General features: G+C 35.0%; 1 protein-coding gene across 28 annotated transcripts; it reads right to left on the minus strand.

Moving 5' to 3' along the window:
• Positions 1–22,706: 22,706 nt before the first annotated feature.
• Positions 22,707–108,063, minus strand: RBM26 (RNA binding motif protein 26). Of its 28 annotated transcripts, XM_072760836.1 has the most exons (24): positions 107,809–107,946; positions 78,372–78,490; positions 77,602–77,738; positions 74,441–74,529; positions 73,563–73,780; positions 71,580–71,840; positions 70,302–70,541; positions 69,721–69,891; positions 69,005–69,160; positions 63,636–63,747; positions 62,395–62,554; positions 59,541–59,705; positions 58,764–58,895; positions 57,494–57,565; positions 50,466–50,591; positions 50,051–50,125; positions 48,282–48,449; positions 46,713–46,817; positions 43,227–43,427; positions 40,529–40,615; positions 33,155–33,268; positions 30,310–31,489; positions 29,619–29,677; positions 22,707–25,946 (listed from the first exon to the last, which is right to left on the minus strand). In XM_072760836.1, the coding sequence occupies exons 1-22, from the start codon at positions 107,877–107,879 to the stop codon at positions 31,400–31,402; spliced, it is 3,069 nt and encodes a 1,022-aa protein (XP_072616937.1). In that variant the 5' UTR covers positions 107,880–107,946; the 3' UTR covers positions 22,707–25,946; positions 29,619–29,677; positions 30,310–31,399. The 28 variants fall into 28 exon arrangements, with proteins under 28 accessions (XP_072616937.1, XP_072616939.1, XP_072616941.1 ...); XM_072760838.1 differs by having other exon boundaries at positions 29,619–31,489; positions 58,764–58,886; positions 69,005–69,145; positions 107,809–108,063; XM_072760840.1 differs by having other exon boundaries at positions 29,619–31,489; positions 58,764–58,886; positions 69,005–69,145; positions 69,721–69,861.
• Between the last annotated feature and the right edge of the window lie 36,116 nt (positions 108,064–144,179).

Raw genomic sequence — 144,179 nt, forward strand, 5'->3', positions numbered from 1 at the left:
ATTTCCTAAGAGCAGAGAGGTGTCTTTATACATTTAAATTTTTAAATAGGGCAAGATGGGAGAGCACTTTGTAAACATGATTAGCCACAGAGTTACTGGTTGCTATGTCTCTTTTACACCAACTTCTACCAGCATCAACACCAGGAGGACATCTTTGAGCCATTTAGGAACCATTACTGGGGAAGAAAAATGGTTTATTACTGGGGAAGAAAAATCTTTCCATAAACATCTTTCCTCTCTCCTCTTTCCCCCTCCCCCCACCCAACTGATAACTTTTATTTTCATATCAATTCACAGATTTCCTCAGCATTTCATCCCAATTGAAGTTTAATATTCAAACAAAAACTTCTATATGCAAAAGCATTCATCCAGGAGCTCGTCAAATCCCAAATAAGGGTAGTTGTTGGAGCAAATAGATCCAAGAAATGAGTGAAAATGATTTCAAAAGAAAAAAATACGGAAATTTGGCAGAGAGAGAAAAAGAATCTCAGTGTTTACAATGGCTTGGAAATAAAAGAGGAAAAATGTTTACAGAAAATATTTTGAAAAAAAGAGCAAAAGTAGGCATAGAGTAGTGATCGAAAGAGCAAATTAATATTTATTCAGTATCTAATGCCAGCCAAGATCTTACACGCCTTATGTCACAGTGACCACTGGAGGTTGGTGTAGTTGTTCTTATCCTCAGTGAGGACTTGAAGTTCACAGAATTTACCTGAGGATATACAACTCCGGTAAATAATAGCAACATGATTCAAACTGGATCTGACTCGGATGCCTGCATTCTTGGAACTAGGCTGAACAGCCTCCTAATAAAATAAGACAGAAATCATAGGCTTAGTAGATGACAATTGGTCGAACAGTTTATTTTAATTAATAAAAACTTTTAACTGTATTCAAAAAGTAGAAGCCACAGAGGAAAAATTCTAACAGTGTTGTAAGAAAAACAATGATTAAGAATAATTATTCTAATGTGAAATGAATAAGAACTGGGTGTCAGGCATCGAACTGCAAGAGAAGACCACAGCAGCAGTTTGGGAAGTCTTCTACCTCAGACAGGACTTGGAGATGATAAGCACACAAAGGCAGGAAATACTAGCAAGACCAATACAAGTGAGGGCCGACTGAAGTTAACACTGTAAAATGGTTTAGACTTTTTGGATGAGGATTTTGCAATATAATTCATATCCATTAAAATTTTCATGCCTTATGAAACAGAAATCTCAACTTCTGGAAACGTAACTCAAAGGAATAATACGAAATGTGGGGTGCTGGGAGGAGAGGAGCCTGAATGAAAGTGATACACTTTAAAAATTCATATATTTTTTAAAAACTGGTAATAATATGAATATCCAATAGTTGAGGAAATACTGAGCAAACCATGGTATAGTATATAAGCCATTAAAATGTTAAATGTGTTTGCTTAGAAACCTTAGAAAAAGTATTTAAAATAGGTCAAAGGCAAAAAGCATTAATCTTGTATGCACTAAAATAATAGTTACTATTTTTGAGCACTATGTGCCAAATTCTGATCTAAAAGCAATACATATATTAACTCATTTAAACCTAATAACTTCTCTATGAGGAAGGTGTTATCATCTCCATCACGCGGAAGAGAAATCTGGAGGTAACCAGGGCAGTTACGCCCCAGGTCACACAGCTATTGAGAGAATGAGACAGGTTTCCAACCCACATAGTCTGGCTCTAAGACCCAAACAATTAACAACCACAGTGTTAATGCTGCCTCCATAATTATAAGACCTATAATTAAACAAATGAAAGAATGAAATATATGTGGATAAAGATTAAGAAATATTATCAAAGAGGAATTAGTACAACTTGGAAGTAGAATGAAAGTAAGCAATGAAGTAGATTTATTAATTTATTTTGTTCCTAATCCACATAAGGGCCTATACTAACTGTTATAATAAGAGATCTCCCTGGTAATGGTTTCATTCAATCCTTTCTAGAGGGTTAAATTAACTCTGTGGTCCTTTTCAGATTTTCGGCTGACATTAAAATCTCATAATTAATATTGTTCATATGATGTAACTAGTCACATCTAGTTGAAATTTATACCTACAGTTTCAGAGAAATTTTTACCAACAAGAAATTACAATGACATAAAAATAGGGAAGTACAAAATGGAGGAATAAAATTATTCCTCCAGCTCTGTCAAAAAAAAAAAAAAAAAGCTAAACTCTTAAATTTATCATGTATGTTTTAAAGTAGTGAGCATACCATACCACAATCAAATTTCTTTGAACTAAAATGTGATTAAACATTGTAAAGAGATTAGTGTATATGCAAATTAGTGTACATTCAAAATTTCAAGTTAGATTTAATCCCTTAGCATCTTAAGGGGGTTATGGCAAAGAGAATGATACCGTTTTCTTTAGGATAAGACTGTGTAAAATTATATATATTCAAATATTTCTTCAATTAATCCTTGCCTTATGACCTACTGAAAAGAAATCTCAAAGGAATACTGCAATACATGATGTTACATCCAACTTCTGCAAACCATAACTGTCACTGTAATGTCACATTTCATTTCAACCCAATTTCAAGACTATAACCTTCCAATTCTCAAAGGTAATTTAAGCTGTATTCAACTTTAAAAGGATTCAACTTTAGTTAATGCCATCTTCATTGTCGCTTGAAGATTATATACCTAAAATATCAGGGACAAGTTAACACAATAAAGCAATCAGAGGTATTGTTCTAAACAAGAGACATTTTCTTGTGTGACTCCTGGAAAACAAGTTTTTTCACTTTGTAGACACACCATATGTATTGTTTTCATGGGCACCAGGATATCATCAACTTAACTCCTGTAAAAAGAGAATAGTTAACGCCTCTGCATAATGAACACTGAGCCAGACTATACATAATACACATATATATTTTCAAAACACCATATCACATACCATTTAAACAGAGCTCCTGTGATTGAGTGTTGTAAGCAAAGAAATTTTATCCATTGTTTCTAATACTATTTCAAATGGAATCATTTGAAACCTTGATTAAAAATGTATACTGGGATGTCAGGTAAAGTATTAGGTAATAGAAATGTGCTTTATAAGACCCATTATACAATTTCTATTATTTGAGAAACAAAATAACACATAGATATCAAAATAACAAAGCTTGCTACAGCACCCATCCTCAATTTTCTCCTACCAGAGGTTATATAAAGAAATAAAATTATCAAATGGAAGAGCATAGAGAGGCATACACCAGCATTGTAAAAATCAATTTAAGAAGTGCAACTGCAGTTGTCTTTCCTGGGTTTTTAATTATGTGTTTGTTTGCCATGGTGGCCTAATTTAGTCAAGAAGATGAGCCAACATTAAAAGCTGGTAGGAGAGGTAAGTAATCCCCAGGGTGGGCTGCTTGTGCTCAAGAGTTTAAAAGCTACATATACAGAGGCAGAAGCCAAGGCACATTTGAGAAGGGGGTCCACATGACAAACAGTGAAAGGCGAGCAAATCAAATTTTTCACAATTAGTTGAACAACAACTGTGACAGGTTTAGCGCTTAGCATTTTCATTTGTGTGCTCAAATTTGGTTATCTGTCCTCTTTTATGCAAATGCGATGTGACAGGAGAAGCTGGGAGCACTGGAGCAGGCCAATCACTCACAACAGGGGCTAGGGCTGCTCAGCTGAGAGGCCTGGATTAAGTGGACTGAATGCTGATGGATAAATGACAGGAGCAGAGCTGAAAGCCTCATGAACTGATTTAAAACTTCTAAGGGAGGATGCCAAGAATATAATTATGCTTTATGCCCCAGCCTAAACTGTCAAAAATAAAAAGATAAAAGAAGAATATAAATTGTACCAAATGAATATTATCAGCATTCATAATTTAACTAAACCCAACATGTTTATCCTACACTGGAAAATAGATAAGATTGGAAAGCTGTGTTCTTATACCACAGCCCTTAGGACTCAAGCAAAGTTTAAAAATTTAAAAGTGGAGAATAGAAGAAAACCCAAGACACTGCAGCTCTCTCCAGCAAGGCAAGGGCCCTCTCAGCAAAGGTGGCACAGGCAGTTCACCTTCTACTGTCTCTCTGCAGAGAGGTGCAGGTTCAGGGTGGCATTTCCATCACCAGCACCTAGGAGAATGAGTGACATTTCCATGAAGCTGTAGGCTGTCTGCATTCTGCCCAACCAAATACTAACAGTCAATGATTCTATCAAGCCAAAGGGTTGAGAAACATCAGAGCTTGTTATCTCATTTGTTCCACATAGGTCTTGTAACTGTATCATCTCTGTAAATTCTTAATAGAATGTTTTACAACACTAAATTTCTCAGAAAGTAGAGTCTACTATCTGAAAACTGAAAATTGTCCTCGGTTCCTTTCAACCTCTGATTATAATTTCTCTATTATCACTACACACACACCCAGCTTTCTGGAAAGATATCAATGATATAAGACAAAAAGACAGGAAAAGCCTATATATATGTACTTTATGGATAAATACATACATAAAGGGAAGATATAATCTGAAATTCTCTTCATAAAAAAGGAGGATACCAAGCAATGCCATACAATAGGAAGAAACACAGAAAGTAAAGACGGTAACAAAGGCAAACCATGTATAAATGGCTACATGATACTCATACTCAAGAAAATACGTAAATTGAAAACATAATTTGTCCCAATCAACAGCATTAGCTAAGAGAAATTTCTGCACTCTGTAAGAAACTTTGACATAATTTGTTAACTTAGTCCACCTTTTAAAATTCAGTAACTTCTTGCAAGATACATCCACAAAGGCAAAAGAAACAAAAGCAAAAATGAACTATTGGGACTTCATCAAGATAAGAAGCTTTTGCACAGCAAAGGATACAGTCAACAAAACTCAAAGACAACCTACAGAATGGGAGAAGATATTTGCAAATGACATATCAGATAAAGGGCTAGTTTCCAAAATCTATAAAGAACTTATTAAACTCAACACCAAAGAAACAAACAATCCAATCATGAAATGGGCAAAAGACATGAAGAGAAATCTCACAGAGGAAGACATGGACATGGCCAACATGCACATGAGAAAATGCTCTGCATCACTTGCCATCAGGGAAATACAAATCAAAACCACAATGAGATACCACCTCACACCAGTCAGAATGGGGAAAATTAACAAGGCAGGAAACAACAAATGTTGGAGAGGATGCGGAGAAAAGGGAACCCTCTTACACTGTTGGTGGGAATGTGAACTGGTGCAGCCACTCTGGAAAACTGTGTGGAGGTTCCTCAAAGAGTTAAAAATAGACCTGCCCTACGACCCAGCAATTGCACTGTTGGGGATTTACCCCAAAGATTCAGATGCAATGAAACGTCGGGACACCTGCACCCCGATGTTTCTATCAGCAATGGCCACAATAGCCGAACTGTGGAAGGAGCCTCGGTGTCCATCGAAAGATGAATGGATAAAGAAGATGTGGTTTATGTATACAATGGAATATTACTCAGCAATTAGAAACGACAAATACCCACCATTTGCTTCAACGTGGATGGAACTGGAGGGTATTATGCTGAGTGAAATAAGTCAATCGGAGAGGAACAAACAGTGTATGTTCTCATTCATTTGGGGAATATGAATAATGGTGAAAGGGAATATAAAGGAAGGGAGAAGAAATGTTGGGAAATATCAGGAAGGGAGACAGAACATAAAGACTCCTAACTCGGGGAAACGAACTAGGGGTGGTGGAAGGGGAGGAGGGCGGGTGTTGGAGGGGAATGGGTGACCAGCACTGAGGTGGACACTTGACGGGATGAGCACTGGGTGTTTTTCTGTATGTTGGTAAATTGAACACCAATAAAAATTAATTAAAAAAAATATCCAAAAAAATAAAGGAAAGATTTATGCAAAATAATAAAATAGCTTACAAAAATAAAATAAATAAATAAATAAATAAATAAATAAAATTCATCATTTGCCACAAGGTTAACAACTGTAGAGAATGTCATAAAATTCAGAAGATATTAATTGCTACACATATTTAGCAAAAACAACAGAATAAAAATACCAATTCTTGTGCAGAAGACTTGACATTAATATGCTAATTAAGAAAATAATTAAACCTATCTTTATAAGACTAAAATAATATAAATAAAATATTATTAAACAAACCTCTTAAATTTTTTTATGGATATAAAAATGTGGGCAGCCCAGGTGGCTCAGAGGTTTAGTGCCACCTTTGGCCCAGGGCGTGATCCTGGAGACCCAGAATCAAGTCCCACATCGGGCTCCCTGCATGGAGCCCACTTCTCCCTCTGCCTGTGTCTCTGCCTCTCTCTCTCTGTGTGTCTCTCATGCATAAATAAATAAAATTTTTTAAAAAATGTAAATGTTCTAAAAAATAAAAATGTATATGCAGAAAAGTACACAAATCCTAAGTGTATATATCGACATTTCTCAAAGTAAACACACCTGTGTAACCACCATCAAGATCAAGAAATGGAGTAGTTACCAGAACTGCAGAAAGCCCTTGATATGCCCTTCTCAGTCATTAACCCTTCAAATGCAAACACTCTTTTGAATTCTGTCAGGACAAATTTCTTTTGCCTGTTTTTGAAATTCATACAGATCAAATCATACAAAATCTACTCTTCTTGTCTGACTTTCTGGAGAAGATTGGAAGGTCTGATTTCTTTACACAATATTATGTTTAGGGCATTTATCCATATTGTCGTGTAAGTGTAGTTTATACTTTTTTTTTTTAAGATTTTATTTATTTATTCATGAGAGACTCAGAGAGAGGGGCAGAGACTCAGGCAGAGGGAGAAGCAGGCTCCCTGCAGAGAGCCTGATGTGGGACTCGATCCCAGGACCCCAGGATCACAACCTGAGCCGAAGACAGACGCTCAATCTCTGAGATACCCAGGTGTCCTAGTTTATTCTTTTTCATTGTGTAATATTCCATTGTATGTACAGAATATTCTACTATTAATAAAAACTTGGTTTGTTGCTATGAACATTCCTGTACATTTAGTTTGGTGCATATATATTTTCATTTTCATGGAATAGATACTTAAGGAGTGGGATTGCTGGGTCATTGCCTCTACATGTATATTTTAATATGAATATATAGCTTTGGTAGATCCTGTGTAATAGCTTTCTAAAGAAGAACAAGCACTTTTTTACATAGAAAGGAAATCTTACTATACTCTGGAATTTTCTTTTAGGTTACAAAATTAGGAAGAAAAAATTAACCAGAATTAAATATGCATGCCACAGATACAATTCTCAGTCAGAAAATAACATGCCTAAATTTAAACCTGAATTGATTTCCCCTATCCCTGTTGATAGTATTTATTATGCCTCACTGTGAGAAGAAAGAAGTGGTAGTCATGGCTGCCAACTGTGATGCAAGCTGCGTAATGAATGAGTTCATTGAATGTACTAGAAAATGATTAGTTCATTGAGTGGGTTCCCCAAAAGTGTGCCAGTGACTAGAGCTATATATATATTTCCACAAATCCCAGTTGTACCTAGCATACACAGGAGCCACTCTATGTCATTCACAACATGAGCCACATTTTTATTCATCTAACATATCTGGTTTCACTCCTTTTAGAACAACAAAAGGCCTGCTGTTTGATCTATAAAGGTTCTTTTTTAGTGGGTAAATGGACAGAGCCCTTCCTGCTCGGCCTCATAGTCAGTCTCATACAGGTGAGGGCATGGACATCACTGTAAGTCAATCATGATACTAGTGAGGCTCATCTGCTGCTGCAATGGGAACACAGCTTAAGAAGCAAATCCAACTTCTAACTCTATCTCCCAGGCATACCAACACAATCACAATTCAAAACAAGAGCAACTTCCAAACAACATTCAAGTTTATGTCAGGGAAGCTTATAGTCTGGTCCACACTCACTTCTTTCCAAGTTTTCAATAGCTCATACGGAGAAGGAATTGAGATCTGGATCTCTTCCCTTCAAGAAGGTCCCTCAGAAACAATCATGGTCTACGGAGTATTTTTTTCTATTTTGGGGTGGGGATTAGTTTACACATATTAAAAATGAAATTGTCACCCATTTGTACACAATCAGCTTATCTTTCCCTGGGCTCCATATAACCTTTCTTCTGGCAACTGACTCCTCTTGTTCACCCTTGATGGTCATTCTCATAACTTCATACTTTACCTAGCTGCCATTCTCCATCATGAGGTACCACTTTCATCTCTATTTTCCTAGAGAAGCTAGATCCTTTCTTGGGAGGTGTTTGATTTCAGGCCTTTTTCCAAATCCTTACACAAATTTCCTCATGAACCCCTCCAATCCCCAACCCCCTTTTCCACCCAGTATGTTCTCTTCCATTCTCTTTGAATCTCCAGTTTTGATTGGCAGAGTTCTTTCCTCTCTGCTTTCAAGCTGTTTCCTGGTGTTATCATCCAGAGATATTTAAACTTCCATCTGAATGTCTCATCCCTCCTCTCTCAGGCAGTTCAAATCACATTTCCAGGTCTGCATCACTGGACTACAGTTTCTTAAACATCAGAATTTTCATTAACAATTATATTTAAATTTCCTAGACTCCACCTTAACCAAACCAACTTGAAAAATATAAATAATTTGCGGGGAGAAACTCTCTTTCAAAAGTGCCAATATACTTAAACTATCCATCTCCACCAAATTTTTATTCATCTGTTAACACTCAGCTGTCATCTCTATAGAACCTGTAGCAACTCCTTGAGACAAAGTTAGTCATTTTATTTTGAGCTTCATAAGACCATTATAGCATTTAACATGTTGTGTTGGAATTACCTGCTAGGATGTTTGCCTTCTCCACTGGGCCCTGAACTCCACAAGAGCAAAGGCTGTGTTCTATTCATCTTTCTATCCCCCAATTCAATTCAATTCAGCAAATATTCAACACACAGCACTGTGTCAATTTCAAAGTTGGTACTTAATAAATATTTCATGAGAGAATGGAAGAGTGAAGGGAGATAAATTTACATTATTTTAGAACTCTTTAAAAAATAGTTCTGGCAGAAACTTCTGTTTTCATTCTTATTTCCAAAAGGAAAAAATGTTTTTCCAAAATCCATATTTATATCAGGGATACTTGAGGTTTATTTCTCCAGTTTATGTTTATAAACCTAAATTTACGTGATGAATAACTTGAATTATATGGCATAGTACATGTGGCCTTAGAGGTAATCTAGTCCAGGGAGACAGCTAATATATAGCATTCTCAGTGCCGCTCTCCACCTCCTACACCCATAGCAGACAGCACTAATCGATCATGGCACTCCTTCTCATTAAGTCAAGACTCAGCCTTGGAATCCTCAAGTCAGCACTTACCAGGCTGTTCTCTAGAGTTAGTGGTCAAGATGAATCCTGCTTTTCACTCATAGTCTATTCTCTCTTATTATAAACATGAGTCCCAGAGAGGTTAAATGACTTTGCCTAGGTCACAGAGATCATTAGCAGTAGATGCTAAACCAAACCCTATCACCTAAGACTTTTTTCCATTAGAATACACTTTTTATTTCTATTGGTGATCAATAGGAATGAATACTTCATAGAAAGTATTAGTTTTGTTTTATATGTACATGTGTATTATATATCAGATTATATATTTTATATAATGGTTTATTTAGAACCTTCACTTAGTATTTCTCAACCAGTAGTGTCAGCAGTATCATAAAGACCTCATTGTATATCATACCAGTCCAATCTTCCCTTGAAGCCAAAGAGGCACAGTTTTTCAAAACTAAGAACAAGCTCAGTCCAACTCTCTGGAATATAAAAACACTGAATTTTTTTTTAACCCAAAGTGAAATGCCTCTAAAAGTTTGCCATAAAAAGTAGTAAACACAAAAGAATGCAATAAAAAGAAGCATCGGTCAGGACACCTGGGTGGCTCAGTGGTTGAGCATCTACCTTTGGCTCAGGTCGTGATCCCGGGGTCTTGGGATCGAGTCCCACATCAGGCTCCCCACAGGGAGCCTGCTTCTCCATCTGCCTGTGTCTCTGACTCTCTCTCTGTGTCTCTCATGAATAAATAAATAAAATCTTTTTAAAAAAGCAGCACTGGTCAGTTTAACTGGTATCTTTCTTATAGTTTCTTAGCAGATTAAAGACCTATTTGAAAAAATAGCTATGAAAATCAGAATACAAGCAAGACTTATCTATATTAGTTTTTTCAATGGGTTGTCCAATTAGTAATTTTTAAACTTTCTCTGTATATTCACATTATGCTTTTCTATCCAGGTGTCACTGCCACCAGTACAAGTGGGCATTAGGTAGGACCCCAGAACTTCATAATAGTACTTTTTTTAAACAGCTCAAATGCTATAATTGCCTATCTTTATCATACATAAATGCTTACTATGTATAAAAGAGTATACTGAAAAGAAAACAAGAAGTATATTATGAAGTAAGTACAAGTCATTGTTTTCTTTTCCAGAGCATAAGCTTCAAATTCCCCAAAGGGCTAGACTTGTTTCTTCCCGGTGGGCCAGCAGGGGTATAAGAAAGAAACCAAAAAAGTTGAAATCAATTAAAATCTCAGATTCCTTTCCTTTTTGTGTGTGTGTGTGTGTGTAGCAAACTGAAAAATACTCTCAAAGAATCAACACCCAGGATACCTCATTACCAGAAGTAGAGAGGCAAATAAGAAAGAGCAACTCCACAGCCTGAGAATAGATAAAAGATGACAAGCTAAGTTCTTAGACATGAAATCACACAAAGGTTAGCCATTTGAGGAGAAATGAAATAAACTATTAGCAAATAACAATGAAAGCTTTTGGGGGGGAAATACCTGATGTTTATGGACCAAGAAAAAGTGGTTGTAACTCTTCTCTCTCTCTGGTTGATATTTGGGCAACATGTGTCCACTTATTTCAATGCATGACTTACAAGTGTAACAGACTTATGACAATAGCCCTGTAGACATGCCTCTTCAGAGATCTGAGGTATTAAAGCAAAGCATTAACAAACTTATTTTTACAATTCCTAGGAGAAACGGTGATGGCAGCTACTGAGTTATTTACCTAGTGCTTCTCAGACCCAGCCCAACCTTTCTACATCTGGCTTCGACTGTGTATCTGCAAACTACATTTCCCAGACTAACTTGCCAATGGGAGAAAGTGTTGGGAGACTATCAGAGGAAGTAAGGGAAAAGAGATGCCCCCACTTCAGGTCTTGTATGCGTCCTTCCAGAATCTTTTTATCACTTTCAAAACCAGCAATATGATCTCCTTGGAAGTCCAAGCCCCAGCTGTCAGTCCCATGGAAGCATGGCAGCTACCTATTCCCTTCTATTCTTTACTCTTGAAAGAACCACCACCACCTCCATCACATTTTTTTTCTCACCTCCATCACTTTTAAGTGGCTGTAACTATTACTCCATTACCCAATTTTATAAACTGTTACATGAATTTTTCACTGGAGACAAGAAGGCAACACAATGACATACTTATCTATATGTGTGTGAACAGAATAAAAAATGCACAGTGACCAATTACAGACTTTGAAAGAAACCATGTGATTTTTCACTGATCATGATGCACATCTCTTATTTACACAGTGATGTGTGGACTTAAGAGCTAGCGCTGAAGTTTCTATTTTAAGCACTCACAGTTAATATACTGTGGTGACTGATTTTGAATCATAGTGTTGTGAGACTGGTGTTACTTAAGTAAACTGTGGTAAGTGAAATTCATGTACATTACGGTAGTCTAGAGCAAAGACTGCCTGTAGTTATTTGCATTAAACTCAACTATTTGAGGGTTCATTTTCATTTCTTTTGAATCATAACTCATCCATTTCAACAAATGTACCTCCAAACAGACTTGACTAACATTTATTTTTGAAATAAATCCATGGTGAATGAGGGCTATCCATTCCCTTTTATGCTCTATTCTCTCATGTTGTTGACACCTTTCCTAGCATTCACGCACTAGATACAAGTCATGGTGGGTCATGCTCATTGATCTATTTTCACTGTGATCTATTGTCATGCTGTACTCAGCCTACTTTTGTTAAGTATAGCCAAAGATGAGATGCGAGTGGGTACCTGATACACAATAGATTACGGTTGTCTGGGACAAAATTTGAGTCATTATTTGCAATTCTTCATAACTTCCTGTTTTAGAATTCTACACCCATGCTCTTTCCCATGTGGCATTGCCTTATTCTAATAAGAGTAAGAAGAGTATATTTACTACCATATTGGTGACTTTGGCTATGTGCCTTGCTTGAGCTGATGAAATATGGGTAGATGTGACAATATGCCAGACTGTAGTCTCAAGAGGCATGACTTGTTCAATTATCATCCACGAGAAGAGAATGCCCAGAGGGCTGCTGCTCCTTCAGCCTGGGCCCCAGAATGAACATACCATGAAACAGAGCTAATGTCAACCCATCGCCTCAAGCAAAGCTTCCTAGTTGACCCCAGTTCTAGATCAGCTGAATCACCATCAACCTGTGGACATGCAGAAGAATAAAGGCTTACTGGAAGCCACTTTTTTTTTTTAATGTTTCCTTACACATCTGTCGGTTTGTTTGTTGTTGTTGTTTTTGCAATAGCTGATTCATATAGGACAGAAGAGCGCATTTATTTAGCTCAAGTAGAAAATCTCCCCCAAAGCTTATACTGGGAAGTACAGAAAAGTTTCTAGCTAGCAGAGAGAGTAGAATGGAGGAGACACAGAGAAGGCTGAGATACTATGAGAAAATAGGCAAGGAGTGATTGTTTTAAACCTTGAATAATTTTGGAATTCTAGGCCATATATACACCTCTGAAGCCAGTTTTCCCCAAGACATCGAGCTCATAGGCGGTACTTAGAGCAACTTGAGTTCTCCACAACACAAAGAGCTCAACTCTCACTATTCTACAGCTGCCATACCTCTTTATATTAGAAGCAGGTGGAGTGCAGAAGGGGAAATGACATTTTCCATAGGATTCCTTATATCTAAAGCAGACCAGGTCTGAGAGTAAATCCAATTCATATTTCTGAATGAAGTACTAGGAGTGGATGGAGGATTAGATCACATCCAGTTTCCTTATAACTACCTGGGCCTTTCTTTTCCAAGATATAGAGCCCATAGGAATTATTTTCCATTCTCTGAGGCTTTCAAATAATTATGAATCCACTGAGCCATTACCATATCCCAAGAAAATTCTTAATCCATATAATTTCATCAGATTTTCTCAGTAGTGAGAAAAATACTTATAGTGAGAAGGTACTATTTTTACCTCCATTTTACATATGAGGAGACTGATTGACCCTGTAAATTATCTGCTTGAGGTCACAGTTTCTAAACCCATGCGCTCCATCTCCCTACTCCAGCCATCTTATGCGGACTGTCTTTAGGAAGTAGTGGCAGGAACCAAAGTACCAACTCTTGCCTGGAAATATTTTCATTACCCTAGGAATCAGGATATAGTCATTGAAAGAAACAAATAGTTCAAAGGAAAAATAGAACATTCCCCTTTAACTTGAAGCAAGTATAAGCAAACATATTTTTCCTTATACTGGGTGTTTTTATTCTGGTACTAGGCTTTGTTAGTATGCCTTTCTTCCCTGGGATTCTCTCTCTCCTCAATACCTTTTCCTACACGTTTTTCATTTTATGATTCTCCTTCTCCCTTTCCCCAGAAAAATTCAGGGCAACCAAATTCACTTATTTTACAAATATCTGTGTGCTTATTATAACCAAGTTACTTACATTTTGTAGTAGAGAATTACTATATTCTCTATTATATAGAGAATATATATTACTATATCCCCTATCTTAACACAACTATTCTCAGTTGTGTTAAGATTTCTAGGGATTGAGTGAAAACAGCAATCCTCATACCCCAGCACATCACAGCTGCCCTGAGTTCTGAGCAAAAGAAATTTCTATTAAAACTGATTTAAAATTCCATTAGTTCCATGCATTTCTGTTGCTCATATCACACTTGGGCAGTCCTCAAATGATCAGGCCGTGGTGCCCATGTTCTAGCATACTCTATTACCGTTCTTACAACTCCTCCTGTCATTCCTTTCCACAGTGCACCCTGAAATGTGTACCAGTTATAAACAACTTCTCTTACATTCTTAATCTCCTCCTTCCCATTGACTCTATTCCTTCAGTCTATAACATTTAGACCTTCCCTTTCCTTTCCCCAGCAAAAGCTTCAAGTCCTCCACTTTGAGTTTCCTACATTGTCTCCACCAAACATCGATCTGATTTCTCCTTCCATGAAACTCCCTATGGCCTTTCAAATTGGCCAGTCCTTTCCGTCTTGATCTTACTGATCTCTTTATCAAGCCTCTATTTGTGATGTTCTCTCCTTCCTTGGCTTTTGTGATGTCCTTTCAGTTAGGTCTTTTTTTCTAGCAACTCTTTTTTCATCTACTTCAGGGGAACCCCTCCTCTAGCCCTTGAAAATATTGGGGTTTACCACCCCTTAGTTTTACCACTTTGCATGCTAAATGTCCTCCCTGAGGAATCTCACTCATGCAGTGAATACAGTTCCTTAGACCTGTATCTGCATCCCAGACTCCTCTCCTATACTTCAGATAGCAGACATCTGCTTAAAGGATATTTCCATTTTGATATCCCACAAGGCCCTGAAGCTCAACATGACAGGAATTCAACTCCCTTTCTTGTCCTACAAACTTGCTCTGAATCCCACTGCTCCAACTCAGGGCATGCACAACCATCAATGTTGTTGCTCAGCCTAGAAACCTGGAGTCTCTAACCTTGTTATGCCCAACGTCCTCCCTGGCTCCAGTGCATTCTCCTCACCACTGCAAAAATGATCACTTCACATTTCCCTGCACACATCTTTTGTCTTCCTTCTACTCTATTCCCTTCTTTTTTTTTAAACTTTCAAACCACTCAATGGCCCCCGCTTCAACACAAGGTTCAAACAAGCTCTGAACCTTGTTTCTCTCCAGACTCTATCCTAGCTTCTGTTTCTTTTAAATTCCTTTACATTTCAATTGCTTCATGCTCCTGGCCACTCTGCTCAGTACTTACCTTCATAAATTGATGTTTATGGGAACTTCCCCCCCGCTACATATCAGGCAAGAGGGTAGATAGAACAGGATTATAAAAGGGATGGCAAGGTATTTGTTTGCTCAATGGCTGGAGAGATTTAGGGCAAGAAATAAAGGGAGCTGAGTTAAAATAAGGCAGACTGAACAGACGCTATGCATTGGGTCCCCAGGAACAAAGATTGATAGAGTTCCTCAGACTACAGTGCAGCTTTGCCACCCTGAAAGTGTGGTATGGGTAGGGGAGAGGGGCACTGTGAGGTTTGGTGTACCCAGTAGTGTTTTGACAGAGGCCACTATGATTTGCAGTAGAGGCTGTGGTAAAGGGTCCAGTTGAATCTGGTGTGGAAGAATGAGAGGGGACTAGTTAAGGCTAGGTATTTAGGAAATGCTCAGGTATAAATGGGAAAGATAATAAAGGTGTGTGTGTGGGGGGGTGCTATTCACCAGTTATAGGGTGGAGGCCATGAGGCAAATGATACTCCTAAGTAGCTGCAAAGAAAATGAAGTCATCTAATGGGAACTGAAGTCATCTACTACCAAACTTTTAAAAACATGAAATTTTCTTCCTCTTTGTCTCTATTACTATCTAAGGGAGGTCCTTATAAGCGTGCTTTGGATTTTTTTTTTTTTAATTCCATGTTTCTGGGCACCTTAGACTATCATTACTGTTCATTCTACCTTCTTAGTAGAATCCTTTCTTTAAAGATTTAAACAGGATTCTCAAAATAAATAAATAAATAAATAAATAAATAAACAAACAAACAGGATTCTCTGGCCTCCTTTTGTCCCTTTTGCCTTGCAAACTACTTATCTACCTCTCTTCTACCTTAAAAATCTCAAAAAACATGCCTAAACTCTGTTTCTATATCCTTACTTTCCTTTTACTCTTTAGCCTATCCATCCTGGCTCCCATATCCATCATGAAAAAAACAGATTTTTCTGAGTTCCAGAAAAATATTCCAGAGTTATCAGACTTCCTTATCCTAAAATCCAATGGACATTTTCCACATTTCACCTTACTTTGCTTTGTAATATTTGACACATTTCATCATCCTCTCCTTCCTAAGAAATTTTTTTTTGGGGGGGGGTCCTCTATTTGTAACTATCATTCCTGGTTTTGTTTCTACCACTTTGGCTGTCCTTTTTAATTCTCCTTTGCAGAATCTGCCTACATTATCCAGATTAAAATGTGGACTTCCTCATTCTATATGTTATCTTAGGAATCTCATTCTCACCTATAGATAAAGATTTCTGTACTACATAATTCTCAAAATTGTTTATCACTGCAATGGAGTCACACTGGACTTCTTTCTGTTCCTCAAATATACCATACTTGGTCCTTGTATAGTATTTTTGCACAAAACTATTCATTTCTCAAGAATATGCTCTCCCTCTAGTTAAGCTGCTTCTCAACTTTCGGATCTCAACTAAAAGATCACTTTTTTGGGAAGACTTTCCTGACCTATAGGTCAGATTCATTTGCTTTATACCTCCATAAAACTGTTTCTTTCCTTCAGAGCATTTAATCATTTTGCTTTTGTTTTGTTTCCCTTCTCTTTTGGATGATTTCAACTCCCCTGAACTATGATAAAGGGCAGGGAAAGGAACATAAGCATCAGTTGTTTTAATCTCCACCCACCTTTTCATGGGTGAGCTCTGCCATTTCTCAATATGAAGTCTCTTTCAGGCAGGAAAGCTGATGGGAAAAATAAAAGAGTCAACATGTATGTAGAACCACTTCACTTACTGGCACTGGTTGTGTAACCAGTTGAATTAAGTCTGCAGCACTTCCAGAAATTCCCAAGTTTGCAAACTCAATTGATTCCTTCACATACCTCAAATACTTGCTCTCAGGACTTCATTCTTTATCAGAAGTACACATCTTTCCATGACATTTCCCCAGATTGTTCTCTGAGATGGAACTAGATGTTACTCTGCCTTTAGTTTTTTCTCAAATTTTTTGAGGATTTAAATTCACATTCAGTTGTAAGAAATAAAGATCTCGTGTATCCTTTACCAAGATTCCTCCAATGGTAATAATATCTTGCAAAAACTATAGTACAACAACCAGCTTACTGATAGTCAAGACACAGAATATTTCCATTAAAGGTCCCCTCAATGTTGTCCTTTTACAGTCACACCCACCACCTCCATAACACCTTGCTACTAATCCATTCCCCATTTTTATAACTTTGTCATTTCAAAAATGTTATATAAATGGAATCACACAGTAAGTAGCCTTTTGGGATTGGCTATTTCTTTTTTCCACTCAGCATAGTCTCTGGAAATTCATCCAAGTTGTTGGCATGTATCAATGTGTTGTTTTTAATGCTGTGTAGTATTTCATTGACTAAACATATCAGATGAATCATTCACCCAGTGGAAGACCTGTAGATTATTTACAGTTGCTTATTATTATGCATACTTATATTCAAGTATTTGTGTGAAAATAAGTTAAATGCCCAGGAGTATAATTGCTGGTTATGATAGTTGCATGTCTAGCTATTTAAGAAATTGTCACAGTTTTCTAGACTGGCTATACAATTTAACATTTCCACCAATCTGGGAGTGATCTTATTTCTTCCTCTCTCCCTTCTTTCTTTTAGAGAGGGAGGAGGGCAAAGGATGAGGGAAGAATCTTAAGCAGGCTCCATGTCCAGCACTCAGGACCTTGAGATCATGACCTGACCTGAAATCAAGAGTGGGACATTTAACCAACTGAGCCACCCTGGTGCCCCAATGAATGATCCAATTTTTTTTTTTTATGATCCAATTTCTATGCATCCTTGCCAGCATTTGGTTTTGCCACTACCTTTTTCTTTGGCTATTCACATAGTACATAAGGACATCCTATTGAGGTTTTAATTTCTACTTTCCTTATAGTAGAGGATTTTGAGTATCTTTTCATGTGCTTATCTGCCACCTGAATATCTTTGTTGTAATGTCTTTTTTGCCCATGTACTAGTTGGTTTGCTTTTTATTGTTTAGCTTTTAAGAATTATATATTCTGGATACCAGTGCTGACACATACTAGGTGTGGTTTCCAAATTTCTCCCACTCTGTAGCTTGTTATTATCGTTAACATATTTCACAGAGCAAGTTTTAAATTTTGATGAAGTCCAACTTATCATACTGTATGGATCATACTTTTGGTGTCAAGTCTAAGAACTTTTGCCTAGCCTTAGATCTCAAAGATTTTTCATTTTCCTACAAGCTTTTACTTAAATCCTTGATCCATTTTAATTATTGAATAAGATGTGAGTTTTTTCAGGGAGAGGGGTGTTTTGATTTTGCCAATGGATGTCAAGTGTTCCAGATCGTTTGAAAAAGATTTTACTTCCTCCAACCAATTGTTTTTGTACCTTGTCAAAAATCAATTGGACACATTTCTGTGCATCTTTATGAGATCTCTATTCTGTTCCATTGATCGATAGGTTTATCCTTCCCATGAAGATTCTTTCTTCATAAAGTCTCAATTACTATAACTAAGTCTTGAAACTGGTTAAACTGATCCTTCCACTTCATCTTTCTCAAAATTGATTTATTCTAGTTCTCTTGCCTTTCCATATAATTCCAAGATAATTTTGTTATCTATATTTGATAAGTATTATATTAACCTATGTATGAATTTGGAGAATGAACACATTTATTAATGTTGGGTTTTCTAATCCATATATTCTGTCTCTCCATTTATTTAGTTCTTTGGTCATTGGCATTTTGTAGTTTTTAGCATACAAGCTCTGTACATGGTTTGTTAGATTTACATTTAGGTATATAATTTTTCTCATGCATGGTTGTAACTAGCATTGCATTTTTAATTTGTCTCCCAGGTGTTCAATGTTGATATAGAGAAAAAGAATTTGTTTATGATTCATAGTAAGCCATAACTAGACCTGCACACAGGAAGGCCCTAAGTGTTCACATTTTGGAAAATGCCCAGGTCCAACTGGGCAAAAGCAGTCACAGGTAGGTTACAGAAATATATAGCAGTGAAAATCCTACAATTGAACTTGGCTGGACATTAGGTCTGAATGGTGTGGCTTATGTTTATGTGGTAATATGAATTGTACTCAGGTGTTCTTGTGGCAGATATAAAAGGGTGGATCGTTTTTGGGGGTAGGATACCTTGGAACTTATTCAGGTTACTGTCACCCCTATATTGAGTGATTCCCCATACAGGAACCCTGTATAAATGCATTCTTGGATGGATATTTTAAACTTTTTTTTTTTAGAGTAGGATCCATGCCCAGTGTAGAGCCAATGCAGGGCTTGAACTCAGAACCCTGAAATCAAGACCTAAGATCAAGAGTCCGACACTTACCGGACAGCCACTCAGATGCCCTGGATGTGAGTTTTATATATATATATATATATATATTAGATAAATATTAGATAAAACCTTACCATTACATAAATAGCTCAGGAAAATGTTCATGGTTTGCAAGGGATTTTATTCTTCCCAAGAAAATGTATGTATGTATATATATATATGTATATATATATATATATATATGGCTCAATAAAGCTTACCAGCTGGGGGAAAAAAACCAAAAATACAAATGCATTACTTGCTTTGTAGGCTGCTTTCAATTAGAACTTTATTTATTTATTTATTTATTTATTATTATTATTTTTTTTCAATTAGAACTTTAAATCGCAGGGCTAAATCCAGTCTTCCCATCTTCGGCACCTTGTTATAAGGCTCTATTCTATATGAGTACTCCCAATTTGAGGATTCTCTCCTTTTTTTCACTGGGTATCTTGATAAACCAAAATTTAAAAACCTACTCTAGTTTAACCAAAGAATGGTTGGTTAGGCTTCTACTTCATTTTCAATACATGTAATTTTCATCCATTTAGTATTACAAACATGACATATGTGAGCACTATCATGACTAACAATCAGATCAGTACTGAAAGAATATTTCAAGAATTACCTGTTTGATGTTTAAATCCTTACCTCATTCAGACATGACAATTGCTAAGTGCCAAAGATCTTCTTTTCTACCATTCTTTAATTTCTCTTAATTCTGAACATTAACTTGACAAAAAAAAATAAAATGTGAAATTGACATATTGCCTACTATACTTAAAACACAAAAACTAAATACTGCATTAAACTTAATACAAATCTAACTGCTATCCATTTCTAACTCTAAAATTGCAGACATTTCTAAGTATTTCTTCCTAAAATCAACTAATAAAAAGTGATGACCATGAAGTCTTAAGTCATAGGTTATTACTTTAAAAAAAAAAAAAAAAAGATGGTACTGTCCCTGAAATTTATTTAAATGAGATCTTTGGAATAAATAACATTTTAACATTAAACATGTTTCAAAACCGTGGAAGATTTTAAAAGCTTACTTTGTGTGTAACTTGTACTCTATCCTCCTTGAAGCCAGAAGTCTTTTCATTAACTCCATTTCCTAATTTCAAAATCCTCAAAACTAATACACTACATACTGTATTTTAATCAGAATCATGATTCTCATAGCACTGAATACAAAGTGCATTTTTGCATGTCAATACATTCTAGGTTTAAAAAAGGCGAATCAAAAACCGTCAAGAAAACTCTGCTACAACACTGCAACACTCAAATATGGGAATTAATGTCATACAACAGTGTATTAGATAAATATTAGATAAAACCTTACCATTACATAAATAGCTCAGGAAAATGTTTATGGTTTGCAAGGGATTTTATTCTTCCCAAGAAAATGGATTATCTTTTCAAATTTTTTTTTTTTTTTTTTTTTTTTTGCTTAGGACATAGAAGGTAAATATATGGAACCCACCACCTTCCCATTTCTATATAATTTCCTTCAGTCCATTTCATGCTTTATGTTTCAAAAACAAATGTTCAAGAATCTCCTGGGGAAAACAAATTATGTATTCCTGGAGAAAAGCAGTTTTGGGGTTGAAACAAAAAATATGGGAAGTTTGTTGTTGCTATAAATTATGTGGTCTTTGTGTATTCTTCTAGTGCAGGCTGTATAGAGAAATGTAAATTCCAGTCCAGTTTCTGCCATTTATTTTAACTAATAAAGGTTAAAAATTGTATGTCCTACCTTTCAATACAGACTAGTTATGAGACTACAAAATTTTTGCATGGCATACAAAATGCTGGCAACAACATATTGTGGAAAATACTAATAGTGTCAGTATTGCATCAGAGCTGAACTACGCTATCAAGCATAATTTGGTTCCTGTTAAAATATGAATGTAGTAAATTCAATGTTTTAACACATGTGCAAAAACCTGAATTTATGTTCTCCAAAGCTAAATTATGAAAGTACCTACATGTTTATAAATCTTTGCTTTGTAAAAGATCAAACCGAAAATGTATCACAAGTTTTAAAAACAAGTATACTCTGACCCAGTTTTGAGAATATATCTTGAAGGAATAATCTAAGATGTTCGAGGGTACAGCATAAGTTATATTAAAATTAAAAAATGGGAATAGCCCTACATGCCCCAAATGAGGATTAATACATTATGATTCATCTACAACTGGAGAGGCTTTAAAAATGGCATGAACCTATTATCATAAATGAAAAACAAACACAAAACAGTATACATTATCTAAATCCTTTTTGAAATGCTGTGATATTTATAGATAACAGGCTTTCTATCATCCTTTTTAACTTCTAGCTTTTCTAACAACAGATATTACATGAGATTTTTAAAACTTTTTCAAAAGACCCAATCATTCATACTTCATGCAGAAATATTTTTTTCAGGTTAAGTGAAGGTTCACATTATGTTCAATCTGCAAATATTCCACAGGGGCTGGATATGTAAAGTATATATTATATAAAGTACTTAAATAATTTTACCAAATACATCGTTATTCATTAACCAAAGTCCTCTACTATTTCATAATCAGATTTCTTTAACTAGAGTTTTATCAAGACTTTTGCACTTTGAGATGATAATGTATTTTCTTGCAGAAGCAGTGTCACAAGTGGAAGACAGGTTATTACCAAGCTTATCTAACCCACGTTATAGATGATAGAAGGTATATCTGCAATAAAAACAAAAGAACAAATATTGCAATATTTATCATTCAGTGAAATTAAATATGAAATGAGCATGTTCAATGCTGGAAAAGCAGGTCAAATCAGATCAGGAGAACATTGAGATGAAAGCTGAAAATTATAGAGGGAAGTTCTGGAAACTTTCATTGGCTTTGGAGGTTGACAGTATAAGCACATTACACCAAATTTCACTTCAGGATATATGGCAGTCTGTAACATCACAATAGTATTTTATCCTTATTACTTATGATAAGGAGAAACTTGCTGGCCCCCAAATAGAATAAAGAGATAAATCCTAGCAGTAGAGGCAGGAATTAGGAAGAGAAAGGGTATGGAAAATTTGTATATATGTAAGAAAAGGAGTCATTAGGTTAATAACACATTGGTACTAAAGGTGACTTAGAACAATTTAAAGTGAAAATGGAGGGTGGGGGGGAAGAGGCAATCTGGAACCATCTGTGTGTGTGTGTGTATATATGTGTGTATATATATATGTATATATATATGTGTGTGTGTGTATATATGTATATATATAAACATTTTCAGAATTCTCAACTGTGCAACACCTGAGGGCTATACGTTTTTCTCTCTATTGAAGATTAATATAATTGATGCAAGATACAGGACAATTTTAAAAAGTTAACAACTGTTTTTAGTAAGACTATTTTATTTAAAAATTTTTCAAAATATAAAAATAATAAACATTATGGATATTTAACAAACAAAACAACATAATTCAACTATAAATAATAAAAATGTTGACAACCCCACATAAACATGTAATACTATAAACATTCTAAGCATACAAGAGTAGTTTTCTAGTTCAAGTTTTACCTTTGTTTTTTCAGTTCAAGTTTTATTATCACTTTGAAAAATAAACAAACAAACAAACAAAAAAAAAGCTGCTACAGCTTAACCAATTACTTTCGCTCCACTCAAAGAGCAGGGAATTTTTTTCCCCATGCCGACACACATTCGTGAAATGGGATACTTATGGGCACAGGTATTAAAAACTGGAACAAATCCAGTCTCCAGACAAGAAATGACTCCTTTGGTGTTTTTTAGGTTCAACAATCCATAGAAATTGAGTAAAACTAAACCACTTATTAAAGGAAATCTTGTGCCAGATAACATGTTCTGAAATAATATCACACCCAAACAGGTTCGGGATTCTGAGAATCAAAAGTAAACATCTATGAATGCTTTGCTGATACTTAAAAACTGTATCTTAAGAACATTCACTAAGGTGCTGGAATGAAGTCTTCTAGATGTAGAAAACAATCTACACATCAACACAAACCTTGTACAACTTAATACATCCCTTTACAACTCATCAAATGTTCTATAAATATAGAAGAATTACCCTGCCTCCTGTTCAGTAAAAGACAGATGGGAATTTGAAGCAGAGCAGGATTACACCGTATTTTGGGACTAGAAAAGTTTTCCACTTGAAATTTGGGTAAACTGAGCCATGCTGAATGTATTTTTTTTTTTTAATTCTAGCCAGATTAAAGTTCGTTTTTATCAAAAGAGCTAATGACAAACTGAAGAACCCCCCCTTTTTTTTTGGAAGCTGGGCACAAATAAGTATACTGTAATTCTGTATCATATCTTTACATAATGGGGTGTTTCTAAGAGGCTGGGCTCTTTACCTGACTCACCACAGACCACTTTTATAATTATGCTGCTAGATTACAGTAAGTCACAAGTGATCATACACTAAAGCCTAGCGAAGTCTAGATAACAGGTTCAAAAATGATATTGAAAGGTTTTTTTTTTAGCACCAATAACTTTTTCCTAAGACACTTGAGGGGCTGCATCACTTTAAAGTATTATTTATCTTGTAAACAAGACCAAAAATATTCAGTTGATCTGTATTTTGAGCATAAATATTTATAAACTCTATTAAAAAAAAAACAAATATAGCATGACTAGAGCCGCTAATAGTGTAAAATCTAAGTATATTGAAAAATATAAAGATATATAAAAGGCTTCCATAATGCAATCATGCAGAGGTAAACCACTTCATTCAATTACACAAAAGTGATTCTGTACAGTTATCTACACACAGCTCCATGAAAATCCTATTCAGGAAAATGAAATAATGAAAATCCTCATCTTTAATTAATCAACATATAGGAATTTAAATATGTAACTGACCTACTGGCTCTCACAGAAATTTTCAAAAAGCACAATGATCTTAATGAGAATCAAATCATCTTGACTTCTGATTCTCAATGGCATGTTCAATTTTGTTTTGCTTTATCTTTTTAATTTAAAAGCAAGGTAAAGAAAAAGAAAGATGACAAAGTAAAGCTGAGGGTGCTGGTATGTGGTCCATATCCAAGAACCAATTAAATTATTAACAAGTATGGTCTCTTTAGACTATGTTCTTTGAATTTCTAACCTAGCAAGTAAATTACTAATGGGGGTGGGGGAAGAGAATCTTCTTGAAAAGAAAAATTACTGAACTAATCTGGGAAAGTATCTCTGAACTCCTTGCGGCTATATGCTAGTCTGCAAATGTGAACTAAAACAAAAGTCTAATTTTAAAAATGCCCTGTAGGCTACTAGGTCATAATTATATTAGAAGACCTTCTAAAATATATATTTTCCCTTAAACCAAGCCTAATATTAACCAAGCTATTGTCAACTAATGTGGATCAAAATAATTTACCTTAGGATTGATGTATTCATTTTTTTTATTTTCCATAAAGACAAATGCACTGCATACTCAAGAAAAAGAAGTGCTTGCAGAATAGTCAACTTTGCACAAAAATATATGAAAATATGAATATATTAGCATGGCTGAATGAAACTAAAAAAACAAGGGTGAGTAGAATCATGTATAATTTGGACTTTTCTAATCAAGTATAACTTCCAAACTTCTCAAATGCTGCATGAGAATCTTTGAAGGAATACTCAGAAATTAATTTTCTGAAAGCTTCTTTATATGGTGCCATTACAGAAAGGGTATTGGGGGGTGTGTGAATATTTAGGATAAGATTTAATCATACTCTTTATAAATAATTCTAAGACATACTGCTTATAAATAAATAATATGAACATACACTTTTTAAGACAGGAAAACTATAGTCTTTAACAATGTTAGACACACAACACAATTTCCCCTTGCTTTTAAGATTGTCATTGATGTCTTGATTGCAAGTGAGGAAAATATGGAAAAACTGTGTAAATTAGACATTTAATAGATATTTCTCAATATTTATAATCCACAGATCATCCTGTATTACTCGAAAAGAAAGAAAATTATTCTCCTTGTTGGTTTTGAAGAGCTAAGAAATTAAAAAAAAAATCATTTGGGTATGTGGCCTTGGCAACAACTTCAGTTAAGTATATTTAGAAGAAACAGCAAGTTATTATAGTGTATAAAAAAAGTATTTTAGCATCAGTTCAAAATTATTTAAGTGACTAACCTAACCCCAGAATGTATCCTAAAACCAAACCCACGCTTTTTAATCATTTTCTTCATTCTAAATTGTTCGTGGTAATGAACACAGTATCATGGCTTTTATAGATTTCCTAGACACAATTTTCAACTTGGCTGAAAGTGAACTTATATTAGGAAGCCAAGAGGTCTTTTTCTTTCTTAGTGTTTAAAAAATAAATGGCTATAAAGTAAGGGGAGAAGACATTTAAGAGCAAGGTCAGACAAAGCACACACTCAGACATACTTCTGGACTCAGATGTACCAATTAGAGAACTGCGAAAAGACAAAATGCGAATTATAGTACATGTAAACATCTATTCAAATTGATAAAGAGCAAACATAAAATGAGGATGATATTATAACAGTCGTCTCCAGACAGGAACAGGTCTTGCTGTTGTAGTCACAAAGCTAAATTCAGGCAATGATGATCTCTCTCTGCTGGAAAAAGAGAAGACTATTAAAAAAAAACTTTGAAAATAGTAAATAAATCTAAAAACTGAATCACACCATAAAATGATCTCCAACTTTTCTAAACATTAAAGAAAATCTATTTGAGAAAGGAATCAAAATCAAAGTTGCAGACACGTTTCACAAAGAATCAGCTTTGGGTTAAATGATTTTAACAAAACCTCTCTGCTTCACGCTTCCTTAAAACATTAAGCCACAAAGATCACAGCACTACAACACGGCTGTGATCTACAATTTCTGCCCAGGAAATGTAGTAACTGATGAGATAGTCGATTGTTTTATAGATGTGTGAGTAGGCAAAATAACTTTAAGAAATCATGAACATATTCCAAGATACTGTATATAAAAATAAAAGAACAATTTTCTTAAATTTCCCAATGATTTTAAAGTAATTGTGAGGTGTATCTGATTTCCTTAAAAACTCCATATGATAACCATTTCATTTTTTAATTGTACTATAGGACATAAATTCTGTACTAAGCACAATGATTAAACAACCAAAAATAAAAAGAAACACATCAGAATGAGACAGTGCTTGGTATACAAAGGAAGACTAACTTTGGATGATGGGAAGATAAATGGATGGATGAAATAAAGTAATAAGGAAGGCAGGAAAAAGGAACAATAATATTGATATCAAAAAAAGTAAAATAAAAATGCTTTCAACTATACTACAAAATGAATATATATTACTGATAAGCTGCAAGAAAGTTATTTACCAAATTCAGAATTTTTCTAACCAAGTATGATGTTTTCATTAGAAAATAGTGAGATGGCAGTTATTTCACCAAGGTTTCTTTCTTTCTTAGAACTTTTAGGTAGCTAATTTGAAAGGTAATCTCTTGTTATCTTATAGGTATATAATGATGGGGTGGGGAGCTACTCTTCTCTAAAAGCCTGTATACATACCTTAGAACAACTAGCCAGTTCAAAAAGTCAAGAACAAGGTAGTACCTGAGATCTAGGAAAAGGAAATTTTCTCTCTGCCTTATAAACATTATTAACATTATTCGCTGATTTAAATTTTCATTTTATAGGGCTTTAGAAGAATAAAAGCCCTGAAAAGATCAGTGAACTAATTTAATTAACTAAAATTTCACGCAGGGTATTTTTGATTTAAAAGATTAAAAGAGTTTTGTGTAAGGGAAGGAAAAAAGCTTACAAATATTTCTACAAATTCTAGAAGGACTAAAACTAATTTTCTACAACTAGTTCACATTATGTAAGGGGAAGAAAAAAAAGAAAATATAGATTGATAAAGTTTGTATAACACTCTAAAACAACCATTGATATTTCAACATACCAAACAAGCAACTGTTATGCTTTCTTATGCAACCCTTAGAGCCAATGATTAGTGTTCCAAATAAGACTGGAAATACAGTCCCCATAAAACAGTTCTAGTCACAGGAAATTTCCTACAATTAAGCTCAGCCATACTTTCTACAGGTAATCACCTAAAACACTGAAGTTTTGTCTTTATGGTAAACTACTGGTTGATATACTTGATCGTATTACAATAAAACAAGAGCTATGGAATACTCTCCCATTTCTGCAACATGATTTCATTAAATGGCTGGGCATCAATTAAATCCTAAAATTAATTTTTAAAATCTTACAATTATCCAATAACATTTAAACAACACTGCTTAAGTAGACATAAAATATTGAGTGAAAAATGTAAAATGACAACTCAACCATCCCTTGAGGTAATCCTAATCAATCTTTTAGCCAATAATATATAATTTCTCTCAATTTTTTCCTGTAAGTAGCAGCTACCTACATTGTTCTGGATCCTTTCTTCACTTTAAACTCAGCCAGACCTGTACTAAAGCAAAACACTTGTTGGGACAACTGTAGAATTAAAACTGTGTTTCAAGTTTTAGGCAGCGTATTGTAACAAGAAAGAGTTTTAGACTTTGAGTTTAGAAGCAAAAGGACAAGTTATAAGTAGAAAGGGAGTCTATTGAATAGGGAAGTTTAGCTATACTTTAGAGGTTAAATGAATTTTGTGCCAGCAAATGCAAGCATTTGGAAACACTATATACAAAACTGTACCAAGACATATTAATACAGATTATCATAACCAAATCTTAGTTGTTTCCATTGATGACAGAAACAACAATGGCATCAACAGGTATGGAGAACTGGTACAGTTATATTGTTTTAGATCAAATACTAATATACCACCAAGGAAACTACAGGTGTGAATGGGAACTTGAAATCATCTAGTCCAACCCCTTTCATTTTACAGACAAGGAAACACCCCTAGATAAGTTAAGAGACTTGTCTAAGGCCAGAAAGTTAGTTGCAGAGCTGGGACCAAAAGCTAAATCTCTTAACTCTTATCTGGTAAGCTCTAAGCTAGGTCATCTTTGGATATAAAAAAAATTAGTGGGATGGACTAGATTGGTGGCTCTTGGCATTTCTATTCTTGCACACTGACAAGAAACCAAAGGCTAGTTTACTCCTGAAACTGACTACATTTAATACTCCAAATTATTAATGTCTTAATTGCTGTGGAAATTCCACTAAGGCTACATGCATATGCCTCCATCAGTATTTGTAACCCCACTGTTGCAATACTTAACTGTTCAACTGTTTAGCAAAATGGTCTCAATAACTGAGAAGACCTTCAGGAGAGATTTTGAAAAATTGATAAGAATTAACAAGGGAGGTAATTGTCACTCCATTATTGGAGATTTAAATATGCATTCACCCATTAATTCATCCAACAAACATCTGAGTGCCCACTATGAGCCAGGCTTTGTGATAATCACTAGAGATAAAAAGATGAATAAGACATGGTCCCCTTCCTAGAGGAGCTTGTAATTTAGTGGGGAAGACAGACATATAAACCAGATAAATTATATTACAACATAAGTACTGTAACAGAGATATGAACAAAGTGCTGTATTAGAAGGGAGGGTAAAGATATGAACTGGCTAATGACCAAGAAGTCTACTAATTTTGTGCAAGAACTACCACATTTACTGCAAACACAATCTCATGCTCAATCAATAATTAGGAAGGAGTAGCAATGTAGAGTCAAAAAAAAAATTGGCACTGAAATCAGAATGCCTGCATTCAAATCTAGTCCTTTTACTCACTAACTGTGACTTTGGGCAAGTCACTCCATCTCTATTAGCCTAAGTTTCCTTATCTGTAAAATGGTAATTAGCAACTACTTCAAAGGGATACCTTAAGTTTTAACTCAGAACACATGAAAGTACATGCAGAGTCCTAGTATTTATAAGCATATTCATTAATTTCAAAAATCCAATAGCAATTAAATACTAAGTAATATTTATAGTTAAAATAATCTTAATGACAACAAAAATGTAATTGTGAACCTAATGAATGTCTGTAATATTTAATCCTCATTCTTTGGGACAAAATTGAAACACACTTGTTTTCTGATTCATTTAAAGTAACCTGGCTTAAAACATTTTAATTTTAGGATATTAGAGAATTTGAGATGAGGGAAACTGATAAGTTACTTATGGAGGTAATTTCACTTACATTATAAGGGAATTTTACAATAATTTTTTAAAAATCAGGCTAAAATTTACTAATCAAATTAAAAGCCAAAAATCAGCATGGAGAGTTAACTGGCCTTTGAAAGATTTTCTTTCTTTATAATACCTGTTTGGTGTAAAGAGAAGAAACGTGAGCCTCTGCCAATTTGGCACCTTTCACGACTACTAAAAAGAAAAGAAAACAAACTTACCTAATGAATCAGAATAGCACACAGTCAACATACAAAAGACTACATAAAAATATATCATAGATCTAAGTAAATAAGTTTTTGAATAACTATTTTGACAAAAGAAACCAATTTTGAAATTTTAAATATTAACACATGTACCAATTGCAAGCCAAAACATTCCTATGAAATAGTATTACCATCAAGAACATATATACAATTTTAACCCTAAATGTGGGAGGGGGGAAAAAAAAAAGAGGAACAGCAACCATTAATTACACCACTGACAGAGGATTATGGTGTTGGAATTACAGTTTGTGACTGTGAGGACCCCAGTATGGGAAGAAAGTTATTTTTTCAATGTGACATTTAATAAAATCACTATGATCTTAGGAGGGGCAGAAACACTTGCAACTGAAATGATGAATTTTAAAAGATAAATATGTAATCTCCCACCCCCTCATTCTAAAAAGAATGCATTTATTTCCTGAAACTGCTGTATCAACTTTCAATGATCATGTTCATTTGCCAGAGAAATTCACTTAAAAATCACAATACTGTTGCAAATGTCAAAGATTTTTATACAAGTATAGGAAATGCACACTTAAAATATCAGACTGGAACACTTACCAAACAGTGTTTTCCTAAAGTAGTATCTATAGTACATTTCTTTATTCATACATCTTCAAATGGTCATGTTTTCTTTCATACATCCAAAATGTAATGTGATGTTTTCTTATTCACCAAATGTTAGCTCTACTTGAAGTCTGGTTCCAAACTAATAGCCTGCTTTTAAATTTTGAGACATCTGTTGAAAATTTATAGGATCAAACCAAACTGAAGTGGTATAAATTTTTCACATTGGATTGTACATTATTGTAAAGGTACCAGTAACCATTATTAATAAGTTAGTGATTATAGCTCCTTTTGTGATAATTGGGGGGAAGGGTAGATCACCATCTGGAATGGTCTATTTATTTTAATTTTTTTCTTTTTTTTTTTTTTTTCTTTTTTTCTTTTTTAAAATCAAGGAACATTGTCTTGGCCTTTGTGGGTTTTTTTTTTTTTTTTTTTTGTCATTGCTTTTTTTTCTTTTCTTTTCAAGAGACCATTCCACTTTATTTTTAACATCTGAATGCATAAGGACTCATATGCAAAGCAGTCATACACCATTATCATTAAAACCCATATGGTAAAATACATACACAAGTCCAACAAAAGGCTAATACATAGTAAAGCCTAAGCATACTACTATGTAATATTATGAATACATAACTTGGAGACTTTAGTTAGAGTACTATGTTATCTATTCATTTTTGAAAACATTCATTAAGATTTTAAATGCAAATTCATTCCTTATTTGGAGTAAAACAAAATCCTCTAAGTTATAACAAGTATTGGTCATAAGTTTTTAGACCTATTCATTAAATTACAAAGAACCCAAAGAATTCCGTAATGTTCAGTAGAAGTATGTAATAAAAACATTGCATATGTTTCTAGTGTGATGTCTTTAGCAATTGTTTACTGAAATAAAATGCAAACATCAATCTTTCAAAATACAGGATCAGAAGGTAGTTTTCTTCTCTTTTGTCTATTTGTGAAATCCATCTTCATCACATTTTACCAAAAAATTGTTTTTACAAATATGTAAAAGTACATTAGATAATACTAATGAAACACAGGTAGAGTTCTAGCATATGCAGATCAATGATCAGTCAAATCATCTTCTCCAAGAACGAGATTCATTGTCCTCTTCTTCTTCATCATCATCTTGAAGTAATGAGTCATCCACCAAAGACTCTTCCTGAAACTTTAGGTTAAAATGCATTTAGGAATTTACCCAAAAAAAAAAGAAAAGAAAAAAGGTGACACTTTTAAATACTGATTTCTCTCAACAGAGTTGAAAACAAAAGGTATTTTCTACAGCTACAATATTCAAGAACAAAGAAAAGCAACCTTTATCCACTCAATGGTTTCTCTACAGTATCTATTCTATTGCTTATATCAAACAGGCACTAAAAAAAATATCAAAGAAAGCCTTTGTACATGCCATTTCTCCTGCCTCACTTGATCAAATTATGCCATCTTCTACACCTGCAAAACATTGCTCAATACCTTTAGTTTTTTTTTAAAAAGGAAAACATCAATAAGTCTTCTCTGACTTACCCTAACCCTGGACACTAAATCAATCAATACTTGTAGAAACGTCTACCAAGATTTATATATTTTTTCTGCTATATGTAACAAACATTTCTTTCATAGCATTCCTTGCTTTTCCCCATTTCCCTTCATAAAAGCTTCTCAGACTACTTTTCAAACTTTTCAAAATACCTAATACCAGGAGCTCTCCTGCTTTTCTCCCCATTCAATTCAAACTCATGGAAGGACAAAGGTATAATCTAAAATATAAAATGACAAATCATGTATATGAGTTTCAAAATACACATTTTATTCTTGCATTTGACTATGGATATGTATAACAGCCTCGAATGCTCTTCAAACAAATGAAGTGCCATTACGAAAATCTAACAAAGGTAAAAACATGGAATCATTGTTTCCCCACCTTACCTTTATTTATTAACTTCCTCAATTTTTTCCTATAGCTTATTTCATGATCAAACAAAATAGAGTTGCTTATTTTTAGGTTTATGATTTCAAAGGGCTCTCCCACTTCACTGTTTTTTATGTTCACACCTATTGGCCATCATACTAACTGCTGTACCCAAGTAAAATGGACTGTTCCATATCTAATTCCTCTTCCACATCTAAAATGCCTCTCTCAACTCTATTCCGAGTCCAGCTCTTGGTTATGGAAAGCTTTTTGATCACTTAGGCTTCAGCTATGCTTGTCACCACCTTCTTCAAGATTCTTCTGAACAGAAATAACCACTCCTTCCCCTGGGTTCCCACAGCATATTGTTCAAATCTTTATTGAGCCTTTCATTATAAATTAGTTTCTTATGTGTCTGTCACCACCCCCCTTTCCAGATTATAAGCTCCTTGATGATAGGGACCGTGTCTTATTCATTTTTGTGCCTATCACAGTATCTACCATATAGCAGGCATTCACTCTAATGAACTAAAACAATATGAATTAAAATAAAGGAAACCTGAAATGTTAATAAAGCAATTGAGTAGGATATATACTCTAAAACTTAAAATATTACAAGATTTCCTGTGGATAAAAATCTAAACAATAATTATTGATTTCTAAGAGTAAATGAAAACTGAGTGTGTATATATATTTGTGTGTATATATATATATAAGATTTTCTTTCTTTCCTTTTTGGATTAGCAATCCATAGTTCTCATTAATCCAGAAAATTTAAAGTTGTCTGCATTTATCTGACATTCCCTTCCTGGAATATGGCTCAGGAATAAAAGTTTTATGTTAAAATCACAGCCATAAAATCACATCTCATATAAGAACATGAGCACTTAGGGCCAAAACAAATTAAAAAAAAAAAAAACATACTTCCTCTTCATCAGGTTCAACTTCTTCTGTTTCAACAGCTGAAATATTAGTTATTGGTTTATTCCATGCCAGTTTTAGATCCTGCCCTTTGAAACGAGCTCCATGAACTGCAGCCTAAAACAATTAAGAACATTAGAATGTTGAACATTAATAATAATTTCTGAAGAGAACAGTGAAATGTTACAGCACCTAATATTTAAATTAAAACAAAAGCAAAGATACCTATCCATTTACTTTGTAGTTATTTATTTCTTCACTTACTATTTATTATAATTTATTATTTACTTTTTATGGTTATTTACTTCTAAACCCAGCTTTGTGGTTGGAAATACCTTTAAAAAGAAAACAAGTATACTTTCTCATGCTTGAGCAGAGATCTTTTACTACTGGCCAGTATCTGACTAGAACTATCTTTACATGTTTAAAACACAATAATAATGGCTATTCAAGGCAACGATCTCAACGTATTTCAAGATCCTGGCTGCAGATTCTGAATTGAAGTCTAAATTAGGATCAACAGGCTAACTGTATTTCATTGCATTTAAATTGTTAATTTACAAGTGACATGCATAGTAACTACAAACTGGAAACCTTTAACAAATAAAAAAATAATTTTGCATGTGTAGAGTATAACATTATTTTTAAATATATGATGTTTGTCATATCACTCTTACAAAATATGTTACTTCCATGAATAAAAAAACTGAACGTTTCTACTGAAACTAAAGTACTTCTTACAAAGCTTTCAGAACTGCATTAAGATTGAAGTCAAACTTAGTATTTGCTACATTAAGTGACTGGTTAAGAAATCATGCATTCAAATTAAAGTACCATGAACTGAAATAAATCAATGTTAGCAATATACCTAAATAACTCATAGTCACAAAAGATTTATAGCACAACCTCAAAGTATAGCATAATGTGAAATCTAGAAACAATTACATGTTCTGTGACACCTGACCATGAGTTGTGTGATACTAAAATCTCCAGATATAAATTTTAAATCTGCACATATAAATCTATGATAAATTTAAAGATTTCATGCCCATTAAAATGCAGCTCAGGAGTTTTTAGTCCATGGCCTCATCACAGGGTTATATAATTAAAAATTTTTTAAGTATTTATATATGGTATTTAAGTTTAGAAACAACTTGTAATTTTTTCAAGCTAATACTATTACATAAAAATATATTACTGTAGGAATTCTAAGAGTGTCATGCAAAATGTCTACTCATAAAGCTCATCTTTTCATCCAGTTAAAAAAGGTCAAAACTTTTACTGATATTTTCTAGAAGTTCTTGACAAACATTTCTGATGACCTAATACTGTAAATCTCTATATTTAGCACACACACTTTCAAATGTATAAGGTGATTCTACAACCCTCTAAAGTTTTAACTTTTTTAAAGTTTTAATTTTAACATCTTACAGGATGATTTTCAAAGCTAGGTATACTTAACATTTTATCAACCTTCTCCATTAGAAACTTCTGACTATATAAACTATATAAACTTCTGGCTATATACATTTTTGAGATAACTTAGTTCTTGCTTTTTAAGTTCTTGCAAATTTATTTCAGGTAATGTACAACATAAAAATCTTTAAAGTTTAAAAAAATTCTACAACCCAATCATTTTATTTTTTAAAAAAATTCATAAAGTTCAGGTTATATAATATAAAAAAAATCATAATCCATGATGTCCCATTCTGAAGAGAGAACCATTATCTTTGGAAGAGTTTGGGGAAAAAATCCTACAACACACTAAATAAAGTTCTATGCACATACTAAAAGGGTTCGTGTATATAAATATGTAGGATATGTACATGGGAACATACTTTACTGATCTTACACTTTTTTTTTCTATTATTAATCCAATTATTTCACAGATCCTTTCCATAGACATACCAACAGACTTTTCACTTTTCTTGAATGGCTCTCTCTATGTATATATACACAAACACACACACACATTTAAATTAATTTCTTAAATGGAACTTTGTCCTGTTTGGCAAAATATTCCTTTTTCAACTGGATCATGGTTTTGTTTATAATGCATGTTTTTACTGAAGGGAAAGGTGTTTCTGTTCTTTTTGTCATAACTAAATTTTTGTCATAAATAAGTTTAAATTTTCATGTACTATAATTTATCAGTGTTTATCTTTATGGTTTCCAGGTTGTGCCAAACCTTTAAAAAGCCTTCTTTACACTAAGGTTATTTTCAGGAATTCCATATATATCTTTGATACCAAAAATAAACACATGATGTATTATTTTTTCCTGAAAGTCAGTGTCCTAATATTATTTACAGATTACTCAGTAAATTTAAATTCCCTGATTTAAATAAAACATCTTCCTATAATCCTCTATAATTCTTTTAGATACTTAAGTCTTTTTCTGGACTCTAGTTCTATTAGCTGTTTATCCATACCATTACTGTATTAATTCTTTATTTCATAATGAATTTGATATCACTCTTCATCCTTTTCAGAATATTCTTAGTTATTATTTTGTCCTTATAACCTCCAGAATTTTTGGCCAAGTCTAGTACCACACTGTCTTACTATTGCTTAATAAGATAGTATCAACTAGATCAGTGCTTTTCAATACTGTAGCAGTTGCTTCAAGAATTCTGCAATCATTTTATTAAAATGTACATTTAAAAAAGAACTTTGTAACTAATAAAATATTAGTAAAAAACATCATATTTAAATGTATTCTACAAGATGCCTATTTCAGTGAGGTGGTAGTGGTCATAAAGGTAGAAGTGAGGTAAATGTGAAAGTATACTAAATAAGAAAGGAAAGTGGAGGAAATAACTTCAGAGGAAGGTAAAATTAAATTTGCTCACCTCAGTAAAAATAGTTGATAATCTAAATGAAAAACCACCAAATACCAAAGCCATAAAAGAAAAAAAATAAAATAAACAAATCCTTTCTATTGAAAATAAAAATATTTTTAAAAGATTAAAAGATTTAAAACCATTTCTTCAAAATTTACTTCCCAGAACACCCACCTGCCAAAGCTCCCTTTACCTGTGTCTCTGCCTCTCTGTCCCTCTCATGAATAAATAAATAAAATCTTAGGAGCACAAACATCCAGTTAAAAAAATAAGTAAGTCACAGGGATGATAAGTAAACATAGGAAATATAATCAATAATATTGTAGTAATGTTGTATGGTGACTACACTTATCACGGTGAGCACTGAGTAACATAGAGAAGTGTCAAATCATTATGCTGTACACCTGAAACTAATATAACATAAATAAAAAATAAAAAGAACAGAAAAAAAAGGAATAGACTTTAGATTTCAGGTACTTATCAAAGAGAAATACAATATAGTGGGAATCTGTACCAGAAGCAAAAGGTTTAAATTCAATTTTAGGAAACACTATAAATAGATTAAAGGGAACAAAACCTCTCATATTTCTATAAATACACAAAAGTTATGATAAAATCCATTTCAGATCAAAAAAACAAAAATCTCTACAGCTTTCAAAAAACAGGAATCATTTGTATTCTACCTTAATCTAAGAAGCCAGCATCATAGATACTAAAAATATAAGAAATGTTTTCATTCATTTATCATTTTCATTCATTTCATGAACAAGACAACGAATGACATTTCATAAGTAAAAACACAATTACTACTAATTATTTAACATTTTTCTAAAGGTACTAACAACAGAAAGTAAGAAGTTATAAACATTAAAGATGGAGGTAAAACTACCAATTTTTTAGTGATATGATTACCTGAAGAACCCAGGACTATCATCTTGGTAAGATGGCAGCTACATATTTAATAAAAACTGACATAGTTTTTCTACAAACAATATAAACAATCAAGAGAAAATATAATGGAAAGAAAGACCTCATTTAAAATAACTAGAAGTTAAATGGTTGGGGGGGAAAATAATATATGTATCTATATAAAGAAATTATACATGTTATATATATTTTACATTATATTACATAATGCAACATATGTATACTTTATATATATATACACATATATATACACACACACACACACACACTCTCATAATCTATATAAAGAAAACCTTTAAATGGTCTCAGAGGATAAAAAAGGATTGGAATACAATGATGTTCTAGAGGAATATTTGTATCATAAAGATGTTGATTTATCCATAAGAATTCTATCTCTTTAGAACCTGGTAAGTTTATTCTAAAGCTTATATAAAAAGTAAACATAAAATATATCAGGAAAATGCAGAAAATTAATAATAATAGCTGGGCATAAGAAATCCAAACAACAGCCCTAACAAATAATATATTAAATATATATTATTATGAAGTTTACCTTAATTAAAGCAGTGAGGAAAAGGACATGAAAAGAAAACTGATCAATGGAAGAGAAGGAGTCCTGAAGATGCCCCAATAAACATGGAGAATTTTTACATACTAAAGGTATTTCACCTAAGTTTGGAAAACTAACTTTTACTAAATGCAAGTAAGCTCTCTATTCACTCCTTATACCAAATAAAATTCATATGAATTTTCATAAAAATGTTTAAAACTAATGAGCCAATTTTCTAGTATTATAAAAATCCCCCACAATTCATTCAGAAAGAAAAAAAATCAATAGATTAGAATTCAGCAAGATAATAGGCAAAAGACATAAACAGCTTACAGAAACAAAGAGCATTTAAACAAATATGAAAATATTCAATTTCAACTGTAAGAGAAAAGTGTATTATAACTGAAATGAGTTGCTATTTTTACCAAAATAAAACTGATACCTTATTGTGGCTTATGTGCTCATGTACTTTATATAAATAACCATTGTGCAGAGTACACAAGTGTGTGGGGAAAAGGCACTCTCATACATCTTTGGTGGGCAAGGAGATGTGGAGATGTGGTACAATCTATATGAGGAATGAAGGGGGCAATTTTAAGACTATACATCAAAAATTTAAATGCACATATCTGTTCATCCAGCAATAATGTATCAAGAATAGATCTTTTAGTTATATTCACATATATACAGAGAAATATGTACCAATAATATTTACTGCTGCACTGTAAAAGAATAAAAACAATTTAAAGTTCATCAACATGGCTGATTAAATTTGGTACATCCATACAGGGAAAATTTCTCACTTTTCAGTTATATATGAATGTCTCAAGTACCTTATCCGGTACTTTCACTTTGAAAAACTGTGCATCTATTGATTACAGAAAATAAACAGATATTCATTCATTCATTTAGGACAACAGTTCAGAAAATAAGAACAAAGAAATATTTGGAAATAAACATTAGAAAAGGTTGATAATTATCTGTTCTTGGGAAGGCCTATCATTTACCCTGAGTTTATAACCTATTACATCTTTGGTGTTAAAATTTTCTTTATTTATGGTGATGGTACAAAACATCTGTTTTGTATTTTTTAAACATTCTTCTTTGACAAAATAAAAAATTGGCACCTCTATGTCAAACACATTAATTGTTAAATTCCTAAATTTTAATATTCTCTGAAATCCAGAAGTTTGAAAACCACTGCTTCAGCTTATATCCTACTTGGAGAAGATAGGCTTCAACTTACTTTCCTATTCCTTTCTATAGTAGAAGGTTACAAAATTTAAAGAACTTTTTTTGGCTTGAGGAAATGTTTATGGGTTAACAACTTATGTAATTTAATTCCAAATGTTTATCATAGTAATGAGTAATTTTTCCTTTTAGCCTATTAACTCCAACTAAAATAGTATTTACTCTGAAAAGGTAATTCTTACTAGATCTGACTTAGTCACTTCTTCAACCTCCACATAATTCAGTGTTAAAGTGTTTGTCATACATTAATTCCTAATCTTTTGAAGTGACTGCTATTCAACTGGAAAACATATGCACTATATAAATATATACATCTGAGGTGGAAAAGCAACACCCAAAAAAGAGGGTATGTATCAATAAATCTTCCAAGAGCAAAACTTCCAAAAATTACTTAAGAGGTAAAAGGTTTTTTTTCCCCTCAGCCACATAAACAAGAAGTTTTAACAAACTTTTAACCATTGGTACAATGACAACTATCTTTGTTTTAGTACTATTGAGTAGAAAACAGAACATTAAGAGACATACTCAAGCAACTGAAAATTGTCACTGAAGTCATCAATTAAAGGAAGCTTATTCTTAATTTATAGTCAACAATACCTTTGAGAGAAAACTTGATCAAAGATCTATTTTTTAACATATCATATAGCAGATATACATACAAGTTTATAAGAAAGTTTTAAACTCTCATCAATAATTCCTTTTACTCTCAAAAAATATCTTTAAATGAAAGATTATCCAAAACTAGATTTAAGAAAACAAAACTCTAGGATCAGGAACTCCTATTCCATAAAACTATCCACCTCCTACCTCACGAATCTTGACACTAGTTATTACAAGGCACTAGCTGAACACTTTACTGAGACTTTTCAGACCCACAGTCTTATACTGGTTACAATGCCCCAAGAGCAACTCCTACCAGATTAGTTAGGTCCCCAGTAAGGTATCATTGTGTTGTCAGGAAGTATTCACTACAAAGAGGATCAATCAACTTAGAAAGTTTTTTAAATTTTTAGACCACAATCAGCTTAAAACTTCTAAAAAGCATACCACTCTTCCATTCACACTACATTAACTATTTGGAACTCTTAACTGCATTTTTCCAAGGACATGATGGTACAGCTATTTTTCTACAAGCCTGAAGAACACACAGGGTTAAAAACATTCCTATGAACCTCCCACAAGTCATACTCATTTTCCTTTTTTTAATCTTTTAAATCCAGATGAAAGAACAATTCAAAATACAGAGTTTAAGACAACTATACCAAAAAAACCCTAAAAGCTACAGCAATATATCATGCCTTGGGCAGAAAGTTGTAGAGGCTTAGCTGGGGATTTGCTGAGCTAGGAATATGCTAGAGTTCAGCAGACTGGGACTAGGAAGGAGCAGATGAGGAATGGTTTAGAAGACCTGCCATTAGGATTATATCTCAGCTTCCACCTTATCTCTCATCACTTATTCTGCCAAAAGAGAATTTGTTCTGGGACAGCTGAGAAAAAGGGTAATGGAAAGTGGGGTGGCCCTATCCCCTGTGAAAGAGAAAAGGAGAATTGCTGGTGTCTCAAGGCAATATAACTTAATATTCAACTTGGTGACTATCTATTCTAATTATATCATGTTATAAATAGAATTGCCTAACTGCTTTAGGACATCTTTGTGGTCATGAATTACTTCATACGATCTGTCTACTGTCAAAGTGTAGTGAGTTGTTTAGTAATTAAAAAAAAAATTTCCTTAAGACTTAAAAGCAATATTGATAAAACATTTAAATCTGAATTTTCAATAAATTAGATTATTTCTAATACTTACTGCTTCAGCTTCTGCTCTTGTCTTGAATGTAATTACTGCATGAAGTGAAGAGTCATCAATCTGACAATCTTCAATTTCACCATATTGCTTTAAATTAAAAAGAAGTATTTCCTCCAAATAAATATTTTGAAACATCCAAAATCCTAATGGCTTTTAAAATACCAATAAATGTAACCCAGAATATATAACAATTCATGGTGGTTAACAGAAAAAAAAAAAAAAGAGTAATTCACTTTAGCACTTGATATTATAAGATAAAGAGTGGTCCTATTTACAATTCTACACTTTTTAGAATTAGGGAAACTTATATTTGAATGAACTGTTCTTTAAATAAATGAAACAATGGTCAAGACCAGGCTTCCTTATTGCCCTTCCTTCATTATTCCAATCCCAGAGTATGCTAAATTCTTTTTAATAACCCTCAGAATATTCTATGAGTTTCTGTGTCATTCCCAATTTAAAAATGGTGCAAAAAAAGATTTCAGAGGATTTAAATAATTTTCCCAAAGTAATTAAGTTAAATAGCAGGAGAATCTAGGTCTTTTAAGTTTAATATCTGAACTGACTCTGGCTTTCACTTACTACATACTCCTCTATACCACACACCCTTTACAAAACCTAAATACATTAAATTATGCTTGCTTTTGGTTTCTTGGATTTTATTTTTTCTGTATGTAGAAGCATTTTTCTATAAACCACAACCTTTATCATATAAAATTCTAATCCTTTACATGTCATTGATAATACTTCTATCTTACCCCAAACCAAAATAACTATAATCTCATTAAATACACACACACACACACACACACACACACACCAAAAATTTCTGTAAAGACAACGTACTCTAGCATCAATCAGATCCCTTCAGCTCTGTCACTTACTAGGTGCGTGAACTTAAACAAGTTACTTAATCTCTTCCTGCTGCTGCTTCTTCACCTCTAAAGTGGGCATAATAAAGGTACCCACCTCAGAGTTGTTGCAATAATTCATAATATAATGAATTACATAGGCACTCAGAATAATACCTGCCACAAAATAAATGCTCTATAACTTTTAGCTATAATTGTATTATCAACACTACTACTGGTCCCAGGGGATAAATTAAAGAAAGCATTTCTGTTCATCACAATTTGTAACAGTCAATGGTCCTGTAATAATATAGTTTTTTTCCTCTTGTCACATGTTCAAATCTCAGTTTGAGACAGAGAACTAAAGTTTAAGCCTGCATTCTTCTTAAATGTTCATTACCACTACTAATTTTGAAAGGAGTTCAAATCTCTCTAGATGCATGAAAGAATCTCCATTTAGAGGCTCTGGCTATTTATAAAACCAAAACCATCCTAGTCTCACTAAAATACATTCATAACAAACTCACCTTGTTTATTTGGATTATTTTGGCATATTCTTTGCTAGTTTCCTTAGCTGTACAACTACACGCAAAACGATTATCTGAATCTCCTTTCCTTTGTGAAAGGGGTAGGGGGAGCTGGGGTGGAGAACAGTCAAGAACTGGGCTAGATTATCACTAAGATCCCTTCTAGTTCTGATTCCTTTCTTTCTCCATTTGAAACCATCAAGCATAGGACTTTCCAGATTCCTCATCCTTAAATATTAACCATTTTAGTTATTTCTTAAATCTCTATATATAAACCATATCTTTCAATAATTCCCTATGTCCTGACAAAACATAGTTTTACCTTTGTGACTTGTTAACAGCCTAGAATGATTGTCATTTAAATATGAATTTCCAAAAGAATCAATCATTTGTGTATTATCTATAAGCTTACTGATCCTTCAAGATCTAAGCTACAGTTTTTCTACTTCATGAAATTCTCCTCCACTATTCTTTTTCCATCATATGCTTGTGTGAAAGATACTTTTCTACTACTGAAGTACTTACAGTTCTTAATAAATTTAGCTTGATTGTGTTATAACTTATGTTTGTAGTTTAACTACTTTGTGTTAAAACAATATATATAAAATCCTTGAAGGTAAAGAAGTAGTTATTTCCTTCATATCTCCAGAGCAATTACTATATAGCCTTGGCAAGACTGATGTTTAGTAACTAACCTTTGGGATACCACTAAGAATCACAACGTTTAAGCTGAAAAGGTCTTTGGACAAGTATAATTTCCACTCTGCGTATGTTCCCAATGGATCCCAGGAGTCCAAGTTAAATAACGGGTTAGCCAGGACTAGAACCTCATTCTCCTTTCTTATAGGTCAGTCTATATTAGTCTGACTCCCTTTAATTGTAGCTTGCCATTGAGTAAAGGCAACTTCAAGATCATATTTCAAAATTTTGTCTTGTTTCATTCCTAAGGTCTGCTAGATCAAGAATACATTAACAAATAAAATTCCATCTTAATTTAAACAATGTGGATGACCTAAGCAATGTGCTAAATTTTCTCTTAAAAGTATGTATCAAATGAAACTATAGGACATACCCCTCTGAAATAGCAAAATTTAAATCATTCATTTACAATATTGAAGGCCTACTAAGTGTTAAGAATAGTAACATTTATTAAACAAAAAATTTTTTTAAATAATTAGCCAAAGATAATTATAGATTAATCAAACCCTTTTATCAGATTAATGGGTTTAAATTACTCATATTTTCATGACTTCTCCTTTAATTTCCATTATCCCCAACAATGATTATCAGAACTTGTTTTGTTGGACACTAAGGAAGTACCGCAAAATGAGGAAGAAGATCTTCTCTATCACTCTCTGTAAATGCAGAAATCTCCAATGCCCTGGGACGATGATCCACCACAGCATGGCCAGGCACACCTCGACCTCGACCTCGACCCCTGCCTCGGCCATGAGCTGCACCTCGACCTCTTGAGTGAATTCCTCTACCCCGACCAGATGAAAGAATCCCTCGTTTTGCAGCCTTGAAGAGATCAGACACACAAGTTAAATGTTACAATTTCTAATACAAGCCACGTGTTATAATACGTTGTCAGATTAGTCAAACTTTTATACAACTTGACATCATATTCAAATACTGGCCTAACAAAGGATCTTATAATTTAAGTTAGGGTTTTAGTTTTTAAAGTAAAAGCAAAAAAAATAAAAAAATAAAAAAATAAAAAAATAAAGTAAAAGCAAATTTAGGTAGCTAATGAAATGAGAAAACAAAATAACAGTAATTTTTTAAAAGATTTATTTATTTATTCATGAGAGAGAGAGAGAGAGAGAGAGAGAGAGAATGGCAGAGACACAGGAGGAGGGAGAAGCAGGCTCCATGCTGGGAGCCCAATGCAGGACTCGATCTCGGGACTCCAGGATCGCGCCCTGGGCCAAAGGCAGGCACCAAACCGCTGAGCCACCCAGGGATCCCCAATAACAGTAATTTAAACAATGTTATGAAATTATTAAATGTGCCTTTTTCTAAGTTCCTACTTTCCAAGATATCAGACTGACTGTATCATAAAAAGACCATCAATTCTTGATTTACAAATAATAGTGTTAAAATGTCACTTCGGCAGTTTAATACTTATAAATATACAATAAATTAATTTTTCCACTTACGACTTGCAAATAGTCTCTCTTTGTTTGCCTGTTGACTTCAGTAGATATAATCTCAAATTAATTATTTTAGTCATGTATACAATCATTTTACAACCAATGTAGCATAATAACATATTCCACAGCACTGTTTTATATGAATAGTACATCATTCCTTCATTGCACAGTTATTTACTAGCAAGCACTTCCTATTTGCAACTCCTTACCTTCCTGACACTCAAATCCTAGATGGGTAAGAGACATTTAGCAACCAAGTTATTTAATTGTATCAATGAGAAGTAACTCAAAAAGTAAGGAAATGCTTTAAAGACCTGAACAGAACATTAAGGATTGGAAATGAATAAGATACTAGAAAGTTCCATGAGGATATTTTTCACTTAATTCTCTACTTAATTCCCAGCACTTACAATGGCAGCTGACAAACTAAATATTTAAGTATTTAGTATGTATTCAATGAATCAAAGAAACAAAGAACAAGCAAAGTAAGAGTGAGGGGTAGGGGCTGCAGCATGAATAAGGAATCAAGGCTAATAGAAACACAGTACTTCCAAGAGTAGAGGAAATCTAGGGCAGCTGGACCAGATGGGATAAAGAAATGAATGAAGCTAGAGAGATAGAAAGAACCAGATCATGAAAAATTTTAAGGAACCCAATTAAGGATTTTAATTTTTATCCCAAGAGCCATGAAAATCAGTTAAAACATTTCAAACACAGAAGTAGAGTAATGCAATCAAATCAGTATTTAAAATGTTATTCTGGTTAGTTTTAAGAACAGAGTAGAAGATGAGAATCAGATGGGAAACCAGTTAGGATACTAAAATAGCTCCAACTAAAGATGGAAGCTTTGTCTACAGTGGTGGTAACATAGAGAAGTAAAGATATTTAAGATCTATGTGGAAGTAATATGTATAAAACTAACTGGATATGAATGTTGAAGGAAAGGGAGGAATCAATGAAGATTCACAGATTTCTGCTTTGAGTAACTGTGTAGATGGAATTTAGGGTCAAAGCAAATTTCAATTTCAAACAGGTTGAGTCTGAGAATGTGAGATATTCAAGTAGAAATGTCAAGCAGGCACCACTGACAAAAGCTCTTCAAATATAAATATTTGTTTTATCTCAAGACAGTTCATCTTAACATTAGTTAAAATAATAACCTAAAACCCAAATAATAAACTTCATAGGTTAAGGATTAGCATATACAGAGCAGCATATACAGCAGTATGCTCTGAGTTAACACTGTCCTAAAATGTTCCCTGCAAAAGGGCGTCAGTCCATGGACAAATAAATTGAGCAATACCGAATATGTCTATTTAGGGATTCACAAAACACAAACCCCTAAAGAAACCCTATGGCAAAAAGTATGTTTAATACAACCTTTCCCATATTTATTTGGCCTCACAAGCTTTTTGCACTAATATCTGTTAACAAAAAACGTAACTGGTGTGGCCAATGACACACACTGGGAAATACTGCATTACTACATATACCAACAGTACTACAAAATCATGATAGAGAAACAAAACATGGGCTAATAAAGAATATTGGTAGAACTATTTATTTACTAAAGTCTGAGCCAAAATTTTTAAAATGATAACTTGTTTTTTAAAGTGTCAACACAAAAAAAAAAAAAGTGTCAACACAGGCAAGTAATCTCTAGAGTAAATAAAACACAAATTCTATATTAATATAAAAGAAATTGGTCTTTTTCAGAACCTATTATCTTGGCCAGGACACACAGGCATCCCTATCAAGTTTCCAGAGAATGCAAAATATATGCTGGTTTAGACACCATTCTATGATTTTCTATGACAGACAAGATAGAGCCTTACGACAAGCACAGTGGCTGCTAAATGTTAATTAAGTCTTTAATACTTAGATGCCAGGACCAAATTCAGATTTGTCATACATTAGAAAAAAAAATTATTAGGGTGCTAACAAATCTGGGGAAAAAAGTGTAATTCTTAGATGAAGGCAAAAGTAATAATCTAAAATGTAAAAACTTTTAATCGTGGCATCACTGATAAATGTAGACAAGTACCAACTACATTAATGACATTAAAGTCTCTGTATTTCAAAATGCAATCATGATTTTTAAATATCTTTTTGCTAAATGTTACAAATGCTTATTGAAATAATTTCACCAGATTTTTCTTATATGATCATATAGCTAAATTACAAGTGCTTTATTTTCTTTTATAAACGTCCACAGCACCATCTATAGGCAAAACTTAAGGAAGCATGTTTTTAATACAGTTCTCCACTATAGTCTGATCCTTATAGCAACTCTAATATATGTAATATGCCTATTTATGCACAGAATATCTCTGTAAGAATACCTGAAAAGGCCTTAATAGATTTTGGTCCCAGAGAGAAGGAGAGACTAAAATTAGAAAAGGAACTAAACTCATGAGAAGTAAAAGGACTTGGGCGTATAGACAGAACTGCTGCCACCTTTCATTAAATAAAAGATTTACTCTACCGGTTCTAAAAAATTTGCTAACTTCTATATTTCCACTATGTCAGACACTATCAACAATTATGGACTAGAATGAGGGGGATTTGCAGAGATGTAGTCTCTGCTTGTCTACAGAGTAGACTACATCTGCTTGTCTTTAGAATACTGCATTGTTGTAGTGAAACATACTTCCAGCTGTAATTCTGTATACTTTCTCCTAAGTTCAGTGACTTCTTCTCCAGCCTGCATCTTCTTATATAAATCCAGTTCCGTGTCAAGCAATTCTTTCTGCATCTAGAAAATGGTAATTAATAATTTAAGTGACAATAATATCACGCATTTATAAACTTTTTTTTTTTTTAAACAAAGAACTTTTACATATTCCCTTTTAATCCATACGTTCCTTCTCTATCTCCAGTCCTACCACCCTACTTCAAGCCATCAATCACTTCTGGTCTACACTACTCCCATAGCTTCCTAACTTGTTCCTACTTCCACTCATTTCCCTATAATTCGTTGTCCACACAGAAGCCAGAGTGGGATTTCTATGGACTGATATCAAGCAATTTTCAGGAAATAACTGTGAAAAGAAAAAAAGAGAAAAAAAAAAAAAACCCCAAGGGGTTAATGAGCAATATAAAAGAACAGTTTTTTGTAGGAAAGAATATATACACACACACCAAGAGGGAAGGACAATTGGGGATGGTGTGACAGGGATCAAAGAGAAAAGGTCTTCTATATACACACCTTTTTATGTAATTTACTTTTGAATCATGTTAATGTTTTATTTATTCAAAAAATAAAATTAAGTCAGCAAGAATGAAAGGGAGGGGAATCTGAAACTGAAATTAACAAATCCATCTAACAATTGGTGACATAACCACAAAAAGGGAAAAAAAAGTAGTTCCCAGGCCATAGTTCTGACTCTATACCCTTAGTTGAATATGTTGTAACCTTAGAAAGAATAGAAATAAATTCTGAATCTTTTACTTAGTTGTCAGAAGTGGTATTATTGAAGCAATTCTAGAACTATGTGGAATGTATTAAATAACTGTGCAAATGAGTATTGCATTGATGTTAGTGGGAAACAAGTTGTCATTATCGGAACAGGAGATAAGATATGGAGTAAGAGAAGGAAAAGAAGTATCCTGTGGTACTGGAAAGAATCAGAAATATCAATATAAACTCATGATTTTATACATATACACACATATAATACCAAGTATAAATATTGTATAACTGTAGATTTTTAAAAATCACTTACTACTACATGAAATTATTTTCCTCACTTATTCATATCCAATGGATTGATCTATCTGAATTTTTCCCCTTTCAATCAATTCTATAGAATGCTGTCAGAATGTTACTTCTGTTTATTAACCTTTTATAATATGAACTCTTTTTTTTATAATATTAACTCTTTATAAAATAAAGCTCAATCTCTTCATTCAAGTATTCATCAAGCATTCAAGTACCTGTATCACTTTGTCTTCAAGCTAGCTTTTCAAGATTATCCATAACTATTCTCCTAATTACTAACTTTCCAATTATAATCTAAAGGATTTAAGAAATTAGTAGTTTGTTGTGTGTATATATACATATATACTATTAATTAATAAAAGAGGGAAAAAATGTTAGCATATATTAGTCCAATATTAAGCAAAGAATGTTACCTAAAAGGAAAACAATCATAAACAGTATAGCATTTTAATGTTTTTTAGTAAACAGTATAATGAGTAACAACACAAAGTGAAATACCTGAGTCTTGGTTTTTATACTTTTTGGAAGACAACGTCCAGGAGAAGCAGCTTTGACCTCATCTTTTAATTTGGTAATATTTTTTGTCAAAACCTCTAAAGTTTTCATTATTTCTGCTTTATCTTCAGACTTCATTGCTTTGTTTTTCTCCAGTTTTGAAATTAACATCTGCCAAATTTTTAAAAAGAGAAAACTTAAGATACTTTTTCCTTATATTATTCACAAGGCAAACACAGCAAAATAAGTATAAAGATAAATAACAGTTTTAGTTTACATATTCACAGCAAGGCTTACAACTACTTAAGATAACAAAGTAACAGATTTGGTGGTGCTATCTCAAGTCTTAATCTTAGCATATTGAGAAGAATTACACAATGCCACTGGTCTCTCAGAACATAAGTTCAAAGCACACAACCATAAGAAATTCAATCTGACCACCAAAAAAGTTGTCAATTTGAAGTAATATCAATAATTTTACTTTTCAATCCATTTTTGGGTATTCCTGCCTCTAAGTACTGCCACTCCAAACACAGTCTACAAACCAGAAAGAGAGGAAGTTTTATGGTTCCCTTCACATAATGACATCTTAAAAAATTAATTACTTTCTTTGTAATACAGAATATTACAGGGAATACCAACTGGCTTGCCTAAGAATGATATCCCCAAAATGGACAGGAAACAAAAGATAAACAAGGTAATATGGTGTGAAAGATAGCACGTATTACAGGTATGCTGATTCAAGGTGGTTTCAGTTTTTGTGTAAAATACTGTAATTTCTCCTATAAAGGATATCCAATTTTAAATTAAAATCTTTAAGCGAAAATGTAGAAGTTTCTGTATTTTTCATTATTTTGAAATGTCATAATCTTTATTACTAGACATAATCAAAAACTGACACTATGTCACAGAGTAACAGTGTACAAAAGAAATACTGCAAACTACATAAATAATTTTACATTTTCTAGCAGTCACGTTAAAAAGATTTAAAAAAAAACCCCAAACCAGTAAACTAATACTGTATTTTTTTTCAAGATTTTATTTATTTATTCATGAGAGACACAGAGAGAGAGGCAGAGACATAGGCAGAGGGAGAAGCAGGATCCTCCACAAGGAGCCTGATGTAGGACTTGATTTCAGATCCCAGGATCAGGACGGGACTCAAGCCGAAGGCAGACGCCCAACTGCTGAGCCACCCAGGCGTCCCACTAATACTGTATTGAACTCAGTATATCCAAAATTCTGTACTTTAACAAAAATTGAGATGTTTTAACTTTTTCCCTTCATATTATGTCTGAAATCTGGTATGCATTTTATGGTATCCATAGAGCACATGACAATTTGGACTAAACATATTTCAAGTATTCAAAAGTTGGATGAAGCCATTAGCTACCATACTGGATAACACAAAACTAGAGGATCCCAAGCCAAATAAAGAAAGATACATATTTCAACATTAAGAAAAAGGTTCCAACTATCAGCTGACAAACTACTGTGCAACAACATATCTGGATAAACCTTCTTATTTTCACTTCAAGTTGACCACTCTAGTTCTTTAAACCACTCCAATCTTCAGTTCACCATTTAATGTATGTTCTTCATCCTCAATACATTAATCAACTGATAGATACCTTATGACTGATAAATATTTCAGTTTACCCTTCTCAATTACATAAAATATATTTCTTAGGACTAGCTAGTGTGAAATTAAATTTACTCAAAATTATAACACCCATAAATATATTTTGCCAAATCCAACTTTAACATTGTACCTTCTGTGTTTCAATGTGCTTTTCTAAAATTTCTTGTTTCCTTTTCCTTACATCTTGCTGAAGTTTCAGTGCTTCCTACAGAAAGATATCAAAAATATCATTAGAATATTTACTGTTTATTTTTCTATTAAACACACATTCCAGAGGAAAGAAATGGTAGTAGATGCAGAAGCCTGGCAACAATTAAATGTAAAGTTTTGCTTTGTAAAAAATATGTATTAAGTTTCAAAGATCAATAAAGAGACACTTTCATCCCCCTCAAAATTAATATTTACTGCTATGCTATGAAAAATAAAAGTTTAGTGGCAGTCAACATACACTTTTTAGTTCTATTTTGTGACAAGTCTTGAAAAACCACATACATACAGAAAAGCTTTCCTACATGCACATTTTATAAACTACTAGCTGTATTTACCTGTTTTTTTTTCTGTGCTTCATTATTGTCAACTGCAGAGGTGGAAACAAGTAAGGTTTTCTGTGCAGCCTTCAAAGCAGCTGGATTATACACTGTTTTAGTTAGGCCAGTAGATGTAGACAACACCTACCAATACAAATTCAATTTCTTAAAAAATGTATTAAGCATTCATGATTGCCTTTCTTTTCTATAATATTCAATTTAAAATACCTTTGTCAAAATTCAGTACATTTAAATAAATGTGTTATATATATATATATACACATACATATATATACACATATATATAAAACTAAATCATACTTAGTGATTTGAAAGGAAGAGTATGACTGAAGCATAAACTATAAAATAAAAAAATTTAAATTAACAGCACATACTTATAGAAAAAAACATAAAAACTTGAAATCAGGAAAAAATATTGACATTACTGTATCACTGAGAAAATATTAATTGCTAAAAACATTTCCTTTATATTCCTAGGGACTAAAGCAAAAATTGTACACAAGAGCATGCCAAAGGAAGAAATGGGATACTGTCCCTCAAACAATTTAACATGATCATTTACAATTTATAGTTCTGAAAGTAACCTTAAGAACTTAAGAAACTGTTTTCTATCTCCATTTCTTTGCTTGCATTGATCCCTGTTTTAAGTGACCTTCTTCCCTTAAACCCAGCTCACATTCAGCACCAGTCAAGACCTTCACAAAGCCCTCATCATCTATTTCTTCTACTCAGATTCTATGAAATTTTATTCCTACAGCTATTCAAACATTTAATAAAAATGACCTAATGATATATTATTTATGCATCTCTCTCCCTATCTACACAGTAAAGCCAACAAAACCACGTCTTTCTTCTCTTTGTGCTTCTTCTAATAACTAAACCTTGTTACAAACTAATTATGAGACCCTGTGTAACTTCAACTACCTTTTTGGGCCTCAGTTTGTTGATCTATAAAATGAGAATGTTTAAGTTAATGGCATCTACTGTCCTTACAAACTCAAAAATTCATTCCATGAAGGTAAGGACTCTTTGCTTGGTTCACCGCTCTATCTTCAGTGTGTAGAACAGTGCCAGGGTATGTAGTAAATACTCAATGAACACTTTTCCACTAAATTAAACTGAAGTGATGATAGACTGTGGAGTGTCCAATCTATACAAGGTCAATTTAAGAAAATAAAGATGTATAGGCTACCTTTTTTATTCTTCAAAAGTAAAAAGTTGTAGGTTCCATGGTGTGGTTAGTTACTGGTTCTTAAGAAAGAAGTCTAGAGATCCCTTAAGGGAAATCTATGAATGTTTTAATAACTAAACATGGAACCATATGTTGTGAACATGTGACTTTCTGGAGGAAAAAACAGTTTCCAAAGGTTAAGGGAGTTCATGACCTAAAAGAGGTTAAAAGAACTACATAAGCAGAAGATTATCAATGAGAAAAAGAGCCCTACTTTTTAGCTACTAAAATATAAACATCTGGTCTATCAGAGAAATAATAATCAGACCATATTTTCTAATCCTCTATCGTGAAGTTAGATTAGGGAACATCACAAAGATTAGACAACTTATCACTATTCTAAGTATTCAAAAATGTTTTAGCCTCCATGTAAAATAAAAACCTAGAATACTATTAATTATACTGGCTCCATACAATGCAATTGAGGTTTAAAAATAAAGGTTCTTGGGATCCCTGGGTGGCGCAGCGGTTTAGCGCCTGCCTTTGGCCCAGGGTGTGATCCTGGAGACCCGGGATCGAATCCCATGTCGGGCTCCCAGTGCATGGAGCCTGCATCTCCCTCTGCCTGTGTCTCTGCCTCTCTCTCTCTCTCTCTCTCTCTGTGACTATCATAAATAAATAAAAATTTAAAAAATAAATAAATAAAGGTTCTTTATAATACTTGATATGTATCAAATCTGACTGATAATTTTCTGCAATAACAAAAAGTAATACTCAGATATCACTTACAAATAATTAAATGGTTGCAGCATTCAGTAAAATATGGAGTAAAAGTAAATATAGATTTACCCTGCAGTCTAACTTCTGTCACCATTCTCTGTAATACTAGAATAAAATTTCTTCCATGCTACCTTACCATACCACACAATGCTACACTGCATGATCACACAAGGAAGAAGAGTAACTTTATAAAGAAACACAAGATAATGTGCTAAAGACAGTTTGAGTGTGTCATTAACTGTTGTTTTCATGATGGTTCTATAAAAAGTTGTGACCAAAAAGATTACTATTATCAAAAAAGTTGGAAATAATATAAACCTATTTTCTAGTTTCAAATGCTTATTACCATAAAAGCTGTGAGAAGGGCTGAAATAAAGAAACTCATGTAATTTGCTTAATCCGGTGTTTTTCCAATTTCAAAGTATACTTATTAACATCTGATATCAGACTAAGAAGTGCTGATTCAAAGTGAATAAAACTATATGACTCCTAAAAGCATCCCACTTCTTTGTTTTATCCAGGAATCGACTCCTATGCAAACAGAACATCAACTAACATATTTCACTGAGCTCAAGACATCACTAGGAAACACATTATCATAATGTTCCAGTATTAAAGACAAAAAGGTTGTCAATTATAAGGATGAACACCAATAAGATATAGCCTAATTTCAGAGGTGTCGAAAGGTGAAAATAAAATGTCTTAGAAACAATAAACTGTATGAACCCAAATACTGCCCACTATTTGAATATATTTGATTCCAGAGTTTAGATACTGAAAGTATGAATAGAAAGGGATATCTGTATTTTCAAAAGACAAGGATAGAATTGTGATAATAGAGAAGAAAATCTATTAAAAATGAAACCAGAGGGAGGAAATGACAAGTCAACACAGAAGATGCTACGACTCTTAAGAACAAAATCAAAGCATGGGTGGTGGTCTTTCAAACAAGCACATTTTCTCTATTTTCCAAATGGATTTCTGCATGTGCTGTATTTCTACATATTGACCTTACTGCATTCACCTATTAATCACAAAGGTTGGTGAATTCTTTCAGATTTTTCACATATAGTATCATGTCATCTGTGAGTAAATAAAAGTTTTGTTTCCTTTTTTGTCATCTTTTTACCATTTATTTCACTTTCTTGCCTTACTATCCTGGTTAGGCCCTATGCTTAAAATAGTAATGAGAGTGGACATTCTTTCTCGTTCCTGATCTCAAGAGGGAAAGCATTCAATATTTCACCATCCAGTATGTTAGCTATGGAGATTTTATGCAGAGTAACTCTATCAAATTAAGGAATTTTCTATTCCTATTTTGTACATTACTTACAGTGACTAAGTGATATTTTATCATATGTTTTTTATACTGAAATAATCATAAGAGGTTCTTCCCACCCTTCTCCCCCTTATTCTGTTAATGCGGTGAATTAAGCTGATTTTCAAATGTTAACTCAATCTTGAATTTCTAGAATAAATTGTACCTGGCCAACATGTATTATCTTTTTTTCATATCACTGAAATTTGCTAATACTTAGCTTAGGATTTTTATGTGTACATTCATGAGCTATTGGCTTGTAATTTTCCTTTTCTGTAATATACATGTCAGGTGTGGTGTCAAAGGTCTGCTAAATTCAAAAGGTGAGCTATAAGGTATCAAATATGCTATTATTAAAATGTGCATCACTACCACCTCTCATTTTCCAAGACAAAAGCCAGTTTCCTAACAAGACAGAAGTTATAATCCATTAACATCTCTTTATCTTATTTCCTATGTAAAATATTACCAGCCATAACTACTATTAGTTCTTGTAAAGAAAGAGAAAAACAGATTTTTCTCATGGATAAGAATGGAAGGCAAAAAATAAGTATTTTGTAAAAATTATTTTAAAAAAAACTTAGTTCCCATAAAATTTAGCATAGCAAGTAATTTTTAGAAATCATATTTCTCCATAAGAAAAACAATCATGGTAATAATTCTGACTAAATAATCCAGGTAATAATCCTGAGGGAGACCAATGCATTAAAAAAAAAAAATCAAGAGTAATCAATAACAGTTATGAAAGGAAACTCATAAATTTCCTTAACTGTCATATTTAAAGTAGAAAAGGTATACAACAAATGAAATTTCAAAGTCAAAGGGTTACTTAATTGATTGCATTTTATTGTTAAGGAAAGAGAGTAAGATTTGTTTAGGATTATACATGTCAGCTGCTAAAACAACAGCTGATGTCTCCAAATGACATGCAACATTACCTCAGTACACTACACAATTTCTCTTCTGAAAGTTCCACAGTACATATGCTAACATATCATATTGCAAAGTGACCAAGATATATATTTTTAGATTTAAAAAAAAGAGAGAGAGAAAGAAACTATTAAGGCACAATAACATCCTGTATAACAAAAGTCTAATACACCTGAAACTGATATGACAATCAAACATTAAATATTCAAGTGGTCAATCACTTCGCCTTCTTATCCTTTAAGAAGGATCTTACGAAAGTAAGTCTTTCTGCCGATTAACCCGGATGGTACCAACAGTTGCCACAATTATTCTTGATAAATCACTCTATCTTGAGAGGTACTCAGGTATCATTTTGCTGATCACTCTTTCCAATGAATTATCAGCAATACCTTAAGTATCAATTTAGCAGTACCAATTAGGTTTTAGGTTTCCTCTCAACCCTCTCACAAAAATGGACTTTTAGGATAAAGAAGAATCACTAAAGGATTTACTCAGTGTTGTTCATAGGAAGGGGAAAATTTTTACATTTGTAAACTTACTTGCTTTAATGACAATAGAAAATACTGTATATACACTACTTTTGAGTATTTCCCAGCCTTCAATTTGATGATGGGAAATATTCTGCTATCCTTCCTAAGACTTCTCTGAATCACTAACCTCTAAGGATTCTTCAGCAAAAACCCCTATAGACTTGGGGAACGGGAACAATCAAGAATAAGCAAAAATAAAATGCTATTCTATAAACAGGTTCACTGAAGATGACTGAAAGTTACACACTTAAAAATAACTACTTTCCTTAAAAGATTCTTTTCATTATTTACAGAATTTTTTTTTCATAAACAGCCCACTACCAGTGATTTTTCAGTTAGTGGTAACTGTATTAGTCAATGTATACTATCAATTCCAAATCTGTATCCCTTTTATCCTAAAACTATATAAAACATACTAAAATCAATAAAAACAGAAGCAAACAGACCAGAAAGATTCTGTAAAAGCTGTAATTAATACATGTCAATTTCAGATTCTAAATCTTGACATTAACAGAGGTTAAGCATAAAGTTTTTAGACCTCTGCAGAATTGGTCAGTACTACTACACAAAGTGTAACAGACTTTTTATTTACTTTATTCCTTTGTTACTCATTATCAAGAACAAACTAATAAATATTTAGACACTGCTAAAATCAGTAGCATATACTAAGGCATAGACAAATTCAGAGAAAAAAAGGGAGGCATCATATGGAAAACATCTGAAGATTTTATAGAATAGGGTAAAGAGATTTTTTAACCTTTAAAAGAATGACTAGAATTCACTTGGAAGAAAATGTACTCCAGGGAAATCACCACCAAAATAAGGCGGGGGGGGGGGGGGGGGGCGGGGCAGGAAAGAGGAAGGAACAATGAGCAAAAAAGGGCTTGCAAAGGAAGAAAGGACTAAAGTGGAGGTATATGCCCCATATAACTGAAGTATGATGAGCTATTGAGCTATGAATCAAATGGTTATTCAACTGGTGAAATGAAAGTTTCTGCAAGAAGTTAACATTAATATAACTCTGAGGGTAGGATGGTGGTAGTATAAACTACAAGAGGGGCATACAGCTAGGACACTGTATCCAGAGGCCAGGAAACTGAAGGTTGTGGAGACAAAGAAGTAAATGACAAACACAAGTAAATGACTCTCAGGCATTCAGACTGAACAACTTGGAATATGTGGTAGTATAACTTCCAGAAGTGGTGAAGAGGAGAATTTATACAGGAAATCATTTTTTAAGCACATTTGCCCTGAAGTAATGCTGAGGTGCCTAAGATAAAAATTCGAAATGCAGAATGAGATTCAGACTCAAATTTCTAGAATTGCCTTAGTTTAACATGGTAAATAAGGAAAAGAAAATACTGAAGAACCAGTGGAAAGAAGTTAGCCATCTCATGGGATGCTCTATGTAATATTTGGAGCCGACTTCTTACATAATCTTAATTATGGAAAGAGCCATGGATGTGAAACAGGAGACACATTCAGTCCTGACTCAGTAATTCCTAGTTCATCTACTTGGGCCTTACCTTCCTTTTAAGGTGAGGACATAGAAATGAGAAAAATTACCCAATTCTATTTTGTGATTCTACATACCTCAAGTAAGACTAAAGCCCAAAGCATTCACTCATACCTAAATAGAAAAAAATAAATAACACATCTATACAGAACTATAAGATCCATGAATGGTCTTAATTTTCCCAGTGGTTTAAAAGAAGAAATGACAAATGACAATTGTCAGATTATGTACAATAGCTGTTAGTAATAAAAAACTTACATTATCCTTTCTAATTAAAAAATACTTTTAAATGAATCGTTTTATTTAATCCTCACAAAATCCTGGGAGCAACACAAATTTACAATCATTTTACCAAGGAGGAAAAAGAATCAGAAAGGTTAAGTTAAGAGCACTGGCCAGTATCATGCAGTTAGTAAGTAAGAAGCCAGAATTCAAACTCAGGGAATATTCCTAATTTGTGGCCTTTTCCATTAGGCTGTCGCAGAATTTTCAAATTAAAATGCACAGTATCTCCAAAGAAAATATAGTAAATGAAAGAGAAAACAAAAGAAGGAAGCACATGGACATATAGTGAGAGGCAATATTAAAATGCTGATGCAAAAAGTAAAAAAAGGTAGGCAAATATTTTTTTCAGCAAATGGAAAGCAAAAAGGTAGGAATAAGAGATACAGATACTATTAAGAAGCAAGAGTTTGGAACTATGAAAAAAATTAAAAAATTAAGATGCCACCTGAAAACATTTATGAAGCCAAGACAAACACATCATGCTATTCTTCTTACCTTTTCAGTTGCTGAAACAGATGGCTTTGATACAAAACCCAACCTGTCCTTCACAGATAACTTAGTTACATTCTAAAAAAATTAAAATGGACATATTCAGTGTTTCCCCAAACATACAGGTCTGTTGGGATTTTGAACATTCTGATTCTACTAATACATACTGACTCATTAAGTACACTGATGTTAATCACACAAACTTAAGGCCTTTTTCAAAGAGACAGAAAGAAAATGTGTGTGGAAAACAAACAATATGCAGTATTAATCATAAAAAATTATGATGTAAAGTAAGGTCTGAACTAGGTATTACTAAAATCCCCTCCACTGATATAGAATCATTAATTCTCAGAATCCTATGTTGACAAGTACTAAACATTATAAATATTAGGTTTGAGTAATTAAAATATGCCTGATTCTTGAGCTTAAAAATAAAAGCCATTCTTTCCTAAAGTATGTTTGTTTTTATAGCCAAATACAACTATCTGGTCATAATCTAAGATCATAGGACTAGGAATTATTATTATGGGGTTTTTTTTTTTTTAGTAACTAAGAATTTATCAATTTCCATTCTGCATGTTTTCATAGACTCTGATTATCTTACTCTTCAGGAATTATCTAAGAAGACTATTTTAATAAAGTAGCCTTCTAACTACATCCTAACGCTACTTTAGGCAGCAAAGGCTGAAACATCTAGACACAAAAGAAAGCTGTTTCAGAGACTGAGGGTGGAGAAACAAGAAACTGCCACTCAAGCGTGGAAGGCAGTGGGAACGATATGTGGAAAAGAGAATCTGAAAGTCAGGAATAAGTGATGCAAAGTTCTAAGAGCTGCATAAGTAACTTGAAACAGTATATCAAGCACACTAAAACCTGATGGCTTAAGCCTTTCCTTCCCAAAAGCTTTCAGTGCAGTCTACTCTATCATTTTTTCTGGAATAGAATTTCTAGTTAAGTAAAAGATGATGGGGAAAAAATAAGACTTAGTGTACTGAACTTCATTTTTCATGCAGTTTTACTTGAAAATACCTCCTCCACAAAAAGAAAGGGAACTCAAGTATTAACTAAAAAGAAGAATTTAAAATTCGAATCCTATAGGAAAAGCAGAATGTGAAAATGTTATGGTAACGGTAAAAAGAAAATTTACAGGTGGAGTTCATCTATGTGTAGACTATGATACTTCTGTATGAAATATATACAATTAACTATAATTCAAATCACATGGGAAACTAATTTACTGAGAACCTGTTACACAATGATAAGACTTTTCATTTACCTGAGGAAGGTCTGAACTGGCACTCTGGGCTTCCGCCGGTTCAATAGTATTTGAAGGTACTGGACCCAACCGCTCTTTGACTGACTGCTTCACCACAGGCAAAATGGGCTGCTGGACTAAGGGCTGCATTACCTCAGAACAAGAAAAAAATGTTAAACGAGAGGATTAGTTCATGGACATGTAAAGTAACCTTTGTTATATGTTATTAAATTGCCCATGCAGAGGTTTAAAAGCTCAGCTTATAATAAAAATCTGTCTTCCAAATTCCTTCACACACATATGTATAGATGTTTTTCTTTGCATAAATTAACTTATTTATAAAGTAAATAATGAACAGGAGAAAATTCAATCAAGAAACAAACTGCCATGAAACTCTCCTATAGGCAACTGATCTAACATTACATAGTGATGGACTCAGTGATCGAAGGGGAGAGAGAAGGAGGGAGGGAGAGAGGAAGGGAAGGATTTCCAAGATGAACACGCGGTCTGAGTTTCTAGAATGTGTTGAGCTACCACATACTGAGTGTCTTCTATCTACCAGGGACTTTTCTATGTGCTTTACATCTTATCAGCCTATAACTGCCTAGGGATTAACTTCACAATAAAATGAGAGAACAGGTTAGAGACATTAAATAACTTCCCTTCAGTCTTTACAGTTAACAGAAGTAGAACCAGAATCTCAACTCAAGTCTACCTGACTGTAGTACTTTTTCTCTTAAACACTATGCTAACAGCTTCTGAGAAAAGCATTGAATTTCACCCAAACCTCCCTCTTACCTTTGGAGAAGTAGTTTGTAACTGCTGGGTACTTCCTTCTCTATGCCAATAAACCTTAATAAAGCGATTGTTTAGTACTGCTTCTGTACTTGATATTGCTTTCTTTGCTTCTTCGTATGTTGCAAATTGGATAAGGGCACCTTCAGGATCACCATTATAAGCAACCTAACATTTAAAATATGATGAACAATAAATTCCAAAAGAATCAATTGTTTCATCCAGTAAAATTCCTCAAGAGATAAAATTCTGTTCCTTCCAGTAATATTCTCTTTACCTTTTTGTATATCTAGATTATTTACCGTAGTTTCCTTTCACTCCAGAAGAAATGTTAACTAAGGACTGTTCAGAGTAGAACAAAGGGCCTCCTCTATATAATACTTTGTAAAGAATGCTCGTTGCACAAATGTTATATGCAAGCATCCAAAATGTTTCACCTTTTACCCCAATATTAATACTGAGAAATAATCCCTGTATTAGTGAGAGATGTGGCCAATACCCAGCTTCAAGAGAAAGCAGTGAACTACTTTAAAAGGGGACTTTCAAACTAAAAATTACAGAACAATCCATTTGTAAAAATTCCCAAATTTGTAATTCTCAAAAAAAATATTTCCAAGAGTATGAGAAAGTTAAACTTTCTCTTAAAAGGGGAAGAAAGGATCTACATAAAGCAATCACATTTTACACATAAGAAAAATGAGATTCAGAGCATTTGAGTTTGCAGACCCATTCAAAATAATACATAGCAGATCCACTTCAAATTTACTCTCTCAATAATAGCAGTGTTTTCTAAAGTGTGGTATGAGCCATTGGTAGTGAAGCAATACAAAATAGGATTAAGAGCAGAGACTCTAAATCAAACTGCATGGCTCAAACCTTAACTGCTACTCTCATGGGAGACCAGGAGCAAGTTACTTAACCTTTCTGTGATTTTTGCCTCTTCAAAAATGGGACAATACCCACTCTGTAGTGTTGGCGAAATAATAATTCATACAGAGTATAAAGTATTCAATATTCACTTAAAAGGATGATGATTTTAGGTAGCATTTCAATAATCATATATTTACGGGAATTCAAACATCAATTTCACCCATATATTTAATTAGGATAAAGTTAAAGAATTATTTTAAAAGATTTTATTTATTTATTCATGAGTGACAGAGAGGCAGAGACATAGGCAGAGGGAGAAACAGGCTTCCTGTAAGGAAGCCTGATATGGAACTCAATCCCAGGACCCCAAGTTCACACCCTGAGCCAAAGGCAGACACTCAACCACTGAATCACCCAGGCACCCCAAGGTAACGATTTTTTTAACTGATTTTTTAAAACACATATTTTATAAATAATAATACAGGTAGCATGCAAATATAGCAAATGGCCCAGTAAAATGAGGAGAAGGTATTAACCTCGCTAGTAATTGAGAAATGCAAACTGAAACAATAGTAAAATACCATGTTTTGCTCCTCAGTTTTGAAATTTTTTCTAAATTTAATTTTACCAGGGCAATTAAACTGTATGAAGAAAAGAATATTCTGAAAGCTTTTCTCTGTCTACATCTAAATGGTAGATAAAATTGAATTGCTATAAAAAGATACTCAGAGATATTCGAGATTTTGTAACTATGGGGTAATATGTATACCATAGACCCATATATATATATTTTTTTAAACATATTTATTTATTTATTTATTATTTTTTTTTTTTTATTTATGATAGGCACACAGTGAGAGAGAGAGAGAGAGAGGCAGAGACACAGGCAGAGGGAGAAGCAGGCTCCATGCACCGGGAGCCTGATGTGGGATTCGATCCCGGGTCTCCAGGATCGCGCCCTGGGCCAAAGGCAGGCGCTAAACCGCTGCGCCACCCAGGGATCCCCTATATTTTTTAATATATATATACACACACACACACACTTTGTGTGTACTAATGGATTGATAAGTAGACACAGAAATACAAGAAATCTGTAATAATACATGATATATTGTTAACAATAATAAAACCATGGGGATATATGGAGAGAGGAACAAAGAGGACACAAGAAGTTGGAAGAGGAAATATTTCCTTTAAATTCTGTTTAAATTTCTATTGCTCCACATCAAGCAAGCATGCATTTTCTCATGTTCCTTTTATAATATTATTTTTTAAATGTCAAGGAAGCAAAAATATCCAAATAACAATTATTCTTATTTAATCATCAGGTTATCAGAAATAATTATTTTAGATGAAAAGAACATACGAACTGGTTAAAAAAATTTCAAAATTATTTCAACATTTTCGAAATATCATATAATATAAACTCAATACTACATAACCTCAGAAGTTACATATGTCCAAGACAAAATGTAATTTTAGGTGAAGTTATATACAATTATACTGATATTTAATCTTTAAGGATGTTCAAAAGTGATACAGGAAAAAGTACATGTTTAAATTAATTAAGGATTACATAGTTTTTGGGCCCCAAAAGTATCTGTTAAGTGCTTCCCAATATATGGGCAGCAAAAACAACCTGACTGAAGCATTGTACAGTAATGCTTCAGAGAAACTGAGGAAATGAACACTACTATAAGATTAGATTTTTTTTTTAGTCTGATTATGTAAAGTTTGCTATAATTTTATAACTTCTACTACGTAGAAAGTATGTAATAATCTGATCAATCAAAACTCCTGCCTTTTGAAAGCAAAAAAACTTACTAAGAAATCACACATCGTTTCAAAAAGTTTCATTTCCAATTTTCCTAATTTAGAATGTCACCAAATTTTCCATATTCTTCTATAAAAGTTTTTTTTCTCACTACATTAAATTCCCTCCCTAAATAATTAAGCAAAGATGAGATAATTATTTCATAGCTCTTACCTGTAAGTTAACCAAGGTTCCAAATCGACTAAAGTGTTCATTAAGTTTGCTGATATTATTTAATTCTGGAGGAACTTTTCTAAGTTCAAGTTTGGTATTTTCATTTCCAAACTGAACCTTTTTCTGGAAGCCTGGGCTGTTTGTTCTATTAAAATTTGGCCTGTAACAAAGATCAAGCTGATTAATACACTCATTTATAAATCCTGACCCCTATAAAGTACAAATTAATAAAGCTTTACAATTTAAGTTCATTTTTTTTTCAGAACTAAAACTACTGGTTGATAAAGAAAATTTAAATTTTCTTCCAAAATCTGAAATTTCCAAATTAGTACTATACATATCTTTCATAGAAAGTAACTGAGAAGGGTTCTACGTCATTTATTACACTGCACTTCAAATCCAGGCCTACTTTAGCAGGAAAGGTTCAGTGCCCTCTTTCAGGAAATTTGCGTATATAATTTTTAACGTACCTCTATACAATTTTTGTTGCACTTCTACAAAAGCTAGCTTACTGAAATGTATCCTCTTCTAAAACACGGATTAAAAACAAAGTAGAACCGTCTCAAACACTATCCAACTTAAAAAAAAAAAAGTCAGAACTATAAACCATACTTTTGGCACTTGAAAAAAGGACAAAACAGACAGGTTACACTGCTTGCCTTAGATCACAGAATTACAGGTAGAGCCAGAACTAGAATCAATTATTAAATGTTAAAGCTCTGACCCTCTCCTTTAACTTGCAAATTTATAAGAGAATCATCACATATACCCCAACATTCCGATTCCTTACCCCTTTCTCTGAAGCCCTTCCCTGACAACTTTAGTGTGTCTATCCAGCCTCCCCTGCTCCCCAAAAGATCACTTTCTAGTTCCTAATAGGACTTGCCACATGCTAAAGCCTCCTCCTAAGCCTGACCCAACTTCCTTCCCTAATAAAGGGCTCATGACCATCCTTTATACAGGTAATTTTCAGTGACATCTCTAAGTGTTTTCTTAGAGGAGGTGTAAGGTAGAAAGAGGAAAAATTGTGTCCTTCACTACCACACCATTTCTATATGAAAATGCCTTCCAAGTACCAACTAAATTAAAAATATTTTAGAAATCAATGTACACAATGAGACTGCCTACAGAACAGAATTATATAAGGCTCATTTTGAAAGAGAATATTCTGCCATAACAATATCCCAATATCCTAAAAATCACTGCACAATAAAATTCCTCAATTTTCCCTGCCAGCTTACTTATCAAACCAGGTCTTCTTTGTAGGAGCTCCAGGCTCCCCGGAACCAATGGTTCTTTTCCTTGATTCTGAATCCACTACTATCCTCATACTGCTTTTATTAGGTGGCTTTTCTATTTGAAAAGAAAAGAGAGCACAAATTAATATTTTCTGTTTATCACAGCTACTTCCTTAAATGCATACTGAAAACAAAGTTCTAGCTTTTTTGTCCAAATGTGCATCTTTAGAAAAAATAGAAATAGATGTAGATTCAAATATAATAATCTAAGGGATTTTAACTATTCTGAATTCATTTCATATCTAAAATGTCTAAAGACTTAATAATTCTTACATGTCAAATTAAAATATGATTCTGCAGATTGCTTCTTTTGGGGGCGGGGTGAGGGGTGGTGGCGGCAGCGATAAAATCCATATCACTGTTTCCATTTGCCATCACCCTCACCATAAATAAATAAACGTACAAACAACAAACAAACCATCTTGAGGCTCTGAATTCATAGTTTTGAAATCAAATGAGCAATCTAAATTTAACATTTATTCAAGTTTTAATTTATTCAAAATTTAACATTAATCCAGTGACCTTTAAGAATTGAAAACTTAAAAAAAAAGAACTGATAGAGTTGTGATTGAAATTGCCTATTTAAACACCAACACAATTACACAAAGCATACCTGATTTAAAAAGGTATTTAAGACTGAAAAGCAGTGCAAAAGAGCTATATATATTTGCTACTTTCAACATTTTACATTTGCTTAATTGGAATGTGACAAACATAGGTATATTTCACCTGTTTTTCCAAAACGACACTAAAGCTTAAAACACGAAAACCTTAATTCACAACTTTAAAATCCTTTTTTTAAAGATAGATAAATAGATTACATATCAAAATAACTTAGGGTGTTTCAGCACAAGCTCTCTCATGGATGGCTACGACTCTGATCTCCACGCAGGAAATCACATCAATCTCTACCGCAAATGAACTCTGTTCTATGAATCAGTCCTCAATTTCTAACTTTTTGGTTTTCTCTGGCCTTCTGGGTCTGGAAATCCTACAAGTTTCTGAAAACTAAGTACAGTACATACAAGGTACAAATTATCTTCATATCAAAAGTACTTTTTAAAATCTTTCTTAAGCATTTCTGTTAACAAAACTACTGTGTGATTTCTGACATTGCCCACATCCTTTCAATTCAGCTTGCATTTATTTCCTCTTATTCTCGCTGAGACAACCTTGGTACAAACTTGCATTACTGTTCACCTAGTCTACTGTACTAACTGGATTTCTGCTTCTGGTCTCCTTCCAGCAACTTTCCCTATATAAAGAACTAGCAAAATCCGTGCCCCAGAGCTCTGCTGCTTTCCTTCATCTTCAACCTCTTCCTCTAAACTAGCACTTCCTATCTACATTGAAGCAAGCTCAAATTACCCCACTTCTAATAGAAACCTCATAAAACTACTTCCCCTCCAGCTACAGCTCTCTCTCCGCCTCACAGCTATTTCCTAAGAGATGTCTACACTTGCTAACTTGCTTCCCCAACACTCATTCAACTTCTCTTCCAAAAATTGGCAGCTGCTGTCATTACTGCACTTAACTTGCTCTTCCTAAATTTGCTGATGCCCTAACTTGCTGCTTAACCTTATAAATACATCTCAGTCCTTCTCTTACTTGACCTCTTGAGGATTAAATGCTTTCTCTCCTATCTCCTCTTGATTTTCAGGACTCCCCACTCCCTGCTTTTGTTTCTGCCTTTTTTATTTCGTTTTCTCAGTGCCCTATGTAAGCTCCCCCTTCTCTGCCCACTGCTTCAAATACTGTCATTCTCCAAGTTACTTACTTGGACTTTCCAGTCTTGCTCTACACAATTACCCTAAGACATCTATCACTGTGGCTTCATTCAACATTTTTGGTGATTCTCAAAGGGAAGGAGAGTGGATCAGAAACACATTAAAAGGGCTTTCAAAACCTGTCAGGCTTGCAGATTTGGACATGCCTCTTTCCATCCCCCTGTACCTCCCACAAATACAAATGACACAGAAGATTAAGAACCACTGTTCTACATGCTTATGATTAGAAATCTGTATTTTCTAAACCAACTGTCTCTTAAAGACCTGGCTTCCAGATCCTATTTCTGAATGGACATTTCACTTCAAATGCCCCAGGACACAACAAATTAAACACTTCTCAAACTAAATTCATTTTCTTACCAAACCTGTTCTTCCTCTCAAATAATGATATTATCAGCTGCCCAGTCATCCAGAACAGAAACCTGGTATCTTTAATTTCATTCTCTCCATTTCACCCATTCTAAGTCCCACAATCCAATAATGTCGTCAATTCTTTCTATTCATTTTAAATCTTTCAATTCCCATTGTTAGTACACATGATCATCTCTTTTTCTAGAATTCTTCAAATGCCTTTAAATGGTCTCTCACTTCCCTCCACTTATCTTCTCCCTCTGTTTCAGTCATAAAAGTTCTTTCAGTTACTCAAAAGTATTATGGAATGTAAGTGCTTCATCTACCTCCTTTTTCTGGCTAACTCTGACTTATCCTATATCTCCATAGCAAATCAAGTAGAAACATCCAGTCTCTTTAACACTGGTGATGTTCAGAGTGCAACTTGGCAGTTTCTTTGCCCAATTGGTATCCTCACAGGATCAATTCTGCAATAGAATTTGTGGCCTTACTCCTGCCTCCCATGGCTGGTTCACTGGTTTTCTTGAAGCTTTTGAGCTATCAAATATCCTTTTTAATTTTACAAGTTCTTTATCTGAAGGTTCACTAAAAAAGGCAGTGATATGTTTTTCCTCCAGTCATTGTAATGTGTTTTTTCCAACTCATCTATATTCTCTCACTCAGATTCTTTCATTGTTATTTATTTAAAGAGTGTTAAAAACAGAAGCAAATTCCCCTTGGTATACAATTAGCGAATGTGTCTATTAACAATATATACTGAGTCCTCCCTCCCCTCAGTGTCCTTTTAATGAATTGTTTTTAATGCTTAAAATTTTCAGCACTGGTTTTGTTGACAATAAATGGAAAACCACTTAGTCCTTATTCCTACCTATATCCAGTCAAGGAACATCTATCAAATTCCCTACCTCTTTAGAAATCTGGAAAGAACAACTCTCATTTGGTTGCTCTTATTAATTCTAAGGTATCAATGGGCCTAAATTTTTTCATGTGTTTAATAATGATAATTCCCCATCAAGTTTAAATTACAAAACATAACAATATAATTATCACATAAGTCTATGACAAATTTAAATTAAGGCCATCATCTACAGACTATAAGAAATGTATACTAATTATAAAATAAATAATATTAAAAGCTTTTAATTATGTATCTATCACCATTCAGGACAGTAAGTTTCAAAACAAATGGGCAAAAGATGGAAACATTTTGGGGGGAGGAAGAATGAAAAAAGAGAAGAAAATAGAAGTATAGGTATTACTCAATTTAAATAGGTTGCTAAATCAGTTCTGTGGTAATAAAAACAATGTTAGTAGTGGAGAATATATTCCTGGGCAGGCCACAAAAATACTATATAATGTATATGAAGTACTAAAATAATCATTATATACAACGATTCTATTGGAAAAGGCATTCAAACTTCTAACCATACATACTAGACATTTCTCTCTCAATAGGCCCACTTCCTCTAACTTGTAACTACACATATATGGAGGTGAAATTACCATAACCACAACTTCTACATGGTAAGATTTATATGCAAGGAGTATAATCCCTCTTCCTTTTCATGATCATCAACAAAAAAGTTTGGCAGGCATTGGAATGAGCTAATAAATACTAATCTGGAGCAGCATTTATTTTTCCACTCCTAAGCAGCAAGGTAAGAAAGAGATGACTTCATATGGGAGGTTCCAGTAAAAGCAAATAGTATTGGTATGATGAAAAGAAAGGTGCTAAGTAGTGACCCAAAGAAGGGGTTTTCTCTGAACTAGTCAGGAGAACTAGTCAGGAAAGCCACAATCTTAAGGGGCTTACAATTTTCATTTATAAGCAATCTTATATCCCGTACATAAAACCGTTAAAAAAATATTTTTTCTTCTGCTGTCATTAATGATAGCTATTAGAATTCCTCAATGAGAATTTAAGATGAGGGAAAGGTGGCATCCACATAAAATGCTTTCCTTTGATCTCAGACTATATAAATTAAGTTGGATATAAATTACAATGTTCCTCACATCCCTATTACAAAAAGTTCTCTGAACACTCAAGTTAGATGCAGAATTTAATAATTTCAATGAACAAATTAAAAAAAATGAAAAGTGTAAGTAATCACAAATTCACTAAACCATATTAGGTACTGACTTATTTAACAAGTTAGGACGCTTATTCATGACTGATGAGGCATAACTTTTTTTTTGACTAGGGAAAAAGACAACAAGGCAAGACTATAAAGAAAATGGGATTTATTTATTTATTATTATTATTTTTGAAAATGGGATTTAAAAGTTAGCTGAAGTAGTTAGGGAAAAAAATATATTTTATTGGCCTACATAATATTTTCCATTATGGCTGATAATCCCTCACTTCCTGATACATGTAGCAAATGTTCACTCTTTCAAATTAATGTGAACTCTCTCCCTCCTCTGAACCTTCATATCAGTTTGCACCTCCAGTACAGCAGTTTTGTTGCCCCAGCTTTTAAGTTTATCATCTAAACTCTTATTTAGAAATTTTATTAAAAAGCTTGTCTCCTCTAAGAAAATTTTAAAAACTAAGAAGTCACTTCCTAAAAACAGAATTCCTTTTCCTTAAAATATAAGCAAACCAGTATCAAATTCTTACATGTAAAATACATATCAAGCACAAGTTTGTAATACTAATTTCATTATCCAATGTAAAAAAAAAAAAATCTATCTTTGGGAATTAAAGCCAGTTTCAATTAAGACTGCAAATGATAGGGGTACCTGGGTGGCACTCTTGAGTTTGGCTCAGGTTATGATCTCAGGGTCCTGAGATCAAGCCCTGTGTCATGCTCCTCACTGGGTGTGGAGCCTGCTTAAGATTCTCTCTCCCCCTCTGCCATTCTCCCTCCAAATAAATAAATAAATCTTAAAAAAGAAAAAGAAAAAAAAAAAGACTGCAAACAACAGAAAATTCCCCCCAAAAAAGCTAAATTAGAAAATATATACTTTCAGGAAATTTCTTTCCCCCTGGATAATAGGATAAAGTGTCACCAGTGACACAAACAGAGAACCACATATTACCTTTTCTCTTAAGAATCAAAGGATCAGAGGATTACACTTAATCACCATCCCTTACTCAACCCCGATAAGTGCAAGACCATATTATGTTTTGCCACTCTTGATATGAAAATAAGAAAAGATTAATCATAGTACCTCTAGGTGGCAAATCCATATCCCCTGACGTTAGTCCTATCAAGTTAGGCCTCTGTGCGTGCACTCTGTGTCTATACATAGGTCTGGAAGTGTTTGTTATGCTTGGGGCTTCAGGATTGTAGCCATCTGTGTCATATGTATCTGGTAATACAAAAACTGTAATTAAAAAACAATTATAAAACGCCACTTGGTAATTTTTTTATATTGATGATTAAAAAAATAAATTATATAATACTACTAATAGATAGCTAACATACTATATATATTACAAAGAAAATTTAGTTTTATAAAAACAAAAAGGTTAAATAGAAATATAACTTAGTCTCTTAAAAATCATAACTGAGGACTTACATTTAATATACATTCATCATGTCTATATTTTATTCTGTATGATTTAAGTAAGAAAAATAAATGTAACAGAGCTAGTCACTCTCCAGATGTTTTTAAATTCCTATCTAAAACTCTGCTCTAGGCATGTCTGGGTGGCTTGGTGGTTGAGTGTCTGCCTTCGGCTCAGGGAGTAATCCTGGGGTCCTGGGATCAAGTCCTGCATTGGGCTTCCTGCAGGGAGCCTGCTTCTCCCTCTGCCTATGTCTCTGTCTCTCTCTCTCTCTCTCTCTCTCTCTCATTAATACATAAAATCTTTAAAGAAAGTAAGTATAACTCTGCTCTAAAACTTCACTACATTATGAATATAAAGAGGGGCAAAACTGCACCTGCAGTAAAAAGAGAGGGTGGAGCAGGAGGAGGCTGGTGATGAATGCCAGTTGTTACTACAGTAGGAACAGAACTGGTTGCAGAGTTTGGGGGAGCATCCATGCCAGATGGCTGCAAAGGAGGAAGTGGAGGTGGTGGTCCTGTCAAAACCAAAGAATAAGAAATATCATCTGAAAGCAAACAAATAAAATAAGTTACTGTATATCCAAACATGATATTCTCATTTATCAGCAAAATTATAGTATCTATCAACTCTGAGCCCTTACAAATTATTAGTTTTCTAGGGTTAAATATCCTTTTAATGGATTCCAAAACAGGTTTAAGCTATTAAGGAATACTGAGAGCTGGGATTCATAAGGGATATGCTAAGTCAGGGCCACTCCAAACCACAGTAAACCAGAGGTTTGGCAAAGCCTGCAAGCAAGGGTATATTTTAAATAAGAGTATCTTGCCTTTAGTTTCTAGCAGGCATATTTAGGATTAGGTATTTTTAACAAAAGCAAATATCAAACTATTAACTTTTTTAAAAGACTATGAATGGACAGATAACAGGTACTGGTGAGCAAATATATTTACTTACCTGTGACAGGTGGTAGGCTGGGTGGCAATGGGCCTGGTGGTGGCACTGGGGGTCTCAGATTCACAGGTGGGGGTGTAAGAATTGGGGGAGGTGGGGGAAGTCCAGGAGGAGGTGGTCCTTCAACAACTGGAGGCTGTGCTGGGAAAGGCAGCATGCCAGGAAGATTCACATCTTCTACAACTACAGGGTCACTTCCGTGGTCAAAAGGGCACATGTCTCCTCTCATACAGAAACCTTTTTCTGTAAGGGAGAATAATTAGAAGTATGGGAAGTGTTGGATATATACATTTTCTGTAAGTTAACAAAGGCAAGAAATTTAAAAATAAGAATATTTTTAAATGTTGGGCAAGTGTAACTAACCATAACACAAGAGTTAATTTCCAGCAATATAAAATCCTTGTGAAATAAATAATACACCCAACATACACATTAAAAAATATATCAACAAGGGCACCTGGGTGGCTCAGTCGGTTAAACGTCTGCCTTTGGCTCAGATCATGACCCCAGGGTACTGGGACTGAGTTCCACATCTGGCTCCCTACTCAGCGGGGCAGTCTGCTTCTTCTTCTCCCTCTGCCCTTTCCCCCTACTTGTGCTCACTCTCCCTCTCTCTCAAATAAATAAATAAATAAATAAATAAATAAATAAAGTCTTTAAAAAATAAAAATTTAAAAATGAAAAGTATATCAAATTAAAATTAGTATACCTAGCTAGCAAGATGATATAAAACTTCTACATACTTTGTCATTAGAAGCATTTCCTTTAGCATTCCCTTTATTCAAATCTTACTTAAAATTTTCAGAATATTGCAACTACAGCTTTAATACAATTTACAAAACCTTTACAGTAAAACTTTGAGAGGCTTCATTTATAAAATTCTAATAGGTAATATTCACATTTCTAGGTTCTAATTCCATGCCAATAACCATTTTTTTTAACCATTTATTTCTAAAGAAGTGAGTTTTGTCAAGAATGTTTTAGTAGCTGATTACCAGATAACTCAGTAGATATATTCTTGTTTGGTCAACTCCAAAAATATATTAAGACTTGTGTGTAAATAAGCACTATATTTCAATTGATGTACAATATTCAGTAGTGACTAATGAAGGTTTAAATAATACTGAAGAATTCAAGAGTGCTTAAGACTAATTTATCACCATTTCCAATAGGTTAATTATCTTTGAGTAACTCTGCAACCCAACCTTTACAACTAGATTCTGTAAATTTAGTCAACTGGAAATACTAATTCAGTACTTTATGAAACAATAAAAGACTTACCATCATAGTCTCTACACCGTTTCTTTGGCATTGGTGGTCTTACATAGGAGTTATGGTCCACTTGGTCTTCATGAAATTCAGACCAACTTTCGGTAGTGTTATTACCATGATGAGTAGGAGCAATTACTGTAATAGTGCTGCTCAAAGTAGGTACAGGGTAGTGACCAGATGAAATATTAGGTACTGAAGAGACCGGAGTATAATTGTTTTCCAGTGGATCTGTTCTATCCAGGTCGTATTTAGGTTTTACAAGATCCCTTTCTGCAACAAAATATAAATAATTTAGAAAACTATACAAAAAACAAAAATCCCAGACCTACATTTTTTCTCTGTGTTTTGGTTAACACAAAGAAAATGCTCAAATTGTACTCAATCCCTTTCTTTTAAAAACTACTAAATGAATACACAATATTCCAAGATAAACTATTTCTTTGCAATATGACCTAAACTATAAAATCACACAAAATTTGCTATATTTAATGAGCTTTTTTTCCTTGGAGTTGTTTACACAAAAAAGACATTTTTTATTTTCTTCAGTGCAATCTTAGTATGTTAAACTTCAGCTCACAAAACAAAATATACAATAAAAGTATGTTTTTTTTTCCTGTGATGAACATTTAGTTGTAATCCACCTAAAGATCCCAGCATGACTTTATAAATCAACAGTATACGCTATTAATAGCATTAATAGTGAAAGCTATTTATTAAAGATGGAAATCAGTGAGCCAAGAGGAAAAAGAGTTCATATTAAACACGAACTAAACCATTAACTGGTCTGTGGGCCGAAGGAGAAAGAAAAGGTATTAAGATTAGTTAAGTGAAGCAATGTTGCACAAAGGCCTAAAATACCAAGATCACAGAGAGGGGAAACTCAGAGTAACAGAGAAATATAAAGCTTATACAACAAAGGTCATAAATATTATTTCCCAAAGACTAAAGATGGCTGTAGAATAAAGGCTAAAAGAGTAGCAAAAATCTAAGCTTGGGTAAAGATGTTCCACTTCCAAGTGTTTTAGTTGTTTTATTGCCTACAGCATCTTTCTTTCAATAACGTACACTAGAAGAAAAATTATACATGTTGGAAATGATACGTTCTTGCAAATATACGCATCTGTAATGAGAATTTTAACTGTTTTCTTAATTTTAAAATGTAATGCTTATATAATACATTGAACATATTTATAGTTTAATGAATTTTATCTATGTGCACAGGTAAAATCAATCATAACCAAAAGAATATATATACATAGATACATGATTATCACCCCCCAAAAATATCCTTGCACCCCTTGATAATTTTCTGCCCGTAATTCCATTCCAAATGACCACTGATTTGTTTTCTGTCACCACAAATTAGTTTGCATTTTCTAAAATTGTATACACGTGTATACTCTTATTGTCTGGCTTATTTCACTCAGTATTAGTATTTAGAAATTCACCCTTTTGTGACATAGATATAAAATTCTATCCTTTTCTTCCACTGTATGGATGCATCAGTTTAGCCACTCACATGACATTTGGGTTGTTTCTAGTTTTTGGCTATTTCAAAGGGAGGTATGATCATTTGCATACAGTCTTTGTGTGGAAATACACTTTTGTTTCTCTTCATAAATACTCTGGAGTTGATATGGCTGGGTCATTTGGTATGTCTAAATTTAAATTTAAGTTACTGTGAGTGTTTTCCAAAGAGTTCTAGTTTATCTCTATCCTTACCAATACTAGACAAAGTCAGCCTTTTCACTTTCAGTCATTGTAATGAGTGTGCAGTGGTGATTCACCGTCGTTTTAATTTGCATGAAATAAAATTTTTAAAAGAAATTTTTAAAAAAGCATTCACTTGGACCACAAAATACATCAAATGAGAAAAAATGAAAACACCAACAAAAACTAAAACCATTTTTAAAACCCTCAAATACAGTTTATTCACAATAGAAGAATACTAATCAGAACATAATATACATATATACAATGTAGATTATTTACCTCGGCTTCGTGTTCTGCTTCTACTTCGCGTCCTGCTTCTATCCCTATCCCTGTCACGAAGCCTCTCTTTACTCCAACTTCGACTCCGACTCCTGCTGTAACTGCGACTTCGGCCTCGTCTTCTATTGTACCGATCTCTATATGAATCTCTTCGAGGAGGGTTTCGGTCATAATCTCTTTTGCGAGAACGATCATCTTTTTTCCTCTCATCACGACTTCTAAAGAAATAAATGATCACTTTTAGGAAAATAATTACATAGATACAGGAAAAAAAAAACCATTAAATGTAAAAGTCACTCACATTTGATTCCTGTAACATGATTCTTTATCCCTCCACAAATATAGGAAACTCAAACTGAAAAACTGAACATCATCTGCTCAAGAATTCTAAAACCCTTTTTAAAGGGAAAAAACTCTGAAAGTCTCAATCCCTAGTCTTATATACCAAGACACCTATACACTTAGCATCCATACATCATGTTTTATAGTACATGTTGCCCCGTACATATAGCTTCACACTTAAGGCATATATCAATCTACTGTACTCTAAATGCTTTTCAAGCCTTAGTGGGAAAAATAATTTATTCACACTGAAAGGAAACTTCATGCAAAAAGGTTCTCACACTGAGATTTCACTGGAATTTGAAGTTAGAAATAAATATAATAATAATTGTTTGCCAAGCACTATACTAAACCTCCTTTCCAGGACCTAGAAATCGGACACAGATATTCTCGGTAAGAAAATTATTGAGTTATATGTTCCTAGACCAAGAGAAGAGTAGACATATTTTGCCCCTAGGTGAATGATAATCAAGTCTAAGCATTCATATAAAAGATACATCCAATATCTGAACACTGAACATGGTTCAATCAATCACCTATTTTCTCTGTATCGGGAACTTGACTGGGGTGGACTATGATTTAGCCTTCTGGAAAACTTCTTCTCTCGCTCTTCCTCCTTTGTTATCTGATATACAAAAAAAATTTTGCATAAGTTTAGCGAATTATTCTTTGCCATGTTACTATTTCAGTGATTTAAATAATATTAAAACAGATGTGAAATTGCTCTCTTCTAAAGCATTAAAAAAATAAATTTCTCTTCTAATACAATCATTTAATTTAACCACAGAATAAAGGCTTGCTGAAAGTTAAAAGTGAATGCTAAATAGAAATTCAGAAATGTTTATCTTAGATAACAGTGTTGAGAAAACACTTAGGCAAATGTCCTCATTTTAACACTATTAGTAGAAAGTCAATTTTATTTCTTCTTTCAAAATTCCAACATGGATTTGGTCTAGCACCAAACACATTAGGGAATATAGAAGAATGCATTAGAACTAACCAAGTCAGAAAAAGAAACATAAGAGAGAATGATACATAAGGTCAAACAGTTCTCCAGTTTCTCATAGCAGTATGGCAGCTATATATTTCTCTTTTCTAAAAAGGACCTTCATTTGTATTGTATTAATAGAAAGCAGGCCTGGAAAACATTCCCTTTATCAATGCTACTTTACTGAGGCCAGAAGTTTTCATGCTATACTGTCTAGAACACTGATTACATAGGATAGTAACAGGTGTTACTAGAAAAAAGATTTAGAGGATAAACCAATACAGGAAGTACTGAACATGTAGCTTCTGTAAATACGGCAAGTCTCCAGATTTTGCATTTTTAATAAGAACTCTAAGACATTCTGATTCAGTGTAAAGGATAACATAACAGTGTCCCAGTTTATGCCAGTTGTTCCAATACTCCTCTGGGATAAGACCCTCTCCTGTCAGAAGTGTCCAATGTTGGATGAGAAATTAAATGGAAATCCTATCAATAGGCCAAACTCTGAGGAACACTGCTTTAAAAACCCTTTTTACAATCTTTTTTTCCTTATAAATACTTTCATTCTCCTCTTGCCACCCATTTCGACCCTCCCCCATTCATAAAAACAGGGTTCAATGCACCTTTTTTCCCTTCTACTTGCTTCAACACACACTCGCAAGTAATTTATGTTGATACATCATCATCTTCCACAGTACATGCTCAACTGGGAACTTTTACTATACCCATGGTATTTTAAATCCAGGTTGTCATCTGACATTTTGACAGTTCTGAAAGATCAGGGATAAATATCCTTCACAATTGGTCAAGAAAACTGTGGAGAAATATTATTATGTCAATAGACGTAAGACTAAGGTTTTACCACTAACTCGTTTTGGGGAAGACTCCTTACTGCTTCTCAAATCAAGAGACTACTTAAGATTTTTAAGAATCAAAATATAATTTGCAATAGCAGATATCTAGAACCAACCCACCAAACTTCCATTGGCAGGCAAAACTTAAATTATTGGGCATCTCTATGTGGTATTAGCAGTTGCAGCACAATAGCCACTATGTTTTTCTTCCTTATTAACAGAACCCCTCTACTGTTAGATATGAAATATACACAAAATTATTTCTGGTCTTCCCTTGCACCAAGTAGTGACAGGGGTGTTTTATGTGTGTGTCTGTGTAACTATCTACATGCATGTATGTGTAAATATGTTCAAATACAGAAATAAAAATATATTTGAGAATTACTACATAATATTATACATATATTTATATTAATACATAATAAACAAGTATTACTTCCATAATCTGGAAAGAAAGAGTATGAGGGGAAAAAAACTCAACCACATCTTCCACCATGCAACAATCTCTCAGTAGTAATAGGAACTGCCATTTATTGAAAACATATTATGTGCTATACACTATGCCAAGTGCTTTATAGGTATTATTTTATTATTACTCACAACAACCATATAGTATTTCCATTTCACAGCTGAGTAAACTAAGACTTGGAAAAGTAATGTTTCTTAAGGTCATAAAGTAGTGACTGATGAAGCCAAAATTTTAACCAAGATTTATTCGACCTACAGCTAGGCTAACTGCAGAAATGTAACAGCTTAATGTCAATTATTTTTGTTTGAATTACAATCTTTAAACATCAAATTGAGGATATCTGGATTTTTATGATTATTAAGAATGGTAAATAAAAAGTAATAAAGTTATAAAAGGTAAATTCTTCAAATCTCCTAAAATGGGGTACCTGGGTGACTAAGTTGATTAAGCATATGCCTTCAGCTCAGGTCATGATCCCAGGGTCCTAAGATCAAGCCCCATATGGGGCTCTCTGCTCCTCGGGGAGCCTACTATTCCCTCTCCCTCTGCCTGCTGCTCCTCCTGCTTGTGTTCTCTCTCTCTCTTCCTACCCCACCCCTACCCCAACAAATAAATAAATAAAATCCTAAAATTAAAAAAAAAATCTCGTAAAGGATGAAGTCATGCCCGCTGCTCTGTAAAGGTCCTTTTACATGACCACCTTACAAACAGTCGCCTACAAAATGCATACAGAACAGAAGCAGATAGATCTAATGTCAATCTAATTATTTTCAGAAAACATAGATAATCCAAGTCCATATTTGTAAGATACTATGCAGAAAAGAGTTGAAAAGCAAGCTTGACACTATTATCCTTAGAAAGGCCTTATAAGGTAGTCCCTTGACTGGTGTCTGCGAACTTTGATTTCTGGAGGGTTCCCATCATTTCCAGATAATAATAGCTCACTTTATGCCTGACTGTGTCAACGATATGGTTTTATGTCAACCACATGCTTTCCTCTGGGAGTCTGGAATTTTGGTACAGAGTAGACAGAAGATGCATCTGTGACCAGCCCAAAATGAAAACCTCACACACTGAGTTTCTAATGAGCTTCCCTAGTTCAAATGCATTAAACCTACTTGTTAAGTGCATCCTGTGTGACTCCACTGGGAGAAGCCTCTGGAAGCTCACATCTGTTTTCCCCCAGACTTCAAAATACCTACTTTTTCTCTTTGCTGATTTTGCTGTAAGAAGTCATAGCCATGAGTATGACTCTGTGCTAACTCCTATGATTGCTCCCAGGGATGGTCCTGAGGATTCTTGACACAAATCAGAAAGTTGAACTAGGTTTAATTATTCCTTATATGTTTTTAAAGAACAGCTAAGGTTTAACACACAAACCCTTACCTCCTCTTTTTTTATATCTTTTTCTTGGTGCTGAAAAAATTCTACCTTTAAGCTTCCCGATGATGGCTGCTCTGGAGGAGGTAGATAACTCTTTGTATTCACAGCATCAAAAAGTTTTTCCACAAATATCTGGGTCTCTAAAAATAAAACCAAAAAACCACATATTAAAGATATTTGCTAAGATATGAATTCTCCCCCTCTACACATCAGAATTCAATATGATGAAATAATACACTGACTTTCATAACTCTAGGAATTATACTAAGATCAACAGCTTCCTAACTAGTGTGCCATGACACAGATCTATGGTAATACTAATCCACTCAATTTTAGCATAGTGGAACTAGGGTGGTCAGAGTTTCTCAGCCAGTCGCCTCCAGCCAGGACTAGTCTCCACGTACCCTGTGCCCTGAGTGCCAAACATAATTATCATTATCCAGATGGTGGCAAAGTGAAAAAATTTTGAAGCACTATCTAGGCATCATTACAAATAGTTTCTTAAGCAGTACTACCTTTAAAGAAACAAGTATTCATTTACTTAATCTTTTAAGGAAAAAATATCAGCATGCTTTAAGAAAGAGAATAAAGATACTAATTTAAAAAAGGTGTCCATTATAAATAAGCTATAGCTGTAATGAGTAATAATACTGTTTGTTCAACTTTGTTACAATTAGAGTCTGTTCTCTTATTGAGTTCCTTTAACATTATGGAAAATCTTGCTTTAAAGGACTTATTAAAATCAACTATTATTTTTAAACCAAAGATTTTACCTTTTTGAAGAAATACATCCAGCTGATCAATACATAATGCCTTTAACTCTTTCTCACTTTTGTCTTTCTTTACCAAAGCAAGAACATATTTTGCTAGGGCTGATGGATCTGCATCACAACTGAAGAAAAAAAAGCAATGTTAAAGGAAATTTAGTCATAAACAATTACACATTTTAAAAATTCTAGTTACAAACTGAATTAGTTTGTATGATAAATCGTTGAGTTAATATACGTAAAAAGCACCAACCCCAATGGAAGGGAATGAAGAAATATAAGTTCTCCCTTATAGTAATATATTTTACATGATATACATAGCCATTATTCTGATCCCTCCACATACGTACTAATACATGTATTAAAAACTCAGTAAGATTTATTATTAAAAAGAGAAGTTATAATGAAGTAAAAACAGTACCAATGCATCAAAAACTACTATTAGTATGGAACCAATAAAAATACAAAAAGTGCCCTCCCCTTCCCAGTATCCCAAGAACTAAATAAATAGCTAGAAAATCAGACAGAGAAGGCAATAAAGGAAAACCTGAAAACATACTAAAGACATATTACTTTAACAACAGAAAAGAAAGTTTAGAAATAAACCCAAATAAATATACGAATTTTTATTTTGTAAAGGTGGCATCCAAGTCAATGAGCGAGATGAACTACACAATAGTATTGAGACAAGCTGGTAGTTACCTATTTAAAAACTAAGTTGGTTCCATACTGATTCCATACACAACAAATCAAAAACCGAAAAACATGAAAACACTAAATATTAGGAAAAAACAAGAAAGTTATTTTATAACTCTAGAGTATTGAAAACTTTCTCAGTTATGACAGAAATCTATATTACAAGAGTAATTTGTTTATACAAAAAAAAAGCCAAAACTTTAGAATGTAGAGTCAAAAGACAAATGAAAAAAAGCTGAAAGAGTTTAACTCATTCAAGAAGGTGAATTCTCCTAATATGTAGCTTCTATCAATCAGTAAGATCAAACCATAAGAGAAAAAAGACTAAGAATATGAATAGATGCTAAAAAAAAAAAAAGGTAAGTCTAACTATGAGTAAAAATATACCCTCATCAATAAGAATAATTCAAATAAGCTGGACTGAAATACCACTTTTTGGCTATAACGCTGGCAAAATCTAAAGATATGAAAATATGTTTTGAAGAGAAGACTATAGGGATACAAGCAGTTTTTAAACACTGTGGATGCTGTGAGAAGACTGGTAGCCCCTCCGGTATGGTAGCATACAATCACAACTGCAACTGACCTAGCAATTCTACTCTGAAGTTACTTTACAGACATATTGACATATTCAAAGTGACACGTACACAAGTCACTCATTGTTACACTGATTGCAAAATAAAAAATGCGCACATGCCCATTTACAGAGGACTGGAAAAAAATTATCCTAACCTACAAACAAGGGAATGAGATACAGCAAAAAGATGCAAAAAAGAACAAGGAAGTTTTCCTATCACAGAGAAATTTTCCTTATCAATTTGTTATATTTAAAAAGCAAGGTAGAGAAAACTGGGTATTCATGTTACCATTTGTGTGGGGGAAAGAGAAGAAAAAATACATATATTTGGATTGGCTTATATGTGAATAATAAATATGTGGAAGATAAATTAACTATGGGAACTGAGGTTTTTGGATAGGAGGAGGTAGTGGGGACTAAGTAAAGGAGGAACAGAGCAAGGGAAGAAAGTTTTTGATGCTCGAGCCATACCTATCCTAACAAAAAGCCAAGTAACTATTTTCAACTAAGCTAAAATTATTACCCTTTTAATTAATGATCACTTTACAAGTTAGGTTAAATAAGAGCAAAATAGCAATAGCCAAGCACTAACATCTACTAAACATCCAGTTTGTGCCATGAACTGTACATACTATATTTAGCTCTATTCTGTAACAATTCTAGAAAAGTACAGCAGTAACCTATGTCACTGAATCAAAAAATACATCTTGAAAAAGACAATGAACAGCTTTGATTGCACAGTAGAAACATTTACAGAAAAACCTGACTCAAGTGAATCAACAAGCCTAATTCAACCATTTATGTTTTGCTTTGTTGTTTTGTAAAGGCTAATACAGTGTCAGAATTGACAACTACTCTATTAAGAAACTAGTATAGCATTTATTTTATGCTCTGAGACTTCCTAGTCTATATCACTGTGGTAATTAAGCATGGCTTCCAACTCTTCACTCCTCCCTTTAGAAAGTAGAGCCGGATTGCTCACCTTTGAGAGTAGGTTCAATTTAGGGACTTGCTTCTAAACACACAGAATGGCAGAAGTGATGGTATCTACCTTCTGAGACTAGGACATACAAAGTATTGTGGCATCATTCTTACTCTCTTTCTGGGATCACTTCTTCTAGAGAAAACAGCTACTATATTTATTCCAAGAACGCTCAAGCAGCCTATGGAGAGCAACATGTGGCAATGAAATGAGGGCTCCAGTCAACAATCAAAGGACTGAAGTATCTTGCCAAAAGCCACATGTGAGTGAGTTTAGAAGCAGATTCTACAGTCCCCATAGAACACTGAGAAGACTGCAGAACTGATCTACAGCTTAACTGCAATCTCATGATTCTGAGCCAGAAATACTCAGTTAACCTGCTTCCAGAATCCTGACACAGGAATGATAAATTGTAATGAGGTGATAAATGTCTGCTGTGTTACTAAGTTGCAGGCTAATTTGTTAGTAATCATGAATCAACTTTTCTCACAGATTTCCATTTATTCACAAAGACTTGAAATAGGCTACTACTTAAAAAGAAGCAAGAAAGAATTCATTTCAATGGTACATGAAAGATTCTTTAAGACTTTTTCTTCAATATTCAATATAGAAATGTACTTCAATATACTTAAACCACACTTAAGGGTAGCCCTGGTGGCTCAGCGGTTTAGTGTCTGCCTCTGGCCCAGGGCGTAATCCTGGAGTCCTGGGATCAAATCCCATGTCGGGCTCCTGGCATGGAGCCTGCCTGTCTCTCTCTCTGTGTCTCTCATGAATAAATAAATAAAATCTTTAAACACACACACACACACACACACACACACACTGTAAAAAAAAAAAAAAAAAAAGACAGGGATGCCTGAGTGGCTCAGTGGTTGAGCGTCTGCGTTCTGCTCAGGGCATGCTTCCAGGGGATCAGGGATCAAGTCCCGCATAAGGCTCCCTGGGAGGAGCCTGTTTCTCCCTCTGCTTATGTCTCTGCTTCTATCTCTGTCTTTCATGAATAAATAAATAAAATCTTTAAAAAAAGCAATTTAAAAATACAGACAAGACAGTTTATAATTTTTTCATGTTTTATCATAATGAGCATAGAAATACTTAGAACTGTGATGAAATAAGCCCAAAGAAATGGGACAAATATAATCTCATGATGTATCTATGGATACACAGTTAGCCAGCAATTCAGTAATACTGCACAAGAGACCATGAAACAATGTCTATTCATGTTAGATAACCTGAATAAGCACTAAACTAGACATCAAGCTAAACATAATTTATTGAAAATCACTGTGATACATAATACTACCACTGTGTTGTACTGTTTTATTGCAACTGCTGTTAATAAATCCAGTCCCCACACGGAATCCAAATGCTGTAATTCAACATTGGTCTTATTGTTGTGGTGAATTTTCAAATTAATATTGGCCTTTCTAATGACTTAACTGTGACTTTACATTTCTCTTAACACCAAATCTATCCCACTACTCAGCCACTCCATTACTTTTCTAAATAGGACACTTTAAATCAATTAAAATTTTCTCAGTGAAAAATGTAGAAAAAGACCTTTGTGATTGCTATAATTATTATAGTTTATAGACTACAGGTTTATTTTATTTTATTTATTTACAAGAGTGAACAAGAGAGAGAGAAAGAGAGAGAGTATGAGCAGGGGGAGAGGGAGAAGGAGGTTCCCCATTGAGCAGGGAGCCCAACGAGGGACTCCACCCCAGGACAATGGGATCATGACCTGAACCAAAGGCAGATGCTTAACCAACTGAGCCACCCAGAAGCCCTAGACTACAGTTTTATAAAATAGCATTCATTCCTGAACAATCACTGCTCAACATCTTCCATAGGAAGCTACTGAATAAAAAACCAATAAAATCACAACTACAGCAAATCAACTACCACACACAAAAATTCTAAATGCTGAAATAGTCTGAAAACAAATTACTTTTTGGTATATGTTAAATTGCAGATTATCTAGTAGAAGCAAGGTTTATAATTTCACATTTAATGGCAAAAATGGGTAAATTTACATTTGAGAAGCAATTTTTCATAGATCCTATAAGAAGTCATTTCATATTTAATATTTTTGAAAAAATGTACTTGTAAATTACAACTGAGTAAAAGAATATCTGAACTACAGAGGTGCAATAATATGCTTCAATGTTATAAATCAAGGAGAAAGGGCAAAATATTTGTTCTCTTTTCTATGTTTTAACCAAAAGTGCCAATGCTACTTCATCTGAACACCCAGCAACAACCTGCTATGCAAGATTAATGCAGTAAAAATGTTTAAGTTACCTTATCAAAAGAAAACCATATTAAGATAGTAAGGATTATTTTTTTTAAAGTCTCCATGACAAGCAAAACTGTTCCTGCAGTAGTTTACAGCACCAGTTGCCACTGCTGATGATAGGTTTGCAAGTCTGAATGAATAAATCTTGTCAGAGCTAGACTCTACCCTATGCAACGTTACTAGCATTCTAGAAACAGTGAAAGAAAAGTGGGACTGAAATCTTTCAGATCAGACAGAGAGAGGAAAAAAAGAACAGATTTTGAAAATGTTTAAGTATAAAGAACACTGAGTGACAGACTTCATCTCTATTTTAGCAAACAGGCTGAACTCCCACTGATTCTATATTCCTTAAGTACTTCTCAATCCAGCAAGTACATAAATCTGCCAAAAAGCATCAAACTAACCAGAGTGCTCCAACTCCAATTACCTTTGTGTGTGTGTGTGTGTGTGTGTGTGTGTGTGTGTTGGGGGGCTTGAGAGGGTTAGGTAGGCAAAACACAATGAAAACAAACTACAAAATAGGGCAGGCATGAAACACAACTTGCCAATATCATTTGTGAAAGGTGGGGTGGAGAAGGAGCAACTAAGTATTTTAGTTTATAAGTCAAATGAGATAAAGTGTGAAGTGGTTGGGGGAAAACTTAAATCATAAAGATGCAATAAAATAAAAAAAATTAAGTACTAGAGAGAAAATAGTGCAGCACTCCTATGCAGTAAGGAGAGCCACTGCTTTCACTTTTAGGTGTCACTATTTACAAATACATTAGGCAAACTCAAATAGTTTCCTGGAAAATGACCAGAGTAGTAAATGCGTATCATTATCAGACAGCTTACTAGGAATTATCAGCCTGGAAAGCTGAAATGTCAGAGAGAAAACTGGTAGGCTTTCAAATAATTGAAAAGCTATCACAAGAAATATTACATTTATTCAATACATCCTCCATGGGATATAATTAGTACCAGTAAGTAGAAGCAACAGATTTTGGCTTAAAATAAGACATGAACTGTTTTAATAAACAAAGGCTTCCCAAAGGCAGAATAAACTGCCTGAAAGAAAGTTTTCCATCATTAGAATGGTTTCAAGCATAGGCGGAACAGCCCCTGGCAGATTTAACACTGGATTGTATAGTAAATCCTTCACAAACCTGAATGAATATAATACTTCGGTTTAATTCTGTTCATGGCACACTGTGCAGATACATGAAACACAAGATAATACAGTATTCTTTTCAATTAACTTATAAATATTAGTAATAAATTTAAGTTAGCTAGCACTACAGATAAAATATATACTATATAAGAGAGTTTTATCAAAAACATACCAAAATCCAAAAAGAGAACTTTTTTTTTTTTTTTCAAAAAGAGAACTTCTTAAACACATGTGTAACCTCTGGGCCTAACACAGTACCTAAGAGAGAACACTAAGATAGAGACAAGATACGCAAATCTCACCGGGTCAACAGCTAACTTTTACAGGAACCCTTTATTTTTCATCTTCATGAAGTACTGAGAATATTAGTTCTATTTTAATAGTTGATTATTTTCCAAGTATCACAATCATCTTTCAAAAATATTTAATGAGCACCTATTATATAAGGCCCTCTTCTAAATCCTGAGTATGCGACTTTGAAAAAAGTAAGTTCTCACGGAATTTGCACGGGGGCTAGAGGAAGGAGACACAATACATACATAGATACACACAACATATTGTCATATAGACAAGTGCTCTGAAGAAAAATAATGTAAAGTATGGAGATACAATATAGAGTAAAAGGAATGAAGGGAAGGAAGGAGGAAAAAATAGGAAAGAAGGAATAAATGAATATATATAAGATCATCAAAGAAGAACTCTGATAAAGTGACATTTAAACAGGGACCAGAGGGATCCCTGGGTGGCGCAGCGGTTTGGCGCCTGCCTTTGGCCCAGGGCGCGATCCTGGAGACCCGGGATCCAATCCCACATCAGGCTCCCGGTGCATGGAGCCTGCTTCTCCCTCCGCCTGTGTCTCTGCCTCTCTCTCTCTCTCTCTGTGACTATCATAAATAAATAAAAATTTTAAAAAAAATAAAAATAAAAAAAAATAAACAGGGACCAGAATTGAAACAGGGATCAAAATGGAATACAAACAAGCTTTGGGCTATCTGGAAAAAGAACAGCCCAGGCTGATGGAACCAGAGAAAAGGCCAAAAGTGGAGGTCTACTTGACACATAAGGCACAGGTGTCCAGTGGGATGGAGAAAAGAGAGCATTCATAAACAGTTGGATTTCTAATCTGTCACTTCATTAAATATTTAAAATTAAATGCTTCAATGAACTTTAACAAATTAAATGTCCAGATCACCATGAAGTCATTCAAATTTTGATTTTAAAGGTGTAAAAGTAAAATTTTAACAATCTCTGAATTTGTCTTAAGGATACAGTAATAATGAAAAGCACTAAAAGGGATAAACATCTAAGAAGGTCATTCTTTTCCAAAAGTACCTGAAGAGGGAAGTATATATGCTAAGTAAGTTGGAGAAGCTAAAGCAATGCAGAAAATCAAATGTTATAATAAAAATAAAACCTCCCAAAAGAACCTCCCAAAAAGACTTTTTTCCTAAATAAAATTTTCAATAACATGAATCAAATCACCCCTGGATATAAAGACTGTAATTAATCCTCCTAAGACACTCTTTATATTCGTTTTTACTTTTTAATTTACGACTTGAAAACAGTAATGACACAGGAAAATAAAAAAAGCTAGCTTTCCAGTACATTTTTTTCAAAAAGAAGTTTGTTTTGTTTTGCTCAAGTTTCTTGGAGACTTAGAAATTCAGTGGAAGATAACTGAAGGAATTTAACCCAAGCTTCCATTTTTGGTAATCTTGAGAAGGTGTAGCTGGAGGTGGCAGTGGAAATTAAAAATTAAATTTAAATATGTTAACTCAGTAACTTTAGAACACGGATATACACCCACATCTGTTCCTACCAAATTTTTGCTTTATATTCAAGAAAAATATCTAGTTTGCATCCAAGTCATAGTTCTATTATTCTGTACTTAGGATTACTCTTTTAAAAACCCAAATCCCATTGCAACAAATATAATATATACACTGAAAAATTCAATTGCCGTAGTTTACTATAGAACTTCATTCAATTCAAATTAGCAGGCAAAAATAGATTATTTGTATGTAGTAATTAGCTACAGCAAAAATTATTCATAAGGCGTTATCACACCCACTTCATTCTACTAAATAAAATCACAATCACAAAATAAGCATATCTAAACGTGATCTTTCCATGAGCATTATACAATCACTTATCACTGCAACCACAATCCATGTGATTACAACACTGAAAACTATTCTGTCAGTTCTTTCATTATCTGTATTACCCCCAAGAAATAGCAGCAATGCCTTCATTCCTTGAGAACAACAGTCTTCAAACATTTTGGTCTCAGGATTGATTTACAAGTTAAGGACTATAGACAACTCCAAAGAGCTTTTATTTAAAAGGGCTATATCTAGCAATATTTACTACGGAGTTAAAACTGAAAAAATATTAAATTTAGTTTAAAATAACAAATCAAATAAATAACAATTCCACAGTTTAACAAAAGAAGGAATTTAATGGAAAGTCTGGGACTCCTGGGTGGCTCAGCGACTGTGTGTCTGCCTTCCCTTAGGCCATGATCCCGGAGTTCCTGGGACTGTGTGTCTGCCTTCCCTTAGGCCATGATCCCAGAGTTCCTGGATCGAGTCCCACATCCGGCTCTCTGCATGGAGCCTGCTTCTCCTTATGCCTATGTCTCCGCCTTCTCTCTGTGTCTCTCATGAATGAATGAATGAATGAATGAATGAATGAATAAATAAATAAATAAATAAAATATTTTAGAAAAATAAATGAAAGTCTAATGTAAGGATAACCAGGCATAGCTGGATCCAGGAGTTAAATGATACTACCAGGACCCTCTTTCTATTCCGTTTTCCCTTGAATTCATTTCATTGTAAGGTAGGCCCTCCTCCTGTGGCAACAAAAAGCGGCCCTAAATAGTTCCAGGCTTACATCATTCTGATAGGTAGTGAATCCAGGGAAAGGGAACTGCCTTCCTCTCCTCTGGCATGATACTGGTCCTTGAAAATGACTCATATTCCTCACTTTGGTTATATCCTTACTCAGGGCAGGGATGGGCAGAGTTCCATTACTAACAGCCTCCTCTAAAACTACATACTCTTTTTTTTTTTTAACATGAAAAAATAATTATATTTCCACAATAAAAATTTGGTGAGAAAACTAACAATGTTTCACAATTTTTGCAAATACCATTAAATGTCTGGCTTAAAAGAAGACAGAACAATTCTAACATCTACTTTTGTATTCAATCTGTTATATTCAATGCTATTATGGTTGAAATACATAAAGAAATCTGACCTCACAAAGATATTTAGTTGGAAAAGTAAGGATTTCACAAATACTATGAAAGGTTTCAGGAAAGTCCAGGAGTCCCCCCAACAAACTTGAGGATCACTTTTAAAATTCACTTTAAAAGTATGTTAAATATATGATTCAAAGACAAGATCAATCTTCATCTTCTCAAAGACCCATTAATTTATATTGTAAAACTCTATACTGTTCAGTGCAAAGAGCAGTCGCCCAAACTGCAAGCTGAGCACAGACCGGTGTGGTCATAGAATCATGGTCACAGAACTTATAAGAAAAGTGGGACTGAAGAAGAAATAATGATATGGCAGCCCACAACAAAACTCCATATTTAGTATACATTTTACACTCCAATTCATAGAAGACTTGAGTTCCCTGGGAAAGGAGAAGACCTCCAAAGGCCACCCCTTGAGTTATTCATATTCACATTCTACCTACTTACAAACCTTTCAGTCACTAGGAAAGAGAGGAAGCCAGGAAATACTTCCCTTCATGACCAAGAAGAGACAGAAGTATCCAAAAGAAATAGCACTAACACTAGAAGTCTGGAAAAAAACTAACTAACCGAACTTTAAAATAATTCAATATGTAATCTGAAAATGAAAAAAAAAAAATCGCCCTGTTTTTCAAGAGCCACAGAATCCCCCTCTCTGAACACTCATGAGCAAACTCTAACCTTTTGGGAGAGATAAATAAGAATGAAATTCAATAAAAACATTTTAAAATTTTTCCTAAACTGCCAGACCTAAGATCTATAGGTATTTCTGTCCGGCTAAATTGTTACTATTGGTATGCTATGCTAGTTTGTTTCCCCTACAGGAATTCTAGGTAACTATGTTTACCTTTTCCCCACACCCAATTACAAGGTGTTAAGATGTATCAACCAAGAATCACATTATGTAAACACACTAATCAAGAGCATTATCAACAAAAACTCACAAAACACAGCTCTCAGTTTAGGTCAAAACTGATTCTGACATACATAAAGGTGTACTAACAAGTTCAAAGACCTGTCACAGATAAAAAAAAAAAAAGTCAATAAACGTCTCTAGCATATTGACAAGTCCTTCCTTGTTGCCTTTTCCTCCTTATATATATTCAGTACGCAAGTTCCATGAATACTGCCATTTCTTCTTAACCTCCTGCCAAAGCCCAAATTCAGGTATTTCACAACTCCTAAAGCTACAAGAAAAAAATAATCTTTGTCTCCAAAATATAATCTAATTAAACCTCTACACGCCCCAGTATCATTCTTAAGAAAAGCATCTGATCAAGTTAATTTACCTTCCCCAGTTTACCACAACGTAGTCCCCAAAATGTCTCAATGTTTCAGCCTGGCAATAAAATCTATTCTTAGTCTGAACCAACAAAGGTTGCTAGATTCAAAAGCCTCTTCATAACCAAAATGAAGAGTCATAATTCCTCATAGAACTGTTGTCCAATTTTGGCTATTTAGTGTTATCAGATGCTTCAAACTTTAACAGAATCCAGTTTGAGAGAATGAGTGCATGAAAAACTTCAGAGATTGGTCACTACAAGCATATGAACAGTTTTCAAAATGGTGTCTATCTCATTCACTATCTATTATAAAGAATTAAACTTCTTTATACTGGAGATATCATTAAAGAAAATAATATAAACATATAACTACAGCCACATTGGCAGTTTCTTATAAAATGTCCCCAAAAGATCCTAAATTAAATATCTTGAACTACTTATTCCATTTAAAACTATATTACAGACATCAGCATCATGGCAGCATGAGTCATTCCCTTCTTCTCTCCTCTCTGATTTATAACCAATTAGATATTCATAACTGAAGCGGGAGAAAAGCGCCTCTGCACAGGATATCAGGACACCTAAGAGACCTATCCATTTGTGCATCTGTGAGTGGACTGGACCACAGAGGCTGTAGCAAAAGCAGAGAAGATGGTGGCTGGTCCAGCAGCAAGCCAGCACAACCTTTCCAGCAGAGGAAGTGCAGGGTAAAGGCAGGAGAACATATGTCTGCCTGACCATGCGTGCTGACACTACAAAAACCAGTTGCTCTCTCTGAAAAGAGACCGCAGTGACTGGGAATAAGCAAAGGGAACTAAAGAAGACAGTCTCTTGCTATCTGCCCTGGGGGGCAAGAGGACCACCCATGGACCTCTTGTACTCCTCCCCCAACTTGAGGATCCCCTAGCAAGCCACTGGCAGACCTAGAGACTAAAGTGCCAAATATACACCTCTCCCCAAGCTCTGCAGCCACCCTTTGGTCCTTTTTTTTCTTTCTTTCTTTCTTTCAAATGTACTTGCTCACAACCTTAATGCAGTCAGCTCTGATACGGGAAAGGAAAAGGCTTGCACTATAGTGCCACCTACTGGAAACCAAAATGAAGACTCCTAATTACAAACCCGCTGACTTGTTAAGAATCAAAGTAAACAGAACCTTGCCTAAATAAGAAAAGGGTTTACTACTTCAAATGGAGAAGCCAAGGCACTTTCCATCAAACACCATGAAAAATCACAGTAATACGGTGTCACACACACACACACAAAAATGACAATTTTCCAGCAACTAAACCCAAAGCCATGAAGTATTGTGATCTGATAAAGAATATAAAACAGCTATTATGAAGAAATTCAATACGCTACTAGAAAACTCAGTAAAACAATACAATGATTTGAGGAATAAAATTAACAAACAAAAGGAGAATTTTATCCAATAGATTAAAATTGTAAAAAAAAAATTCTTGGCTGAAGAACTCAATATATGAAGAATGAATCAGAATGCACTGGAAACAGAGCAGATCCTATAGAAGAGAGAATTAGCACACTTAACAGAAATGATTCAGGTGGAAGAGAAGAAAGAACTAAGATTTTTAAAAAGTAAAAAAAAAAAAAAAACCTGGAGTACATCATATGTACATTACATACATTTATACATTATATGAAAACTGTCAAAAGTCAACAATAAGGAATTTTAAAAGCAGCCCAGGAAAAAAAAGACAGTAACCTATAAAGGTATTCCGATAAGGCTACAAGCAGACTTCACAGCAGAAACTCTACAGTCCAAAAGAGAATGAATGGTATGACATATTCAAAACACTGAAAGATAAAAACGACCAGCCAAGAATACTCCACTAGCAAAGTTACTGAGATATGAAGGAGAAATAGACGTTCTCCCAGGCAGAAGTTGAGGGAGTTCACTATAACTACACATGCTTACAAGAAATGTTCAGATACACCTGGGTGGCACAGTCGGTTAAGTGTCCAACATTTGGTTTCCCCTCAGGTGGTGATCTCAAGGTTGTGAAATGGAGCCTCAAGTCAGGCTCTGTGCTCAACGTGAAGTCTGCTTAAGACTCTCTCCCTTTCCTTCTGCTCCTCCCTCCCACACTCGCTTGCTCCTTTTCCTTCTCTCTAAAATAAATAATCTTAAAAAAAAATGTTAAAAAGAGCTCTTCAAGCTGAAATGACAAAGTACATAAAACTTTAATTAAGGTAATAAATACTGAGAATAGTCAGAATACTCTTCTTTAGAATAGTATATTAAACTCTGAACTATGGCATAAAGGCTAAAAAAAAAAAAAAAAAAAAAAAGCATATTAAAGGGGCACCTGGCTGGCTAAAGTGGTGGAGCAGGGGACTAAATCTCAGGGTTGTGAGTTCGATCCTCACCTTGGGTGTGGAACCTACTTAATGTAAAAAATATAAATTTTTAAAAAGCACATATTGGGACGCCTCGGTGGCTCAGTGGTTGAGCGTCTGCCTTTGGCTCAGGGATGATCCCAGAGTCCCAGGATTGAGTCCCCCATTAGGCTCCCTGTAGAGAGCCTGCTTCTCCCTCTGTCTGTGCCTCTGCCTCTCTCTCTCTCTGTGTCTCTCATGAATAAATAGGTAGAATCTTAAAAATTAAAAAAAGCACATATTAAAAATAACTATAGCTACAACTTAGTAATGAAATCACGATATAAAAATATATAACTTATGAATCAAAAATATAAAAGAAAATTAAAATGGTGGAATCTTTATAGGCAAATGAATGTATGTTTTCATCAGCAGAAAAAGGACTGCTTTGTCTAGATTTTTTTGTGTTACCTCATGGTAACCACAAAGCAAAAATCTATAGCAGAGACATGAAACTAAAAAAGTAGAAGACTGAACAAATCACCATGGAAAACCAACTTACAGACAGAAACAAAACAAAAAACAATCAAACAAAATAACCAGAAAGAAAAAGATGAAGTGGCAGTAGTAAATCCTTACATATCAATAATCATCCTAAACTAAATGATTAGTTCACCAATCAAAATATAGAGTGGCTGGATGGATTAAAAAACAAGACCCATGGGATCCCTGGGTGGCGCAGCGGTTTAGCGCCTGCCTTTGGCCCAGGGCGCGATCCTGGAGACCCAGGATCAAATCCCACGTCGGGCCCCCGGTACATGGAGCCTGCTTCTCCCTCTGCCTATGTCTCTGTCTCTCTCTCTCTCTCTCTCTGTGTGACTATCCTAAATAAAAAAAAAAAAAAACAAGACCCAAGTATATGCTACTTATACGAGACTCATTTCCATTCTAATGATACAGAGAGGCTCAAAAGTGAAAGGACAGAAGATATTCCAAGCAAATAAAAACAGAAAGAAGGTGGACAGAGCCATAATTATATTAGACAAAATAGACTTCAAGCCAAAAAGGGTAACAAGAGTCAAAGAAGGTCATTATACAATGATAAAAGTCAACACATCAAGAAAATATAACAATAGTAAATATATACATTTCCAAATCGTGAACACTAAAATATATTAAGCAACTGAAACAGATCTTAAAGGAAACACAGGCAAGAATACATTAAGTAAATGTAGGGGACTTCAATACCCCACTCTCTATGGTGGATAGATTATCAAGGCAGAAAATCAACAAGGCAACACTGGAACTGAACCACATTTCAGAACAAATGGGCTTAACAGATATGTAGAACATTCTAGCCAAGAGCAGTAAAATAAATATTCTTCTTAAGGGCACATGGAACATTCTCCAACATAGAGCACGTGATAGGCCACAAAACAAATCTTGGCAAATTTAAGAAGACTGAAATCATTCCAACTATATTCTCTGACCACAATGATAGGAAACTAGAAATCAACAAGAGGAAAGTAAGAAGATCTACAAATATGTGGAAACTATATGTGGAAACTATGGAAGCAATGCACTTCCAAACTACTGGGCCAAAGAAGAAACCAAATGGAGAATAAAAAATTATCTTGAAACAAATAAAATAAAAACAACATAGCAAATATTGTGGGATGCAGCAAAAGCAGTCCTGAAAGGAAACTTATAGCAGTAAATGCATACACCAAAAAAATAGAAGTATCTCATATAAACAACCTGACTTTATACCTCAAAGAACTAGGGAAAAAAAAATTAATTAAGCCCAAAGTTATCACAAAGAAGAAAATAATAATGATCAGAGTGGAAAGTCATGAGACCAGAAAAACATCAGAAAGGATTAATAAAACTAAGAGCTGGTTCTTTGAAAAGATAAATCTCATAAACTTTTAGCTAGACTAAAGGTAGTAAAATAAGTGAACACTGAAAAAAAAATTAGAAATAAAAAAGGCATTATGATAAATACTACAGAAATACATAAAAGCTTAAGGTACTGTGAATAATTATATGTCAACAAATTATATAATGTAGAAGAAATGTATACATTCCTAGAAACATAGAGCCCACCAAGACCAAATCAGGAAGAAACAGAAAATATGGACTGAATCAGCAATATAAAATTCCCAACATGAGAAATGACGAGGACTAGACAGCTTCACTGGATAATTCTATAGAGCATTTAAAGAATTAACACCAATCAATTCTCATATGCTTCCAAAATAATGAGGGAACACTTCCTAACTCATTTTATGAGACTAACATTACCCTGATACCAAAACCAGATAGGAATACCAAAAAAAAAAAAAAAAAAAAAACTACAGACCAATATTTCTAATGAATATATGTGCAAAAATTCTCAAGAAAATATTAGCAAACCAAATTCAGGAAGACGTTGAAGGGATTATACATCACAACCAACTGGGATTTATCCCTGGTAAGGAAGAATGATGGTTCAACATACGTAAATCAACAAATATAAGATATCCCATTGATAAAATGAAAGATGAATATCACATGATCATCTGAATAGACATAGAAAGAATATTTGACAATATACAATATCCCTTCATATAAAAAAACTTTAACAGACTGAGTAGGAAAGAGCCAAACCTCAACACAATAAAGGCTATCATACAAACTCACAGCTCACATTACATTCAATGGAGAAAAACTGAAAGCTTTTCTTCTCACATCAGGAATAAAACAATATTGCCCACTCTCACCTCTCTTACTCACAATATAGTACTGGAAGTCCTTGCTAGAGCAATTAGGCTAGACAAAAGAATAAAAGGCATCCAAATTGTAACATTAAAAAGTAACACTGCGGCTATTTTCCAATGACATGATTTTTATCTTAAAAAAAAACCACCCACAGACTTAATCAAAAAACTTTTGGAACTAATCAACTTCAGTAAAGTTGCAGAATACAAAATCAACATACACAAGTGAGCTGCATTCCTTTATACTAATGATGAAATATCTGAAAAATAAAGATAACTATCCCTTTCACAATAGCACCAAAAATAATAAAATACTTAGGAATAAATTTAAGCAAGGATATAAAAAACCTGTACAACAAAAACTACACGACTGTGAAAGAAATTAAAGAAACAAACAGATGGAAAGACATCTCATGTTCATGGAGCAGAGGAATTAATATTGTGAAAATGTCCATCATTGCTCAAAGCAGTCTACAGATTCACTGCAATTCTTTCCAAAATTCCAATAGTATTTTTGCACGTAAATAGAACAAACAACTCCTAAAATTTGTATGGAACCACAAAAGACCCTGAATAGTCAAAAGCAGTCTTGCAAAAGAAGAACAAAGCTGGAGGCACCATAGTCCCCGATTTCAAACTAAATTACAAAGGAGAGTAATTAAAAGTGTGGTATTGGCATAAAAACAGACACTTATACCAAGAGAACAGAACAGAGCCCAAAAATAAACCCATGTAAATATGGCCAATTTATAATAAAGAAGACAAGAATTTACAAAGGGGAAAGGGTAGTCTATATAGTCTCTTCAATAAATGGTGTTGGGCAAATTGGTCATATGCAAAAAAATAAAAAACCAAAATCTTACAACATATACAAAAACTAACTCAAAATAGATCAAAGACTTAAACTTAAGACCTGAAGCAAAAGTCCTAAAGAAAAGAGGAGGTAAACTCCTTGACATAGGTATTAGCAATGAGTTTTTGAAGTTGACACCAAAAGCAATAAAAGCAAAAAGAAACAAGTGGGACTACATCAAACTAAAAAGCTTCTGCAAATGAAACCGTGAACAAAATGAAAGATAACTTGCAGAAAAGGAGATTTCTGTAAACCATAAATTGGAAGGGTTCATACCCCAAAAGATGTAAGAACTCCATCAACTCAAAAACAAACAAAACCAAACATTCCAATTAAAAAATAAGAACTAAATTATCCATTTCCCCAGAGGACATCAAAATGGTCAAAAGACACATGAAAAAGATGCTAAATGTCACGAAACATCAGGGAAATGCAAATCAAAACAACAAGGGGATACTGCCTCACACCTGTTAGAATACCTACCATCAAGAAGACAAAAAACAACAGATGCTGGTTAGGATGTTGTGAAAAGAGAACCCTTATTATATACATTGTTGCTTGGGAATATAAAGTGGCCCAGCCACTGTAAAAAATAACTTGGAGGGTCCTCAAAAGTTTTTAAAAGATCTATCATTCAATCCAACAATTCCACTTCTGCGTATATACCCAAAGAAAATTAAAACAAGATTTTGATGATATATGAATTTCCATTTTTATCACAGCATTATCCACAATAGTCAAGATCTGAAAACAACCCAAACGCCCTTCAACATATAAATGGGTAAAGAAGATGTGATACATAAAGACAATGGAAAATTATTCAGCACAAGAAAGGAAGATACCTTTCCTTTTGTGAAGAAAATGATGGACTATTAGCACATTCTGCTATGCAATGTAAAAGAGAAAGATAAATACTGTATATGTGAAATCTAAAAAAGTTAAACCTAAAAAAAAGAGTTAATAAGTGGCTACCAGGGACTGGCGGTGGGGTGGGGGGAGGAGATGGGAGTGATGGTATTTTAAGGGTATAGATTGTAATGAGTAGTAAATAGGCCATGGAGACCTAATTCACAGTATTACAGACACTGACAATAATATTGTACTATAATTATGTGATAAATATCACTCACTACATTGGCAATTTTATCAAGATATATAAACGAATCAAAGTGACACACTTTACACCTTAAGATTACAAAATGTTAGGGCAGCCCGGGTGGCTCAGTGGTTTAGTGCTGCCTTCAGCCCAGGGCCTGATCCTGGAGACCCAGGATCGAGTCCCATGTCAGGCTCCCTGCATGGAGCCTGTTTCTCCCTCTCTCCCTCCCTCTCTCTCTCTCTCTCTCCCTCTCTGTGTGTCTCTCATGAATAAATAAATAAAATATTTTTAAAAAATGTTCTTCAGGAGATTTATTCAATTTAAAAAACTGTATTACTGGGATGCCTGGGTGGCTCAGCAGTTGAGCGTCTGCCTTCGGCCCAGGGCATGATCCTGGAGTCCCAGGACCAAGATACACATCAGGCTCTCTGCATGGAGTGTGCCTCTCTCTGTGTGTGTCTCTCTCATGAATAAATAAATAAAATCTTTAAAAAAAAAAAAAAAACACAACTGTATTACAAAGAGCAACAAATGATCTGCTGAAGGGCATATTTTTATGCTTTTATGTACTTTGTAATCATTTAAGTATTTTTCACTTATAGTAGCTTTTTAAGATTTGTATAAATCTTAAATTTGTATTTTTTATAACAACTTTTAAATTGCCAGTAAGCAATGAAAAATAATTGGAGAATGTGGGCATAGAACCAGGGAGTGTAGGACCAGCAGGAAGCAGAAAGTCATAAAGTCAAAAACCAGAATTTATACTGACATACTTTCTCTCCTATCACTCTAAATGGCTGAGACAAATAAACTAGAGAAATTACTTGCCACAACACAGTATGACTTCAAAAAACAAGTGTATCTGAACTACTGGATTTAAATACACCATCACCAAAAGCACATTTTAATGTTAAGAAGGCCTCCAACAGCAGCATTAGGTGATATCTGGAAAATAATTCCTCTGTAATGAGGACCAGGACCGGGTTGGAAGAGGAGAAAGAAACAGAATAAAGAGAAGGGAGGGGCAGAGAGGAAGAAAAAGATGGAGAGAGAATGAAAGGGAGGGAAAGGAAAGAAAGAAGGAAGAAGAAGAAAAAAAGAAACTACATATGGCAAGATGTTCACTGCAGTTATTTATAAAGTTAAAAAAAAAAAACCTAGGAAATGAACTAAATCACAAGTAAAAATACGGTTAAGTAAACTATGGTACAGTTATTCAAAATTGGAATCAGCCATTTTAAAAGCATAAAGACTACATATTAGTATTAATATTAAAAATGCTAGGGTAAGAAGTGTGAAGAGGACTTTGACTTTTCATTTCAAAGCCTTCTGGCAGGTTTTCTTTCTTGTAACTATGTGCAGGAATTTAATAGTTTAAGAAAATAAGCTATTTTTTAAAGTAATTACCTTGTCTTAAAGCACTATTAAAACAAATTATACAGTACACTCACATAATGAGTATGTTAGCCATACTATGGAGCCATTAGGAAGACAAGCAGCTAAAGAATATAATCATATGGGAAGATATGCATACTGTCTATTACAATATCTGTATAGTAACATATGAACAACATGATCTAGTCTATGTTAAAAAATTAGTCGACCCTGGAACAATGCAAGGATTAAGGGGGACAACCCCCACACAAAAATCTGTAACTTCTGACTCCCCCAAATCTTAAACACTACTAGCCTACTACTGACCAGAAACCTTACCAACAATATAAAGTCAATTAATACACCTTTTGTACATTATATATAATTACATACTGTATTTTTACAATAAAGTAAGCTAGGTAAAAGAAAACCTTTAGAGTTACTAGGAAAATACATTCACAGTACTACAAAACATTCATGTGTAAGTGGACCCGTGCAATATAAACATGTTATTCAAGGGTCAATTGTATGTACCTAAACATAATACATGTATGTTTATTTTTATAAATATACAATTATGTATTTACAAACGAGGATCAAGAAGGAAGACTCACTTTCTATTTCTATACTCTTCGAATTTTTATTAAAACAAGTATATATTATTTTCAATTGAAAAGAAAAAGAAAAATTCTGTTAACCAGCCAGTACTAAAAAATAGCACAAGCATTATTATAACCATATAGCATGCATTTGACAATGGAATACTATTCAGCAGTAAAAAAAAAAAAAAAAGGAACAAGATACAGATATATATGCAACAATGTGGATAAAGCTCAAGAACATTCAGAAAAATAAAAAGAAGTCCTGCTCTAAAGAGTACCAATTCTAAAACTCCACTTATACGAAGTTCCAGTAACAAGCAAAACTAATATACAGTGGGGAAAAAAATCAGAACAGTACTTATTTCTATGGGTAGGTGGTAGCATGGGAAGGGGAAAGAGGAAACATTCCAGAATGGTAGTAATGTTCTTTATTTTGATAGGGAACGGAGTTACAAAGATATACACATCTGTCAAAACGCATCAAAGGATACACTTTAAGATATATGTACACTACTGTATACAGATTATGTCAAGTTTTTTAAAAAAAAAACTATAAATACTGAACTCTAATGATATGCAATGGTAAGTATTTAGGGTTAAGTTCATTAACATCTGCAATTTACTTTAAAATACATCAAAGAAAGAGAGTGGCAAGTACACTAAAATGTTAACAGTAGAATCTAAGTGATGGGTACACATGGTGTGTCATGTGGTAAATATACACTGTAGTACTATTTGTCTAGTTCATCAATACAGATGGTTAAATTATGGTATATCCATTAAAACACTATGTAACCTTAAATAAGGCAACACTTTTACATATTTCATAGAATGACATCCAAGTATGATACCAACTATGTAAAAAAGAGAATTATAAATAATATATGTATCTGCTTGTATGTTGGCAAAATATCTCAGGAAGAATCACTGAGTAAGAGATCTCAAGTGAATTCCATTATTTCATACACACACAATATTTAATATGATGCCAAGTTAAAAATAAACTTTTACCTGTTTGAGAAGTTACTATTTGTAGACTGAAAAAGGATTCTTCCACAGAAATGAGGTAGTGGAAGTAAGTGACTAAGTTTGGTAGGAAAGACTTATACTATCCACTCATTTCTCATTCTCTATTTCCTGGGACTAAGGAAGCAGGAGGAAAAAAAAACAATATTCCTTGAAGCTGTTTAGCTCAAGCCTGAATTAGTCACTCCTGATGTGTAGACACCAAACAGTAGCTTATTTTCTGTTTTGTTCATAATACTATCTCTGTCTTCATTTATGCATATAATTTTATTTGAGAACTATTGCAAGCCAAAGATAAGAAAGTGCTAAAACGTATAAAAACTGCTAAGTCCATTTTAACTGCTCAGCACTCAGATGGAAAAGCCAAGTAAGGCTGTAGCAGTGAAAAGTGGTAATGACAGTCAACTCAACAAAAGTTAAAGGGATGAAGAGAGTGATGAAAAATATTTTAAACAATAATTAGCTATTAAAAAAACTCTTCTACCAGCTGTAAAATTCATTAGACTAGAATTACCAACCACATAGCATTCTTCTCAGGGCAGCTCTGCGGAGGCCAGTAGGTTGCATATAACAGCATTCAAAAATACTCTGAGGGACGCCTGGATGGCTCAGTGGTTGAGCACCTGCCTTCAGCCCAGGGCGTGATCCTGGAGTCCCAGGATCGAGTCCCACATCGGGCTCCCTGCATGGAGCCTGCTTCTCCCTCTGCCTGTGTTGCTGCCTCTCTGTGTCTCTCATGAATAAATAAATAAAATCTTTAAAAAAAAAATACTTTGAATAAATGTTATTAATATTTTTCAATGTCCTTTCTCCCTAAAAAATCACTTAAGCTTTACATAATCTGAAGGTGCTTTACATAATCTGAAGGTGCTATCAAGTAAAAATAAAGACAGACCCAGAGATTAGTAATTTTTCAAATTGCTCACATATCTACTGCTCTGAAATAAAATTCTCATTAAAGTATGGTAGATTTTATAGTCTACACTCTTCTGCCTAGGTTGTTATACAAACTAGAAATTTCAACCAGTGCATTTAATATACCACACATGAGGCACTGTGCTGGGCACCATATACAACAGGAAGACAGTTAAATCCTAAGCTTTGGCGTCTACTTTCAAGACGTGAGATTCTAATAATGAAATTAAAATAAATAAGAATCAATTACTAAACAAGTAATTGTTGAAAGCAAATGATGAAAGTCATAATCAATGCAAACTGCCCTAGGAGAAGAGTCATGTCATTCCTTCCAGGTGAATGTATCACAAATCACTTTCTGGAAGACCTGGAATCTTCGCTGAGCGTACATATAGCTTATCATGTTACCCTCTAAAAGTTGGGAAGGGGGACAGTATCAACTCTATGGTCAACTAATATTTGATAAAGCAGGAAAGAATATCCACTGGAAAAAGAACAGTCTCTTTAATAAATGGTGCTGGGAAAATTGGACAGCCACATGCAGAAGAACTAAACTGGACCATTTTCTTGCACCAGACACAAAGATAAACTCAAAATGGATGTAAGATCTAAATGTGAGACAAGAATCCACCAAAATCCTAGAGAACACAGGCAACCACCTTTCTGAACTTGACTACAGCAACTTCTTGCAAGATACATCTATGAAGGCAAGGGAACAAAAGCAAAAATGAACTACTGGAATTTAATCAAGATAAAAGGCTTCTGCACAGCCAATGAAAGAGTCAACAAAACTAAAAGACAACCTACAGAATGGGAGAAGATATTTGCAAACGAATTATCAGATAAAGAACTAGTATCCAAGATCTATAAAGAGCTTATCAAACTCAACACCCAAGAAACAAAATATCTAATCATGAAATGGGCAGAAGACATGAACAGAAATTTCTCCGAAGAAGACATACACATGGCTAACAAGCACATGAAAAAATGCTCCACGTCACTTGCCATCAGAAAAAATAAAAACCACAATGAGATACTACCTCATACCAGTGAGAATGGTGAAAATTAACAAGACAGGAAGCAACAAATGTTGGGAGAGGATGTAGAGACAGGGGAACCCTCTTGCACTGTTGGTGGGAATGCAAACTGGTACAGCCACTCTGGAAAACAGTGTGGAAGTTACTCAAGAAGTTAAAAACAGAGCTACCCTACAACCCATCAATTACACTACTGGGTATTTACTCCAAAGATAATGGTGTAGTAAAACGTTGGGACACCTGCACCCCAATGTTCATAGCAGCAATGTCCACAATAGCCAAACTGTGGAAGGAGCCACAATGTCATTCGACAGATGAATGGATAAAAAAGATATGTGGTGTGTGTGTGTGTGTGTGTGTGTATACAAACACACATACCCACAATGGAATATTACTTAGCCATCAGAAGAGATGAATACCCACCATTTGCTTCAACATGGATGGAAATGGAGGGTATTATGCTGAGTGAAATAAGTCAATCAGAGAAGGACAATCATCATATGGTTTCACTCATACATGGAATATAAGAAATAGTGAAAGGGATAAGGAAAAGGAAGGGAACTAAGTGGGAAAAATTAAAGAGGGAGACAAACCACGAAAGATTCCTAACTCTGGGAAACTAACAAAGAGTTGTGGAAGGGGAGGGGGGGGGGAATTGGGGTAACTGGGTGACAGGCAATGAGGAGGGCACTTGATGGGATGAGCACTGGGTGTTATACTATATGCTGGCAAATTGAATTTAAATTTAAAAAATGAGAAAAAAAATGTGATACAGAAAAAAGTTCACCTCTGCTGAAGTTAAGACTCACAAAAAAATGAGAAGATACAAACTGGAAAGATAAGTAATCATACATTTTGAAAGTCAAGTCAAAATGCATCCAATTTATTCAGGAGTGCTAAGGATTTTGATCAAACAAAAGGATATAATCAAGGTTAGGCATCCAGGATGGACACAGAAGGGAGAAAAAACTCTCAACGGTTTAGATAAGGAGTGTAAGGCCCCCAACTGAGCAACGTTATTAAAAGAAAGAGATAGAACCCAATGATTAACTGAAGGGGGAAAAGAATAAAGGGAGGAAAAGCCAAAAAATAAAATTTCAAGCCTGGAAAATTTAAGGAAATGAAATGGAAATTAGTAAATTCAGAGAACATTTATTTTCAGAAATGTAGTTTGACGTTCAGATGGGAGAACCAGGTGAATATACAGCTAGCAACTGGAGTAAGAGGTTAAGGCTTTAAAGAGTGGTTACGTCAAAACATACATATGTGAAAAATAATGTGGAGACTAGAGGTTCTCTGGGAAAAACTGAAATTCAATGCAAATTTATACATAGCATATGCAATATCCTAAGGAAGGAAGTCTTTAATCAAACGTTCAAAGATTCCACAATACATACACACACAGTTGTTGTTGTTTTAAAGGACTACTGGCACAGATTATAATAAAAACCATCCATGGGAATGAATTTAAATGAGATGACAGGAGTAGAAATAGTTGAGGGGGAAAAAAAGGCATGGAAACAAAACTTGAAAAAATATAATTAAAAGGCAAGAAAAAAACTAAAAAGGATAGGACTGATTTGAAAAGAAAGAGAAATGAGATGTTAAAAAAGGCAGTATTAACATTGTTTAATGTTATACATCAGGACAAAATACAAAATTTATGTAAAATCTCTATATTTAATAAACACAAAACCATTGGTAACACTGAGGTAAAAAATCTTGTTTGCATATAAGGAGGAAGAAACTATATGACAAGGGATTAAGAAGTAAATGGGGACAAAGGAGGGAAAAATTAAAGACTACTATTTCTAGATTTACTACTGAAAGGAAAAGCTAACATGAAAGTGACTGAAGCAAAGTATGATTTTATTTCTTGTTTTGTTTTTGCTCCTATTGCTGCTGAGTTTTTCTTCCTTAAGGACTAAGAAATTGACTTTCTATGCCAAAAGGGGTCTGTAAAAAGAGAAAGACTAACGGAGGAAAACAGGAATAAAGTTCAGTAGTGAAAAGATCACCTTTCAATTCTTCCGGTAAAACGGGAACAAAAATAATTTTATGGGTGAGAAAGGTACAGTTAACAAGTGTGGGTGAAGGGAGAAAGACTAGAAAAACTCCGGTTTTCTTCAACTGTAAAGCACTGATAACCATAATGGTTTAGAACTTTATTCCTTTATAACTGCAGCTAGTTATTATGAAAATTTCATAGTAAAAAAGTATGTACAGTAATAGGACAGAATACACTATACTGTATAATAATAAATTAAGAACATGGCTCTAGAGGCAAAAAGCATAAGTTTAAATAACTGTTTAGTCATATGCCATAGGTAGCTGTGTGACTCTGGACAAGTACCTTAACTCTGCCACTCAGTGTCATCACTTGAAAAATGCTTACCTCTCAGAACTTGGAAGTAATACAAAACTCTCAGCAATGCATACAAATGCAGATAGTAGTAGAAGCTGCAGTAGTGATAATAGTAACAAGTAATGTAACTTATTTATGTTAAATCAAGCAGGATATAAGAAGGGAAGAGGCAGGCTCTTAAAAATGTGTCTCAGGGGCCCCTGGGTGGCTCATTCTGTCAAGCATTCAACTCCTAATTTTGGCTCGGGTCATGATCCCAGGGTCATGAGATCGAGTCAGCAGGGCTCCTAGCTCAGCGGGGAGTCTGCTTAAGATTATCTTTCTCTCCTTCCCTCCCCATAGTGTGCCCTCTCTTGGGGCACACTCTCTAAAATAATTAATTTAAAAATCTTTTAAAAAATGTGTCTCAAACCTAACTACAGAAGGAAATAAGTATAATTCCCCTTATTATACCAATAAGGAAAGGGGAGGTTCATTTGCCTAGATTACTCAGTTAATAAGTGGCAGAACTTGGATGTGAACACTAGTTTATATGGTTACAAAACTTGGCTTCTTTCCACCACACAACATTACTCCCACAGCACTACAAAGAACACAAAACCATGCATTCTGTTTTTTAGTACTAAACTCAAAAAATCTAAGCACATAATTAAGTCTGACTCTCCATTTTCTGAAAAATTAAGGATTTTCTAATTTGATTTTGAGGTTTCCCGCCAGCTAAAAAAAGTCCACGATTTTACTGTTACCCTATTTAGTGATGTGTAAACTCATAAAGTTTCAAAATACAGCAGGAAACCTTTTCTGTGTAGAAAACAAAACCAGAAAAATCGAATATCAAAAAAAAAAGCTTAAATTCTTTTCCCAAGACATCCCATTAGCAAAATGAAATGAATGTTAAAGACCAACATCTAATTTCATTTTATTGTTAACAAGTATGACTAAGCAAATGTTTGAGAGAACAAAATGTCAACCTTAAGTATTTCAAGATGCCAATTTTAACACCCGCATTTTCAATAATTTAGGGGTAAAAAAAACCCCACAAAACTCAGAGCCCTGACACATCTACAGACTTTACAATCAAATAACATGCAGATTTACCGACCCTTATTTCACGCCACAACACTGCCCAGGCTAGGTTTTTGTTTGTTTTTATATCGATGCGAAAACTCTCCTGCCCTAAAACACTTCACTAGCTTCCCACTATCCTTCAATTAACATCCAAAATCCTTAACATGACTCAACAAAGTCTTGAATGATGCAGATCCTCTCTCTGGAGCTATCCACTGCTATTCTTCCCTTTGCTTTTTTTTCAATTTCTTTCATTCCCAAAACACTTCTTTTATTTCATTTTAGGGCTTTTATACATCTGTTCTTCAAAATCTAGAATGCTTTCCTGCTCTCCATTTCCATCCTTCTGCCCTAGCAAACTTCTTCACCCCTGCAGGCTGAGATCAAATGTTATACCAGCAAAGCCTTTCCTGACCTTCCACACATGTATTTTGACCGCATTCTGGATTCCTACCACTCAAAGGTCTTGTAATTACTTGTTTAACATCTGTCTTAAAAGATAAATGGTTAACAATATGAAGATAGTTATTTCAGCTCGTTTCCCAATATCTGCAATATCTAACACACTGCGCTCAGTAGAGTTAAGTACTCAATGTCTGCCGGATTAACATATTCAAAATACAGGGGAAGTCCCAAACCATGAGATACTTAACTAGCACAAGTAGCTAGAAAGTTCTATGTAAGTTTTGAGTTACATCTTAACCTTGCTCTTTCAAATGTTCCTCCTTCAAAGAGGCGCTATTTGGCGATTATATTTTTATTTATTTATTTAGCAATTATATTTTTAAAGTAAAACAAAACAAAAAAAAACCTTAATATAACAAACACATCTTAAAGTTTTACAAAACCAAGTTTAGAAATCACAAGTCTTAGATAATTGAAATCAGATTTATTTATTTATTTAGAAATCAGCTTTAAAAGTCATCAAGAACTCACCTGAAATGCAATAAAGAACAAGAATTGGATAAGGGCTCAATTTTACCACAGTAATGTACATTATGAAAGAACCAATCCCAATTCTTACTACTGTCTAGGTTGTATTTATTATAAGTTATGACTGCAGTGCTACAATCATCTAAGTAGGCTGTATCATACCTTAAACTTTATCAAAAGTGAATAAAAATCACAAGCATACACTATTAATAATCTTTTTGGTTATATAGCATAGCATATAGAGATGTTAAATCACTATGCTGTATACCTGAAGCTAATGTAACATTGTGTGTCAACCATACTAAAAAAAAAATTTTTTTTAAGAATTTCTATTTAAACTTAAAACTTCTGGGATCCCTGGGTGGCTCAATGGTTTAGCGCCTGCCTTCAGCCCAAGGCCTGATCCTGGAGACCCGGGATGAAATCCAATGTTGGGCTCCCTGCATGAAGCCTGCTTCTCCCTCTGCCTGTGTCTCTGCCTCTCTCTCTCTCTCTCTCTCTCTCTCTCTCTCTGTGTGTGTGTGTGCCTCTCTCATGAATAAATAAATAAAATCCTCAAAAAAAAAAAAAAAAACTTTTTTAAGTTTTCTGTTCACTTAACACTTATTGAGTGCTAATTACAAACCAGGCAATGTCCAAAGATTCTTATAAATATTATTTCTCCATACAGATGAGGAAATGGGAAGCACTGAGTTAAGTAATTTACCCAATATTATACAGCTGGTAAAGTGGAGAGGCAATATTCAAAGTCAGCCATTCTGACTCCAGAGTTGGTCCTCTAAACATTACGCTGTTGCACCTCTCTCTCCATCCACTGAAATATGGCTTCTATCTTGACCACCTCACTTCAATAAAACTATTTTGCTAAGATCACCGATGACTTCTACCTTTCCAAACCTAAGGGCCACTTACTTGCCTCCACCTTTTTCATACATTCTGCAGCATCCCATGAAGTTGACAACCTGCCTCTCTTGCCATACATTTGTTTCTCTAGTAACAAATACCTTCAACCTCAGACCTGGGGCCTCTTTCTTCCGTATCAACACATTCTTACAAGGAAATTTCCCAACAATTCCACAGTTTCAAATACTTTCTGCATGACTCCAAATTTCTCTAGTCCTGGCCTAAGTTCTCATATAACCCAACCACCTATTTGATATCTAACTTAGGTTTGTAACAAACACCAATTACCTTTCCTCCTCCCCTCAACCTGTTCTCTCCTATCCTTCTCTACCATCACCCATCCAGCTGCTTAGGTTAACTTCTTAACCATTATCCTTAATTTCCCTTTCCCTGATCTCCCACATCTAACCCATCAGCAAGTTCTATAAGATCTACTTATAAGACATATTTCATTCTGTCTCCACTATCACTCTAATATAAATGACCTACATTTCTGCCTACAATGCCCTTCAGAATGGTCTTTCATTCTTGCCCCCTTAATCTCCACAAAGCAAGCAGAGTTAAACAAAATCAAATCAGTCCCTGCCTGCTTTAAATTATCTAATGTTGTCTCTGTAATTCAAATAAAATCCTAGGTCTTTACCATGGCCTCGAAGACCCTAATTTGGCCCCAAATTAGGGGGGCCCTAATTTGTAATTTGGCCCCTGCCTACTTTTCCAACCTCACGTTATTCCATTCTCTCCTCCATCACAATGTTCCTTGCAGCAGCGACTGCCTTCCTTCCCTTCCTGGAACACACTGTGATTGTATCTGCTACAGGGCCTTTGCACTTGCTATTCCTTCTGCAAGGAACAGTCTTTCTCCAGACTTTGACACAGATGGTTCCTTCTCCTCCTTTAAGTGTTGCTCAAATGCTATCTCCTGTGAGAGGTCTTCTAATCAGTCTTTTATATGACCCTCTATTATTACAATTGCCACTTCTATTTTAATCTTATTTAATACTCATTTATTTATTACCATCCTTCCAACTTTGGAATTTAAATGCCCCATCACCAAAGCCTCCCACAGTACATAGCAGGCACCTAATAAACTAATTTAATGAGTGGGTTTTCCCTATTTCATTTAGTTTATTGTAAATCAACCAATTTTGATAAAGCACCTAGCCCAAGATGTATTTTCTACGTATTAAAAGATAAATCCCGAAAACACTCGTTTTTCCCAATCTAAAACATTCCAACACTCTGCACACCCCCACCCCCCAGAGTCTATCTACAGTATCCACTTAAAAACTGCTAAATATCCCATATGGATAAACAACACTTTCTTCCTCCTCTCCAAACTAACTAACATGTAGGCGGGAAGGTGGGAAAAGGGAATCTTCCTGGGCACCTGAGCACCTGTTACATCTTCAATCAGTTAAGAGAGGTGCTGGTGAGCCAGATAGCACATGGGAAACGTGGCCTTTCTTTCAGGGACTGTATTTAGGTAAAACGTGAGAGGCTTACACTAGAACTGTCCTCATCCCTAGTAAGGACCATGCACCTCATTTAAAGAAACAAGATAAAATGCTCTTTGGGCAAGAGGTTATGTTTGGATTCACTAAAAGAAAAGAAACCGATTTGGGGGCCTTCATCAAATGTGTGTAGGCTGGGGCCGTTCTACATATAACGGGAAAACAAGAGAACTGGAGGTTATCAGTTCAAGGACCAACTCCACGATAAGATAAAGGGTCAGCTAAGGCTCTCTGGGGGTATCCCGAACCTGGGAGCGACGGTGGGAAAAGGAGAAAACACAAAACCCCGGGACCTCTGTTCACCGCTTCGGCCTCCATCACAGGCACTTCGGCAAACTGCACAGATCTCCGTGTCCGCCTATCTCCCGCTTCCACCCCTGCAAGGAGAAAGCCCCTGGATACTCACATGGGCTCGAGAGTCTTGCTGAGCCAGGACTTGAGCGCCTCGAAGTTTTCAATGATCATTTTAGAAACCATCCACAGCGGCCCCGAGGCCCGTCACACTCCTCCGCCCGCCCAGGTCGCGGCCGCTACAGCCGCCGCTGCCCCCGCCCCCTCCTCCGCGCGCCGCCCGCGTGGGCCGCGGTAGGAGGCGCCGGTGGCAGGCTCCCGCGAGCCCCGATCGGCGAACAGCTCCGCGGGGACCGTCGCAGGCCGCGAATCCACGGGGTGCCAGGAGCTCCCGGTCCCCGGACCCCGGCTGAGGCAGCAACGGTTAGCCCGGGCCCTCCCCCTTCCCTCCACCCGAGCAAATCTTCCTTAGAGCGGGAACGCGACACGCGCCTAGATCCGGGCTTTCACTCAGCCTCGGGACCAGGTGGTGTTGGCAACGCAGCGCAGGCAAAAGTGAAGAAAGCAAAGACGAAGGGCAGCTCAATGGGAAAACGATTCGGGGGGTCTTCCCGGCTCCCAGCACCCCCAAGAAGATGGCTGCCGATAAACCTCGCGAGAATTGATGAAGTCTCGCGGTGAGTCCCAGAGCCTGCTGGGAGGAGACGTAAGATCGGCGGAGAGCGCGCTGCTCGAGTGCGGTACTTCGATTTTTTTTTTTTTTTTTAATGCGTGTTTCGACGTCTTTGTGCTTTTTTTTTTTTTTTTTTTTTTTTTTTTTTACGCCTCGGTCCACGTATGGGAGGAAGATTTTATTGTTTACAAACAGAGAACGGCCGCTGACTCTAGAAGCAGCGGGAGCCCCGCTTCGTGCTATGTAATCAGACGGCCGTGGCGCATCCTGCTGGAAGGAGCCTCCGGACTGGAGCGCTCGTTGAGAGCGAGCGTCTGCGCGCTGTGCCGGGACGCACGGCGGCCCCCGGGCTCCAGGTGCGCGGTGCTGCCGCCTCCGTCTCTCGGGGGCCTGCGGTACCATGTGGCGCGCTCCACGGTGTGGACAAGACTGGGAAGCACGGGCTCCTGTAATCCGACCCTCCGGCTTCCAGAGGATTAGTATCTCGTCCAGAATCACTCGACTTGATGGCAGAGCAGTAATGATCTAGGGATGCCCCCCCCCCAAAAAAGAAAGGTGAGATAGCCTTGACGGTTCACACAGTTTCCAGCCATCCGAAACTTGACTTTCCCCCCAGCCACATGAGAACAGTGTGTTTTTTAATTCTTTTCATTTAGAGCCGACTCAGCTCCAGATAGGAAATTAAATAGTATCAAAAGACAGAGCCTTCACACCAGCGTCCTAAGTAAATTAACTCCCCCCCCCCTTCTAGGGAAGCTTGAATCTCGCCTGTGTTCTTTTAGTTGCCGTTATTTACTATGTTTTAAGGTACAAGGTGGGATTTTTTTGCAGAAGATCTAGCGCCTGTAAACTAGAATGAAATGAAAATAATTGGCAATATAAAGACACTTAGAGTCTTAAGTACACCGATAGAAAGCTCTTACGGCGGACAATGGCAAACGAAACTGTCCTCAAGAACTCCTAAGTTTATAACTGCTAGATTGAAGTGTCCTTGAGCCATAAGTAGGAAAGATTATCAAGTAGGAAAAGCTAGACATTTGTTTTAAAATACAGCATGTAGAGTAGAATGACGTTAGAATCCAGTCACTGAATAACCAGTGATTTTACTAAGCCAGAAACAAAAGGGCAGATAATGTATGATTCCACTTATGAGGTTCCTAGAGGAGCCAAACTCCCAGTGACAGGAAGTGGAATGGTAGGTGCCAGTGGTGGGAGAATAGGGGAAGATTCATTTGGGATGTTGAAAAGGTTCTGGAGATGACCAGTGTTGACGGTTGCACAACCATGCGAATGTTCTTAATGCGACTGAACTGTACACTTAAAATGGTTAAAATAGTAAATTTTATGTGTATTTTACCACAATAAAGGTGATATTTTAATGTTGCTGTGGGAAAAGTAAAATCCTAATTGTGTAGCCTGTTTATTTAATAGACTTGGCTCAGGCTGACTTCCGAATTTTCAACTTCTTCACCAATGATTCCATAACTGGCCCTCTGCTCCAGCCTTCCAAAGCTAATCATCATTTTTCAACCAAATACTGTATGCTCCAGGTAACCTGATTTGCTCACTATCCACTTCTTCAAATGTTTACATCATTTCCACAAGGAACACCTGCCTCCACTTTCTCTGGCTGCTCAAACCTCATCCATTCTCTCCTCTAATACCACTGCTACTGTATGTTTGAAGTCTTCTTTTATTTTTCCTAAACAATAGCAACAGCCTTTTAATCTTTCTGCCTCTTAGTCTGCACCCATTATTAATCTTCAGTTGCCTTTATCATCATTGGCTTTAATAGCAATCATTGTAAAACTTGCATGTAATCATGTCACTTCCCTGCTTACAATCTTTATCAGTTTCCACATTATTTTCAGGATAAAAATCCAAGTTCTTGAACATTCCATAAAAGGCCTTTCATAATCAAACCCCTACCTATTTGCCTTAGAAATTTCTTCCACTGCCCTGATGCCTTTGCTTCAGCCATCTTGAGCTATTCCATCTTCCTTGAGAGAGATGTGTTCTTACACTAAATGGAGCTATTGCAGAATGTATTTTCTCCCCTTTCTCTTGTTGAAATCCTCATCCATCATAATTCATTGCATGCAGCGTCACCTTTGGAAAGCTATTCCACACCTCCCTGCTCTATAGCGAGACTTTCTCTGGTTTTCTCACTTCAGCCTGTGCTTGCCTCTGATATAGCACTCTTGCTTTATTTTTGCAAGTAACTGATCATTTGTTCCTTAGTAACTACAGTTTTGAAGTTCTTGCTGCAAGCACAGCCCCTGATATTTGCAGTCAGTTCTCAATTTTTTGAATGGTTTGGTGAAGCTCTGCTCCTTTCCATGAAATCTTCCCTAATGAAGCTGACAGTGACCTCTTCCTCCTCTGAATGCATTGTACAGTGCTTATTATTACTCCACATTTAGTCATCAGTGCTTCGTAGCATTCTTCTCTTTCTTATACATTAACATTTATTCCTTATCACTTCAGTACTTCATCTTTGGCTTTGCCTTCAAAGGTGATAATTATCTAGTGTGATTATCAATGCTGCTAAGAAAAGACTAAAACAACCTTCATAGAATACTTCCTGCACTCAATAACAAACATTTCAGAACGTCCAGTATTAGGTTACCTACTTAACATTTTCCAGTACACCATCCTCTTTTCAAAGCACACAGCCTGTGACTTTGTTAGTAATGTTTCTTTAGCTGGGAAGGTTTTGTTGCTCAAAAAACAGCTTCCCACTGATGCCCTAGGCAAAGAAGTTGTCTCTTCTATCTATATTTAGTTTTCTCCTCTGTCTCCCTAACTAGATTATGAAGTCTTAAGGACTAGGAATCAAGCTCATTCATCCTTGTACCTCCTACACTTAGCAGTGTCTGGAACTCAAAAATATTTATTGAAGAATATGTGCTTAATTTTAAATGGGAAGGAAGTAATGGCAGCGGAAAATTTGGATAGGCAAGTCTTAATGATACCTCCTAATAGACATCTCCTTATGGTTTACTTAGCTGCCCTGATCCTAGGAATATTCTCTATAGTCTACTTAACTCCTCTTTTGGTTTTTCCAGTTCTCTCCCCTAGCTGATGGATATAATCTTATTACTCTCAGAGGTGCCTTTGGGGCTCTTGTTTAAAAACTCAGCCTGCATTTTGAAATCACAAAGCTATTCTATATGTTCCATTTCCTTTATAATTCATTACTCTCCAGAGAATTACATTTAGATCTTTATTCCCTCTGGAATACATTCCTTTATTTAGTGTAAGGTAAGGGTCTAGCCTATTTTTAATCCTGATGGCAAGCCAATTTTTCTTTGTACTTCTACACAACAGTCTATCTCTTCCTCATTAGTTTTTTTTTTTTTTTTAAGATTTTATTTACCTATTCATGAGAGACACAGAAACAGGCAGAGAGAGAGGCAGAGACAGGAGAAGCAAGCTCCATGCAAGGAGCCCAATATAGGACTCAATCCCAGGACTCCAGGATCATGCCCTGAGCTGAAGGCAGACACCCAACCACTGAGCCACCTGGGTGTCCCCCTCATTAGTATTTGATGCCACTTACAGCATATATCATATTTCCATTTATATATGGCTCTGGTTTCTGAACTCTTCAATTGGTCTCTTTGTTTATGACTACACCTGGACCATGTTGTTTTTATTTACCAATGTCCTATAGACTATCTTAATACCTAAGAAGGCAAATCCCTCCTTTTTGCTTTGTTTTAATATCAAATTTTGCTTAACTAAATGTAAACCGTTGTTTTTCCAAATACGTCCTAGAATGAGATTGTTGAGCTTGTTAAAAAAAAACAAAAGATCCTTTATTGAACTTATAGATTAATTTGGGTTGAATTGGCATCCTATAATGTGTGACATTCACTGGTGTGCTTTTCAGATCTCCCTTCAAGAAAGAACTCACTGCCCAACTGAAGGCATGTAGTTAGCTCACATCCTCTGTTAACTCCTAAGTTTACCTAAGCTTTCAAACTGAAGTTATACTATTGTTAGGGCAACTCTTTTCCCCATGCCCATCCTTAGCCAAAGACAGAATCAGTCATAGTATAAGGACATACTCAGTATCGATGATAGAGGCTTTGTGAGACCTGTATGGCAGTCTGATGGCTCCCCCAGCCCAGTCCACTTCCTCTCTTTCCCTTTCACAAGTGCAACTCTGCAGTAAACCGTTAGCACTTCTAGCTCTAACTCAGCATCTCCCCAGAGAATCCAGCTTCTGCTACAAGTTAAGTCATTGATTCATTCTATTTTTATAAATTAAAAAATCATGGCTAATAATGAAATCTAGCCATACTTTCTGGTCCAATTACTTCTTTGAAACCATCCTACCCAACTCAATTTAATATGATCTCTCCCAAGACATACATTCTGACAAGCCTTCGACTTTCTCTGACCATCATTGATTTAGCACCTATGATTTTATTTTTTAGTGTATATATACTTTATTCTCCATCAAATCTCTGAATTTAATCCCCTGTGGCCTCCTTGAGTACCTGGCTTCATCAGTTGCTTCCTTATTTCCTATTTGCAACCCTTGTGCTCTACTGGGCCTTTCCGATGCATTGTTCAACAAATGTTTCCTGAAATTCTGCCCTTTTAAACATACCACTACTTGCTGAGAATATAGTAGTGGAGAAAAAAAAGGTATGATATATCCCCTAAGGAGATTATAGGCTCATAAAGAAGGCAGACTTCTAACAATCGTACAGAAAAAAACTTATAATTACAAATTATAGTACATATTATAAAGAGGGAAATATGAACCATTGTAACAGTTTGGACTGGAAATGCTCAAGCATGGCTTCTCTAAGAATATGATATTTAAATGGTTAAGAAAAGTGAGGGCCACTTGGGTGGCTCAGATGGTTAAGGGTCTGCCTTTAACTCAGATCATGATCTCAGGGTCTTGGGATTGAGCCCCCGCATCAAGCTCCCAGCTCAGCGGGGAGTTTACTTCTCCCTCTCCCTTTGCCTCTCCCCCCAGTCATGCTCTTTCTCTCTGTCTCAGATGAAGAAATAAAATCTTTTAAGAGAAGAAAAAAGAAAAGTGAGTAATGAGTACAAGTTAGCCATGTGAAACAAGATAGAGACAAGAACATTTCTGGCTTACATAATAGCTTGTGGGACTTTCCTGAGGTAAAGAAGGGCCAGGATCTTGAAGGCCAGAAAGGTAAGAGCGTGTAAGTTAGGAGGAAACATACCTATCAGCCAAATTAGGTAAATAAGGGACATGTTAAGATTTTTAAACAAGACTTGTTTATAATATGATGTGCAGGGGTGCCTGGGTGGCTCAGTTAGTTAAGTATCTGCTTTTGGCTTAGGTTATGATCCTGGGGTCCTGGGATCAAGGCCCACATTGGGCTCCCTCTCCCTCTGCCACCTCTGCTTGTGCATGTACACACTCTTGCTCTCTGTCAAATAAATAAAATCTTTAAAAAATAAAATAAAATGTGAGGTGCAGCCATTGAGAGGTTTTCAGTGTGGTGGGATGAATTAAAAACATGAACATACTTCTTATATAAAGAAAGCTTAATTGAATTTGGGAGTTTTAAAATGAAAACAAAAAGGAGGTACCTGGGTGGCTCAGCTGCTTAAGCTTCAGCTTGGGTCATGATCTCAGGGTCCTGGGATGGAGCCCTGCCTGCATCAGGCTCCCTGCTCAGTGGGGGAATTTGATTCTCCCTCTCCCTATGCTTACCCCTTCCCCCTCCCTCTCCCCCCCCCTCATGCTTTCTCTCTCTCAAATAAATAAATAAATTCTTTTAAAAAAATGAAATAAAAAGGAGGCAAATCACCTTCAACATAAAAAATGCTAGGATTTTTATTTCCCTAGAAGTAGAATAAAGATCATGTTAATAAAGGGAATATGGTTTTCTCATCTGACTAGAAGCCCATAACTTGAGAAGAGAAATAATGCTCTGCTGTGGTGAGGTATGTCTTTAGGTAATTCAAGAGGAAACCCTTTAGCGATTGCTAATAATGTAAAGTAGGATCAGAGGATATATTATGATTTCCCCCCTAATAAGATCAGAGTACTTCTGGTTATGATAAAAGAATTTGAAGGACAATCACCAGTTCTTTAGTGGGTACTCCATTTATACTTATAATTGATATAATGAGTCCCTACTTGTAATTGATTATAATGAGTCCCTATAGCAATATTTTTTTAAAAAACATTATTTATTTATTTATTCATGAGAGATAGAGAGAGAGAGAGGCAGAGACACAGACAGAGAGAGAAGCAGGCTCCATGCAGGGAACCAGACGTGGGACTCGATCCCCGGACTCTAGGACCACGCCCTGGGCTGAATGCAGGCGCCAAACTGCTGAGCCATCCAGGGATCCCCCCCTATAGCAATACTTTAATGGAAAAGATCTAAAACCTAGCAGAACAATAGAGAGTAAGAGGACTAGGAGCTGTGCTATTGATACACAGAGCTCTTTATTTTATTCCACATAAGGAGAGGAAAAGTTCTTCCATTTTGGGAAAGCACTGTCCAATAAAAATCTACTAGGATCCACATATGTAATTTTACATTTTCTAGTGACCATATTTTTTTTAAAGTTTCAAGAAAGGCGAAATTACTTTTAATATATTTTCTTTTGCCCATAATATCTAAAATACTGTCATTTCAGTATATATAAAATTTATTGAGATATTTTACTTTTTTCTGGTTGCTAAGTCTTTGATATCTACTGTGTATTTTACCCTTATAGCACATCTCAATTTAAGCATGCCATATCACAAATGCTCAATAGCCACACATTGCTAGTGGCTGTGGTATTGGACAGCACAGCTTTAAAACTTTAGAGAGTGTCTGATGTGGCTATTTAATTGTGGCTGATGTCAGTTGTTTCATTGTCATTGGTCATTTTCCTCTGCTCAGGTACTAGCCTTCAGTAAAATTGGGCTTGAATTTCAAAAGCCCTAATTAAGGTTCTACATCATTACTTTTGTAATAGATAATTTTGTCCTAAGGCTACTAAGGAAATAAGAACAAAATGTAGAGGTGAACTTTCTTAAAAAGACTTTATTCCTCCCCTCACTTATTAGTCAGAGAATGAGAGGGGAAGGGACGATAGAGTATACCCAGTTTTCTTCCAATTCTTGGCTTGAAGGACAGAGATAGCTAGGCAATAAATACTTTGTTGGAGGGTCACCTGGGTGGGTCCGTCGATTAAGCATCTGCCTGCAGTTCAGGTCATGATCTCAGGGTCCCCGAATCAGGCCCCGCCTCAAGCTCTGCTCAGCACAGTCTGCTTGTCCCTCTCCCTTTGCTGCTCCCCCTTTTGCTGATCTCTCTCACTACCTCTCTCTCTCTTTCTCTCTCTCTCTCTCTCTCTCAAATAAATAAGTAAAATCTTTAAAAAATATGTATTTGTTGGGGGAAAAAAAGCAATGAAATGAAATAATATGGCAGAGTGTCCACAGAAGCTCTCTAGGGATCATATGCATATAAGCTTGTAAATACCCGCTTCTCATGGAATTCCAAAGTGAAGTTTGTCAATCTGCTCTGCTTTCTCTTTGGGTGTTTTTTTTTTTTTTTTCAGTCATTCATCTTTACAATAGCTCATAGAATGTTATATGTGACATGAAAGATGAAAGGAACCCCAGTAGTCTTGATTCTGAGCCTAAGCTGTGAGACTATTACCTAGGTTATAAGTTTTGTTCTTCAGTGTTCATTCATTCAACAAATAATATATTGAGAGCCTACTATGTGCTATGAACCTCTCTAGACCCTGGAAATACAGAGGTCAAGACAGGGAAGGTCCCTGGGCCTTAATAAACTTTTTAGATGTTTTTTAAATTTTATTTTGGAAAAATTTAAACATGTACAAAAGTAGAAAAGAGTATAATCTTCCCAATCATCCAGTTTCAAAAATTATCAACTCATGATCGATCTTATTTCATTGATACTCCATACTCTCCTCTTACTCCATTTCAAATTATTTTGACAGCATAAACATTACATCATTTCCCTGACAGATGATTTGAATATTGCACTTTTTTTTTCTTCCAGATACTGAGATTTATACTCTCTCTCATCATCTATAGCAGTTTATACAAGGGACAAATGTGTGTGTGTATGAATATGTAATGTATATATGCATATATGCATATAGCTCCTCAACTACCATCCAATTTTAACCATTAATATTTATAGAGTCTTCCTCATAAGTACAACTACAATCTACTCATTGTCATTCAGCCCAGGCTATACACAGCCAAAGAAATCCATAAAAGCCCATGCTAATCATGTCACTATTTAAAATCCTTTGTTGACTGCCCATTTACCAGGCTGAAGTACAAATTTATTCATAATAATACATAATTGAAATATAGTGTGTTTTATGGTATTAAGCACTGTGCTAAGTGATAAATATATATGTCATATATATGTGTGTGTGTATATATATATAGACAATCCTTACAAATGAGCATTCCCATTTTATAGCTGAGGAAATTAAAGCCTCAAGTTGCCTAAGTACATTCAAGGAGTGCTCAAGCATAGGAGAGCTTGAACTCAGATCACTAAACAATAAAAACCACATCTTTAACCACATTTTACTAAATCCTTCATTAATTGGTGTCTGTCTAGCTCTTCAGCTTCATCTCGCTTCTTCACCTTTCATACTCTGTAGTGCTGCCATACTGTATTTGTGTAGTTCCCCAGATAAACAATACTGTATTGAGCAATAAGCAAACAGGCATATGCTGAAGAAAACATCAAAACAGGAACATGAATAGATTTTTTTAGAGAATTCAGGTTTTCTTTCAAAGTATCCAACTGAACATGATAAGAAAAACCAACCAGACAGAAGGAATTTCCTACTAGTATTTTATAATTAGCATTATTTTTATCTTGAATTTCAAATGGAAAAGCACTATACTATTTTTGATGCATTAGGCCTGTAAAATCTTCAATCTATTCCTTGCTGTCCTTTATTCTATTCCAAAATACACTGTCCTTTATTCTCTTTCTTGCACAAGGAGCCCCTGCTATTTAGAACATTTACCATGCCCAACCCTATTTTGTACTTAACTCTTATACACACTTCAGGATTGATCTTAAAAATTACTCCCTCTAGGAAATCTTTTCTGGCAGGACTGAGTGATCATAGTGTGTATCCCTATTATAATTATTATCACCCTGCATTGTTAACAGTTGTCTATCTACCACATTAATATGTTCCTTGAAAGCAAAAGCGTTCTTCTATTCACTGCTTTATTCCCAGTATCTAACATATAATAGTTCTTTGCTTTTCTCTTTTATTTTTTTCAAATTTAGATTTATTAGCTGGCTGCTACAAGGGAGAACTTACACTATGGGGAGTTCAACATTTCAACAGGTGGCAGTTACAAAAGAATACCTATAGAGTTTATAGTACCTGAATTAATCATAGGATGGCCTTGGCAGAGATTGCTCAGAATTTGTAAACTAGGAAGGTGCTAGAAAGATCAGTGGTTGGTTTATCTTTAGGACACATGACTTTGTGGAGTTATTGTTAGGTTGGTCTGTCTGTTGTCTTATTCAGAATACCATGGGTCTGATGAATTGGTATTCAGAGTCTGAAGATAATTTGTCTTGCATGTCATGGTTTTGTACAGTTTTTCTATTTTGTGAGTGATAATATGGTTTTGCAAGTTGTGGTTTCTGTTTCAACTTTAAGTTCCCATTTCACATCCTAGTTGCCAGCTGAACCGGTTTTCCCTTTGTCCAAAGAATAGTGACAAAGCTCTTGCCCTCTCAAGAAGTTCCCAGTCAGGCTATTTTAATATAATTTGATATAATAGAGATATAAATAAAGCATTATAAGTTCAGAAGAAACAACTTTTTAAAACTATCATTTTGTTGAAATCCTGCTATATGCAAGGCTCTACATATGATAATGTACTAAGCAAGTTAAATACATTATTTTATTTAATCTTCAAAAACTCTATAAAAGTAATACTGTTTTTCTTATCCTCATTTTAAAATCAAGAAATTGTGCTGAAAAATGGTTAAATAATACACTCAGGTCACCTAGCTAAGAAATGCTAGATCTAGAACTTTATTAAACAAATATTTGCTGGGTACTATTCCAGATACTTTATTTAATCTCCAAAACAGACCTTTGAAGTAGCTACCACTTTTTATCTTATTTCACTGTTGAGGAAACTGATTCATGGGGAAGTAAAGTAACTCATCTAAGACCACATTGTACAGATGGATTCAGACCCAAGCAACTTGGCTCCATGGTCCACCACCTTACCTACCACCTCTCTCTTGGGCTCTCACATCTTTTTACTTAACCACTGTGCTGATGTGCCTCATTGGCAGAGGAGAAGCTGTACAAAGGGGTTGAGTGTGGCTGGGGCATAGCAGTTAAGTAGCATATTTCTGTTTGGATCAGAGAAAGAAGGCTATATACCATTCTATTCAGGAGGAGTAGTCTCTGTTCAGAGCCCTGGGAGCAGGGAAGTCTCTGCTTGTTCAGGAAATGGTGAGGTTTGAGGAATTCTGAGTGCCTTGGACAGGGAGTTGTGGCAGCTGATAGAGCTGATAGATCTGGACACGAGTGTTGGGACCAGGTTAGAACTTCACAATTGCCCCTCACTTTTAACTGAAAGGATGCGGCTCTTAATACTGCACTTGTCTTTGATTGGCTATTCTGGTTTTAATGCATCTCCAAGGATAAGAAATTTGTCACCACTAAAGATATTCATGCTGGAGGCAACTTCAAAAGAGAAGTTCCAGGAACTGTGTTAAGCAAAGAGACCTTTAGGGGGAAAATGCTGCTTCAAGATAGTCTTAAGGCAATTGCTTTGTAGAGCATAAGATGCATTTGAATGTCTATGTCCTTGTAAATTAAAGAAAAAATATGTCGTCATTTTCCATCAATCCAGGGTCCTGAATAGCATATTTTGTTTATGGAGTTCTGGGAGCTGACATGCATTTACTCAACACATGGATTCCCATATATAGATACTATTCATGTCTCCAATGTAGAAATGAGGAGACTGAGGCTGAGAGGACTCAGGGATTTGAGCATATTGCACAGCAGGAGGTGAGAGAGCTGACATTTCAAGCCAATTTGCCGTATTTCAGAGCCTCTTCTGCCAATGGCCTCATGTAGTCTGAGACCTTTTAGCCTGTGAAAGTGCAGAACCTTCCAAACAGAGCAGAGAACAGGCAGTCAAATGTCTGGAGAGTGAGTAGTCAGGAAATAAAGAGCAGTGCTGGGGCCAAGAGGAGGGAACTTGTTGCAGCTTCATGCATCCTTGCCCCTTTCGTATCAGACCCACCCACTTGCACGCATCACTGGGAAATCTAACACCATTACTTCTACCACATTCTATTCTTGAGTCATTGTACAGCCCACATTTTAGGGGTGGGGTGGGAGGGGATTAGGCCTCATCTTTAGAAAGAAAATGCATCAGTGAATTTGTGGACATATTTTAAAATCACAGTACTACCATTGAGGCTGTGTAAGTACAACAGTGATTCCTCCAGGAGCCTCAGGAGAGAATTGCCTGCTTGCCAGCCTTTGGAGATGGAGACTGGTAGTGTGCTGGTTAATGTTTAGCAACTGGCTTTCTAGAAAATAAAATATATGGATGCATATGTATGTGCGTAAGTTTTACTGGTATAAAGGACATGTAGTATACAACTTAACAAATAATAAGATACATAATACCCTCAATTATAAATTCCCTATAACAAATTGGTTCTGACAAAATATTTTAGCTGATTTTTACTGAATGCTTTTATTGGTAACATTTTCTGCATCGCGCTTTTACATCTAGATAGTCAACAAAACAATAAATCAAGTCCAGCTCTCTGTAGCAATTGCTGATTTCCATGGTTTAAATGCTCCCCAAATAGCCAATTTCAGGTTTTCAACATAATATCACTGAATGCAGAGTTGGAAAGAAATTCACAATAAAACATCTTTATATGCTGTTTCCACCACACAGATTCAATAGATGTAAATATCCTGAGGTGCACAAATAATAATAAAATATAGTGGAATAATTAGGAAGTGATAAGCTTTTAGAATTTATTGCCTTTTAAAAATATAATTGGTGTAATTTTAAGGTTAGATAGTGTTTAATAAAAGTTCTCTAAACAACTGTCTTGCAAAATTCTTAAAGGCTAGCAGGCAGCTCCAGCACACCATTGACTAGAAACACCTTTACCTTTCACCACGTAGGGAATTCCCAACATTTCAACAACCAGAATTGAACACAGGAAACACAAAGCACCAGTAGTTTGAGAGAGTAAAAGCAGTCAGAAGGAACAAGAGGAAAATGGAACTGATAAAAAAAAAAAAAAAAGAGGGATAAAAACCTGAACTGTTTTTCTTTTTTTTAAGGTATCATTGAAGAGATTTAAGTTCAACATAAAAAAAAATAAGCAATTTAATGGATTAAGAGAAGGATAAGATTGTCACCACTGAGACACCAATCAATGACCTGGAAAATAAAAATAAAAATCATAAAAAGAGGCAACTTGTAAATTTGAAAAGCTCATCATAATTTAGCACATCGTAGATTGTGCTATCTTGACAAAAAACTGTAGAAACTCATAATTATCATGTAAATTATTGCTTAACTATACAAATATTTTCTATTCTTCCTAGCTTCAAAATATACATATATTTTAATTAAATTTGAATATACTAATTCAACAGTAACATTTCTGATTACTGCAATTTGAAAGCCATAATTAAAAAGCTAAAATATCCCTGTACATATAGTGCTTGCAAAAATTTTTTTCTTATACGATCCACTTATATGGCACCATATTTAGGGATGTATTAAATGGAACAGGCACATACTGAATAAAACTTCAACATTTATATACTTGTTCATCTTACTTGCTAATATTAGTGATATATTAGCAGAATTTAACATGTATAAGATTATTGAAAATACACAGTTTAAAACTTCTCTCTTAGGGTGGCTCAGCAGTTGAGCATGTGCCTTTGGCTCAGGGCATGATCCCATAGTAGTCCCGGGATCTAGTCTCATACGGGCTCCCTGCATGGAGCCTACTTCTCTGCCTCTCTCTTTCTCTGTGTCTTTCATGAATAAATAAACAAAATCCTTAAAAAGTTTTTCAAAAAATAAAACTTCTTTATTTAATATTGGCAGATGAATTAATGATATTAACCATGGGCCAGTTTGTTTCTAAATAAAACCAAAATACACTCTGATATGCTACTACAGAACCAGCAGAGGGAGCTCAAAGATTTTTTGCTTTTTTTTTTTTTAACTTACTTCGGAAAATTATTTTCTTTCTTAAAAGGTGCTGGATTCTGAAAAATATATAGTTATTATTTAAATCACAAAACATATTAACAAAAATCCTTTGGTTAAAAATATATTCACAAAGAAGATATTAGTATTACCTATTTAGAAATAGCAGGCAATTGAAATTACACTTTTTTTTTCCAATAGCCTGTGCTTCCAAAAATATTTTTTTAACCAATATTTCTAGTTTTGGTAAAGTGGACCAAACTATAGTGAAAACTCTCTGGCTGTAAACATTAAACTTTGATAGGTAAAGTGTGACACATTTTAAGTTTAATTCTTGTATATGTAATAAAACCTAAATATATTCCCATTCACTCAGTTCTCAGCCCCTCCACATACATAAACAGCACTCATTATTCTTTTCTTAAGTATCCTTCCAGGATTTATTTATGAATACACAGACATATGAATATAAAGTCTCATTCTAATCCATTTTTTCCTATGCAATAAGTAGTATCTCATATACCCTATTCTGTGTCTTAGTTTTATCACTAATATATCTTGGAAATCTTTTTATTAGTCTATTATAGAGAACTTACTCATTTAAAAAAAAAACATTTGTATAGTGGATAGCAAGTGTATTTTAAGAACATGTCATAATTTATATTTTCCTATGTGTGAACTTTTGAGTTCTTTTTCTATTGCAAATAATTCTTTAACAATAACCTTACATACATGAGCCATGTTGTATATATAAAGAGTAAAGAATAAAGTCCCAAAAGTAGGATTGCAACATAAAAAGCCATATGAGTTTATATTAATGGATATTGCCAAATTACCACATATGAAGGTTTTACCAAATTGTTTTACCAATTTGTATTCCCTCAGGAATAGTGTGGCTATTTCATGACAATATTGCCAACTGAATATTAGCAGACTTATGAATTTTAGCAGTCTGATAGATGACATGTATCTAAGTATAATGTACATTTCTCTTACTATGAGGGAATTAGCTGAACATTAGTGTCAGAGCCATTTGTATTTCTTTATCATGAATTTACTGTTCATAATCCTTTGCTCATTTTTCTATTGAGTTTTTGTTCCTTATTAAATTGCAGTCTCTCCTTGTTAGGATGATTAACCCTTTGTGATATGTGCTACCATTTTATTGTCTTTGACACACAGAAATTTTCATATCTACATAGTCAAATTTATCAATGTTGTTTACAGTCCTTTAGTTTTGAGTCACAGAAAAATTCACTCTCCACTCCCAGGTCATAAAGAATTCTCCCATGTTTTCTTCTAGTATTTTTATGGTTTTTTTCATTGATTTTTAGATTTGAACTTTATTCTGAAGTACAATGTGAATTATGAACCCAATTTAATTTTTCCAAATGGGCACCAAAACATTCCAAGCCTACCAATATAGTATAACATTCTAATGACTTCACCAAAAAACTATGGTAACTAATAAATGAACTCAGTAAAGTTGCAGGATATAAAATCAACATACAAAAATTCATTGCATTTCTATACACTAACAAACTATCTGGAAAAAAAAAATAAAGAAAAAAATCCCATTTACAAAGCACCAAAAATAATAAAGTACTTTTGAGTAAATTTAACCAGGGAAGGAAAAGATCTATACACTGAAAACTATCAGACATTGATTTAAAAAAAGGAAGAAGACACAAATAAATGAAAGGATATTCTAGTTTTATGAATTGGAAAAGTTAATACTGTTAAAATGTCCATACTAATGTAAGCCATTTATAGATCCAGTACAATCCTTATCAAAATTCCAGTGGTTTTCCACAGAAATAGAAAACACAAGTTTAAAATCTGTATGGAATCACAAAAGACCCTTCATAGCCAAAACAATCTTGAGAAAGAACAAAGATGAAGGCATCACACTTCCTGATTTCAAACTATCTTATAAAGTTATAGTAATCAAAATAGTATGATACTGACATAAATCAGATATATAGACCAAAGGAACAGAATTAAGAAACCAGAAATAAACTCATACATCTATGGTCAACTAATATTTGACGAAGGAGCCAATAATCAATGAGAAAAAGATCATCTCTTCAATAAATGATGTTGGGAAAACTGGATGTTCCCATGCAAAATAATGAATGAAATTGGACCCCTATCTTTTTTTTTTTTTTTTTTTGAGGCTTAAGTGAACTGTTTTTGGACCTCTATCTTAAACCACTCACAAAAAGTAATCTGAAATAGATTAAAGACTTAAACATAAGACCTGAAGCTGTAATATCCCTAAAAGAAAACACAGGTAAAAAGAACCTTGACATTGGTCTTATTATAGATTTTTTGGATATAACACCAAAACCAAAATTAACAAAAGCAAAAATCAACAAATGAGACTACATCAAACTAAGAAGCTCTTGCTAGTAAATGAATGATCAACAAAATGAAAAGGCAACCTATAGAATGGAGAAAATATTTACAAATCATTATCTGACAAGGGGTTAATAACTAAGATATATAAGAAACTCAGATAGTTCAATAATGAAAAATACCAAAAAATCTCATTGAAAAATGGGCAGAGGATCTGAAAAGACATTTATCCAAAGAAGCCATATAGATAGCCAACAGACACATAAGATGTTTAACATCACAAATCATTAGAGAAATGTAAATCAAAATCACAATGAGATATTACTTTACGCCTGTTAGAATGTCTATTATCAAAAAGACAAGAAATAACAAGGGTTGGTGAGGATGTGGTTAAAAGGGAAACTGTGCACAGTTGGTGGGAATTTCAATTGGTCCTGCCACTATGGAAAACAGAATGGAGGGTTCTCAAAAGAGTAAAATTAGAACTGCCATATGATGCAACAATTCTACTTCTAGATATTTACTCAAAGAAAATGAAAACACTAATATGAATAGATATGTATCCCTATGTTTATGGTAGCATTATATGCAATAGCCAAATACATGGAAACAGCCTAAGTGTCCACTGATGAATAAATTTTAAAAATGCACACACACACACACACACACACACACTGGAATATGATTCAGCTGTAAAAAAACCACAGTGAAATATTGCCATTTGCAACAACATGGATGGACCTTGAGGGTGTTATGCTAAGTAAAATTGGTCAGACAGAGAAAGATAAATGCCGTATATTCTCACTCATATGTGGACTCTTAGAAAAAAAGAAGACAAGCTCATAGATACAGAGAACATATTGGTGGTTGCCAGAGACATGGGAGGGGGGGCCCACCATGGCTGAATTGGGTCAAAAGTATAAACTTCCAGTTACAATTAGTCATGGGGACATAATGTACAGCATAGTGAATATAGTTAATAATAGTGTATTGCATTTTTTGAGTTTCTAAGAAAGTGGATCTTTAAACTCTCATCAAAAGGAAAGCAAGTTTGGGACACCTGAGTGGCTCAGCAGTTGAGCATCTGCCTCTAGTTCACCCTGGTATGAGTCCTGCATTTGGCTCCCTGCGGGAAACCTGCTTCGCCCTCTGCGTGTGTCACTGCCTCTATGTTTCTCATAAATAAAAAAATCAATCAACCGATCTTAAAAAAAAAAAAAAGAAAAAAGCAAGTTTTATAACTATGCATGGTGACAGATTTGGGTAAACTTATTGTGGTAATCATTTCACATTATGTAAATATATTGAATTATTGTGTCATACACCTAAAACTGTTATATGTCAATCATACTTCAATTAAAAGAAAACGATCAGTTGACTATATTTATGTAAGTCTATTTCTGGGCTTTCTGTTCTGTTCTATTGGTCTATTTGTCTATTCTTCGACTAGTCCCACATTGTGTTGATTATGTTAGCTTTATAGTAAATCTTGAAGTCAGGTAGTGTCAGTTCTTCAACTTTGTTCGTTTCCTTCAATGTTGAGTTGGTTGTTCTGGGGCTTTTTCCCGTGTAAACTTTAGATTCCATAAAATAACTTGCTGGAATTTGTTTGGGGTTGTACTATATCTATAGATCAAATTGGGAAGGACTGACATCTTGATTATATTGAACATTGAATATCTCTCCATTTAGTTTGTCTTTATATCTTTTCTCAGAGTTTGGAGTTTTCCTCATATAGCTCTTGTACATATTTCATTAGATTTATAAATAAGTATTTCACTGGGGGTACTGCTAATTTAATGTGGTAAATGTGTTTTTAATTTCAAATTCAGCTTGTTCATTACTGGTGTGTAGGAAAGCATTGATTTTTATGTCAACTTTGTATCCTCAACCTTTCTAATAATTACTTATTAGTTCCAGGAAGTTTTTTGTTAATTTTTGAGGGGGTTTCTACATAGATAATCATATCATCAATGAACAAAGACAGTTTTATTTCTTCCTTCCCAATCTGTATAACTTTGATTTCCTTCTCTTGTCTTACTGCATTTGCTAGGACGTACCAGTATGATATCGAAAAGCAGTGGTGTAGAACACATCCTTGCCCGATACCTGATCTTAACAGGAAAACTTCAAGTTTCTCCTATTAAATATGACATTAGCTATAGGGTTTTTGTAGATGTTCTTTATTAAATTAAAGAAGTTCTCTTTCTATTCCTATTGACTAAGAGTGGTGTTTTATTTTGTTCACGTTGTTTAAAGGCAGTTAACACACTGGACTCACACTGTCTTACCTATGGAAGGTAGCAGCTGAAATCTCTGTTCAGATCTTTTAGCCTTCTCTGGGTTACTTTAAATCTGCCCTGAACAATTAGAGTTCAGACTATAGCTAAAATTCGAGCAGAGTATTTGGAACTCTCCTCTCTGGACCTATCTTGTATATTTTCCCTTTTTCTTTCCAGCTATAGTGGTCACCCCAAACTGTATGCTTAGTTTCTTATTTCTTGAAGCCAGAATGACTGGGGGTTTCTCTTCAAATTTTAGCTCCTTTGTTGGAGCCTGCCCTGAGGATAGAAATTACATATACATATCTTCACCTGTTGCCACTTCCTTCACGTGTTGACTTGCCTCCAGCTTCTGCCTGATTTTGGTCACTCTCCAGTTCATTTAGTCGTTTTCTAAGGAATTTATAAAATCATGATATATATTTGAATGATTATTCTAATGCCAGTGTAGAGAATTGGGTTTAATGAACAAAGGTTGGGTGCAAGAAATCCAAGTAACAGATGATGACTTCAAATGAAATACTGAGTATAAAAATAGAGAAGGCAGGGGTGTGTGGGTGGCTCAGTTGGCTAAGCATCTGCCTTTGGCTCAGGTAATGATCTCAGAGTCCTGGGATGGAGCTCCCTGCTCAAGGGGGAGTCTGCTTCTCCCTCTCCCATTCTCCCTGCTTATGCTCTCTGTCTCTATCAAATAAATGAATAAAATCTTAAAAAAAAAAAAGGATAGAGAAGGCAAAATAATTAGGAACATCTACAAGCTCAGGTTAAGACTCTGAACTGCCACATTTGACCCACCCAGAATTTTCCTTATTGTGTAGAGAGCATCAGAAAAAGGAGTGAGGTATTAGCAACCAGAATTATTAATTGCTTGTCATCTAAAATTCATAAATGAAGTGAATTAGTGTTAGCTTAAAGCAAAATGAAGTGAATTAGTGTTAGCTTAAAGCATCCATTTCTCCTCAGTTCCATTCACGGAAAATAAATCCAAGAATTTCATAAAGTACCACTAGTATTTGAAGATATATCATATTACACAGGAATTTTGTCAGCTACTAGCAATAGAAATCTGACTGCTATGGCTTAAACACCTGAGAGTTTATTGTTTTACATCAAAGAAGTTCAAATGTGGGTTCTCCTCGCTGGCATGGAGTTCCACAAAGATAACAGGAACCCAGGCCTTTCTATATTTCGACAGTGCTTATCTTGACACATAGCTTCTACCCTCAAGGTCCCAAGATGGCAACAGGAATTGCAATCCTCATAAGTCCGTTTTAGGGGGAATAAGTAGAAGAGCAAGGAACAAAAGGACTCATCCAAGCTTTCTGTTAATAAAAGCCTTCTAAAAAATCTCAACCTATAACTTTCACCTATACATCTTTGACTGGTCCTTCGTTACATGGTCATACCTGCCTACAAAGGAGGTTGGAAAATACTCTTTTTTTTTAAAGCTGAGACATTTGGTACCTGAAATAAAATTGAAATTATGTTACTGAGGATAAAGGAGAAAATGGATGTCGAATAAGCAACCAGCTGTCTCTGCCACATGTACCAAATGATTTTGTTGGAGCTCTCCCAACCAACTTAAGTCAAACAAAAACAACAAAAACCAGGGAATATATTGACCCGCATCAGTGAACTTCATGTTATCTTTATGCAGGCATACTCAATCTAAGCTCTCAAATAAGCCTTAGGAAATTATTTCCTTTATCTCTCACCTGTGCTTTTATCTGGATTGGAAACAGGCTTAGACACATTCTGCCCTTCTGGTGGCAAGATAGCTACTAGAAATAATGGGTTTACATTCTCCCAGTTTAGCAATCTCGGAAAGAGATCACCTGTTTCTTCATTTTAGAAAGAGTCATAAGAGGGACTCATGGTCCTTGGTATCATGGACCTATGCCTACAATCATTGTAGACAGGGTATGTGTCACTCTAAATGGTCAGATCTGTTCCATGGAATTCATCCTCCTGGGTCAGTCCCAGCTAAACCATATGAATTGAGTTGGGGGAGGTTTGTATCCAAATTAAACTCAATGCTACAAAAAAAAGGGCGGGGGGAGTAAATGGGTGGCAGGCAAACAAAACTACAGGCCTGGTTCAGAGAGTAAAAATTTTGAGGAAAAGAAAATTAATTTAGGTATTTTCAGTCTAGAAATGAAAGGACAGAAAAGGCAAAATACTGATGATCTATGAATCCCTTGCATGATTCCTATTCTCATCAATCTTATTCAATAATACAATGTCCACAGGGAGAAAGTATACTTCAAGCAAGTGCTGGTAATACTCTGAGCATTATGAAAAGCTTTTATAGTTCTAAAACAACCATCAAAATACCAAGAAGATTTTCTTAAGTATGCTATTTATTGGTGTATTTATTTGTGGTAACTATTTTAATTGCTAAATCAAGGAGATTCAAAATGATGCACAATCATAAATTAATCCTTTCAACACTCTGTATTGAAAAACATTGTGAAGAGAATAGGATTCAAAGCAATGATGTAGTTTTTTTCCCCAAGGTCATGAATTGAATTAGTAGCTAACCAAAGCTGCAGACTCCCAAAATATATGACTCATCCTGCTCCACATTTCTATAGCCTATTTTGATTTATCACCATGGTTGGTCCTTTTTGGCATATTTTTGTGGGTGAATGGCAGAAAATGAAAATGACCATATGTTTGAAACTCAGCAACATCTGCCCTAGGGAAATAATAAACAAAAGAAGAAAGCACAAATACTCAAATGAAAGAACCAAATGGGGCACAGCCAAAAAAATCTATGGAGAAAATTTGCCAGCAGCTAAATGTAACCAAGAGCGGTATATAAATTGAGGTATCAGAACTTTCAGTATTTGGTATAGTAGTGAGTATACTTAGAGCTGTTTTTTTATTTTGTTTCTTCTAACAGAATGTCATCCTTACAGAAAATTTTCAAAAATAGTACAAAGAATTCCAGAATAACCTCTACCCAGATTCTCCAAATGTTAACTATTATTGTCTCATAATCTTCTCCTTCGTTCTCTCTCTTCACGTGAGTGTGCATGCACACACATGTGTTCTTGCACACACACACACACACACACTGAACAATTTAAGAGTAAGTTCAGATACAATACTTCTTTCCTCTATACACTTCAATGTGTATTTTCTAAAACTCGGAATATTTTATGTAACAACAGCACAATTTTCAAAATTGGAAAACTGCTGCTGATATACCACTGTTATTTACTATACAGTCTGTACTCAGATTTTACTAATAGGCCAGTAAGGGCAATTACAGCAAAAGAAATTTAGGATCATGCATTACATTCAGTTGTCATATCTCTTTACTTCCCTTAATATGAAGTCCTGAGACTCTTTGTATTTAATGAAGCTAACATTGAAAGTATAGGACAATTATTTTGTAGACAGTCCTTCAAACTAGGTTTTGTCTGATGTTTTCTCATTATTAGATTCAAGTTATTCAGGAATATCACAGAAAGGATCCTGTGTTCCTTTCAGTACACCACATTAGGAGGCATATGCTGTTGATTTGTCTCATTATTTGTGCTTTATCTTGATCATTTGGCTAAGGTGGTGCCTGTCATGTTTCTCCACTGTAACATTATTATGTTACCTCTTATAATTAATAAATGACTTTTGGAAAGATATTTTGAGGTTGTGTAACTATCCTGTTACTCCCCAAACTTTTACACACTAGTTTTAGCATCCATTGATGACTGCCACCTGAATTAATTAGAATGAATTAAATTTTAAATTAAATTTGTTTCTAAAATGTATACCACTCATGCCGTGCTAAGTGTTCACATAATAATGAATTTTATTATAGATGAATTTCTATAATCTAAGAAAACATGATAATCAATGATAGGGAGATAGGATACAATTTAATATGCCTAATAATAACTAAGGACTGTGATTTTATTAGAGGGATGCAAGTACTCTAAAATTGACTTATGGTGATGGTTGCCCCACTCAATAATGTTACTAATTGAGGGGCACCTTGGCAGCACAGTCAGTTATGTGTCTGACTTTTGGTTTTCACTCGGGTTGTGATCTCAGGATTATGTGATCAAGCCCTGTGTGGGGTTCCTCACTCAGGGTATCCTTTGCTTGAGATTCTCTCTCCTTCTCCCTCTGTCCCTCCTGCTCTGTTCTCTCTCTCTCAAATAAATAAATAAATAAATATTTAAAAAAAAATAATGTTACCAGTTGAATCACTAAATTGTACAACTGAAATGGGTGGATTTTATAATATGTAAAGTACATTTCACTAAAGGTGCAAAAATAGGAAAAAATAAGAGTTAAGGAGATAATTATCTGATTTAAGTCAGAACAGAGAAGCAAAGGCCAGTGAAAGTGACCATTCAGTGTCATGACTTATATAAATAAGCCATCCTGGGGCACCTGGGTGGCTCAGTCAGTTAATCATATACCAGGGTCCTGGGATCAAACCCAAATCGGGTTCCCTGCTCTGTGGGAGTCTGCTTCTCCCTCTCCCTCTGCCTCTCCTTCCTGCTGCTCCCTCTCTCTCTTGCTGACTCTTTCTCAAATAAATAAATAAAATCTTGAAACAATATATAAATAAATAACTACCTCCTAACTCCAGGGTTCTTAACCTTCTTTTATATCATGGGCCCTTTGGGTAGTCTGAGAAAGCCTATGGGTTCCTAAGAATAATGTTTTGAATACATAAAATATACAGGACTACAAAAAAAAAGCCGTTTAATTGAAAAAATTTTAAATTATTTTTGTAATGTATCAACATATAAGCTTTCTAAAATGTACTAAATAACAATAGATTTCAAATATTGGCAAGTCAGAGTTAAATTTTATTTTTTGAACACTTATCCATGTGAGGGCTGTTGTTACTGAATATGAATAAGAATGATCAACTTTGACAGAGATGTGTATATCATGGAAGCTAACCTGTCAATGTCCAGTTTGGGGTAGGTTTTTTTTTTCGTTTACAAGTGCTGACAATACAGATTACTAAAAAATATATTATTATAAGTTTAATTAAAGTTTCCATAGGTTGCTTAACAAGAAATGGATAGGTTCCCTCAATGAATACCAAAATTCTGTGAAGCTGTTGGAGTTAAATTTCTATTATGAGGTTATATAGCTTTGCCAATTAAAGGCATAGAGTTGTATTGCAGTTGGCCAGCTCCAGTGCAGTAATGTCTGTGGACAGGGAGGCTGAGAGACAGCACTGCAGTACTTTTAAGGAGTGATTAGCATAAATGATATTTTAAGATACCTATAACAACTTCACTGTGATTTAAACGTATCCATGGGGCAGCGCCGGTGGCCCAGCGGTTTGGTGCTGCCTTCAGCCTGGGGTGTGATCCTGGAGACCCGGGATCAAGTCACACCTCAGGCTCCCTGCATGGAGCCTGCTTCTCTCCCTCTCCCTCTGCCTGTGTCTCTGCCTCTCTCTTTCTGTGTCTGTCATGAATAAATAAATAAAATCTTTAAAAAATAAAATAAAATAAAAAAATAAAAGTATCCATGAATTCTAGTAGTGACAAGGTCACAGGGACCAGGATTTTTGCCAACATTCATACTTAAAGGACTTTCTAAATTTCAGCTAAATGTTACTGAAAATAAAGGTGTAAATTTTTTTACCCATCAAGTTCAAGCACCTTCTGAATTCTATCCATGGACCTTTTAGGCACACAAGAAGTTTGGGTTAAGAACTCCTGATATAAACAGATGGGTAAATTAAACAGAATTAATAACCCTCACATTTTGGTTTTTGGTATAGGTACAGGATTCCTAAAGACAATGTAAATATAGGACGCCTTGGTGGCTCAGCGGTTGAGCGCCTGCCTCCGGCCCAGGGCGTGGTCCCACAGTCTCAGATCCAGTCCCACATCTGGCTCCCTGCATGGAACCTACTTCTCCCCGTGCCTATGTCTCTGCCTCTCTCTCTGTGTCTCTCATGAATAAATAAATTTTAAAAAAGACAGTGTAAATACATCTTTAAGCAAGGATGTTTTAAGAGAAACATTCCTGGGTTTTGTCTATGTCAAGTCTAAGACTTGAAAATAGAGTCCTAACTCTCAGTTTCTTCCAAGTACTTTCTCATAAAATGTGGTCAAAATACTTGGTGCCGTTAATAAAAAATCCAATGATGAGATGTCTCTTTCTGCTCTTTCATTACTAGGCATAATTGCAGCTTGGGATTTTTCTGCCTCATCACTTGTGACAGGAGAAATTGATCTCTTATTTTTTATCTTAGTTTGGGGTTGCCTTTTTAGTTTTCTCATCCTCATCTAAATTTAGATGTTGAATTCTTAAATTCATTGCAAGAGGGAGAAGTCCAGTTACTTGTTCTAGAGCAATTATTTCCTATTACAGAACCCATTTAGTCCCAAAATATATTATCAGGTCCTTTAGTTCTCTGAAAGAAAAATATTAGAGATAAGGTTTCTGCAACCTATATACTAATCAGAGGAAAAATTTCTGAAATTAGGAATTCAGATATAATAAAATTATACTGCTGGAAGTCATGTATGTGTTATAATCCACACTGTGCCAAATTAGGCATTCGTAAGACTATATCTCTGAGCCTTAGGGCTGCTTATGTAGAAAATGAGTATTTTTTTTTTTTTTTTTTTTTTATGTTAGTGAGAGAGAGACAGAGAGAGAGAGAGGCAGAGACACAGGCAGAGGGAGAAGCAGGCTCCATGCACCGGGAGCCCGATGTGGGATTCGATCCTGGGTCTCCAGGAACGCGCCCTGGGCCAAAGGCAGGCGCCAAACCGCTGCGCCACCCAGGGATCCCGTGGGTTTTTTTTTTTAATAATTTATTTTTTGAGAGAGAGTGTGTGTGTGTGCATGAGCAGGGGGGAGGGTCAGAGGGTCAGAGGGAGAGGGAAAAAATCTTTAGTCTCCATGCCCAGAGCAGAACCCAATGTGGGGCTTACTCTCACAAGCCTGAGATCCTGACCTGAGCCAATAGCAAGAGTGAGACGTTTAACTGATTGAGCCATCCATCCTACCTCTAAAAATTTAATAAGTCATGACTGTATCTAACACAGTCATCTACTGAACTGTGTTGGTGGCCACCTTCCCTTGATCTGGCTGGTTTGTCTACCCCCAGTTGCCTGGCTATTAAGAGTTTCTGTTGTTGGGACGTGTGGGTGGCTTAACCGTTGGGTGTCTGCCTTTGGCTCAAGGCATGATCTTGGGGTCCAGGTTTGAGTGCTGCATCAGGCTCCTTGCAGGGACCCTACTTCTCCCTCTGCCTGTGTCGCTGCTTCTCTCTCTGTGACTTTCATGAATAAATAAATAAAATCTTTTAAAAAAAAGTTTCTGTTGTTGGCAATTCACAGCTCTCCATCTCAGTAGAAATATTCGCTTCCTTTCAACAGAACAGGAGACTGAGCAGTCACACTCTGAGGGCTACAGCCCCCATCCAATAGCTAACATTGGGCGTGAAACTTGGCCTGTTCGCTCAAGATGAGAATTTGCTGGGGAACTAGACTGAAGCTAATGTCTTGATGAGATTACATCTTTGCTAACCTTTTCCCCTGTACCATCTTGCCTCTCTCACCCACCTTCTCTTGAGATCACTTCCTCATCTCAAAAGAACCCTCATCTCAGGCTCTGCTTCTAGGACTTGATATAAGATAGCATCTTAGAGTAGACATTCAGCAAATCTTTGTGGACTAAGTGAATGAATGAGTGAATGATTGGAGCTAATTTGTCCAGTGTTCATCATCAAAGTTATAGAGAAAGCCTAAGAATGTTTCATATTGTTTTCAGCAAGTACTGTGTGTTGGGAATATTTCCTAATGAATACTGTGAACATGTCTATAAACTTGCTTCTTTCTGTATTTTCTAATAAAACTAATTTGTTCATTTGCAGAAGCTTCCCACAGATGCTTATTCAATCAGCAGAGGATGGGCTAGCCTTAACCACTGGTCCAAGTGATCCAAGTAATAAACACAATATTTAGGGAGGAAAGGAAAGCTGTTAGCTCATATTCCCAGAGTTCAGCACCTTTAATTAATTATTTACTTCTAATATAAAGGGGTACATTATCAACTTATCAGCAATACAATATTAAGAATGTATGAGAAGACAATGCAGTAAGTGCCCAAATGTGAAGCTAACTTTCAATTATTCAGTGATAGAGATGAGTAATGTAGATGAGTAGGTTGGAACAGATTATACAGCTTGTACCAAGCCACAGAGAACAGATGAAACTCATTTATCAACGTATCTTCTTTTAACTAATAACCAAAGTTTTTTTTCGAAGTTTTTTTTAAGTGGAAAAAACAGTTGTATAATTTTTTTCTTTTTACTAGAGAGAAATTCTCTGTAATTACTACCTAGAACAACCACAAATAAAAGAGCTGCCACTATTTTGTAGGAATAGTAAAGTTCTGGATACCAAGATTTGGATTCTAGGTCTTCTGGTGCATGAACTTTGTTCTCCACTCAGCTCTAGGTATCAGTCTCCTGGCCTCAAATTATTATCTTTCAGTGGGTGTTTAGTTGTTAATGAGCACCTGTTTGGAGATCATTAGGACATTCTCCATTTAATGTAGTACAAGTTTTCCATTTTTGCTTCTTGCAGTAGTGTGGTTAAACCGAAAAAAAAAAAGGATTTTCATTAATTTTCCATGGTTAAGCTACATTTACTTATTCTTGTGGGGGTTTATGTATTAGTCCAAAAACACTGTAAGGTTTTGGTGATCATGAACAGAAAACTCAGTTTTCTCTTCTGTTTATTAAAGAATGTGAGAGAATATATACATATATTATTCTGCTTATTAGAGAATATAGGATCTACCACAGTGGTCTTCAGCCTAGTTAGATCTGAATATTTTAAATTTCTTGAGTGGCTCAGTTGGCTAAGCATCTGCCTTTGGTTCAGATCATGATCCCAGGGCCCTAGGATTGAGCCCCAGCTCAGGGGGAAGTCTGTTGCTTCCTCTGCCTCTACTCCCTGGTCATGCTCTCTCTCTCTCTCTTATAAATAAATAAAATCTTATAAAATAAAATAAAATGAGGGAAATTGGGGCACCTGGGTGGCTCAGTCAGTTAAGTGTCTGCCTTTAGCTCAGGTCATGATCCCAGGGTCTGGGAATCATGCCTGCATTGGGCTCCCTACTCAGCGGGGAGCCTGCTTATCTCTCTCCCTCTGTTGCTCTCCCTGCTTGTGTGATCATTCCACCAGGTAAAGAGCCCCAGTAGCTGTTATCTCCCTGAGAGGGAGCAAAATATGGAAAGGATAATAGAAGAAAGAAGTCACAATATCAACTACAACTTCATGGCCAGTTATAAAAGCAAGGAATGTAGCAGCTTTGCATATTTTATATTTGCATAAATGCATATATATGTGTTTTTCTTCTCTCTTTCATTTATGATTTTATATACATGTTTTTGAAGGTTAAGTTTACAATTTAGCCTTCAGATAACAGAATATTCAGTTGGACTGTGATTGAATTACACAGTAATTCATTGTATAGTAATTACAATAACCCTTGGAATGTTGCATCTCTCCATTTGGGAAGAGGGTGAGGACTTTTTCGTGTGTATGAAGGACAGCTGCATCTTATTGGGTGGAAAACTTGAGTTGTTTTGTTGTTGAATAGAGGGCTAAATGTGTGGAGAAAAGTGCAGATGGAAACTGAAGAGCCAGAGGATAGGCAGTGCAGTTATCAATGTATTGTCTCTCAGCTACAAATGCATCATTTGCCCTACTTCGTGATATTGCCGCTGGACTGTAAACACTGGTGTGACCCTCCAGACAATAGAAACAGGAACACACTTCCCTTCCAGATTCCTGTCTTTGGATGTAATTCAGAGCAGATTAGCATCTGGCTGTTCAGAAGGTCTCCAACCATACCCTAAGGCTGTGCTCTACCAAAAGCCTAACAGCTCTGGCCTGCCTACACTTTCTGGCAATGGTGTATCACTTCTAGAAACCAGCTCCAGCCCACTCACAACTTCCAGCAATGGTGCACCCTTTTCTACAGATCAGTGCCTATACCTGAGTGGCAATTTCTTCACCTACCAGCAGGCTATGTGTCACTATGGTAGCCACTTCCTTCCTGAGATGTCAGACACTCAGCCTGGGATAGAGGACAGTTTGCTCCTGGTAATTAATTCTTTAACTAGCTATGTTTTCACAGGCTGCAGATAGTAGCTACTTTTTTACACCTGAAATTTCTGGACTCCTTTTATTTATTTTGGTAGATGAACACCTTCTACTTATTGTCTAACAAAAGAATCCTAACAATTCTTTATACTGAACTTTTCTTGTTCAAAAAACTGGTGGTTTTGGTTTTGAATTTTTTTTTTTTTTAATCAAGTAAATTGCCTTTTGCTCATTAGTTTACTAGGTTAGGAACAAATGTCCTACATTGGATTGCATTTTGTTTTATAGTGTACTTTCTGTTCTCTAAGCTCCTGTCCCCAAAAAGAAGAAGATGTGCTGTGGAACCTGATTTTATCTATTGTGAAATACACCATAGGAATCTTTGTACCTGAGTAAGTATAAACGTTTTGTGAAGCATTGCTGTAAATAATTGCCTAAAGTCAAGATATAATAGCTAGAGTGAAAATTGATGATGGTTCATAAATTTAATCAGTTGGTACAAATGAATCAGCAGCAAGTTCACTGTTTTCTCTTTTTAAGTCTTTTATTTTCAGAACTAAAAAATGTTCATTATAATTCTCCGCTGTTAGAAAAAAAAATGACATTCTTTTCTGTAGCAGATCTTTTCAACAAAAGAATTTGTGACTGATTCCTGAAATCAAAACACAATTCAAAAATTTTGGGTGGCTTTTTTCTTTTTAAAATAAAAACCTTTAATACATGACAGTCAAGACAGAAACTGGCCGTTGGAGTAGACTGAGTTTCCTACTCCCAGTTCTAAGGAAGTGGTTCTCAAACTTTAGCTTGTGCTAGAATCCCCTGCTGTGCTTGTTAAAACTCAGGTTGTTGGATCCCACCTAAGGCTTCCTTGATTCAGTGGGCATGGAGCAGGGCCTGAGAATCAGCATTTCTAGCAAATTCTCATATGATACTGATCTGAGGTCCACACTTTAAGAATCAATGTTTTGGGACGCCTGGGTGCCTCACGGTTGGGTGTCTGCCTTTGTCTCAGGACATGACCCTGGAGACCCAGGATCGAGTCCCATGTCGGGCTCCCTGCATGGAGCCTGCTTCTTCCTCTGCCTGTGTCTCTGTCTCTCTGTCATAAATAAATAAAATCTTAAAAAAAAAAAAAAAAGAACCAATGTTTTGAGGCAACCACTCAGGACCTACTTCCTCTATTATGTTCCATTCCCCTCCCTTTCCTTCTATTTAATCCCAAAGTGTTTGCACTTGCTGTTATTACCTGGGGCTCTGTATTCTTGGCACCATATTCTGTCTTCAATTCTTGAACTCTTTTTCCAACATTTTTGAAAGTTGGCACATTCTTTTTCTCTCTTTCCTCAGTCACCTTGGCACCTCCCACTGCCATAGCCTTTTCATTGCCTGTTTCACTGCCCAGTGTTATGTTATACTAACTTCCATTGCATCCCTGTAGCAACTGTCCCCTTCTTTTCTCTTTCTCCTGTCCTTGAAGCTCATATTTTATTGCTAGTAGTGAACAGTGGGTGTGGAAATTAGAGAGGTGAGGTTAGGGTGTGTTGCTCTTCTCAAGTCAATCCATGCTGGGAACTAGGAGGATGGGAAACATTCCTTAATAACCCAATTAGAATCGTCCTTGAGATCTACCATCTTATTTTATTTTTATTTTTTTGTATTTTTTATTAGAGTTCGATTTGCCAACATATAGCATAACACCCAATGCTCATCTCATCTAGGCCCCCTCAGTGCCCATCACCCACTCACCCCATCCCCCCGCCCACCTCCTTTTCCATTACCCCTTGTTCGTTTCCTAGAGTTAGGTGTCTCTCATGTTCTGTCACCTTCACTGATATTTCCCACTCATTTTCTCTCCTTTCCCCTTTATTCCCTTTCACTATTTTTTATATTCCTCAAATGAATGAGACCATATAATGTTTGTCCTTCTCCAACTGACTGATTTCAATCAGCATAATACCCTCCAGTTCCACCCACGTTGAAGCAAATGGTGGGTATTTGTCGTTTCTAATGGCTGAGTAATATTCCATTGTATACATAGACCACAGCTTCTTTATCCATTCATCTTTCGATGGACACCGAAGCTCCTTCCACAGTGTGGCTATTGTGGACATTGCTGCTATAAACATTGGGGTGAAGGTGGCATGCCGTTTCACTGCATCTGTATCTTTGGGGTAAATCCCCAGCAGTACAATTGCTGGGTCTTAGGGTAGCTCTATTTTTAACTCTTTGAGGAACCCCCACACAGTTTTCCAGAGTGGCTGTACCAGTTCACATTCTCACTAACACTGCAAGAGGGTTCCCTTTTCTCCACATCCTCTCCAACATTTGTTGTTTCCTGTCTTGTTGATTTTCACCATTCTCACTGATATGAGGTAGTATTTCATTGTGGTTTTGATTTGTATTTCCCTGATGGCAAGTGATGCGAAGCATTTTCTCATTTGCTTGTTGGCTATGTCTATGTCTTCTTTGGTGGAATTTCTGTCCATGTCTTTTGCCCATTTCATGATTGGATTGTTTGTTTCTTTGCTGTTGAGTTTAATAAGTTCTTTATAGATCTTCGATACTAGCCCTTTATCTGATATGTCATTTGCAAATACCTTCTCCCATTCTGTAGGTTGTAGGTTGTCTTTTAGTTTTGTTGACTCTTTCTCTTGCTGTGCAGAAGCTTTTTATCTTGGGCAGCCTGGATGGCTCAGTGGTTTAGCGCCGCCTTCAGCCCAGGCATGATCCTGGAGACCTGGGATCGAGTCCCACTGGCTCCCTGCATGGAGCCTGCTTCTCCCTCTGCCTGTGTCTCTGCCTCTCTCTCTCTCTCTCTCTCTGTCTCTCATGAATAAATAAGTAAAATATATTTAAAAAGAAGCTTTTTATCTTGATTAAGTTCCAATAATGCATTTCTGCTTTTGTTTCCCTTGCCTTTATAGATGTATCTTGCAAGAAGTTGCTGTGGCCAAGTTCAAAAAGGGTGTTGCCTGTGTTCTCCTCTAGGATTTTGATGGATTCCTGTCTCACATTTAGATCTTTCATCCATTTTGAGTTTATCTTTGTGTATGGTATTATAGAATGGTCTAGTTTCATTCTTCTGCACCTGGCTGTTCAATTTTCCCAGCGCCATTTATTGAAGAGACTGTCCTTTTTCCAGTGGATAGTCTTTCCTGCTTTGTCAAATATTAGTTGACCATAGAGCTGAGGGCCCATTTCTGGGTTCACTGTTCCATTCCACTGATCTATGTGTCTGTTTTCATGCCAGTCCCATACTGTCTTGATGATCACAGCTTTGTAATACCACTTGAAATTCGGCATTGTGATGCCCCCAGCTCTGGTTTTCTTTTTCAATATACCCCTGGCTATTCGGGGTCTTTTCTGATTCCGCACAAATATTAAGATTATTTGTTCCAACTCTGTGAAGAAAGTCCATGGTATTTTGATAGAGATTGCATTAAATGTGTAAATTGCCCTGGGTAGCATTGACATTTTCACAATATTAATTCTTCCAATCTATGAGCATGGACTATTTTTCCATCTCTTTGTGTCTTCCTCAGTTTCTTTCAGAAGTGTTCTGTAGTTTTTAGGGTATAGATCCTTTACCTCTTTGATTATATTTATTCCTAGTTATCTTATGCTTTTGGGTGCAATTGTAAATGGGATTGACTCCTTAATTTCTCTTTCTTCAGTTTCATTGTTAGTGTATAGAAATGCTGGGATCTACATTTTAGAAATTTGTGGAATGCTCTTATTTCTTCTGAATATTATATAATTTTTATTTTACTCTTGTTCTGCATCTGTCTTTCATGTGCCATGTGGGTAGCACTGTTAAGAACAGGATTGCAACATTTCCTCTATGTTTGAACTTGATATCTCTTCTTGACTACCATGGCTCCTGATGGTTTTTTTCACTTCCTATTTATGATCTGAGCTTTGCCTCTTAGTCCTAATGATTGATATTACTCTTCTGCTCCTAACAAGAGGATCATATCTGCTTATATGTGTCCTCTTTGAGTAAGCCCTATTTCTGGGACCATAGTGTAGAGCAATGACTTAGTTTTATAGAAATTGGCTTTAAAGAGTAGCAAAAGCAAGCACTATGACATATATAATACATTTTATTGTCTAACTTACAGTGATACATTTGCTGCAAAAAATAGCAGAAAATATGAAGCTAAAAAAGTCTTTCTCAACTAATTCCAAGTGAGAATCAGGACATATTACAAATAAGGCATCCGCTGCATGCAATAGATTAACTTCTATGCATCTAGAGTGGTACTAGTTATGTAACCAACTTGGAAGAACTGGGGAAGTTGTCACTTGAATCATTTTTCCATGTTCTTTGGCTGAGGCGGATAGAGAATATGACTTTCCGCGTCCTGCAGAGCACATGTATTTAAATGGTGCCAATGGTCATGTGATTGTCCAGGGTAATTTCCTGCCACACTAAAGAAAGTCCCCAATTGCGCAAAGACAGATTTAAGCTTAAGATTCAGCGTCCCTTGCTTGCATAAGCCCATTCCCAGGCCTTGGGAAAGACCATATAAATGTTGAATTTGTCAGTTTTTATTTCTTAAGTAGGGGCCTCCTCCCAAATTGAATACATTTCAGACTCCAGAAAACCTAGATCTGCTGTTAATCTTACTCAAACTACGTTCACCTGAAACTCCAGGATAGTTACCTTTTACGGTTTCTAAAACTGTCATAAGCAAAGTACATTACATGCATCTTATCTAGGGTCTAGGTGCAATTTTTTACTGTCATAGATACCATATTGCTACATGGTACATGGGTTGTATAAAAATGACTAGGGCTTATCCATGCATAGTGGCACTATAATCATGTATCATTGGCACTATGCAATAATGACCAGTCTGCAGACATGCATAAGGTGTGGAAGGCCTGGCTGGGACCCACCATACGTGAATCCTCTTTCTTTTCTTTTCCTTTCCTTTCCTTTCCTTTTCTTTCCTTTCCTTTCCTTTTTTCCTTCCCCTTTCTTCTTTTTTTTTCTTCCTCTCTCAATTTCTTTTTTTCTTCTGTCCTTTTTTTGTGAAATAATAACAGGAAAGGAAGAAGGGAAGAGAAGGGAGAGGGAGGAAAGCAAACAGAAAGGAAAGAAACAAGTTGCGATGTATGGTATTTAAAAAATCATCTCACTTTATTCTTTAGGCATATTTTCGCCCTCTGATATTGCCCATAGCTATATGCTTTTTATTTCCACTACATATACATACATGCATGTGTGCATTCATATGTGTGTGTGTGTGAGTATAGGTAAGATCACATTCAAAACTATAATTTAAATGTGAGAATACGGGCATCCCTGGTGGTGCAGCGGTTTAGTGCTGCCTGCAGCCCAGGGTGTGATTCTGGAGACCCGGGATTGAGTCCCACATCAGGCTCCTTGCATGGAGCCTGCTTCTCCCTCTGCTTGTGTCTCTGCCTCTGTGTGTGTGTGTCTCTCATGAATAAATAAATGAAATCTTTAAAAAAAAAATAAATGTGAGATTACCAAAAATTTAACTGCGAATCATGTTTTTTTTTTTTATATTGCCCCATTCACTCACTTACATACAGACTAAACCAATATCTATGTAGTATAGAATGTCCACTCAGTATGGTGTGATTACTGATATCATTTGAATTATATAATCAGAAAATGATTTCTGGAGTTTTAAAATCTTTTGAGCTGTATAGAAGCCTTATAATCTGTTCCTCTGATTTTTTTTTTTTAAATATAGTCTCTTAAATTTAGGAAAATTGATCTAATTTAGATTTTAGGTTTCCTAAAATTAGATTATGCCTAGTCTTTCTCTCCAGACCTATGACAAACTCTAAAATTACAAAATTTAAGCTCTTTAACACTGTCTCTCCTACATCATCTCCTGCCATTCCCACCTTCACACCTTATGTTCAAACAAAATTGGGCTGCTTAAAATTCTCTAATCCAGTTGGCTCCAGGCTAGCAATAGGAGTTAAGTACATACAGAAAGGCATATCTTCCATAGCCCCTCCATGTGCATGTCTCCACCTCATGGGAGGTTAAGTTGCTAATAAGCATGCCAAGATCTCTAACATAAAATATCAATTCTAAAAGGTGGAGGATATTTAATTATAACACTTTTGAACTATAGTAAAATAAAACAAGGAAACAAATATAGTAGAATCATGATTTTTCTTTTTTTAAAAAAGATTTTATCTATTTACTCATGAGAGACACAGAGAGAGAGGCAGAGACACAGGCAGAGGAAGAAGCAGGTCCCCACAAGGAGCCTGATATGGGGCTAGATCCTACGACCCGAAGGATCACAGCTGAGCCAAAGACAGATGCTCTACCGCCGAGCCACCCAGGCACCCCAGAATCATGATTTTTCTTTGAGTCACTTGACAGTGCAGAATAGTGCAAAGATCACGTGCAGCAACTTTGGTTGCATTGGCAATCCCTGTCATTCCAGGAGAGGTATTGTTTGTAAAGCTATGAATAAACAAATCCTAAATAGAATGCCTAGGATTGCAATTCTGTATCTTACTTTGGACAATTACCAGCAGCATTTAATGGGAAATACAGTAGACTGTACCCTAGGAAATAAAATCTTCCTCCTACACTGCTTTTTCCCACCATGGAAAGAAAATATTTTAATGGGAAAGCAGAATAGAAAGCCAATTTTAAATAAATGACATGCAAAACAAAGTTACTGATTTTAGACTTCATTTAGCTTGCCTTCAAATAAATAAGGAGAAACCTATAAGAGAAATGACCAAAAATAAATAAATAAGGAAATAAAAATAGGGTTTATTCTTGTCCCTTTAAAATGACAATAACTAAAAAAAGGATTAGTCACAAACCACCACAGCAGAGCTAAAAATTGGGGCAATCCCCCACAACTCCATGTGGGGAGTGGAGTGGAATGTGTTACTACTGAGCAAACAAGCACCTGGCAACAGCAGGGCAGTGACTCAGGGCAGGGAGTCTCTTCTGAGAGAGGAAGTGGCTCAGCCCCTGCTAGAGCCAGGCTGAGATCTGTGTTTATATAATCAGTACAGGATGACTTCCACTGTCTTCAAAAGAAAGGGATGGACTGCATCTCCCTTATTCTTCTTCAGCTATACTTCACTGCCCCTGATGTTCACATTAAATGCAATTCCACCTGAATAAAATTATTGGCTAACCAGGTGGAGGGAAGGATGAAGCTGTCAGGTTCATCCTTGCCCAAACTTTCAAGAACTCCGTAAAGAGAAGTCAATACTGTTAGATCATTTTGAGGAAGAAAAAGAAAAAGAGGAAGAGAACACATCTAAGGCTAATTCTACAGCTAGATAAGGTATACGAATTTTTGACTACTTGGTCGGTCTTTTAGAAAAGACTAACAAACCTGAGAAAACTAATGTGTAAGTTTAGCCCAGTTAGGAGAAGGGTCGTAAACAAGAACAAAACTGAGGGAAATCATTCCCCAAACTGATGGAATACTGTAGCCAAAAAATTAGGAGACAAAACGAGATCTAAACTGATCTTTTGGTCTTGGTGAGGACTCAGTAATAAGAAAATAGACTTCTTTTGTTAGAAATCATTCTCCATCTATTCGATTGTGAAATGCCTTCTGTAACCTAATCCACACAATTTGAGTTATATCTGAATTCAAAAATTGTTCCATAGATTTAACCAATGCAGGCTTGAAGCCACTTTGAAAAGTAAAAAGTCTGATTGTAAATCACTCCTGGTGATCCTAGAAAATAGATTGATGCATTATTTCCTCATATTTCTCTGAAGGTTTCCAACCATCTTTTCCTGAACTGAACCCCAAATACTAATAT

This window comes from Vulpes vulpes, chromosome 6 (assembly GCF_048418805.1).
Source record: "Vulpes vulpes isolate BD-2025 chromosome 6, VulVul3, whole genome shotgun sequence".
Taxonomy (NCBI): domain Eukaryota; kingdom Metazoa; phylum Chordata; class Mammalia; order Carnivora; family Canidae; genus Vulpes; species Vulpes vulpes.

Coding starts and splice junctions, on each gene's coding strand:
- RBM26 (XM_072760836.1), bottom strand. CDS start 107,879: ATGGTTTCTAAAATGATCATTGAAAACTTCGAGGCGCTCAAGTCCTGG. Junction 63,748..69,004: donor TATGGATTTGCCACCTAGAG/GTACTATGATTA, acceptor CTTTTCAAATAG/AAAAGCCACCTAATAAAAGC. Junction 50,126..50,465: donor AAGCACAGAAAAAAAAACAG/GTAAATACAGCT, acceptor ATCTTTCTGTAG/GAAGCACTGAAACTTCAGCA.